General features: G+C 52.0%; 1 protein-coding gene and 1 non-coding gene across 3 annotated transcripts; both read left to right on the top strand.

Moving 5' to 3' along the window:
* Positions 1–3,749: 3,749 nt before the first annotated feature.
* Positions 3,750–97,712, top strand: ITGA8 (integrin subunit alpha 8). Of its 2 annotated transcripts, none has more exons than XM_029077802.2 (30): positions 3,750–3,940; positions 5,777–5,910; positions 10,224–10,324; positions 12,746–12,869; positions 13,325–13,386; positions 14,086–14,131; positions 17,122–17,247; positions 18,909–18,953; positions 22,291–22,334; positions 22,776–22,832; positions 23,213–23,265; positions 27,256–27,461; positions 28,410–28,601; positions 35,873–35,918; positions 37,576–37,683; positions 42,855–42,910; positions 43,305–43,462; positions 44,740–44,877; positions 45,352–45,419; positions 46,850–46,997; positions 51,749–51,841; positions 56,712–56,791; positions 63,448–63,528; positions 67,559–67,664; positions 69,141–69,197; positions 80,390–80,518; positions 83,821–83,934; positions 88,890–88,991; positions 93,091–93,213; positions 95,329–97,712. In XM_029077802.2, exons 1-30 carry the CDS (start codon positions 3,777–3,779, stop codon positions 95,413–95,415), a joined length of 3,048 nt encoding a protein of 1,015 aa, XP_028933635.1. In that variant the 5' UTR covers positions 3,750–3,776; the 3' UTR covers positions 95,416–97,712. The 2 variants fall into 2 exon arrangements, with proteins under 2 accessions (XP_028933635.1, XP_028933634.1); XM_029077801.2 differs by having other exon boundaries at positions 69,039–69,197.
* LOC114816344 lies at positions 57,523–57,660 on the top strand. Its single transcript, XR_003764108.1, has one exon. It is a non-coding gene; the product is annotated as a small nucleolar RNA SNORA7 (small nucleolar RNA).
* Positions 97,713–103,468: the final 5,756 nt, after the last annotated feature.

Below are 103,468 nucleotides of genomic sequence, written 5' to 3'. Positions count from 1 at the left end.
GGTAGGAGGGGCGAGCTGATCGAGCGCTCTGAAGCCGACGGTGAGGAGTTTCTGTCGGATGCGGAGGTGGATGGGCAACCACTGGGTCCATTTTTGAGGAGCGGGGTGACGCGTCCCGAACGTTTTTTGTAGAAAAATGATCCAGGCCAGCCCAGCCAAGTGTGGACCGGAGAGGGGAGGGAACAGGAGGCTGGGAAGGTCAGCAAGGGAGGCTGATGCGGCAATCCAGGCGGGAGAGGACGAGCCATTGGATTAACGTCGTAGCGGCCTGGACGGAGAGGATAGGGTGGATTTCCGCGATGTCGTGAAGGCGGGGACCGACGGGATTTAGTGATGGATTGAATCTGTGGGAATGAATGACAGAGAGGAGTCCAGGATAGCGCCAAGAACGCGGGGCTTGTGAGACGGGAAGGATGGCCGGTGCCGTTACGGTGATGGGAAAGTCGGGGGAGGACGGGGTTTGGGTGGGAGGATCGGGAGCTCCGTTTTGGACACGCGTTAAATTTGAGGCGATTGGGAGGACGTCCAAGTAGAGATGTCTCGGAGGCGGGAGGAGATGCGGGCTTGAGATGTCGATTTGGGCGTCATCCGCCTAGAGACTAGAAGGGGACCCAGAACTTGATCTCGAGGGACCGCCCCCCCCCCCCAGTCAGGGGGTGGGAGGCGAGAAGGAGTCCGCCGAGGAGACCGAGAATCGGCGGCCAGAGAGATGAGAGGAGAACCGGGAGAGGACAGGGTCAGTGAAGACAAGGTGGGATAACGTTTCCGGCAGAAGGGGTGGTCCACAGCGTCAAAGGCGCCGAGAGTAGAGGAGGATTAGGATGGAGTAGAGGCCGTTGGATTTGGCCGGGAGATCGAAAGCCCAACTGGAGGAGGGTCGAGGAGAGAAACGGAGGAGAGAAACAGCGATTTAGCTCAAGGAGTTTGGAGAGGAAAGGTAGGAGGGAGATGGGGCGGTACCTGGAGGGGGCCGTGGGGTCGAGGGAGGTCTGTCTCTCTTTAGGACAGGGGAGACGTAGACGTGTTTGAAAGCAGAGGGGACGAAGGCTTGGAAGCCACCTCGGGTGTCCTGAGACTGGGGTTCTGCAATCAATCAGACGGCCAGAGCCAAGTCAAGCAGAGCACCCAGTCAGCGGACGGACCTTTCCGCTCTTCAGCCCGGCGTGAATTGCGCTCCTTTTTAGAGCCATTTCTCTGAAGCTGAGGAGACTGGGGTCTCCGAACCCCCGGATGAGGTGAGCAGAGTCTGGCTGGGACGGGGGACCAGCTGCAGAGATGGGGGCAGGTCTCTGGGGGCTACGTCGGTGGGGAGACGAACGCACTCCCCCCCCTTGTCGTGTACATACATCACGCCGCCCCGGATAGTCACCCAGATACACAGTTTAAACAGGCTCGTTCCATTCGTTTATTCGGGCCGCGTCCATCGAGCGCTTTCCGTTCGCAAGCACCGTCCTCAGAGTCTGGGAGAGTGCAATGTAACAAGAAACGGATACATTCCCTGCCCGCTACGAGCTTACGCGCCACGGTCTCACAAGCGACACAATCAGGCACTCAGCCAATCGTATGCACCCGCACAAACGCCCCCTTCACACACACACACACCCGGGACACCGATGACGGAAACAACATCCCCCGGCCCATTTGAGTCCGGCTTTGAGGCGGATGCGTCGACGGTACGTAACGAGCGCTTCTCAGAGCACTGAACTGAGCGCTTGGGCGAGCACGGCACAGTGGAACCGGCAGACCAGATTCCCCGACCTCAAGGAGTCCGTAGCCTCAGGGCACAGGGCAGTGTCCCGAGTGGGAGGAGTGAAGAGAGGGGCCAGGGTCTGGAAACGAACTAACGTCGGCCGTATCCGCAGAACCCTTGAAAACGTCCCGGTGTCCGCCAATCCGGGGTGTCGGCACGCGGTCCGAATCGGCGCAGCCCGTGGATCCCCTCCACTGTCCAGTCCGCCCCCGCCTCTGCGCCCACGCTTTCTGGGCCTCGGTTTCCGCGGACATCCGATAACATAAACAATAATGACGACGATAGGATCCGTTCAGCGCTACATGTCCCGAGCCCCGGGGAACGTGTCTCCTATATCGCTGCACCGTACCAAATCAAGCCGAAGCGGTCTCGCGAGGCCAGACGACTCGACTCGGCACGTTCCGGACACCCCCTCGTCAGGACCGACTCCCCGGAGAAGCAGCCGACGCCCGGAAAAGTCCCGGGGAAAGGCGGAAGAGGGAGACCGGCAGCTTGACGGAGAGAGACCGTAGCAAGGGCGACGGAAGGACCGTCGGCGAGGCGCCGGATCTCGGCAGGAGACGGGACCTTCCGGGGAAAAAATATATCAGAGCCTGGGCTTTGGAGTCAGAGGCCGCGAGTTCAAATCCCAGCTCTGCCACTTGTCCGGCTGCGGGGACCACCGGGGGCGAGTCGCTTCGCTGCTCCAATGGGCCTCAGTCGCCTCATCTGTAAAATGGGGATGAAGACCGCGAGCCCCTCGTGGGACGACCCGATTCCCCCGCGTCCACCCCGGCGCTTGGCGCGGCGCCCGGCGCCTAGTAAGCGCCTGACAGCTACCGGCATCATCAGCCGCAGAGTCGCCGCCGCGAATCGGGAACTACCCGGCGATAACAGCAACGATATCGTCCCCGGCGCTTAGTACGGCTCTGCCCACAAGTAAGCACCGGGAAATGCGAGCGAGCGACCGGAGGCAGCGCCGGGGTAGATTCCAGGTGATCGGGTCCCACGGTGGGGTCCGCCAGCGTAATCAGAGCAGAGAGGATCCCCCCATCGCCGGGCCTCGCCTCCACCGCCTTCGCCCGGGACCCCGCCTCGCCGCGGCCCGGGCCCCTCGCCGTCCCCCGCTCGGAGCCGCTTCTGCCCGGGCGTCGGCTTCCAGTCGGGTCGGCGGGGCCTGGGGGACCACTCCTCGACCGCGGCCCCAAACGCCCCCTCGCCCCGCCGATCTCCCCCCAGCCGTTCCGCCGGCCCCCGGACCAAGCGCCGGGGTGGCCACGAGCGAATCGGGGTGGCCACGGTCCCTGCCCCACCCGGGGCTCGCGGTCTCGCTCCCCGTCGAGCGGATGAGGGAACCGAGGCCCGGCCAAGGGAAGTGACTCGACCGAGGTCACCCAGCGGACGAGTGGCGGAGCCGGGATCGGAAGCCGCTCGGCCACGCCGCCCCCCGACCCCGTGGGCCCCCACACCCCCCCGACCCCAGGTTCCCTCCACCCCGGACCCCGCGGGCCCCAGGCCTCGCGCCTCCTCAGCCCCCACGGCCCTCGCAGCCCCCGCACCCCACCTTCTCTCTGCAACCTCCGGACCCGGGAGACCGACCTCCGAGACCTCTCGGCTCCCAGACCCCGCACCTGTAGACCCCGAGTCGCCAGATCCGCCTCCCCCCCGGACCCCAGCTTCCCTCGCCCACCCCCCGAGACGGGGGAGGGGGTGGGGGGCGGGGAGGGGAAGGAGGGTCGGAAAGGCCGGGGGGGGTGGGAGAGATTCAGGCGAGGGAGGGGTGGGAGGGGTAGGAGGGGCGGGACGGATCGGGAGGGGGATAGGAGGGGCGGGAGGGATCGCGATGGGAGGGAGGCGGGGGGTGTCGGAGGGATCGGCCGTGCCGGGGGGTCGGGAGGGGGAGGCCGGGGGGTGGGAGAGGTCAGGGGGAGGGACGGGGAGGGCGGGAGGGAGGGAGGGGAAGGAGGGGAGGGCCCGGGGGCGGGGGGCGGGGTCCCGGGCCTCGGGCTCCCGTCCGTCCCGGCCGGCGCGGTCCGGCGGGCGAGCCATGGGGCCGGGGCGCCGGTGGGCGCTGGGCTGGGCGCTGGGGGGGCTGTGCCCGGCCCTGGCCGTGGCCTTCAACCTGGACGCGGCGCGGCCCACCCCCTACGCCGGCCCGCCGGGAAGCTACTTCGGCTTCGCCGTCGACTTCCACCGCCACCGCCCCGACGGGTGAGAGGGTCCCTTCGCCTCCCCGCCCCGTCCGTCCCCCGTCCCCTCCTCCCGCCCGGACGGCGCCGGCCACTGGCGCTCGTCCTTCGCCCGGCACGGGCTTCGCCTGCCGTGGGCCCTCCTGACCCTGAGCCCCGGCCCCGGCGTCCCTCTCCTTGTCCTCCCGGCCCCGGCCCCCGGGCCCTTTCCCCGTCGCTGCCCCCTCCGATCCCTGCCCCTGTCCCCCTGTCCCCCTGCCCCGGTCCCCGCGTCCTTCTGCCCCCGTCCCCGTCTCCCCGCCCCTGTCCTCCTGTCCCCCGGCTCCTTTCCCTGTCCTTGTCCCCTCCGATCCCTGCCCCGTCCCCGTCCCCCTGCCCCTCTCCTCGTCAGTTTGCCCCTGTCCCCGCCTCCTGCCCGCTCCCCGTCCCCGCTCCCTCCTGTCTCTCTCTCTCTCTCCTTTCCCGGCTCCCCCGGCTCCTTTCCCTGTTCTTGCCCCCCTCCGATCCCTGCCCCGTCCCTGTCTCCCTGCCCCTGGCCCCGTCATTCTGCCTCCGCCCCTGTTTCTGCTCCCTCCGATCCCTGCCCCTGCCCCCCCCCCCCCGGCCCCGTCTCTGTCCCCCTGCCCCTATCTCTACCCCCCTGCCCCTTGTCCCCGCCTCCTGCCTGGTCCCTGTCCCTGCTTCCTCCCGTCCCTGTCTCCCTGCCCCGGCCCCTGCATCCTTCTGTCCTCGTCCCCGTCTCCCTGTCCTCCTGGTCCCCCGGCTCCTTTCCCCGTTGTCGCCGCCTCCGATCCCTGCCCCGTCCCCGTCCCCCTGTGCCCTTGTTTCTGCTTCTCCGATCCCTGTCCCCGTCCTTCGGCCCCTGTCCCCGCCTCCTGCCCGATCCCCGTCCCCGCTCCCTCCTGTCTCTCTCTCCTTTCTCGGCTCCCCCGGTCCCTTTCCCCGTCCTTGCCTCCTCCGATCCCTGCCCCCCGTCCCTGGCCCCCTGCCCCCGGCCCCGTCAGCCTGTCCCTGCCGCCGTTTCGGCCTCCTCCGCTCCCTGCCCCAGTTCCTGTCCCCCTGTCCCGTCCCTGTCTCTGTCGCCCTGCCCCGTTCCTGCCTCCTCCAGAGCGTGTCCCCGTCCTCCGGCCCTTCTCCCCGTCCCGCCGTCCCGTCCCTGCCTCCTCCGATCCCCGTGTCCCTGTCCCTGTCCCCCTCCCCCCGTCCCTCTGATCCCGTCCCGGGTCCCCCCGGTCCCTGTCCCTGCTCCCCCTGCCCCTGCCCCTGTCTCCATCGCCCTGCCGCCGTCCCCGCCTCCTGCGATCGTCCCGGTCATCCTGGCCCTGTTCCTGGGCGCCCGCCCCCCGTCCCCCGTCCCTGCCTCCTCCGATGAGGAGTGACCCAGGTGGGGAAGATGGACCAGCTCCATCGGGTCCCGGCCGGGGCCTCCGCCCAGCCCCGGGGTGACCCGGGCGGAGGCCTGGCCGGGCGGCCTGGCCGGCCCCGGGAGCCTCGCCTCGCCTCGCCTCGCACCTTTCGTCCATTCAGTAGTATTTATCGAGCGCTGACCATGTGCGCAGCGCCGTACTAAGCGCTTAGGAACGAACGAGTCGGCGACGGGTAGAGACGGTCCCCGCCCTCCGACGGGCTCACGGTCTAATCGGGGGAGACGGACGGACGGGAGCGATGGCGACGAATAGAGTCGAGGGGAAGAGCGTCTCGTGAGAACGACGGCGGCTGAGTAGAATCGAGGCGATGTCCGTTCCGTTGACGGAATGAGTGGGGTGATGAAGATACGTACAGTTGGGCGGACGAGTACGGTGCTGAGGGGATGGGAAGGGACCACCTACCCTCTTCCCGCCCGCCCCTGCCCCCGCAGGGTGAGCGTGCTGGTCGGCGCCCCCAAGGCCAACACGTCGCAGCCGGACATCGTCCAGGGAGGAGCCGTGTACCTGTGTCCCTGGCCGGCCCGGGGGACCACCCCCTGCCACCAGGTCCCCTTCGACGGCACCAGTGAGTGGGGGAGTTGGAGGGGGGCGCGACCGCGGGAGGGGGCCCGGGACGCCGGTGGGGAGAAGGAGGTCAACGGAGCGCCGGCTTTGGGGCGGCGGGGAGGGGGAAGCAGCGTGGCCCGGTGGCTAGAGCCGGGCCGTGGAGTCAAGAGGACGTGGGGTCCGATCCCTGCGGTGCCACTTGCCTGCCGGGTGACCTTGAGCGGGTCGCTTCTCCTTTACCTCATCTGTCAAATGACAGATGAGCGGAGAAGCGGCCGTGGCTCAGTGGAAAGGGCCCCGGGCTTGGGCGTCGGAGGTCGTGGGTTCCTTGGGGCGAGTCACCTGCCTTCTCCGGGCCTCGGTCACCTCGTCTGTAAGACGGGAATGAAGACGGTGAGCCCCCCACGTGGGACGACCCCATCGCCTCGTATCTCCCCCGGCGCTCGGAACAGTGCTCCGCCCACTGTAAGCGCTGAACAAATGCCACTTAAAAAAAAAAAGAATGGGGATTAAGCCCGGGAGACCCGTGCGGGACACGGGCAGTGTCCAACGCGATTATCTACCCCGGCGCTTAGGCCTGGCACTTAGTAAGTGCTTATCAGATACCGTAAAAAGGGGAGAGGAGAGGGGTCCCCGGGAGCCGGAAGAAATCCGAGGCTCGAGGGGTGGGGGGGTCCCGTCCCCCGACCACCTGGGCCGAGCGAGACCTCGTCGGGAAGGGCGGTAGAGACCCCCCCCACCCCCCCCCCCGCTCACCGTCCCCGGCCTCTCCCCGTCCTGCCCTGGTCCCCGCTGCTTTCTCCCTTGTATCTCCGCCCCCTGCCACGTCCGGGACCGGATCCGGGGCCCCGCCGACCCGCCCGATGCCGGAGTTTCCTTCGGCAGCCACTTCTTCTCCGTCCCGGCTCTAGCCGGGCCTGGTGCCCAGGGCCCCCCGCGATGGCAGGCGCCGGGGGACCGGGGAGGAGATCGTCCCTCTCTGTTGCCGGCTGGTACTTTCCATGCGCTTGGCACAGTGCTCTGCACACGGTAAAGGCTCAGTAAATGCCATCGAATGGATGGATGAGCCGGAATCCCACCCGGGATCACTCTACCTCCGCCTCCCAGGCCGGCCGGGGAGCCCCGTCATCAGAGACCCCCCGTTTTACGGCTCCTCACTGGGAAAATCTGCCTTCGCTCCGACGGTGATGATATCGGCTCTTACGGTGTGCCGAGCATTAAGGTCGGCGGCAGATAATCCGGCTCAGGCGCATTTCCCTGTCCCAGATTGGGAGTCGGAGTAGAGGGGAGAATAAACAAGGAATAGATAAGGAAACTGAGGCGCAGAGGAGGAAAGAAGCGACACGGCCTAGTGGCCAGAGCACGGGCTTGGGAGTCCGAGGGTGTGGGTTCTAATCCCGGCTCCCCCACTTGTCTGCTGCGGTGCTTGGGCAGGTCACTTAACTTCTCTGGGCCTCGGTGACCTCGTCTGTCAAATGGAGACGGAGAGCGGGAGTCCCATGTGGGACAGGGACTATTTCAGCTGAGCTGGAGCCTTAAAAGTCGCGTCTGCTTTCCCCGTTTCAGCTCATCGGGCTTCCGCTCTAGTTCGTTCTCCTCCCACGCCTCACCCAGAGAAGCTGCGCGGAAGCGAGCGTTAGAGCCCGATTCGGCAGGGTAGATAGAGCTCGGGTCCGGGAGCGGGAAGGTCATGGGTTCCGATCCCGGCTCCGCCACTTCCCTGCTGTGTGACCTCGGTCAGGTCGCTTCTCCGCGCCTCGGTCGCCTCGTCCGTAGAATGGGGATTGACTTGGAGTCCCACGCGGGACATGGGCCGTGTCCAACCCGATTGCTACCTCGGCGCTTAGAACCGTGCTTGGCACACGGTAAGCGTTTAACAGATGCCATTCCGAACACCCGAAAAACGCTGGTTCAGACCCGATTCGAAACTACGTCACTGGCACCCAGCGCCGGGATTGGAGGGAAGCCAAGAGGGGCACCGCCCGAGAGGGCAAAGCGTAGTAGGGTAGAGGTGAATAGTAATTTGAAAGCACCCGGTCGTTCACCACCCGAGTGGGGTTCGCAAGGATCTGGGTGGGTGGAAGGAAGAGGATCGAGGGCCGGGAATCCCCATGACCCCCGTAGGTTGTGAGTTCGGGCTGACTCCGGCCGAACTCCCTACGATATTTATTGCATTACTGGGTAGAGCCTGGACCCTGAAGTCGGGAGGACCTGGGCTCTAATCCCAGCTCTGCTACTCCTCTGCTGCGTGACCTTGGGCAAGTCACTTAGCCTCTCTGCGTCTCTGTTACCTCACCTGAAAAGTGGGGATCACTAGCGTGAGCCCACGTGGGAGGGCGGTGGTGTTCGCCCCGACCGCCTCTGTCGGTTCCTTGCCGTGCGACCTCGGACGGGTCCCTTCACTTCTCTGTGCCTCCGTTTTCTCACCTGTAGAATGGGGATTCAATACCTGTTCTCCCCCCTACTTGGACCGGGAGCCCCGCGTGGGACGGGGACCGGGTCCCACCTCCTTTGATAATAATGATGTTGGTATCTGTTAAGAGCTTACTATGCGCCGAGCACCGTTCTAAGCGCTGGGGTAGACACGGGGGAATCAGGTCGTCCCACGTGGGGCTCACGGTCTTCATCCCCATTTTACAGATGAGGGAACTGAGGCACCGAGAAGTCAAGTGACTTGCCCGAAGTCACGCAGCTGACGAGCGGCCGAGCCGGGATTCGAACCCAGCTCTGCGCTCGGAACGGTGTTTGACACCTCCCAAGTGCATACTGAATGCAATAAAAATTCCGAGTGCCGTAAGCGTTAGAAGCGGCATGCCCGTCGATGGTAATTGTGGAATTTGTTAAGCGCTTGCTACCTGCTAAGTTTTGGCCAAGTGTTGGCCTGGAACGCGCTCCCTCCTGACCTCCGCCAAACTCATTCTCTTCCCCTCTTCGGAACCCTGCTTAAAGCTCACCTCCTCCAAGAGGCCTTCCCACACTGAGCTCCCCTTCTCCCTCTGCTCCCTCTACCCCCCCCCCCCGCCTTCACCTCTCCGCAGCTAAACCCTCTTTTCCCCCCGCCTCCCTCCGCTCCTCCCCCTCTCCCTTCCCCTCCCCTCAGCACCGTACTCGTCCGCTCAACTGTATATATTTCCGTTACCCTATTTATTTTGCTAATGAGATGTACATCGCCTCGATTCTATTTATCTGCTATTGTTTTAATGAGACGTTCATCCCCTCGATTCTATTTATCGCCGGCGTTCTCGTCCGTCCGTCTCCCCCGATTAGACCGTGAGCCCGTCGGAGGGCAGGGACCGTCTCTGTCCGCTACCGATTTGTCCATTCCAAGCGCTCAGTACAGTGCTCTGCACCTAGTAAGCGCTCGATAGATACTATTGAATGAATGAATGAAAGCCCTGCCGAGAGCTCACCTCCTCCAGGAGGCCTTCCCAGGCTGAGCCCCCCTTTTCCTCTGCTCCTCCTCCCCTCCTCATCGCCCCGACTCCCTCCCTCTGCTCTACCCCCCTCCCTGCCCCTCAGCACTTGCGTATCCATGCACACATTTATTATTCTATTGATTTCATCAACGGTGTGTCTGTATCTCTAATTCTATTTATTTCTAGTGACGCTATCGATGCCTCTTTGCTTGTTTTGCTGTCTGTCTTCTCCCTTCTAGACTGTGAGCCCGTTGTTGGGGAGGGATTGTCTCTATCTGTTGCCGAACTGTACATTATCAATAATAATGTTGGTATTTGTTAAGCGCTTACTACGTGCAGAGCACCGTTCTAAGCGCTGGGGGAGATACAGGGGAATGAGGTTGTCCCACGTGAGGCTCGCGGTCTTCACCCCCATTTTACAGAGGAGGGAACTGAGGCACAGAGAAGTGAAGTGACTTGCCCACAGTCACACAGCTGACAAGGGGCAGAGTAGAGCGCTCTACGCACCGTAAGCGCTCAGTAAATACGATTGATTGATCGATCGATTGAAGGCGCGTTCAGAGGGGACAGGGTCCCTGCCCCACATGAGGCTCAGAGTCCGAGTAGGAGGGAAAAGCAGGTATGGATTCCCCCTTTTACCGATGAGGGAACTGAGGCGCCGAGAAGTTAAATGACTTGTGCAAGGTCGCACGGCAGTCGAGTGGCACTTCCCGGATTTGAACCCAGGTCTTCTGGCTCCCGCGCCTGCGGTCTCCTCGCCGGCCCACGCGGCTTCTCTTCGGATCGTTGTGATTGCTGCGATCCCTTCGGCTGCCGTGATCTCTGCGGACGCTGAGCGTTGCGGGTTCTTGGAGTATTGTGAGCACTGGAAGAGCTGTGAGCATTATTAACTCCCCCCCCTCTCTCTCTCCACCAGATAACCGCAAGATTAAGGTTAACGGGAGCAAGGAGCCCATAGAGTTCAAATCCAATCAGTGGTTCGGGGCTACCGTGAAAGCTCACGAGGGAAAAGTGGTGGTGAGTACGGGCCGGGAGCCGGCGCGGTTGGGCGTACGCTCCCGCCGTCTGCCGTGCCGGTCGTTTCCGAGAGGCAGGACGTTCCAGAAGTCGCCATCGGACCGGCGTGGACCGGCTGCTCGGAGGAAATGCCTTAGGGGTGTTGGAATGAGATTGTCCTCTTCCGGCGGGCGGGGCCGGCCGGGTGGGTCGGGCGAGGTCGCCGGCGACGGACGGATTCCCTTTACGACAGAGGCCCCGGGTGCCGTGTGAGCCAGACACCCGTGACTCCACCGCAGAGAGGGTCTGGCCCCGGTTCTGAACGCCGAGCGGCCGGAGAGGCATCACGGGTCGCCGGTGCCAGCCTGTGGCGCCTACGGGGGTCGCGCCCTGGGGGGGTCTGGCTCATCCGAGGTCTCTGACGAGACCCCGGAGTTGCCAGACGGGCACGAGAAGACCCAGAACGGTGCCTGCCCGGCCCGGGGACGCTTGGAAACCAGTTCCCACTTTAAATTACCCCCCCGGCTAACCACCCTGCCCCACTTCTGAACCTCACACTTTCAAAGAGAAGCTGGCATCTTTGACTCAGTGGGCGTCCAAGGGCTGGCTCAAGGTTCCAGTGGCCATCCTTAGGCCAGAGAGTCCAAGGGCTCAGGGGGATTCCTAGGCCAGACCCCGGAGGCCCCTGTTCTATTTACATTTCACCCGAGTCTGGGGTTTGGAGCGGGGCCGTGACCTAGGGGGAGAATCTTTTGAAAACATTTCGGCTGCTGACGCTGCTTTTGATTCTGAATTCCACCCAACGATCCGTTTTTTTGGCTAGCGAGTGAGCTGGACAGAGCTGGACAGAGCTGGACTCCCCAGATTTCCAGTTGGGGTTTATCTTGATCTGATTTTCCTTAGCGAAATAAAGCCACGAGCGAGCTCCGGCGGCTCCTCCGAGGTTAGCCTTTCGACATAAAGCAGGGGGATCTAGAAACCGGCTTGACCCATTGCAGTTTCGTCGCCCCCCCCTTCCGCCCCAGCTAGTGTCGAGTCAGTACAAATCTCACCTCTCCGACCCAGGAGGGTTTGTCTTCCCTCCTCTGGGGCAGTGCCGTTCGGCCGATGGCTCCCGGAACGTTTCTTCAGATCCGAAAACTGCTAAAACCGTTTGAACCAGAGCCTTCCTTCCACCCTCCCACACCCAGGCTGGGCACCTGATTGGCCGGTGACGCTGACCCGCGGTGGGCTTCGAGTCACCGGACGCCCTGTCGGCTTTATTCGCTCTTTTCAGGCTGACCCCTCAACGAGGAAAGGGACGATCCAATCCCGCTCCGACCCGATCCCTGACATTTACCCAGAACCAGCTCTTCTCTTTCCTCTCCGCCAACCCCCCACCCCGGCCGCCCTGCTCTTGCTTGACTCCTTGCGTCCAGCTCTGCCCCAGATGGGCTGAAGCCGACCGGAGGCAGCAACTCCCCCAGCCACACGGCCAGTTGTAGCCACGCCGGACTGCCCGCGTGCATGTGGGCTTAGGGTCCCTGGCCAGAGCTTGCCCTTGCCCTGGGATCTGGCCCCGGAGTGGGTCAAAGAGTGGACGGCGCCTGGTCCGCTGTCTAAGCGGCACCTCTGGAAGGAGCCCTCTTGAAGCCAGCAATATTATAATCGGGGGAAGGGGGAGAAATGAGAAGGGCCGACACCCCCAGGCCGGTCCTTGTGTGGGGTAGAGGTAGGGGAGAGAGAGAGAGAGAGATACCCCAGAGAGAGAGCGACATTCCCCGCCATCTTGCTGGAGGCGAGGCGGGGAGAGGGTTGGTGGCGGGAAGGGAAACGGAATTCCTCTTTCTCCTTTCCCACCCCTCTTTCCGTCAGCAAAGACACTTTTTACCCTTCCGCTGAGCTAGGGAGCTGTCGGACCTCTCTTTTATTGTACTTAGCTCAGGATTCCGCCCACCGGTAAGCCTTCGGAAAATATAACTGATCGATTGACCTAAGGGGTGAAGGGATGGTTTGCAGACTGATAGTCTGCAAAGGCCTCTGCCAGGTCTGGGCTGCCCCGGTGGGGTGGGTGGACTAACAGGAGAGGGGGGCAGAACCTCCAAAAAACAAGGGAAAGTCCTGGCCTTGAGCGGAAGATGATCCAGAGATCGGAGCGGATCCAAGGCAATGGCCGGCCACCGAAGCAGAGCTGCGAGGAGCCCAAATCGAACTACAGGCAGGAAACTGGAGATCTGAACCCTCAGCTCGGGCAAACGGATTTCTCCCCAAGCCAAGGGAAAGCGGGAGCAATTTCCGCTCCATCCCAGTGGCGAGACGGGGAAGAAACCGGGACTGGGCGGGGTGGGGTGCTCGTTTACCTCTCCGGGGCCTGCGCAGAGTCGAATCTGTGGGGACTTACGGGATGCGGCCTCTCCCTCGAGCAAGGAGCCTAACGGCCGTTCACCTCTGCCCGCGTCCCAGGCCTGCGCCCCCCTGTACCATTGGCGGACGCTGAAAGCCACCAGTGAGAAGGACCCCGTGGGCACCTGCTACGTGGCGATCCAGAACTTCAGTACCTACGCCGAGTACTCCCCCTGCCGCAACAGTGAGTGGGTCCGACCCGGCCAACGGGGACAACCGGGCGGTGGTGGGAAGGGGGCGACGGCAGACCCGGAGCTTGTGGCCGAGCAAACAAGGCTGAAACAAGGGGAAACCGGAACTGGCCTCGGAGCCGCGGGACGAGTGGGATAACGGGGAAGCTGGGCCTCTAGAGCAGCTCTGCTCAGTCTGCCCGCCTCGGGGAAACGGGCCAAACCCCCCATGGCCCGGGACCAGGGCCTCTGAAGACGGCTGAGGGTGAACCTTGATTGCCCAGGGCCGGCCGGTTCAGGCAGGAGCCGGGGGGAGCTCGGGGGTTTCCGGGAACAGGAAAGGGTCGACTCCGCGGCTCGGAAGTCGTTACGGGAAACGGGGAGCCGGGGATGGAAGCAGAAGGAATGGGGCCGACCGATCGATCTGGGCGACACCTGCAGCGACCTGTCCTTGTCCTTGCTGTTGCAGGCAACCCCGATCCCGAAGGCCAAGGTTACTGCCAAGCCGGTTTCAGCGTGGATTTCTACAAGGTGAGGCTAGCCGAGGCCCAGGGGGCAGGCTCGAGGCCGTAAGACGCCACGGAGGTAGCCGGTCGGCACACGCCGGCCTCCTCCGGCCACGCGCCCACTCGGTCTCCGCTGGTGACCTCGCTCTTCTCCGGCCACACAAAATAGAGAGGCTTTAGCCTCTTGGGATTCCTATCGCCTATTACAAATCGACAAGAGCGTTCCCCTACCCCAAGATCCAGCAAGTGTCTATAACCTCGGGATTCCGAGCAGCCCAGTCATTAGAATGATAATACCTGTGGCGTTTGTTAAGCGCTTATTATGTACTAGTTACTGTACGAAGCCCTGGGGTGGATTCCGATATCTGAGCGGCAAACACCTCTGGAAGAAGCTAGGTGTTTGTCTGGTCCTGGGACCGGAGTTGGGGGCGGGCTGGGGGCCGCAAGGCAAGAGAGGCCAAACTAGGCAGGAGGGAAGGGGAGAGAGGGAGGGAAGATTGATACAGAATAGGTCTCCCCTGAGGTCATACAGGGACTCAAGGCGGTGGGAAGCGGGTAGGGTCAATATCAGCGATGGCCGGGATGGTCAGGGGCAGAATCGGGACCTGGAGATTTCAGCGTTTGACCCGCACAGATGTCCGGAGGGGTGAAGGGCGGGCGTGAGGGCAAGCCAACGCTAGGCCGGCTGCGCTCTTCACTGTTCCTCTTTGTTCCCGTTTGCCAGAATGGAGATCTGATTCTCGGCGGCCCGGGAAGTTTTTACTGGCAAGGTACGTTCTTCCCCGCCGGCCGAGGGGCGCTCAGCAGAGGGTGATGGGGTGCAAAGTCGGAAACCGAGAGGCCCGGCGACTAACTCCGCCAGGGACCTCGGGGGGCTGCTAACTTGGCTCCACGGGGCCTGGCCAGAAGCCAGGCAGGGAGGAACGTTACAGGGCTCCTCTAGGGCAGTCTGTCCTCCCGGAGTGTATTCGGTGGTTTCTCGAGGGTTGTCTCTGCCCACCCGGCTTGGTTACCGGCTGGAATCTTCAGTCCGCAGCAGTTGCCGGAGAGAAGTTACGGACACTGACCCCCTCACCCTGCCCCGCTCAGTCCATGAGGAACGACGCGGCCCGGTGGAGGGAGCCCCGGCCTGGGGGTCGGAAGGACCTGGGTTCTGGTCTCGGCTGCGCTACTCCTCTGCTGGGTGACCTTAAGCCAGTCGCTTCACTTCCCTGTGCCTCAGTGACCTCATCTGTACAGTGGGTATGGGACAGGCACCGACTCCAACTCGATCCTTCCCCGGGGCTCAGTCGAGTGCCCGACCTGTAGGAAGCACCTAAATACCACAGTTATCCTTATTCCCCCCCATTCTCTCTGCCCTAAGGCCAAGGTGTTCAGTCAGCCCTTGGCCAGTGAGCCCTTGGACAGCCCGAGAAGCACCCCTTGGCTGGACATTCGGGGCAGAGGTCTTCAGACGCCCCATTTGGGGAGCTCCCCGGGTAGGGCCCTACTCTTTTCGGCTCGTCCGAGAGCCCCCTGTGAGGCGGTGGGGGTGGGGGGCATCCCTTCATCAGTCCAACCTACAGGACACTGGTGTTTTCTGACAGAGGCGAGGCTACGCGCCAGCCCCTTACCCTTTTCCCGGCACAACCCTCCAGTTACCAGCTGCTTAAACTGCTGCCGCCCAACTGTGCGTTCCAAAATCTCCCTCTCCAGCCCTGGCCCTTCTCCTTCTCTGCAATCTCTCATTTCTCCCTGTGTTAAGGACATCTCTACCCGGGTGTCCCACGGACACCTCAAGCCTAACTTGCCCAAAACACCTCCTCATCCTACCGCTCCAGTTCCGCCCTCCCCCTGACTTTTCCATCCCTGTAGACAACACCGGTATTCTCCCTATCTCCCAAGTCCGTGAACTCGGCGTTATCCCGGATTCGTCTCTCTCGTGAAACCCACATAGTCTGTCACCAGATCCTCTGATTCTTCCTTTACGACACTGCGGACATCCACCCTTTCCTCTCCCTCCGAACGGCCGCGACGCTGAACCGAGCACTTGACGTATCCCCACTCGACTATATCCCCACTCGACTACGGGATCCGCCTCCTCACTGACCTCCCCACTCTAGTCCCTACTTCGCTCCGCTTCCTGGATCGTTTCATTCATTCGGTAGTATTTCTGGAGCGCTTACTATGTGCAGAGCACCGTACTAAGCGCTTGGAATGTACAAATCGGTAACAGATAGAGACGGTCCCTGCCCTTTGACGGGCTTACGGTCTAATCGGGGGAGACGGACAGGCGAAAACAGTAGCGGTAAATAGAATCGGGCTTTACGGCCATTCAGGTCGCTTGTTCCCACTGCTCGGAACCCTCCGGTGGTTACCCGTCCTCCTCTGAATTAAAGAGAAACTCGTTATCGTTGGCTATAAAGGTCCCCATCCTGTCTTACCTCACCGATATCTTACTACAACCCGGTTTGCTCACTTCCCTCCCGTCACACCAACCTACTCACTCTTTCTCCATCTCGTCCAGCTCACCACCATCCCCTTGCCCGTGGCCTGCCTCCGCCTTAAAACTCCCTCCCGCTTCGTATCTGACAGACCACCATTCTTCTCACCTTCAGCGCCTGATTAAAATCACATCTCCTCCAAGAGGCCTTCCTTGTCAGCCCCAATTCGCTCCACTCCCTCCTCTTTCCGCGTCACCCAAGCAGCCGGACCTGCACTTGATATCCACCGCGCACTCAGCCCCGCAGCACTTACGTATATATCCAAAATTTATTGGAACGCCTGTCTCGCCTTCCAGAGTGTAAGCAGGTGGGGCAGGGGAAACTTGTCTACCAAATCTGTTGTGTTAGTACAGCTCTCTGCACACAGTAAGTACTCAATAAATACAAGGGATTGATTGATTACTGGGCCATATTCCAAGAGGATTTTTACCACTCTCATTCTAAGGAAGTTGTTACCCATTCCTGCCGGATCGGGACGCCGGGGGAGGGTGGAAGGGCCAGCGCTCCTGCCTGGTTCAGAGTCCCTACACTGGGCATTTAGACTTTATCTGCTGTTTCCGTTCAAACAGACAGATCCAGCGGGCTGGGGAGAGATCTAGATTCGGGGGATCTTAATTACTAAGCGCTCGCTGTGGGCAGAGCGTTATACGAAGCTGTTCTTGTGGATCTTTGGACGGAGCGGAATGAAAATCAAAAATAATAATAATAGCAATACTAATGGTATCTGTTGAGCTCCTACTAGATGTCAAGCGCTGTATTAAACGACGAGGTAGATACCGTTCAATCAGATCAGACCCATTCCCTGTTCCTCATGGGATTCAGAGTCTATGGTGTAGAGAGGAGAGAGAGTTCATTCCCATTTTACCTCTGAGGAAACTGAAACACAGAGGAGATAACGATTTGCTCCCAGGTCACACAGCAGGTAAGTGGTGGAGCAGAGATTCGAACCCAGGTCCCCTGACTCCCAGCCCTGTGCTCTTTCCACTAGGTTATATGGGGCTTTTTCATGCCGGGGATGGACGGGGAGTATGGCCGAGAAGAAATATCCCGCGGGAACTTTCCCGGGCTGCTGGTCTACCCAACCCTCCTCTAGGGGAGGAATAATAATAATAATGATAACGATGGGATTTGCTAAGGGTTCACCATGTGGCCAACACTGTTCTAAGCGCCGATACGGGGAGGGGGCCAGACGGGCTCTCTCTCGGGGGAGTGGGTGGAAGGGAGGAGATGCGGGGGAGAACCGCCAGCCTCGGTGTAACGAGCTGGTCCTGCCCCAGGTCAGGTGATCACCACCAGCGTTGCTGACATCGTCGCGGGTTACTCCTTCAAGAACATCCTCCGGAAACTGAGCGGAGAAAAGCAAACCGACGTGGCGCCCGCATCCTATGACGACAGCTACCTGGGTAAGGGGCCGCTGGGGCCGTCAGAGGGTCGGGGGTCGCCCCGTCCAAAGCCGCCCCCCGGGTCTCCCCGGCACTGAGTTGGGGGTTCCGAGCAGCTGGCTCATTTCCCTTTCTCCTTACATCGGGTTGGTGTCGTTTTCGGGCCTTTAAGGGGTTCGGAGTCCTCGGTGGGGACTAAGCCCTTTGACGAACGTTTTTATCACAAGCAATTGAACCGTTACAAGCAAATTCAGGCTGTGAGCTTTCCCTTTCCCACATCTGTTGGACACCGTGCCCTCTAATGCAGGAGCATGGTCGGGGGGGGGGGGGGCAGGATCAGGGGCTGGGGAAGGAACGGGGACAGGATGAGGTCTGTCAGCCGGCCCCCGGGCCGGGCGGAACCTTAGCACATAGTAGGTGCACCTTAAATACCATCCGTGATGATGATAATGATGCCTTTGCCTCCCATTACGGGGGATGAGTGGGAGGGAGATCAGAATGCTCCCAACAGTCAGACGTAGGGCTCAGGCCAGTCCAGGGGACCCCTCCAATGTGGACAGTGCTCAATCTCGAAGTCCCAGAACGCCCTCGAACCTCAGGCCAAAGTGCGTAAAGCCAGCTTGGGTCATAGGTGCCCCCTCCCCATTTCAGCGTTCCCTGCCCCGGGGGGACCGGAGCCCCCATCTGGTCTGGCGACCGACATCCCGGCCCAGCCGCGGATGGGTGGATGGGTGGGTGGATGGAGCTGGTACGTGTGGCCCTGTCCAGCGACGTTGGCATTTGCGAAAGTGAAATGAGGAGAGAAGGGAAGGTGTCCATAGGAAGGCTTCCACCCCGAGTCTCTGAACGGCACTTCTGGGACTTGGAATCCCAGCAGCCCGCAGTGGCTAAAGTACCGGCATCCCCCGTTATCCAGAATCCCCTCCTATCTGCCTCTGGCCCAGGCTCCCCCCGACCTCCCCCCCTCAACTCCGTCATCGGTCCAGAGCGGACTCTTGGCCCCAGCTCCGCGGGGGAGGAGGAAGGGTGGCCGGGGCCCAGGCTACACTTCCCGGGATGCGGGATGGGCTTGTGCAGCTTCCAAGGAATGTGGAAACCCTTTAAACCAGAACCTAACTGGGCTCCTGGCTCCTCCCGGCCCCGCTGAGCGTCTCCCGGGCAGCCTCGGGGAGCGGCAACCCGCCGGGAATGACGGCCCTCGCTCAGCCGGGAAAGTCAACCCGAGGACGGTCGGTTGTGGCTTTTCCAGGAGGCCGGTCGGCCCCGTGGCTACAGACGGGTGGGGGAAGGGGCATCCTCCTCGGTCCGGGAATCATTCTGTCCTGATCTTCCTGGGGCCATCGCTCCCAAGAGCCAGCGGAGCTAGGCTTGGACATCAAATCCACAGCAGAACTCTCAAGTGCCTCGGCTGACGGTCAGTACAGACGGTCAGTTACGAAGCTTCATTTGCCCACAGTAGGATCGGCAGGGAAGCTGTGTTTGGGTCCGGATCATCAGAGGGAGATTTAGTGCCCTTCAGACACACAAGATGAAGGATTCCTACTCGCTCGGCTAGCGGCCCCCTCCCTCCCCGGCCTCATTTCGGTTTTGTCAATTCCGAGGTCACCGGCCGGAAGCACGGTGGCTTGTTCCCGAGCTCCCGCCTCTAACCGACTGGTGTTTGAACTGGATGTTTTAAACAGGTTACTCGGTCGCTGCAGGAGAATTTACTGGAGATTCAGACCAAGGTAGGAAGCTCTTCTGAATCCAGAAAAAAAAGTCGGCGCTGCCTCACCTCTGCTTGTTCCCAACAAAGAGAGATGCTTTCTGTTGCGGGAGAGAGCGTTTCGCCATCGGAGCTGCAGGTTCTCCTTGGCGAAGAGAAATCCCGGGGTGGCCCCGCTCCGGGCTGACTGCCTTTTCCAAATTCATTCAGTCGGTCGTCTTTATTGAGCACTTCCTCTATGCGGAGCACTGCACTAAGCGCTTGGGAGAGTACTGTGCTCTCTTCGAGAGGTCGAGAAGCGAAGGACTTGGCCTTGGTGGAAAGAGTTCAGTCCTGGGAAGCGGAGAGCCTGGGCTCTACCACTTCCCCGCTGTGTGACCTTGGGCAAGTCACGTAACTCTGGGTGCCTCAGTTTCCTTCTCTGTAAAATGGGAATTCAGTCCGCCGCTTATCTGCTGTGGGACTTTTTGGGCAAGTCACTTCACTTCTCTGTGCTTCAGTTACCTCAGGTGTAATATGGGCATTAAGACCGTGAACGCTAAGTGTGACAGGGACTGTGTCCAACTTGATGATTTCGTATCTACTTCGGTGCTTAGTAAAGTGCCTGGCACAAAAATAAGCTCTTAATAAATACCTTTTAAAAATACCAGTTCTCCCTCTCTCTTAGACTGTGGCCCCATAGGGATTGTTTTGGAACAGATTCTCTTCCATCTACCTTGGTGCTTAGTATGTAATATATACTTTTAACAGACCCCCTTATTATTATTTTACTATTATTATCACTTCTGCCTGCCCCATCTCTCCAGGGGCAACTGGGAAGAGCTTTTCTGCTTTTCAGGTGGAGCAGGGAGGCCTAGTGGATAGAGCACGGGCCTGGGAGTCAGAAGGATCTGGGTTCTAATCCCAGCTCCTCCACTTGCCAGCTGTGTGACTTTGGACAAGTCACTTCACTTCTCTGTGCCTCTGTTACCTCATCTGTAAAATGGGGATGAAGACTGTGAGCTCCATGTGGGACAGGGACTGTGTCCAACCTGATTACCTCGTATCTACCCCAGGGCTTAGGACAGTGCTTGGCACGTAGTAAGCGCCTAACAAATACTATTATTATTGTACCTGTGATATTTGCTAAACACTTGTTATCGCAGTCATCATCCTTATCATCAGTGGTATTTCCTGGACGCTTACTGTGTGCGGGACACTGAATTAAGCACCTGGGAGAGTACAGCAGAGTTAGTAGGGTCGTTCCCTGCCCACACTGAAGTTGCCAAGCACTCTGCCAAACACTGGGGTTAACACTACGCTAAAACTGAAATCTCTCCGCCGCGTGGCCTCACCCGGCACGAACCATCAACCGTCGGCCAGGACGGAGACCTTTCGGAGGACACTGAGACCTCTCCGCCCAGCGGCGGCAGACCGGTGCGGGCCGTCGACCATCGCCCAGTTCAGAGATCCCCCCCCGGAAGACACCGAGATCTCTCCGCTGGACGGCCTCATCCAGACCAGCTCATTGGCCGTTGGAATCGCTCCCCGCCGTTCACCCTCCGGGCCTCTGGCATTTCGTTCCCTATCTGCTGTGGCCGAGAAGTGGCCATTTCTTCGTCTTCCCCCTCTCCCTGCAGCCCGGCCTGAATCCACGGTGGAGAAAACAGACAAGATGTCACTGTCTGATACCCTGGTTCCAACACCCGGATTTGTATCAAGAGCTGCCTACCTTCCCATCAACCCAGCCCCCCGGTTTCCTTCCGAGCTCTCACCTCTTCACTATTAAGGACCCAAGGGCCAGAATGCAGTTGAGCAATTTACTCAGGAAACCACCGGATTAGGCGGTTATTGCCATCCATTTCCTCACCTACGACTCTTAAACGTTCACCGTGAGCCCTCAATCCTCGCCCTCCAGTCAGTCCATCTCTTTCCCCCCCGCTCTAAACACACCCCTTCCCCCTCCCCATCCATCCAACCCCTACCCACCCCTTGAGCCACCCCAACCCCATCCCCGTCCCAGTGCCGTCCCTCATCCCCCTCCTCCCGCACCAGCCATCACCTACTCGCTCCCAACCAGCCCCTTCCCACAGCCTCAGGGACTTGCGGCATCTGGAACTCCCGCTCCGTCCCTGGAAAGCTTCCCTTCATTCTTGACCTATTTCTGACCAGTCACTACTCCTCACCGTCACCGAAACCTGGTTTTCCCCAGATGACATGGTCTCCCCCGCTGCTCTCTCCAGAGGGGGCTTCGTTTTCACTCCCTCCCCAAGTCTCACTGGGAAAGGAGGAGGACTTGGATTCCTTCTTGCTCCTCAGTGCCACTTTCACGTCATTCCACCTCCCTCCCACATCCCTCTCGTTCCCTTCCTTGGAGGCCCATGTCACCTGTCTCTACCACCCACTCCAGAGTCTAGTCACTGTCATCTTCCACCTCCCCGGGCCCCACCTCCACCTTTTTGAACCGTTTTGACCCCTTTCTCACATTCCTTCTCTCATTCCCCATCCCTGCATTGATCCTTGGGAACTTCAGTATCCGCATAGACGCTCCCAGTGATCCTTTCGCTGACCGACGTCTATCGCTCCTCGACTCCACCGACCTCCTGCTCCGCCCCGGCTCTCCCACTCACCAACTTGGACACACATTCGTTCCCATCATCTCTAGTCACTGTTCAAGCTGTACCCTCACCAATTCTGAAATCCTCCTCTCTGATGGCAACCGCCTCACCTGCTTTCTCGCCCAAAGTCCTCCTCACTGCAAATCTGTGCTGTTTCCCCACAGAGACCTCCGACCTTTTGACCCCATCCAATTTTCTCAAAGTCATTAGGCTCCATTTATCCTCTATAACCAAACTACCTTCCCTTAATAAAGGTGTTACCATTTTTACCAATGAGGAATTGAGGCACGGAGAAGTTGCGACTTGCCCGAGGCTCCGTAGCGGGCGAGGTGCAGAGCCAAGATTAGAACCCGGGTCCCTTGACTCGCAGACCTGTGCCCTTTCTACTAAGCCAAGCTACTTCTCAATCTCCATTTCTCCAATCGCCGATGCTGAGGTCACTCTCATCAGTGTTCTCTGGGCAGCAGAATGCTAAAGGATTGCAGAGTCCCCCCTACTTCTGTACATATCTGTGATTTATTTATTTATTTATATTAACGTCTGTCTCCTCCTCTAGACTGTAAGCTCGTTGTGGGCAGAGATTGTGTCTGTTATGAGGGTATACTGCACTCTCCCAAGCGCCCGGTACAATTCTCTGCACACGGTAAGCGCTCGATAAATGTGATCTGACTGACTGACGGCCCAAGAGACCTGCCAACCCTAAACCACCTTCTCTGAGAAACCCCTCGGCCCGTCTCTGTAACCCTGTGTTTTTCTCCGCAGAACTGGTCGCTGGCATACCACGAGGAGCTCAGAACTTCGGTTCGGTGAGTCCCCGTCTAGCAGAACAACTTAAATCAAGGCCAGCGGTGGGGAACGTCGGGGACGTTTAGCGAGTGGGTTGTATCTAACGACCCGGAGAGAAACAAAGCGGGCTGATGAGACGGGATGAAGTCTATATTTCGACAGCCGCTCGGGCTGCCTCTTTCCCTCGGAATCTGCGATGCGGCGTTCGCACCGGCAAGTCCCTTTCCCACAGGCTCTAAGAGGCCGATGCTGCGTTGGATATCCTTCTGGGAAAATAGCCCAGGGAAAATAGTCAGTCCTGGAAATTGTCCTCTGCAGGCTGACTCGCTGCATTCTGTTATAGTGGCAGAGAGGTCTTAGAAGAACATGGAAAGAGAGAGAAAGAGAAGAAGGGGGGGGGGGGGGAGAGAGAGAGAGAGAGAAAGCTGTCACCATTTGAACTGCGTTTTTTCTGATTTTAGGTTTCGATTATTAATTCTACAGACTTGACCTTCATTCAGAACTTTACCGGTGAACAGGTAAATTGAAAACACCCTAAGATCAAAATCCTTCCGCTCACTGTGGGCAGGGAACGTTTCCGCTAATTCTGATGTGTCGTACTCTCCCACGCTCTTAGAGCAGTGCTCCGCGTGGAGTAAGAGCTCAGTAAATACCACCGATTAATTGATCGATCCTTACGCTGCCGGGCAGTAACACCCCTCCATTCTGGATGTTCAGTTTGAAAGAGGGTAACAGTTTCATTGTCAGTGCCAGAAGTCTAGTGTATCAAAGCTCTGTCTTCACTGGAATTTTAAAGCTTTTGACTGATTGGTAGGCATTTTACCAGGGGAGATAGGAGATGATAAGAAAATCTTCATATTGATCAAAATAGTGAACATCTTCCCATTTTCCTTGGCAGATGGCATCTTATTTTGGGTACACGGTTGCAGTGTCTGACGTCAACAGTGATGGGTGAGCTGTTAAAGGACTTTTTATTTTACTTTGGAGACTTTCCTTAGTCATCTTCTCCCATAAGTAAGAGAAGCATCTTGCCTTGGGAAAGAAGGTCCGGCCCAGCTCTTAGAACGGTGCTTGGCACGTAGTAAGTGCTTAACAAGAACCGTAATAATAATTATTATTGTTTAGTACGGTGTGCTGCACAGAATAAGCACTCAATACTATTGATTGGTTGAATGCTTGGATGGATGGTGAGCTGTCGAAATCTCCTTCCCGTTTCCCTCAGGCACCTGTGTTCATCAACACCGCGGGCCCGTTAGCCCAAGGAATGGTGTACCCAGTTGACTGAACGTAATATGGCTTTCTCCCTGAAGAACCTTTCTCCCAGTCTCTAAGACACTGAGATTCATCGAGCCTGCTAAGCGGCTCCTCCGAGCCCCTCAGACCCGTTACTTCATTGCTTAGGTTTCAGTACGAGCTCCCGTAAGGACTGTGGGCCTTGACAGCCGAGGCCTGGCCTTCCTTTCCTGATCCTTGGGGGTTCTTTGCGAACTGTTTGGGAAGCAGCGTGTCCTGATGGTAAAGAACACGGGTCTGGGAGGCAGAGGAATCGACCTAAGGACTAAATGTGTGATTGCATAGAGTCTTCAAGTGTACCGCGGTGGGGGGGTTTCAAAGGAAAGAAGGGAAACTGGTGGATCGCGGGAATAATAACAATAATAGTGATGATGATAATGTTATTTATTGAGTCCTTACCATGGGCCGAGTGCAAGCGTATTACGTACTGGGGCAGATACAAGATAATCAGGTCTGTCACAGTCCCTTCCCCATAGAGGGCTCACAGTAGGAGGAAGAACAGACATCGTATCCCCATTTTGCAGGTGAGGAAACGGAGGCTCCGAGAAGCTAAGGGACTTGCCCAAAGTCACGCAGATGGCAAGCGGAAGAGCCGGAACGAGAACCCAGGTCCTCTGACTTCCAGTTCCGGGCTCTTTTCGCTGGGCCACGTTCATTCAATCCTACAGTCATATCTATTGAGCGCTTACTGTGTGCAGAGCACTGTACTAAGCCACTGGAGAGTACAATCAACAGACACGTTCCCTGCCCACCAGAGAGGACCGGGGAGGCCGAGACTAAGGGTGGTGTGGGGGAAAGGTCGGTTTTCAATTCTGACTACCGGACAGGCGACCGTCTTTCTTCCCATATCCCCCTTCCCAACGTTCGGTGCCTTCCAGAGTTCCCTCAGAAATGAGACAGAGCAACTTTCTCCCCGCCCGGCCCCAGGCCGGGCCCGTATTCAGCTCTAAAAGTCTCAAACTGCACGGCGCGGTGCTTGTTGATGCTTTCGAAGGTTGTTTTGGAAGCAAGGACAGTCCCCTGAGAGGCCGGTTCTTATTCCCGGCCGGCTGTGCGGAGGAGGCCAGCAGGGAACCGAAGTAAACCGTTGGACTTTTTAACCACAGAGTGGAAGGAATTTCTCCTCCTGAGCCCAAAACAAGCAGATCCTGTTTCAAAAGAGAGAAATGCGAGTCCGTCATTGGCCCGGTGAATCTGTGCTCCGGCAACACCTCACCGTCTCTAGACACATCCAAAAGGCCGGCCGTTTCCCGCTTCACTGGTCCTCCCGGAGGGGTCAGGAATTCCAGCAGTGCTTCGCGGGGGCCTTTGGAGGCCGCTGCATGGGAAAGAGAACGCGCCGGACCCCTGCGTTTATGGTCTCGCGTCCACGGGCATAATGAGTTCAGCCTCGTGGGGCAGGCGGGAAGTACAGTCCGTGCTGGGATGGAAATGAAACGAGAGGCCCCGGGAATGGGTTGAGGGGCAGGGTTACCTGATGGAGTTCTGCTTGTCCTTGTCTTTATACTGACCATTCGAAGGCTGGACTAGACCTGACTGCCTGCATCCGGGCGGAGCTGATCTAGAACAATCTTACTTCTTTTATTTTTCACCTTCTGTTTCTTCTCGTTTTCCAGTGGTATTTATTAAGCGCTTACCATGCGCCAGGCACTGTACTGCGCGCATGGCGGAAACAAAGTTCTGAGATTAGGCCCCAGTCTTAATCCCCATTTTCCAGATGAGGTGACCGAGGCGCAGGGAAGTGAAGTGTCTGGCCCAAGGTCACACAGCAGACAAGTGGTGGAGCAGGGATTAGAACCCTGATCCTCTTCAGTTTCTGACTCCTATTTACAGCTGGAGCCCAGTGGGAACATTAAAGGCGGTTCATCTCCTGGCCGCGAACAAACCGGGGGCCCTGAACACTGCTTGCAGCTAAATAGATGGGGCGGGTCCTGTAGCCTCCCCATCTGAGCTGGGGGAAGTTGGCAGGGCGCTCTGAATTATCCGGCCAGCTACAGCGCTCTGCACACAGACGGCTCGACAGCAGAAGACACAAGCAGGGTTCACACCTTTTCCGGACTCTGCGCACGTGGGCATCCGGTATATTTATTTTCCTTCCCCAGCACGGGGCGGCCGCTGGAACGATGCTGAAAAGCACCAACTGCTCAGCTGCCCCAACTATGGACAGATCGATCAATCGGGCACATATATCGAGCACGTACTATGTGCAGAGCGGTGTACTAGGTGCTTGAGAGATATTAAAGAGTTCAAAAGAGTTGGCAGATGCGTTCCTCGCCCACAGTGAGCTGACCAGAAAAAAAAAGAGTCAAGCGTGAATCCTGTTTTTGAAACAGTACGGTTGTGCATGGCTGTGTATCTGTGCGCGTGAGTATGTGTTTACTGAGACGTTTCGGTGTGCGGAGCACTTTATTGAGTGCCTAATTGTGCGTCGAGCACCGTAGTAGTTTCCTGCTGGCTACAGAGCACTGGACCGGACTCCTGCTGGGAGTTGAGCTCTGGCCTACGGGACCCGGGCCAGAAAGAAAGAGAAGTAAGAGACGGGGGAGCTGGCGGTCAAATGGGGCTCACTTGGGAGCGAGTGCTAATCTCCCGGGATGAACCAAAGCCTGGAAGAGAGACCTGAAGCCTCCTAACTTCCCTGGGCCTCATTTCCCTATTGGTGGCTCTCTCTCCCTTGAAGGGGCAGAGAGGAAAGGCAGAGCCCAATCTAATCGCCCCCCCCCCCCTTCAGCAATCCCCTCTGGAGGCAAGTGGTTTTAAGCTATTTTAGCGGCATTCAGAAAGGTTGCCCTTAAGTCCAGCGGAATTTCCACCCGAGCACCTCAGGCGCCTCTCCTTTCACTTCAGAAAATGTCATTTCGGATTTTTCCCTTGGAAGTCATTTCTACTACTAACGATAATAATATTAATAATTACGGTACTTGTTTAGCACTTTCTTGGTACCAGGTACTGTACTAACCCCTGGGTGGATACAAGCAGATTGGTTTGGACACAGTCCCTGTCCCGCAAAGGGCTCACAGCCTTAATTCCCGTTTTCCAGATGAGGTAACTGAGGTACAGAGAAGTGAAGTGACTTGCCCAAAGCCACGCAGCAGACAGGTGGTGGAGGCAGGATTAGAAACCACGACCTTCTGACTCCCAGGCCCCTGCTCTAGCCGTTATAATAATAATGTTGGTATTTGTTAAGCGCTTACTGTGTGCAGAGCACTGTTCTAAGCGCTGGGGGAGATACAGGGTCATCAGGGTGTCCCACGTGAGGCTCACGGTTAATCCCCATTTTACAGATGAGGTCACTGAGGCACAGAGAAGTGAAGTGACTCGCCCACAGTCACACAGCTGACATGGGGCAGAGCCAGGATTCGAATTCATGACCTCTGACTCCCGAGCCCAGGCTCTTTCCACGTTATGCCATGCTGCTTCCCAAGCAAGTAAGCAATGTTTCCCGTTGGAGTCACTTTAAGGAACAGGAAAGCTCTATCGTGGTTTCATAGTTTTCCGGGGCAGAAATTCATGACGGAGCCCCAGAAAATCCCTGCAAAACGTGATTAGGACAAATAGTTCCTGGCAAGATTCGCTAACCTGCCCCTCGGACTCGGCTTAGCCTCCACGGGGTGATTTTTCCTCCTGACGCTGTCTGGTTTCTTGCAGTTTGGATGACGTCCTGGTGGGAGCCCCCCTCTTTATGGAGCGAGAGATGGAGAGCGACCCCAGAGAGGTGGGACGAGTGTATCTCTTCTTGCAGGAGGGCGTGCTCGCCTTTAGAGACGCCCAAGTGCTCACTGGCACGGAGCCGTTTGGACGATTCGGTAGCGCCATCAGCCACTTGGGAGACCTGGATCAGGATGGATACAATGGTAACCGACCCGCCCTCGAAACTGTCCTCTTTCAGATGTACCGCAGAGGGTAGAAGGGATCCCTTCTGCATCCTTCCTGGGGGACGGCGGGGGGATCTATCTGGTTTTGTTTTCCCCACGAGACCTTCCCTGACAAAGCCCTCGTTTCCTCTTTTCCCACTCCCTTCCGCATCACTCTGATTTGCTCCCTTTATTCACCCCTCTCTCAGCCCCACAGCACTTGGGCACCTATCCGTAATCTATTTATTCATTCGTTTATTTATTTATATTAAGGTATGTCGCCTCCTCTAGACTGCGAGCTTGCTGTGGGCAGGGAATGTGTCTACCAGCTCTTATACTCTGCTCTCCCAAGTGCTTAGTACAGTGGTCTGCAATCAATCAATGGTATTTATTGAGCGCACACTGGATGCAGAGCACTGTACTGACCGTTTGGGAGAATACACTGTGGCAGAACTGATAGTCCTGAATTGGTCTTAGTTGTCCACCTGCGGAGAACAGCAAATACAATCAAATCAAGCAAGCAAGCAAGCAATGGTATTTACAGAGTGCTTACAGTATGCAGAGCACTGGGGAGAGTACAATACAAAAAGAATTAGCAGACATGTTCCCTGCCCATAATGAGCTTACAGACCAGATGGGAACAAACATTAATATGAATAGTGATATCTGGCAGCGTCCCTGCTGTCTCTCCCCGCCCTCTCGGAGCCCCGCTGCCGTTCCCCGCATCTTAGGCCGGTTAAGGGATTTGCACCTAAGTAGGGCAGAGGTGAGAGAAGCTATTTGGGATCTGCCAGAGAGCTCAGTGGAGAGCGTCCCCCACCCCAACCCCGTCTCTCCACCGTCTCACCGCCGCAACATTCCCCCGCCCTCCAGACCCAGCCACCCCGCGGGGGCTCGGCGGTCCCCCGTGGCGACCCGCTCCCTGATGGCGGCTTTCTTCTCCGGCAGATATTGCCGTCGGCGCCCCCTTTGCCGGGGAGGGCGGACGGGGCCGCGTGTTCATCTACAACGGGCACCGGGACGGGGTCAGCGTCCGTCCGTCCCAGATTCTGGAGGGAGCGTGGACCTCAGAGACCACCCCCTCGGGCTTCGGCTTCACCTTGAGAGGAGGTTCGGACATAGACCACAACCGGTACCCAGGTGAGTCTGCCCTCTGACCTCATCTCCTCTTCCCTGCGCGGAGAAAGTCTTCAGGTCCAAGTGAGGAAGTCGGGGTCAAGGCCAGATTCACAGAACTCATAGATGCTTGGCCAATCAGTCAGTCAGTGCTATTTATTGAGCACTTACTGTGTGCAGAACACTGTACTAAGCATTTGGGAGAGTACACTACACGGATACATTCCCTACTCAGAATGAGCTTCCAGTCTAGAGGGAATAAAAATAATGGTAATATTGTTAAGCGCTTCCTATGTGCCAGGCACTGGACTAAGCGTTGGGGTAGATATAATCCCCGTCCCACATTGGGCTAGCAGTCTCAATCCCCACTTTGCAGATGGGGTCACTAAGACACAGAGAAGTAAAGCGACAAGCCCGAGGTCACACAGCAGACAAGTGGCGGAGCCGGGAATAGAACCCAGGTTCTCCTGACTTCATCCACTAGGCTCCATCCACTAGGCGACACTTCCCGGTGGAATGTTCGGTGGCCAAACCACCTGCCCGTTTCCCAGTGCTCGCCCCGGGCTCGTGCCGGGTCTAACCCTGGCCCTCTCGGCCCGGACCCCACCACCTGCTCCGCAGAGTTCTCGCCGGGCTCTCCACTTGACCAGCAGTGTGATGCCTCAGAGCCACTCCTGATCCCCCCGACCCTGGGACAACCAACCCCCGGCTCTCAAAGCCGGTGGCCAGCAGCCGAGGACTTTCTGCGCTGAGGCTGAGCTTGCCTTTCCGAAAAGCCTGCTGGATAAGTGGCTTAAAAACCCTCAGAGAAAGGTCAGTTCTGACTATGCATTCTCTCGCGGAGCCATTCTCCAAAAACAGGCCAGGCCTCGCCTCGTCTGGGAGGAGGATGCTTCCTTCTGCAAGGCAGCTGGCACTTTGCACACAGTAAGCACTCGATAAATGGGATTGAATGAATGCCCCTGTGCTTAGAAAAGTGCCCGGCACGGGGTAAGCCCGTAAGAAATACCACAAACAACACTACTAGAGGACTTGAAACTTGAAGGTTTGTCTTCCAGCCAAAGCCCAGGAATTCTCCGTTCGTGGGGAACCGAGGAGAAATCCTCCCTGGATCTGAGGTGAAGATTCAGAGAAACCAGCCTTTAAGCCCAACCAGAATTCCCACCCTCTTGTGGGTGGCCAGGATTCCCACCCTCCTGGGGCTGAATCGGGGCCAAAGTCTGGAAATGGAAGCGTGTTGTCTCCACGCGGTCTCGTGGAGCCTCCGTTGTGCCTCCCGTCCCCCTCCCCTGCCACCCTCCTCGGCCCATCCCCTTTCGAAGCCATTGTCTGTGGTACGGGAAAATAGATTCCAGCAGGACTCCCAGCTAATTACACCCAGGAATTCACACCCAGACCTGACGGTGTCGGGTGGGTTACAGACCCCGGGTGGAGGCGGCCCCTCGGAGCCTCTTCCGGAGGCAGCTTGTGGCCACCGGCGTGGGGTGGGCCGGCCCTGGACTGTCAGGACCCAACTTGCCAAAGCCGCACTGCTCCAGCAGGGAGAGGGAGACTCGCTCCCATCCTCCGGCATCTATTTTCCCCAGGTTTGCTCCTAACCCAGTCGATCAATCGATCAATCAGATGTCATCTCCATCTCTATCTAAGCTGAGCCTCGTGAGTGGCAGAGGACGGAGAGGCGGAGGTCTGTCCCGGGGAGCGGGCGGACGGGGAAATCCCAGACCAGGCCACCTCTCTCTCCTCCCCAAGCCAGATCCTGGGCTGACTCTGGCCACTGTGAGCAGCTCTGGCCCTGGTCCAGCCCCGGTGGGAGAATAACAGTAATAATAATTATTATGGTACTTATTAAGCGCTTACTATGTGCCAAGCACTGTTTTAAGCACCGGAGTAGATTCAAGTCAATCAGGTTGGTCACAGTCCCTGTCCCACATGGGGCTCACACTCTTAATCCCCATTTTTATAGATGAGGTAACTGAGGCCCAGAGAAGGTAAGTGACTCGCCCAAAATCGCACAGCAGACCCGTGGTGGAGCCGGGATTAGAACCCAGGTCCAGGATAACTGAGGAGAGCCAGAGGGGCTGGGTCGAGTGGCCCTCGCGCCGGGCTGAGGAAAGGTGTCAAAATGCTAGCCTGGCTTTGCGCCTGAAGACTTTCGACCTCCTTATGTGGGCTTTGGGCTCTGATCCAGCTAACTCCGGCACAGAATTAGGCTCCTAGGGGTTTCGATTTTCAGCGGTACATTTATGGGGCGAGAAAATGCCACCCCGGGGCTTCAGAGAAGATGCCAATGAGGGTGAGTGTTTAACGGTGGGTCCGTGACCGTTGAATCAACCAATCAGTGGGATTTATCGAGTGCTTAGTCTGTGCATAGCTCTGTACTAAGTGCTTGGGGGAGTACGGTGAAGTTAGTAAACACCGTCCCTCCCCTCGAGAAGCTCACCACCTTGCTGGTCCGACTAGAAATATGCCATGCGTAGATATCTTTCATATCTGAAGAAGTCACCGCAGACGATGAAGTACGCCTATGCGTGAGTGTTTGACTGAAAAGGTAATTGTGGAGTCCACAGACCGGGCCTCATTAGGAACACAAAACGGTCATCCCGTGTTGTGTGGTTGTGTTTTCTCTTTGGCATCCTTGTCTCACCAGATGAAGCTTTGGCTCCCAGAGAGCCGTTCCCAGACTAATCAGCAGACGAATGCATGACTATCGATTAAGGGTATCTATCAAGCACTTCTCTGTGCGGAGTCCTGTACTAAGGGCTTGGGAGAGGACGATATAACAATATATCCGGCACATTTCCTGCCCGCAACGAGCTTACGGTCTAACCCTGTGTCCACCTGAGGGCCCCAGACCCCAGGCCGTTAAACGGCTAGTCCACCCTGCCTCCCTCACGTCATCGTTCAGGACTCTTTCTGCCCCTGGGGGGGTGGGTGGCAGAAAGCCCACATGACTCAAGCGTGACTAACCCATAATGGACTCCCAATTCATCAGTTCCAAAGTTCGTCCCTACCCTTTTTTTGCCCGAGAGCTTGGCACTCTTTCTTTCCCACCTCTTCCTCTTCTCCCAAATTCTGCAATAATAATAGTATTTGTTAAGCGCTATGTTTCAAAAACTGTCCTAAGCACCGAGGTAGATAAAAGAGCATCAGTTTGCACACAGTAACCGTGACACATGGGGCTCACAGTCTAAATTGGAGGGAGAACAGGAATTGAATCCCCAGTCGGAGGAAACTGAGGCACAGAGAAGTTAAGTGCCTTGCCCAAGGATGCGCAGCAGACCAGGGGCAGAGTCGGGAATAGAACCCACGTCCTCTGAATCCCAGGCCCATTCTCTTGCCCCTAGGCCATCTGTAATTGATTTATTTTTAAATCGACTTATTCGTTTATATTAATGTCAGTCTCCCCCTCTAGACTGTGAGTTCACTGTGGGCAGGAATGTGTCGGTAGTTATACCGTACTCTCCCACGTGCTTAGTACAGTGCTTTGCACAGAGTTAGCGTTCAGTAAATGCCACGAATGATGAATGAATGACCTAGTGGAAGAAGCAAATCTAACAGTTCTCCCATTTCTGGTCGCTGTGCACCAGGCTTTTCTGTCTCTGCTTTTGTCTTCCAGTTATCTGTGCCTCATTACTTGAGAGTTTTGCTTCGGTGTTTGATAAAGCGTATATTCTGCCCTTCCTCTTTGCACTTTCCCCATTTTAGCTCATCATCTTTGATGCTGGCAGTCCGATCACGTTCCAGGGTCAATCTGTCAATCGCTCATACTTATTGTGCGTTTACCACGTGCAGAGCATCCTACTAAGCGCTCGGGAGAGCGCGATACGACAGAATTGGCCGACGAGTGACCTGCCCACAGTGAGTTTACAGTCTAGACGGGGAGACTGGATTTCACTGATGTGATTCTGTGTGAGTGTACAAAGCTGGTGATGTGGGGTCTAGAAGCCTCAGCCCAACTCTAGTATTTATTGAGCATCTACGGAGTGAAAAGCACTGATTAAGCGTGAGGGAGAATTAATAGACCTATGACATACATTGTCTACTCAAAGTTACTAATCTCAAAGTCAAATTTCAAATTAATTTCAAAGTAGACTGGACACAAAATTGCTTGGGATACGTTTCTCTTTGTTCTGAATTCTGATGTCATTTTAATGCAGTACTCTGTCAGTCTCTCCCAGAAGACATCCTTGCCCTCTCAATTTGATTCTAGCGCTTAGCACATAGTAAGCACTTAACAAATGCCATCATCGTTATTATTATTATTATTTTCTATCTCTCTGCTTCAGTGGTAGCATGCTGCCTAGGTAGGAGAATTCTTTGGTTTTTAAACTTGTCAGCCAGTTCTAAACAGTGGGTGCATAGTCATCAGGTCATATAAATTCCTCTATGAACGATTCCAAGATTTTGGTTGGTACTCTTAGCCTGGGTTGAGTTGAAAGAGTTTCCAGAAGATCAGAATCCTGTTCTGACTCCAGCTTCCAGTATGTGAACGCCTAGAATAGGTAGAAGAAGGCCGACCCTGATACCTGGCCCTGTTGGTTTGCTTTCTTTTTTTAATGGTATTTGTTAAGCGCTACGGGCCAGGCACCGGACATAAGCGCTGGAGTAGATTCACGATAACCCGGCTGGGCACGGTTCGAGTTCCCCGTGGGGCTCACGATCTGAATCCCCATATTACAGATGAGCAGACTGAGGCACAGAGTAGTGAAGCGACTTGCCCGAGGTCCCACAGCAGACATGGGGCAGAGCCAGGACTAGAACCCAGGTCCTTCCGCCTCCCAGACCCTCCCTTAGGCCACGCCGATTGCTTCGCTCCACTGGCGATCTGAAGAGGTGCCTCTGATCACGCAGCAGCCGGCCGTAGCTTTGTGAACTAACCTCCTAGGATCTTTAGAGGGCAGGAAACGGAGGAAATGGGCGGTGCCTCCAGATTCGTGTTGATTGATTCTCTTTGTGGCCTTAGTGTTTGATGGGTATCCTCCAGGAGGTATCGAGAGGAGGGAAGTGAAATTCCCCTCCATAATTAATGTGAAATCAGATTAAGTCTTTGGAGGGTAGGAATGGAGGCTTGAGGCCCTCCAGACAAGAAAGAAAAACAATCTGGCGTGTTTGCGGAAAAATGCATTTATTTGTCTTTCGCTCCTGGAGCGGATGGTCACAGTGAGACTCCAGAGCTTGGGGCCACGTTTGTGAATTTCTTGGAAGTGATTTGGGGGAAATATCCAGTGTATTCTCAGGTTCCAGGGTCACGTCTATCTTAGAAAAAAGGCAAAATCCTGGGCATCTTCTGTCCTTTTCGTCCCCCTTCACCTCACCAGAACACTAAGGAAGGTCCCAGCACTTTGAGTCAGCCTGTTCTACCTCCCCCTCGGCGCCTCCCGCCTAATAAGACCCTCTGCAGGCCTAGAACACCGTGGCCCGGTGGAAAGAGCACAGGCCTTTGACTCAGAGGACCCACACCGTCACCTGTCCGCTGTGTGACCTTGGGCAGATCACTTAACCCCTCTGCGCCTCAGTTTCCTCCACATAACATGGGGATTCAATATCTTGTATCCCTGCAAGCTCCTTGTGGAAAAGAGACTGCGTCTGACCCGATCATCTCGAATCTTAGCGCAGTGCTTGGCATTTAGTGACCTCTTAATGAGTGGTACAGTTCCTGGGGCACTGACAGGGTCCTCGACGAGCCCGGGCATCGGTCTGGCTTTGGCAGTGAGGTTGCCAGTGCTCCGGGCATTCTCTCGTCAGGACAAGGAGAAACCATGTGGGGAGGGGCAGAGGTGCCACCCTTGGGTGCCACACGAATTTCCCCCCAAATGGCCTGGGATTTCTTGCCCAGGCCTGCCTGGAAACTGAGCTTTCCCATCTGGTTGAGAGGGGTGTTTCTTTGCCGTGGTGTTGGAAATTAAAAGGAGGTCTCCTGCTCCAGACATCGCTCGAGTTGCCCGTTTCAGTGGATACGGACTAGTAGAAAAGCTACATGACCTAGTGGAAAAAGCACTAGCCTGGGAGTTGGAGGACCTGGGTTCTAATCCTGCCTCCCCCACTCTTCCGCTGTGAGACCTTGGACATGTCACTTAGCATCTCTGTGGCTCAGTTTCTTCATCTATAAAATGATGATTCATTACCTCTTCTCCCTCCTACTTAGCCTTTAAGTCCCACGTGGACGGGAGGATTGTGTTTTCTCTGATCATATGAATCTTTTCCAGCGCTTAATACAATACTAGGCCCAAAGTGAGACCCTAACACACCACAGTTCTTGTTATTAAAGGTTTGGACACCGCGGGCATTCGATAAATACCGCTTTTAGATGAAAGGGTGGATCGGATCCCTGAACGAGTGAGACTGCTAGCGTCTCCTCTGCTATTCTACTTTCATCATCCTCCTTGGCTCCCTACGAACCTCCCGATTCTCCCCCATCTCCCACAGCTGAGCGGAGGGTGCGGGGCTGAAGGGAGAATCTGCTCTTGGGTTTCTCCAGGAACTGTGCTGTTTTCCAGTCGGACCTCTGTGCCGACACTATAAATACCTTGGGGCGGTCAAGCTGCCAACTATTTTTTTCTTTGACACGACAAGGTTCGTAGCGGACGTTCAACACCGAATCAGTGTTGGGAGAAGTGGGGTTAAGAGCACGGCCTGGGAGTCAGAGGACCTGGGTTCTAATCCTGGCTCTGCCACTTGTCTGCTGTGGGACCTCGGGCAAGCCACTTCACTCCTCTATGCCTCAGTTTCCTCATCGGTAAAATGGGGATTGAGACTGCGAGCCCCATGTTGGACAGGGAATGTGTCCAACCTGATTATCTTGTATCCATGTCAGAGCTTAATAAAGTACCTGGTACATAGTTATCACTTAACAAGTACTGTTAGCATTATTATCACTATTATTATTATTGAGCAGCCAGCTAGCATGGAGTAAGGCACCCAGAACTCCAGCATGAATAAGCTATATCCTTGTTTCGTAGCTCAGAGATACAGGCCATCGTTCCACACGGGCTCACTGTTATGTTGGGTTGGGTTTATCCCAATTTATCCCCAAAGTCTTAGTCCCTGAGTCTCTGTAGTGTCTCTTTTCCGGTTCCCTCTGTAATAGTGATAGTGTTTATTAAACGCTTACTGTGTGCAGGACCCTTTGCCAAATGCTGGGAAAGATTCCCCCGGGTGGGAATTAGACACAGACCCTGTCCTTCGAGGGGTTCATCTAGAGTCAAAATTTTAGAGAACCGTTGGAACGGGGTGAGAGGAGGAATGTGTGTGGGCTTGGTACTTAGCAGAATGATGTGGTGGCTTTTTTTTTCCAGATCTAATCGTGGGAGCGTTTGGGGCTGGAAAAGTGGTGGTTTACAGGTACGTGACCGGCGATGTGTGCATTTCGGCAGGCTGCGCCCCGTTGGGCTAGATTAGCATTCCCGGGGTCATGTTCTCCCAGTTTCATTCGGCTCCCTCACTCTCATTTGGAAACTTAGTCTTTAATGAAAAAGCGGTTTTCCGTGCCCTCCTTTTGCTATCTGTGCCTCGCCCTCCCCTCCCGCTCTCTCCCGCTTTCTCCCATCAAGAGGCTAACCAAGGGCCCGGAGACAGCACTTAGTAATGATAAAATGGGGATTAAGACTGTGACTCTCACACGGGACAACCTGATTACCTTGCATCTACCCCAGCACTTAGAACAGTGCTTGGTACGTAGCAAAAGCTTAACAAGTACCATAATTATTATAGTAATCGTGGTATTTGTTAAACGCTTACTGTGTTCCAGGCACTGTACTAAGCACTGGGGTGGAGACGAGATAATCAGGTTGGAAACCGCCCCTGACCTACATAGGGTTCCCAGTCTTAACAGATGAGGAAAGCGAGGCACAGAAAAGCCCGAAGTCACACAGCAGACAAGTGGCAGAGCCAGGATTGGAACCCGTGTCCTGTGACTCCCATGCTCTATCCACGAGGAGCCAGGGCTCCAAGCAAAAACCTGCTCTGGAACCTGCTTCCCAGAGGTCACTTTCCAGAGGAGCGGGACCAAGTGGGAGTCAACACCCGCAGCCTCTCTCGTCCCTGAGAGCGGCGGTGACACATCTGATGGTGGGAGAGAGGAAACAGCGGGAGAGTCATAATAATAATAATAATTAACTGCGTTATTTATTAAGTGCTTTCTTTGTGCCAGCCACTGTACTAAGCACTGGGGTGTAGTCTTGGCCCTTGAGACCAATACCTGAAGAAGAGGCTGGTCCCTCCAGCAGAGCCCACCGTCTGGGCTCAGTTCTAGATAGGTTGGCCACCAGTGGCCCTTGAAAACATCCGACCTTGAAAACCCAGAAGCAGCGTGGCTCAGTGGAAGGAGCCCGGGCTTGGGAGTCAGAGGTCGTGGGTTCTAATCCCGACTCCGCTACTTGTCAGCTGGGTGACTCTGGGCAAGTCACTTAACCTCTCTGTGCCTCAGTTACCTCATCTGTAAAAGTGGGGACTAAGACTCTGAGCCCCCCACGGGACAACCTGATTACTTTGTATCTACCCCAGTGCTTAGAACAGTGCTTGGCACATAGTAAGCGCTTAACAAATACCATCATTATTATTATTATTATTAGACACCGAGATGGGGAAGAAATCACCTATGCCGGGCTGGGATAGCAGTGAACGTGAGGAGGATGTTGCGGAAGATTTGGAGAAATACCTGGAGTCAGTCAGACCCTAGAGCATTTCTCCGTGAGGAATTCCCAACCCCTTTCCTCGCTCCGGAGTCATTCTGTCATCCCCCCCCCCGGTCTGTGCTAACATGGCCATCGCTTTTGAACCCTAAAACTCAGTAGCAGGAGCTGAGGCAGAGGGAGACTGGTCACTGAAAATACAAAGGCTAATGCTGCCATATACGTACTCGATAGAGGGCAGACCAGCTGACGACCAGACTTCCCAGTATAGAACTGGAAAATAGCCCCCCCCCCCCCCCACCCCGTTCTAGATTTGTAGCTTGGTACGTTTCGCCGGGAACTGAAACTGGACTCCTTTTCTTGCCCAGAGCCAGGCCTGTGGTGACGGTGAGTGCCCAGCTCCTGCTTCAGCCAAGAATCATTAACCCCGAAAACCAGAGCTGCCAGCTCCCGGGCTCGGGGACCCCCGTGGCTTGGTAAGTTACTGCTTCAATCCTTTATTTCCCAATGCCGGAGGGGCACTGACTCCCTCAGAGCCTCGCCGGGCAAGGTCGGGCACTGCCAACCCCTCCGGTTGTCCGACTAAAGCTCGAAGTCCAACTATTTCGCACCCACTGAAGCCCACTGGTGATCGGAAAGCGGAGCCATTCTGCATTGGCATTTTGGTGCCGTCCCATCAGTCCATCCTGGGGGACTTCCACTGCCCTCTAGACTGTAGGATCGTTGTGAGCAGGGAATGTGTCCGTTTATTGTTAGACTGTACTCTCCCAAGTGCTTAGTAAGTGCTCTGCACACGCTAAGTGCTCAATAAATGCAATTGATTGCTCCTGGGGCCTCCTCAGAGAGCTGACTTTCAGCTGCTCTGAGTTGAAATGAGAAATGCTTTGCTCACTGCTGAGCTATGTTGTGCTGGTCTCACTGGGGCTGTCGGGGGGGAAGCTTGGACGGGGAAAGGCAGAGTGATAAAATGGCTTACAACCGTCTCTCCCGGAGAAGCCCTACCCCTTGGGTCGTTGTGGGCCCCTCTCCTCCCACTCTGCCCCACTGGACCTGCCCTACCAGTCCGGGTGTGTGTTTGTGTTAAAGCCCTCAATCACCTCGACCCCCTCCCACCTCACCTCGCTACTCCCCTACTCCAACCCAGCCCGCCCACCTCACTCCTCTGTGGCCAACCTTTTCCCTGAGCCTCCGTCTCGTCTATCTCACGCCGACCTCTCAGCCACGTCTTACCTCTAGCCTGGAATGCCCTCCTTCCTTAGATCTGACAATTATTACCCTCCCCTTCCAAGCCAGATTGAAGGCACACCTTCTCTAAAAGGCCTTCCCTGACTAAGCCCTCCTTTCCTCTTCTCCCATTCCCTTCTGCATCACCCTAACTTGCTCCCTTTAATCACCACCCCCGTCCCCCAGCCCCACGGCACTCTGTTCATATCTGTAATTTATTTTTTATTCATATTAACATCTACCGCCCCCTCTAGACTGTGAGCTTGTTGTGGGCAGGGAATACGTCTGGCTATCGTATTGTACTCTCCCGACTAGTACAGTGCATTCCACACAAATAAATACGATTGACTCACTGGCTGACTGATTTAGAAACCCTTCCCGCTCCTCCATCCTGGCACCCAGCCAAGTCTTGGGCCTCCGGCTTCCAGTGGACTAGTTAGGCAGGGCCAAGGACCCAGGTCTTGGGTGACGGGATCCCCTTTCTCTTCCGGGGAGGCCGGGAAGGGAGGCCCAGAGTGGACGTTCTCAATGACCGTCGCTCCCGATTTCTGGGAGAAGCCTGGGGGATCCCCGACCTATTCATTTGGTTCAACCTAAAACATCTCTCCTCGGGGATTTTGTCCAGGTTCTAGATAGACGGCTCAATCTGCCAAAGTGGTTGAAGTGCAGCTGCTGATTCTCTTTGCTGTAATTTTTCTCCGGAGTTGATATAACCTTGTATCTTCCATCTGAAAACAATTAGGAAAATTGATAGAGGCACATAATCCTCAGTCCCGTGGTATGAGGCTCTGAATCTTCTAGCCAGCTGTGCAGCTTGGAGAACGTGTCTCCGACTGCCATTTTTTTGACGTGAGTGCAATAAAAAGAACCACTTTGAATCCAAAAAGTTGAAGAACTCTGCCAAACTGGATTAGCAATCCAATATCGAAATGAATTGTTCTTCTCGATCAGTGAACTAAAACACGGAGGAGGCAGGATGGTAACTGTTTGCCAGGAATTTAATCGAATCCTGGCTGCTGTGTGACCTTGGGTGAGTCACTTAATTCCTCTAGGCCTCAGTTTCCTCTTCTGTAAAATGGGGATTCGCTACCTGTTTTCTCTCCTGCTTAGACTGTGAGCCCCAGGGCCTATGTATGACCTGATTATCTTGTATCTACCCCGGGGCTTGGAACAGTGTTTGATACCTAGTGAGTGCTTAACAAATATCATTATTATTATTATTTTTAGCATCATTATTATTATATGGGCAACAGATGTGAAACGTCTCAGTGTTCAGCATTCTGTTCCAGGTCTCAGTGGCCTGGGTTCTTTTTGAAGGTTTTAACCAATTAATAATTAATAATCTTAACAGTAACTGTGATATTTGATAAGTACCTTCTATGTGTGAAATATTATATGAAGCGCTGTAGTAAATACTGTGCCCTTTCCCCTTTCAAACTCTGCTCTCCTCCCTTCCAACCCCGCAGCACTTATAAACATGCCTGTAATTCATTTATATTAACGTCTGTCTCCCGCTTCAGATTGTAATTTGGGTGTTAGCAGGGAATGTGTCTGCTTATTAGTATATTGTCGTCTCCCAAGCGCTCAGTACAGTGACCTGCCCACGGTAAGCACTCATTAAATACGATCGAATGAATGAAATGAACGAATTAATGTTTCCACCCTCTTTCGTATGCGGGTTTTCCCAGCAAGTCCAATTTAGTGAGTGGTTAGGGATAGAAAATGGGAGGGGTGTTGGAAAGGGGGAAAGATAGAAAAGGAAACTGGGAATAAGAGAGGGAGGAAAGAAATAAAACAATAAAGGAGAGGGAAAAGAGTTCAATAAGTCCCACTGATTGATTGATTGGTTGGTTGAAAAGGTATATGAAGAAAGAAAAGAGGAGGAGGAGGAGGAGGAGGAGGGAATAAGTGGATAAGGAGCCTCCATATCCTAGACAGAAGCAGCAGAGGATATGACCTTTCCCACACCTCATAACTAATTGGCCCATCTTCAACTGTGCATGAAAGTTTCTGGATTGTACCCTCCCAAGCGCTTAGTACAGTGCTCTTCACATAGTAAGTGCTCAGTAAATACAATTGACTGATTGGTTGATTGGCAGGAAACACGATGCCGGAAATTCCCCTGCTTAGTGCCAGGATGGCCGGGTTCAGCTATGGGGGCACTGACAGGAGGTCTGTTTATTGCTGTATTGTACTCTCCCAACGCTTAGTACAGTGCTCTGCACACAGTAAGCGCTCGATAAATACGATCGAATGAATGAATACCCCAGGCAGCCGAGGAGAACGGGGGGGTGCAGATTGGAGTGGGGAGGGGGAGCGGCCGAGGCACCCTGGCCAGCGGGGAAATGAAATGAAAAATTCGCTTTTCCCGGAGTGTTAGCAGCGGCCCCGCTAGGAAGAAGCTCCCAGTTTTAAACTGGAGAGCAATAAAGTGAGTGAAACAAAATGGCCATACCCTTGGGGGAGAGAGATTTTCTGCCCTGAACTGCTCCCTGGTCCTGCAGACCCCAACCCCCAGATCCCTCCACCCTGGAGATCCCGGGCAAAGCCGGAAGGGGATCCGAATGGGTGAAATGTTTGGGGAATTGGAAGAAACGCATATAATTGTATTAAGGCTGGGAAAGAACTCACCCTGCCCAAGACACAGATTGGGGTCCTGGGAATCTCATGAATCCCACAAGTGGTGTATTTTCATGCTGTGTGTCACCGGATGCTGATACACAATCAGGATGTAATGAAGACTTAGAGGTGATTTACTGATTTTGAATAGTCTGAGCACAGATTTTTTTCTTCCCGAAAAGCCGCGACCTGGTGAGAAAGTGGACAGACGTACGTCTCCCCACTCCTCTAAACCCTCCTGTGATTGCCCGTCCACTAAAGGGTCAGGGAGAGATTCCTCATCATCAGATTTAAGACCCTCATTCAGCTCTCTCCCCCTACTTATCCTCACTCCTCCCCTACTACAACCCGGCCCACCCGCTCTCTTCCTCTCAAACTAACCTTCTCCCTAAGCCTAATTTTCTTAATTCTCTCTTATAGTCGACCCCTTCGCTCCCGCCTTCCTTCCTAGCTGATTTTCTCCGGCTTCTCATCTGTCAGATCACTACCCTCCTTATTTACTGAGCGCTTACTGTGTGCTGAGCATCATGCTAAGAACTTGGGAGAGTTCAATACAAGAGAGTTGATGAACACGTTCCCTGCCCACAGTGAGCTTACGGTCCAGAGAGGGAGACCCACATTAATGTAAATAAAGAATTTATAATGCATGAAAGCTTATCAGAAAAGGTCTGTTGGAAGAGCTGCATTTTAGTAGGGCTCCTGGAAGCTCCTGGACGAATAATTATTTGCTTAACAAATATTATTTGTGAAGTGTTCCTGGAATCTTCTGGAAGATCCACTCACTCGTTTGTGCTTTTCCAACGACTTGGTACAGTGCTCTGTACTCGGTACGGTTTTTTGGTTGACTGATCGATTGAGTTTGTTGTAATGGATCAACGAATGATATTTATTGAGCGCTTACTGTGGGCAGAGAGCTGAACTACGGGCTGGGAAAAGTATAGTATGATCCCTGCCCGTGAGGAGTTTACCATTATACCGGAATCCGTAACTCCCAGATCTCCAGGAAGTAGCTAATTAATCGGTTTCCTTTAAAATCTAATGGGTGGCCACCGCCTCTGCTCTGAACCTGCGCAGCTGCGGGACTGTGAACACTTTCCTGGATTTTTCTCCGAAGGAGAGAGAAAGGGGGAAGGGGAAAGAGAGGGGAAAGACGTGGAGAAGCAGTGCGGCCTCATGGAAAGAACACGGGCCCGGGAGTCAAAGGACCTGGGTTCTAATGCTGATTCCTCCACTTCCCTTTAGATTGTAAGCTCACTGTGGGCAGACAATCAGTTGGTCATTCGTATTTATTGAGCGCTACTCTGTGCAGAACACTGTACTAAGCACTTGGGAGAGTAAATTATAACAATATAACAGACACCCCCGCCCATATTGAGCTTACAATCTAGAGGACAGCGAATGTGTCTTCCAGTTCTTTTATTACACTCTCCCAAGCTCTCAGTACAGTGTTCTGCACACAGGAAGCGTTCCATAAGTATGACTGATAGATTGTCTGCTGTGGGACCTTGGGAAAGTCACTTAACTTCTCTGTGCCTATAAGGTGTATTTAATCTTCTTCCTTCCTATTTAGACTGTGAGCCTCTTTTGGGACCTGAACTGTGTCCAGCCTGATTAGCTAATATCGACCCCAGGTGCTCAGTACAGTGCCTGGCACATAGTAAGTGCTGAACAAATGCCATTAAATAAAAAAGAAAAAAAGAATAAGGAGAGAAAAGGACAAGAGAGAGAAGGGGCATCGCAAAGGGTTGCAATTTATTTCCATGTTCAATCTCTAAATAATAGGCTGTTGTGTTTTTTTCAATAGCCTGACTGTAAAAGTCTGTGGGTCCGTAGCAGGCCGAAGTCTTCCAGATTTTGTCGGTAAGCCTCCTTTCATCCGTACATTTCTACAAGTCATTTATTTAAATAGGGATTTATTTAGAGAAAAACTATTTCCTGAAGGAATTCTGGAGTTAAATTTTGTGTATTGAGTTGAGCTTTAAAATTGGCTCAGAACACTGTTTGATGAGATCAGACCGAATTATGGCAGGTGGGATTATGTTCCCCAGTTTTTGTGAAAAATTGTCATTTTGAAGTAGGGTTCGCCCAGGGAAACTATGAATTGGACCATCTCCTGGGTGACTGTTTTGATTGGGCCCGTGAGAAAGGATTTGGGAGAAAGCAACTGAATACCATTTAGTGATGACTTTTCTGTGGGTGCCTTGTTGATGGAATTTCTTCTCCCGAAAAGCATTTAATCGGCTTTTCCCCGCAGCTCTGCGGGCTGAAGTCCAGCTAGACGCCTTGAAGCTGCAAGGAGCTGTGAGAAGAATCCTCTTCCTTGAATCCCATCAATCTCAGCTTATCTTCTCTCTGATGGTCCCCAGTGGACAGAAATCCCCCCGGTGTCAGGACTTCACTGTTTACCTAAGGGTAAGTCCTCCAAATGCTTTTCTGCTCTCTGGGGGTCAGGAGCCACACAGGACACACGGCTGGGAATTCCAGCTGCAATTCCCTGCCTCGCTGCTCGGCTGGCGGAGTTCCTGGAAATGTTTCCACACTGGCCGGGTGCTCAGATTCCCCGAGACTCCCTCGCCCAGAGACTTCCCTCCCGGTTAATTTCCCTCCAAATTACCCTGTAGGTTTGAAAGTCTTTTTTCAATGGTACTTGTTTTATGGTACCATGTTCATTCATTCATTCAATTGTATTTATTGAGCACTTACAGTGTTCAGAGCACTGCACTAAACGCTCGGGAGAGTACGATACGACAATAAACCGTTACATTCCCTGCCTGCAACGAGTTCACGGCCTAGAGGGAGAGACAGGCACCAATATGAATAAATTACAGATACGTACGTGAGCGCTGCGGGGCTGGGACGGGGGATGAATAAAGGGAGCAAGTCAGGGGGACGCAGAAGGGAGTGGGAGAGGGGGAAAGGAGAGGCTTAATCAGGGAAGGCCTTCAATAAGGTTTCGACGAGGGGGAGAGTAATTGTCAGATTTGAAGAGGGAGGGCGTTCCAGTCACCGTGCTAGGCTCTGGGGTAGTTAGAAGCTAACCAGGTTGGACACAGTCCATGTCCCAAATGGGGCTCGCCGTCTTAATCCCCATTTCACAGATGAACTAACTGAGGCACAGGAAAGTTAAGTGACTTGCCAAAGGTCACCCAGCAGACAAGCGGCAGAGCCGGGATTAGAAAACAGTAACGGCATATTGGCCTGCCCTTCAGGAATCGATCCGGTGGTATTTATCGAACACTTACCGTGTGCAGAGCACTGTACTAGGTGCTTGGAAGAGTACAGTAGAACCGAGTCGCTAGGCGTGTTCCCTGACCACGAGGAGCTTACGGTCGAGAGGCAGGTCCACATGCCCGCAAATACAGGCAGGCCGCTCTCCAAAAGGCACCGCAACCCGGTGTCGTGGCAGAGATAGAGGAGGTTCTGGGACAGGAGGGTCAGGGTGTGCACAAGTAACCCTCCAGGATTTATTTATCGAGTGCTTACTATGTGCAAAGCACTGTACGAAGCACTCGGGAGCGTAGGGGTCAACAGTGGGTAGACACGTTCCCGGTCCGCGGCGAGTCACCCGCCATCCGAATCCTCCAATTTCCATCCGCTCGTCACGGGGTCGATTCCCCCGTTCGGCTTCCTTTTCAATTAATGCCTCGCAACCGCCTGGAGACACCGTCTGGGGGAATTCTCTTCCACAGGATGAAACGGAGTTCCGAGATAAATTGTCTCCGATCCACATCAGCCTCAACTACAGTTTGGACGAGTCCTCGCCCGCGGAAGGCCTCGCGGTGAAACCGATTCTGAACTACTACCGGCCGACGGTGGTGAAGGAACAGGTCGGTCCTCGATCCCGGGACCCAGCCGATAACCTCAGCTTCCCCGAGCATCTGAAGCTGCTCTCCTGTGACTTTGAGGCCGAAAGCAACCCTTCGTATTTTAGTTCCCGCGTGCGAACGCGGAAACAGTTTGAAACTTCTTCTGACGTGTTTCTTGGAACGCTGCGCGGTCCCGCTTTCAGAAGCAGGCCCTTCCCTTTGTGCGACCGACATTTAATTCGTTCAAAATGCGGTCGGGCAGACGCAATCCCCACTGAGATCCCTCGTGCCCCGTCAAGACCTCGGCAGTTAAGAGTGACTTCGGATCGGATTGGAAAGGGTGGCCGAGGACCTGCGTCGGTCCATTCCTGGAAGCTTAGGGGAGGGAATGGGGGAAGGGGGAGCCGAGAGGTGAGACACACCATCCTTTAATTTGAGGCATGGCTAGGTGGGATTCGGGTTTCCCCACCCTGACGCTTGTTTCGAACAATACAGGCTCACATCCTGGTGGAGTGTGGAGAGGACAACGTGTGCATTCCTGATTTGAAACTTTCGGCCCGACCGTAAGTTAAAATAAACTCTTCCACGATACCTGATAGAACACGGGCGTTCGCTCACGACGTCTCCGAAGATGGCAACCGCTTACAAATATCCTGCCTGGAACGTTTCGGGGTCGGGTCAGCTTTAAGCTGGAACAGTGTCGGTGTCGAATGTCATCCTCCTCCTCGGTTTTTCTCATGGTATCTGACCTGGCCAAGAACGAGACGATAACCCCTTTTCGGGCTGCAGTCTCTGGAGGGAAGGCTGTCGCTCAGGGATTGGGTGACAAAAGGAGACCAAAAGGGCTCCGATCTCAGTGCTCTCTCCGGGACTAGTAAAGGATAAAGATGTCTTTTCCGGTTGGATTGGAAGAATAATGCAGAAAGGTAGTTTGTGTCTGGTTTTCACTGGAAGCAGCGTGGCTCAGTGGAAAGAGCACGGGCTTTGGAGTCAGGGCTCATGAGTTCGAATCCCAGCTCTTCCACTTGTCGGCTGTGTGACTGTGGGCAAGTCACTTAACTTCTCTGTGCCTCAGTTCCCTCATCTGTAAAATGGGGATTAAGACTGTGAGCCCCACGTGGGACAACCCGATTCCCCTGTGTCTACCCCAGCGCTTAGAACAGTGCTCGGCACATAGTAAGCGCTTAATAAATACCAACATTATTATTATTATTAGAAGGTGGTGGAGTGATGTGCGTTCGATCAGCATGGACGTAGGACTCAGAAGACTGTCTCCACCACTCACCTGCCGTGTGAACTTGGACAAGTCACCTGACCGCCCTATGCCTCAGTTTCCTCAACTGTAAAATGGGGATTCAATACCTGGCCTCCCTCCTCCTTAGACTGTGAGTCCCATGTAGGACAGGGACTGTTGAACAGATATGAGCCCCAGAGTTTGGAACAGAGCTAAACACATACTATGCATTTAACGAACACCAGATTGCTATTAATGATGATAATATTAATCATCATTACTAATAATACTAATTATTATTATTGGAGAAAGGAGGAAGCAGGGGGTTTATCCACACTTGAATCAGATGCACTAAAAGGGAGTGGAAGCTTTTAGACCCGATGACGACAGCGGTGGTATTTATTAAGCACTTACAATGCACCAGGCGCTGTACTAAGCGTTGGGGTGGATACGAGCAAATCGGGGAGGACACGTTCCCTGTCCCACGTGGGGCTCACAATCGTAATCCTCATTTTTCAGATGAGACAACTGAGGCACAGAGAAGTTAAGCGACTTGCCCAAGATCACACAGCAGACAGGGGCTGGAGGCTGGAATTAGAACCCTGGTCCTCCGACGCCCAGGCCCAGGCTCTAATCACTAGGCCATGCTCCGGCACTGACCCTCAACCCCGTCTCTCCCCAGACCACCCTCCCTGCTCCTCGCCGTCCGGTCAGTCCGTTGGCTTGGTCTCACCCCGTCCCCTCGCCCCTGTGTTGCAGGGACAGGTCCCAGTTGGTCATCGGAGACGAAAACCACCTGACGCTCATCATCAACCCAAGGAACCGGGGGGAAGGGGCTTACGAGGCTGAGCTCCACGTGCTGATCCCTGAGGAGGCGGATTATATTGGAATTGAGCGGAACAACAAGGTAATTTCGTCGAGGCCTCCGTGACGCCCAAGTCCTCAGTCGTACCTGCCGGGACGATCCGCTGTGGCCCCTAGATCTTGGAGCGATAGTTACGTGGATGGGGGTGACTGAAATCAGCACAGACCGAGAAAACACCTCCAGGAGGAGCAATGGAATCGAGGCCGCTCGGCGACCCACGCCGGGTTGAATAGCCTAGAGCTGAAGGCCCTGCCTTACGGACAGGAAGTGGGTCTCGTGCTCGGGAAAGAGCGGGTTGTGGAGGCCCATCGTACCCTCGGTGGGGCTTGGGACCACCGAAGGCCACAGTCTGGGTATCGCTGCTTTCTCTCTCACTTCACGAGTCACGTGCGTTCAGCTAGGAAGTGGGTCTCCGAATGACCAGTGGGTCAAGGAGCATCCCCCTGGCCAAGACCAGTCCCTGAACCCACCGATCAGAGGTCCCCTCCTGGGGCGGCGGGGAGGGGAGCCAGGCAAGATGGGAGAGACGGAATCGTGGCCCGTGGATGCGGAATCCCTGGCCAAGGAGTTCCTTGGAGATTCCGATGGGTGGTGGACACGGTCTCCTCGTGGTGTTCTGAGGGGACTCAGCACCCAGTTGGGAGAAAGCCCGGGAGTTCATGTTTTTTTTCCCACCTGGAGCCAGCCTGCTTGGTGTCCGTGCCCAGCCCGGGGAGCTGGAGGACCCCCGTTCCAGGCCCGGGGAGGTCCTGGGAGATCAGCCGAGGATATTTGCCTTTTAAGAGGGAACGGCTCTTCCCTTATCCCCGGGCCCAAGCTTGGCACTGGAAGACCCAGAAGGACGGATAGAGGGATCGTCACGGGCTTAACGGGAAAGCAAGAATCCCCGAGAGGACACTGGGAAAATTGAAATGGTCTCAACCGTTTTTGGGGAAACGAAGATATATGTCAGGCTGTAAGCTCATTACAGGCAGGGAGCAAGTCTACCCTGCACAGAGTAAGGTAAACGTTCAATAAATACTATTGAATGATGTTAGCTCCTCCACTTGACTGCAAGCTTCTTGCGGGCGGGGAACTCTTTTGTACAGAACTCTCCCAAGAGCTGAGCACAGTGCTTTGCACACAGTAAGCTCTCACTTGATTCATTGACCGACATAGAGTTAGAAAAAAGCTATTTTCCACTCTGGCTCTAATCTCTCTCTCTGACTTCCTCTCTTTTTTGTGCTAGCCCTCTCTGCTGACAAACACCACAAACGCACACTCACTCGCACACAAGCTTGCCCGGTGGGATTGTAGCCCAGTGGCTACTTCATCCAAGATGTAAGCAGCCATAGCTGAAGGAAGGCTCACCCTGGTCTGTGCACGCGTTTTAAAGCCGTCTTGTTCTGGACGTCCACTCAGTCATATCTACTCCATAAGGATGGACTTAGTACTTCTGTTGGCCGAGGAAAAAAACACAGCGGGTTCGATTCTAGCCTAAATGTGCAGTTCAGACAGCATTTAACCTCGTACCTATCCTAGTGCTTGGAACAGTGCTTGGCACATAGCGCTTAACAGATACCATCATCATTATTATTATTATTCTGTGGGGGTCCCTCTACTCCTAATTTAGTGTCCGTCTTCCCCTTGGGAGCAGGGATGACACTCTCCACTTAGTACGGTGTTCTGCACTATCAATTTGATGTTGCCTTTGGAAGCTCGTTGCCGGCAGGGAATGCGTCTATTTATTATTCCATTGCACTCTCCCAAGCGCTTAGTAGAGTGCTTTGCACACAGTCAGCACTGGCTAAATGCGACTGAATGAATAAACGCTCTCTGAAAAGTGGTCCTCGGGAACACCGGTCCAGCGGATGCTTATCGTATTCTCAACCATTCACGGATCTTCGGCTGGACTTCATAGTAAGCGCTTAACAAATACCAACTTCGTCTCACTCCATAGGTTGATTTGCGTATGGCAGATTTCTCTGCTTATTAGGGGGGCACCTGGTGGGTTTTGGAAGCGTACCAGGACGTGCCTTTTCTGCCCCACTCCACAAGGACGTCCAGTAGCTCTGACTGAGGGATGCCGATTCCCAAGTCTCCACCGCGGCTTCGAGCACGCTGTCTAGGAAACCGGAAGACGGTTCTGCTATCCAAGCACCGTGTCCTCCCCCCATCCGGGCTAGTCTAACCCAGCGTACCAGAGTTTGAAGTTACTGTGAGCTGGCACAATATAACACATTGAATAAGGAAGAAAGTTCATTTTAGCCAGTAAGATGACCAAAGGAATTCCAGAAAATCCATCCGATCCCGTTCTGTGAGGCTGAGAACAGCTGAACACGGGGGAAAATGCCCCAGCTAGGAATTCACTGGAATCGAGACTGAATTTTAAAGCCAAAAGTGCCAGGGAAACAGAAATCTGGAGGTTGGAGAACCTGATAATAATAATAATAATGGCATTTGTTAGTCACTAACTATGTGGCAAGCACCGTTCTAAGCGCTGGGGGTGGGATTCAAGGTAATCAGGTCTTCCCCCATGGGGCTCACATGAGGGAACTGAGGCACAGAGAAGTTAAGCGACTTGCCCAAAGTCACACAGCTGACGAGTGGCGGAGTTGGGATCAGAACCCACGATCCGACTCCCAAGCCCGGACTCTTTCCACTGAGCCGCTGATCTGTCCGAGCCATTGCTGAATCCAGGGCCTCACTCAGGGGGCAGGAGAGAAGCCTCACCAGTTATCTCTAAGAGCAATCGGTTGCTCTTCCCAGACCCCAACCACAGCGGGGAGATCAATGAAAAGCAAGAAGGAAAACAACATTTGATTGATGTAGATGCCAGAAGAGTCAAATTGCTATTTCTAGCCCAACGTAAAGGGTGAGCTGTCATTTTTCTCCCCGGGCAGCAGGAAGACGTTTAGTCAAGAAGATAAGATGTGGGGGAGCCTGGGAGCGATTCCGGGACAGGGCTGGCTGCCTCGGCCCTTCGTCCCCCGAGTCGCCTTTACCCGTGGAAGAGATTTCCTGTTTCCCGCTATTCAGTGCTTCCCTTGGGTTACGGCCCGTTCTCTCCGGGGAAGATGCCGCGGGGGTGAGCGAACTGGAAACGAGCCACCCGAGGAGAGGGGGCCTACCATCCTCTCGCCCACTGGCCGAAGAGACGTCGTTCCTTCAGGTTTACAGCATCTCCTACACCCTAGGGTGAGAGGCCTTGAGGATGGAAGGGACGGGATGTCTTTTTTTACGGTATTTGTACTTCCTTTTGCCTCAGTTTCCTCAGTGGTAAAATGGGGATTCGATGCCTGGTCTCCCTCCTACTTAGACCGTGAGTCCAATGTGGGACTGGGCCCGTGCCCGGCCCGTTTAACTCGTACCTGCCCCAGAATTCAGAACGGTGCTTTACCCACAGTAAGCGCTTAACGGACACCGGAATTATTAATTGTTAGTATCGGAGAAAGGAGATAGCAGGGAACTTCTCCGCACTTGAATCAAATGCACTAAAAGGGAACGGAAGATTTTAGACCTGCTGATGATGAATTACTATGTGCTGTGTGCCAGGCACTGTACTAAATGCTGGGATAGGTCCAAGTTAATCAGCTTCAATCATTCAATCGTATTTATTGAGCGCTTACTTTGTGCAGAGCACTGTACTGAGCGGTTGGAAAATGCAATCTGACAACGGATGGAGACGATCCCTACCCGACAACGGGCTCACAGTCTAGAAGGTTGGCAACGGTCTGTATCCCACATGGGGCTCTCTGACTTAATCCCCGTTTTACAGATGAGGTAGCTGAAGAACAGAGAGGTTAACTGTCTTATCCAAGGTCACACGGCAGATAAGTGGCGGAGACGAGGATCTCTCGTGGCTCCCGAGGCGAAAGGAAGAAACCCAGGAGGGCGTTCCATGACGTTTCTGTGGTCAAAGATTTGGTTGCTGGGCGGATCAAGATTCCCCACTGTAGTGGTTGTCTGTCCTCCTGTACAGATCCAACAATTCTCTCTAGACTGTAAGCTCGTGGTGGGCAGAGATTGTCCGTTTATTGTTCTACTATCCTCTCCTAAGCGTTTAATACGGAGCTCCGGTTGGGTGAGAGCTCGGCACATTATTCTTCCGACAATGAAGCCTCACTGAGCCAAGCATCGGCACAGAGGCGCTGCCATTCTTTTTCCTGGAGAGTGCTTTTCCAAAATCCCTGCAATGCGGATTGGGCTTTTGCTCTAAAAAAGGCAAAAAAGAATAGAAATGACGGCGTTTATGCGCTTACTTCACACCCAGGCCTGCGGTAGATGCAGGATAATCAGATCAGACAGAGTCCTCCGCCCCACCCAGGGCTCGCCCTCTAAGAGGGAGGGAGAAGAGGTGTTTAATCTGTTTTTTTTAGCAGAAGAAGACACCGAGGACCCGATTAAAGTCATTCATCCGAGGCAGCCCGGCAGGCATGGGTCGGAGCTGGGAATGGAACCCAGGTCCTCTGGCTCCCAGTATCGTGCTCTGACCTCTAGGCCACACTGCTTCTCTTCTCGCATGCATCTCCCTCTCCGCACTGACCGTCCCAGTAATGGGCGTCCCGAGGACCCTCTTCTGGGTGGACCATCCCAAGCAGCTCTGTCTCCAAGCCACCTGAAGGAGTCTTTCCCTACCCGAAGCACGGTGTTTCTCTCTGAGCTCCCTCTAGACCGTAAGCTCCTTGTGGGCAGGGGATGTGTCCGCTTATTATTCTATCGTACCCTTCCCATGGACCCGGTAAGCGCTCGACAAATACGATTGAATAACCGAAAGAACCAACGCCTCTAAGTGGCTGTCCTCTCCGCTTCAGGCCCTGCACATCCTCAGCTGCGAATACAAGATGGAAAACGAATCAAGAATGGTGGCGTGCGACCTCGGGAACCCCATGGCGGCCGGAACCAACGTAAGAGAGAAGCGGGTGGAGCCGCCGATTTTATTTCCATGGGTTTTAGGGGAGGGCAAACGGGAAGCGGTTCTATTTGCGCTCGGCGTCTTCGCAAGCTCCAGCAGGAGCAAATGCCTCGTTTAGGCGGGAAACGTTTGGAGGGACGAGAGCGGTAGGGGTTCAGCAAGTAGGGATCCTGTCTTCCTCCTCTAGCGCGCTCTCAGTCGATCGATCAGTTCATCACTGGTACTTATTGAGTGCTTACTGTGTGTAGAGCGCTGTACTAACCGCTTCCGAGAGTACGGTAGAGTAGGTAGATATGCGGGAGAGAGACATTAATGTAAATAAATTGCGGATGCGTACAGAAGCGCTGCGGGGCTGAGGGAGGTGTGGCTGGCGAGTGCTTAAAGGGAACTGATCCGAGGGCATAGGCCACGCAGAAGGGAGAGGACATCGGAGAGAAGAGGGCTAACTCCAGGAAGGCCCCTCCCCAGCCTTTAGCACAGGGTTCCGTGCGCAGTAAACATCCAACGGATACCATCGTTTGATCGGGGCTGATTCCCCGAGGGGGAATCGTCGGCATCTGAACCCAGGCCTCCCGGACTCCCTCCTCTAGAGTGTGAACTCCTCCTGGGTAAGGAGAAGCTGTGTGGCGTAGTGAGCAACAACTTGGTGTAGTGACTACCCGACGGGCCCGGTAGCCTGAAAGACCTGGGTTCTAATCCCGGCTCTGCCATTTGTCTGCTGTGTGACCTTGGGCAATCACTTCCCTTCCCTGGACCTCGGTTACCTCGTCTGTAGAGTGGGGATTAGGACTGTGAGCCCCACATGGGGCAACTTGATTACCTTTTGATAATAATAATAAGAATGATGGCGTTTGTTAAGCAATTACTATGTGCCAAGCACTGCTCGAAGCGCTGGGGTAGATACAAGCTTATCAGGTTGTCCCAGGTGGGGCTCACAGTCTTAATCCTCATTTTACAGTTGAGGTAACTGAGGCACAGAGGAGTTAAGTGACTTGCCCACAGTCACGCAGCTGACAGGTGGCAGAGCGGGCATTCGAACCCACGACCTCTGACTCCCAAGCCTGTGCTCTTTCCACTGAGACGCACTGTTTTATCTACCCCAGTGCTTAGAAGAGTGCTTGGCACATAGTAAGCGCTTAACAAATACCCTTTATCATTATTATTATTATTATTATTATTATTATTATTATTATTATCATGGAACCTATCCGCCCACTCTGTTGAATCGTACTCTCCCAAGCGCTCAGAACAGTGCTCTGCACATAGTAAGCACTAAATAAATACCACTGGCCTCTGGCCTGGACGTTCCCAGTGGTGGGGTACGACAAAGAGAAGCAGAGTGGCTCAGGGAAGCAGCGTGGCTCGGTGGAAAGAGCCCGGGCTTGGGAGTCAGAGGTCATGGGTTCGAATTCCGGCTCTGCCGCTTGTCAGCTGTGTGACTGTGGGCAAGTCGCTTAACTTCTCTGTGCCTCAGTTCCCTCATCTGTAAAATGGAGATTAAGACCGTGAGCCTCACGAGGGACAACCTGATGACCCTGTCTCTCCCCCGGCGCTTAGAACGGCGCTCTGCACAGAGTAAGCGCTTAACGAATACCAGCATTATTAAAGCCCATTCTGACTCCAGACTGTCCTCCTCTTAAACTCATTTTGTGTCAGGAAGATCATTTTCCAAAAGCCACATGCTGTTTTGCATTTATGAGGGAGAGGAAGTCAAGGAAGGAACCAGGATGGCAGGGGGGGAGGAAGGAGTCACTTGGGTTGGGGTTCAGACCCAAGACCCTCCCAAGCGCTCTCAGAAAATTCAGTTCAAGCTCTTTGCCCGGCCTTGACCTGGCAGTCGTAGTTCAAACCTGGCACTTCCTGGCAGCCTCCAGCGTGGTTGTCCTGATTGCATTGTTTCTTTTCCCTCCCCGGGAAAATTTGGATTTCGGGGCTGGGAACTTTCCACTCAGAACGCTGGGAAGAAAATAACATTCATTTCCTATCTCTCCAGATCTGAATCTCTAAACATGCACTTTTTACAGTTATTATCTCAGTAGAAATAACAACTCGGAAAGTCGTAAATCTGAGGAGAAATTCTGCTTCTTTGTTAAAATGGCAAACATTCTGAAATCTGCAATCTTACGTAAATGATGCCTAAAATTCTCTGGCGCGCTCTTCGAGATTGAGGTTTGCAAGCCGTCTCTCGTGGGCCTTGGCTAAGAGTTACAGTACTGTGGAGTTTTGCTAAGACGCAATTTGGATTTTCTCATTTGAAACTTTGGGTGTGATGACAGTCGAGGAACTTTAATGCTCCTGGGCACTATAATATGCAATTTAATGAAGTTGCTTTTACATATAGATTTCTATTTCCTAAATGATGACAATCGCAGTATTTTTGCCAAGTGCTTACTATATGCCAAGCACTGTAATAATGATAATAATAATGATGGTATCTGTTAAGCGCTTACTATGTGCCAAGCCCCGTCCTAAGCGCTGGGGTAGATACAGGGTATTCAGGTTGTCCCATGTGGGGCTCACAGTCTTAATCCCCATTTTCCAGATGAGGTCACTGAGGCACAGAGAAGTGAAGTGACTTGCCCAAGGTCACACAGCAGACAAGTGGCAGAGCCTGGATTAGATCCGAGATAAGCGGGTCCCACGTGAGGCTCGCGGTCCAAGTAGGAGGGAGAACGAGTATTGAATCCCCATTTTGCAGACAAAGGAACTGAGGCACAGAAATGTTAAGTGACAGCCATTATGTATATATGGTCATATCTGTAATTTGCACATATCTGTAAAGGTTTTTACATATCTGTAATTTATTTATATTAATCCTTGTCTCCCCCTCCAGACTAAAGGCTTGTTGTGGGCAGGGAATGTATCGACCAACTCTGTTATTCTGTACTCTCCACGGAGTAGTCGCTCGAAATATATGATCGATTGATGACGGAACCAGGATTAGAACCCAGGCCCTCCGGCTCCCAGGCCTGTGCTCTTTCCACTAGGTCCTGTTGCTTCTCTAAGATAATTCTGTAGTTCTTTAAAATCCTTAACTGGACTAAAAGTTGGTAGTTGGTTGTCTAGTGGTTAGCACAGCCACCTTCCAAAGCAGTTGACCCGGGTTCGATTCTCAGCCAATGCGGGTGAAACTCCCCCCTTTAGATTGTAAGCTCGCCGTGAGCAGGGAATGTGTCCGTTTATTGTTATATCATACTCTCCCAAGTGCTTAGTACAGTGCTCGGCACCTAGTAAGTGTTCAGTAAATACGATGGAATGAATGAATAAAACGGTCGATTGACAAAGTGTGTGTCTGTGGGGCAAACTAGGCCCCTAATAATAATTGCGGTATTTTGAAAGCGTTTAGCGCTGTATCAAGTGCTGAGGTAGATACAAGGTCATCGTGTCCCACATGGGGATCGCAGTCTAAGTAAGAGGGAGAAAAGATATTAATCCCCATTTTGCAGATGAGGAAAATGAAGTGAAGTGACTGGCCCAAGGTCACGCAGCAGACAGGTGGTGGAGCCGGGACTAGAATCCGGGTCCTCTGACGTCCGGGCCCGGACCAATTTCATTAGGTCAGGATGTTTAAGGGGCCGCGATGAGCAGGGCTACTCAGTCATTCAGGTCCAGCATTCCTTCCGCCATCTGCAAGAGATCAGTCTGTTCACAACTGATTCCGGAGCTAAGAAGGAATTAAAGAAGACTGCAAACGATGCCAGAGCCCTTGACTCTCTTGCTGGATGGGGCAAACTCGGAACCCAAATTGACATGGAAAGGTCGCTCCCAGGGCACGGCAGAGCAAGACAGAATTTCTTCTTCCACTGAAAGCCTACTCCTCTGAGTATCGGGGTAAAATGAAAGAAAGATGTCGACCCCGTGAACGTAAGAGTAATCACTGGAAGCCCGAGTTGGAATTTTTTTGTTTTAGTTTATCTCCGAGGATTGCTGTTTCCTTTGGAAAATTGTTTTCTTATCTCACACTTATCTCAAGTTCCAGGCCAAATCGTGTAGCAGTCTGGACCAGGATTTCTCGGCCTGTTTAACATTTTTTCTGGGCTGAAAACCTGCCACCTCACAGATGATTTGGCTCTGACATAAGCTAGTATTTTTACTTGAGCTTCGAAACATCTGTAATGCGGTACAAAGATGATCGTTCAAATGTTTCTGAGAGTAAACATTTCGGATATCGCGAAATCGCGAATAGCCAGTCCAGTCCTGAGCGTTTATATCAATCAGAGATAACTTACTGTATTCAGAGCGCTGTACTAAACGTTTGGCATGTAACGATACTGATATGTTAGACGTGATCCCTGCCCACAAAGAGCTTTACTATCTAGTGGGGAGCTTTCGATCTACCTTAAATCTTTCAGGGACCGGAGTAGCCCCCAAAGCCCCAGGACCACGCCAGAGAAGTGACATCTTCATTCATTCATTCAGTTGTATTTATCGAGCACTTACTGTGTGCAGAGCACTGTTCTAAGCGACCGTAAGCAACAATAAACAGACACATTTCCTGCCCGTAAGAGCTGGTCAGCGATCTGAGAGGAAGGAGGTCACTCCGCACCGACCCCTGCGCAGGCCTGGCTTCACAGTTCAAAGTCCGGTAGCGCAGCGGATAGAATATGGGCCTAGGAGTAGGAAGGTCATGGGTTCTAATCCTGGCTCTGCCCCTCGTGTGCCTTGTAACCTCGGGCGATTCACTTCACTTCTCAGTGCCTCAGTTCCCTCATCTGTCAAATTGGGATTGAGACTGAGCCAAATGTGGGACAGGGATTGTGTCCAACCTGATAAACACGTATCTACCCCGTGCTTAATACAGTGCGCGCTTAACAAATACCATAACTGTTATTATAACTGTGTCTCCTCTTCTTTCCTCTTAGATCTCCCTGGGTCTCCGATTTGCTGTCCAGCGACTGGAAAATGCAAATTTCAGCATCAACTTTGACTTACACATCAGAAGGTTAGCCTTTCCCTGTGAAACCCTAGCCTGCCTCCCCTTCCTCACTCCACTTCACCAGTAGAAGAAGGCGTCCACCTTTCTTGCGTGTTTTTTTTTCTTTCCAACCCCACAGCCTCTCAAGCCACTTTCTCTTTTTTCCCTTCCATCGTTCTGAGAAATGCATTTGCCAGGTTTCCCAGTTTGGCATGTAGTTTGCCCCCTACCATAATGAAATAAAAGCCGGGGGGCATCCCTAGGGCGTAGTCACTCTGAACGGGATGCAGAGACATGGAGAGGGGGAGAGAAGAGGGACAAACATGAGCCTTGGGAAGAGAAGCCGTTCTGAATTGGATCCCCCTTAGAGAGTCGTTCGCTCATTCAAATCGTATTTATTGAGCGCTTCCCGTGATGGTTCGTCTAAAGAGCATCTGGAGAAGAGGAGGCTGAGGGGAGGTTCAGAAACCTTCTCAGGGTCTGAGAATCAGTGAGAGCAGCAAAACCTTCCTAAGCACAGCTATTCCAAGAGGCCTTCCCTGACTAAGCCCTCTTTTCTTTTCCTTCAACTCCCTTCTGAGCCGCCCTGACTTGCTCCACTTATTAATCGTCCCTCCCCACGCCCCAACCCCAGCCTCGCAACACTTATGTCCATATCTGCAATTTATTTATATTAATGTCCGTCTCCCCCTCTAGACTGTCAGCTTGTTGAGGGAAGGGAAAGTATCTGTTATACTGTTACACTGTACACAGTAATCCACCTCTCAGGGTCGCACCTGGAGAGTCTCCAGTCCTCTACCGGTCTCGGCTACGGGAGGGAGAGTCAAGCAGAGGTCTACCCGTTCCATTCCTAGCTTAGGCGGTGGCTAGCGAGTGGCGGGCCATCTGCTACAAGTCAAAACTCCCCCGTGCTGGGCAGCAGCGGCACGGGAGAGAGTCGAGGGCGGAGACTCAAATTTACCGCGCGGAAGCGCGGATTTTTACCAAGAAAACTCTACCGGAACGATTGCAGGTGGAGAGCAGGGTGTCCTGGGAGATGCGTGTCCGTGGGGTCGCTGTGGGTCGGAAACGACTCGACGGCGTAAGACAAGACGCAGTGAGCCCTCAATAAATACAGTTGACTGACTGACCGAAGAAGAACATTCTAGAAGAGGCCGTCTGTGAAGGACGAGTTAGGCCGCGAGGGCTTGAGGTTCAGTGGGTTCCAGAGCTGGTCCGCGCTTGGGCGTCCCACTCTGCAGAGCCGACCCGGACCACCCTGAGAGGATATTTCCTTCCCGTGGTGAGGCAGAAGATAACGGGGTCCCGGTGTGCTTGCTTCTGCATGATGCTGATTGATCCTGGGCTCGGCAAGACAGCTCAGATCTTGTTGGCGGGGCCGGGGCGGTGGACAGGGAGTCAGTGCTGCCCCTCTCCATCTGCCCCGGCTTCAGCAGGGGGTTGAGTGGGACGGGACAGGGGAGGGAAAAGCCTAAAGTGGCCAGTGGTGGTGAGCGGGGCCCTCAGATTTCCTGTTATATGGGGTCTCTGTTAGAAATCATAATTTTAAAAAATTGTGATATTAGTTAAGACCTTACTGTAAGCCATCTGGGGTAGATGCAAGATAGTGAGGGGCTCCTTGGGGCTCACGGTCTAAGTAGGAGGGAGAACGGGTGTTGAATCTCCATTTTGCAGATGAGGGAAGTGAGGCACAGAGAAGTTAGGTGACTTGCCCGAGGTCACATCACCGACAAGTGGCAGAGCCCAAATTAGAATGCAGGTCCTCTCATCCTGAAGCCCTTGCTCTTTCCACTAGGCCACACTGCTTTTCTAGTGGAGAATGGTGTCTGCACAGCTCAAGCGGAGCGCTCTTGGCAAACGACATCTATGCAGCTCCCCCAGTCCCCATCCCCAAAGAGAGCCAAGATGAAGCAAAAGTTTCCAATGAAAAGCATACATCCCGGCGTTGGTCCGAAACAGCAGAATGGAGGATTATTTGTTTTTTGGTTTTTGCTTTATAATATAATGTGTCAAGCACTGTTCTAAGCTTTGGGGTAGATACAAGTTTATGAGGTTGGACACAGTCCCTCATGGGGCTCACAGTCGAAGAAAGAGGGAGGAGGTTTGACTCCTCATTTTGCAGTTGAAACTGAGGCACAGAGGAGTTCAGTGACTTGTCCAAGGTTGCACAGCAAGCAGTTGGCAGAGCCGGGATTAGCCAGGCCCGTGCTCTATCCAATAGGCCACGTTGTTTCTCCATGACCTTCAGCCACAGAGGGGGGAAAGACCCCCTCCCCCCCCCCCATTCCCTGTGGCCTTTGTAGAAGCCACGTCAACCCGGAGAGACGGTCAGACCGGAGTCACGAGTCAACAGGATCTGAGGGAAGGTTAAATTTCCATTCTGGGGCCCAAGCCAAGCGAGATGAAATTCTGTAACCCAAACTCCGCTCTTAGGGCATGCTTCCACGGATTACCATATGGACTTCCATTCTGCAGCACTCTGATGGGGTGGCTCTGGAAACAACAGACTTGGAATTCTTCTCTTCCCAAATGGCCAAGCCGAGAGTCTCCTTCCCTGGCTGAAATCATTTTCCTCCATTCGGCGCGGACCCTTTCCAGGTGGCTTCCAGTCGACCTCCTGAGACTCTCCTACTGAGCTGGAGGGACGGGATCATCTTTCCAGGAAAGAGGCTGTGGGCGGGCGGGGTTAAAGAGATCAAGCGATTCAGAAAGCTCAAAGAAACTGGGAAGAAAAGAGGAAATGGGAGCTAGGGAAGAAAAGGAAGCCCACTAGTAATAGAAGATGACTGATGCATAAATAGGTTAGACTTCAGTGTATGTCCCAGAACCTCTATAGAGAGAACATCATCGGTTCACTCAGAAATAGGAACGTAGTGTGGCCTAGTGGATAGAGCACAAGCCTGGGAGTCAGAAGGACCTGGGTTCTAATCCCTGCTCTGCCCCTTGTCTGCTGTGTGACCTTGGGCAAGTCACCTAACGTCTCTGTGTCCAACCTGACTACTTCGTAATTAGATCTTAGAACAGGACATGGCACATAATAAGTGCTAAACAAATACTATAAATATCTATATCTATCTGTAGCTCTCTCTCTATATATATAATATATGTAGATATTATATTATATAATGTATTATATATTCTATAGAGAGAAAGATAATGGTATTTGTCAAGTATTCACTGTGAGAAGCAGTGTGGCTTAGTGGAAAGAGCCCAGGCTTGGGAGTCAGAGGCTGTGGGTTCCAATCCCGGCTCCGCCACTTATCAGCCGTGTGACTTTGGGCAAGTCACTTCACTTCTCTGGGCCTCAGTTACCTCATCTGTCCAATGGGGATGAAGACTGTGAGCCCCATGTGGAACAACCTATCATTCATTCATTCAATCATATTTATTGAGCGCTTACTGTGTGCAGAGCACTGTACTTAGCACTTGGAAAGTATAATTCAACAATAAAGAGAGACAATCCCTGCCCACACCGGGTTTACAGTCTAAAGGGAGGAAACAGACTTCAAACAAGTAAACCGGCATTCATATAAATAAATAGAATTATAGATATGAACATATATGCACAAGCGCTGTGGGGTGGGGACGGGGCCAAAGCTAAGGGGGCGAGTCGGGGCGACGGGGAGGGGGAACTGAGGAAAAGGGGAGCTTAGTCTGGGAAGGGCATTTGGAGGAAGTGAGCCTTCAGTAGGGCTCTGAAGTAGGGAAGTGTGATGGGCGGATTTGAGGAGGGACTGTGTTCCAGGCCAGAGGTAGGACGTGGGTGAGAAGTCAGTGGTTATGAACATATCTGTAATGTATTTATTCGTATTGATTTCTGTCTCCCCCCACCCCCAAGACCGTAAGCTCGTTGTTGGCAGGGAATGTGCCCGTTTATTTTTGTACTGTACTCTCCCAACCACTTAGTACAGTGCTCTGCACACAGTAAGTGCTCGATAAATATGATTGAATGAGATAGATGAGATCAAGATTCAGTGAGGGGAGCCATTGGTGTGAGAGGAGCCAAGTGTGCAGGCTGGGTTGTAGTAGGAGATAAGGGGAAGAGGGACCCAGCTGACTGAGTGCTTTAAAGCCTGTGGTAAGGAGTTTCTGTTGGATGCAGAGGAGGAAGGGCAACCACTGGAAGTTCTTGAGGAGTAGGGAAACATGGACTGACCTTTTTTTTAGAAAAATGATCCAGTAAACAGAGCGAAGGGAGTCAGGGAGCTTAATGAACATTGATTAAAGCGAGTACAAGAGTGGAGCTGGGAGAGGGAAGAGAAAGGGACAGATCTGGGAAACATCACGGAATCCAACTGCTAGGACTTCAGAACAGATCAGATGTGGCAAGAGTGTTGAAGAGAGCGGGAGTCGAAGGTGACACGAAGGTCGTGAGTAAGGGACAGGGAGGATGGCGGCGACTGGACGGTGAGAAAGAGAGGGAGTTTGGGAGAGAAAAGAACTCACGTTGACGCAGTAGGAGACATGGCATTTGAGAGGAAGTGGCCGGTTGGGGCTGGAGGTGGAGCTTTGGGAGTCTCCTGTATAGAAGTGGAGCTTGGAAGACCTGCGAGAGGATGAGTTTGCCAAAGAGAATGATTCTAAAAAACTCAGACCAGAGCCTTGCGGAACACTCACAGCTAATGGGGGAGAGGAGGAAGAAGAGTGAGATAAGGAGACTGAGCGGAAGTTGTCAGAGGGGCGGGAAGAGAAGTAGGAGTGTACCGTAGTGGTGAATCCCAACCGGGAGAACATTTTTAGAAGGCGACGGTACGAAGGCTTCAGAGAGCCTAAAATGGATTAGAAAGTCGATGTGGCCTCTGGATTTGATGTTGATGAGGAGGAGATGGATGAAGACCTCAGTGAGAGCAAAATCCAAATTGTGAAGGTCAAGAAGAGAGTCAGCCGAGAGGAAACGGATCCAGGATCAGATGTCCCTCGGGGTTCGGGGAGGGGAGGGTGACCAAGAAAGAAGAAGGACGGTAGAAAGGATTAGGTTTGGCTGCCCTTTTGCACTGGAGCAAAGCAATGTCAGTGGACGGCTAAATCACCGTTCCCTTCTGGGGGAATTACAGACTAATCCCCAAAGTTAAAAGTCGTCTATTCGCTGCCAGCTTAGATCCAGCAAGTCTCCTTCAAAGCAGAACTCCTTACTTCTCAGTGGCTAGTCCCGGTCTTTGAAAAATCCTTCTGTTTCGCTGATGTTCCCCAGATGGAACGGCAATAAAGCAGTTCGACACTGGGGACTCAGCATGGGGAATGAGCCCTGGGCTCGTTCACAGACGTCCCGTCCCTACAGGCCGGGGAAGAAAAGGGGTCACGTGTTTGTTCCCCCTGAACTTTATGGGTATTTCCAGTGTGGGCGATCAACCAGGGCTTTAAAAAGGAACAGGAGAGCTCCCCAAAGCCCTTTCTGGTAATTGTTTTCTTCCTCCTCGGAGATCTTTCCACTGGGTTTTATTAGATTTTCCTCTGCAACCAATTGGGAGAACTTCGGAAACAACCTGTTTACTATGAGCCCAGACCTGTTTGTTACGGGCCCTGAGCCAGTGCTCTTCAGGCAGAATCAGAATGAGGCCTCGGACAGATGTTCAGACTCCATGAGGGGAGAAGAAGGTCCCTGACGTGGCTGCTGGGTGCCGGAAGCAGACCGGACAATTGCAGTGTCAGAATGGCGTGTTGGTTCTTAACATAATAATAATAATCGCGTTATTTGTTAAGTGCTTACTGTGTGCCAGGCACTTACTAACCGCTGGGGTGGAAACAAGAAAATCGGGTTGGACACCGTCCCTGTCCCGTGTGGGGCTCACAGTCTCAATCCCCATTTTACGGATGAGGTATCGGAGGCCCAGAGAAGTGAGGTGACTTGCCTAAGGTCACCCTGCAGACAAGTGGTGGAGCTGGAATTAGAACCCATGACCTTCTGATTCCCAGGCCCCGGTTCTATCCGCTAAGCCATACTGCTTCTCAGTGCTCCCTGGGACCACCCGGGTAGATTGGGCAGCAGATATGGTTCGACCAGTGCTTCATTCATTCATTCATTCAGTCGTATTTATTGAGCGCTTACTATGTGCAGAGCACTGTACTAGGCGCTTGGAAAGTACAATTCGGCAACAGATAGAGACAATCCGTACCCAACAATGGCCCCACAGTCTAGAAGGGGGAGACAGGTAACAAAACAAAACAGGTAGACAGGCAGCAATACCATCAAAATAGAATCAAAGATATGTATATAAATCATTAATATAATAAAATAAATCCACACTGCATTTCCTCTCATTCTTCCATTCCTTTCATTTCTTCGTCCACCCTCTTTGTGTTACACCAGGGCCATTTTTTTGTTCTAAATTATTTTTCAGTTGAGAAAATACCGACCAATTTAAGAGCGGTCTCGCCATTGTTAAAAATATTCCTAAATTTTTGTTCCGACCTTCTGGCCGACTGCACAGATTTCTCCTGGGTTTTCTGCTCTGAGAAAAGGTCCAGAGTCCGGCAATTTCAGGAACCTTCGCAATTCAGTTTGCCTGTGTTAGAGGGTGGTCCCTGTTATTTTAAATTCAAGACGGGGGTATTCTCCAGTGTGCCTTTGCCGGATGCTAATGGCGAGAACGTCTGAAGCTTTTTTAAAAGCCAAAAGCCTGATGTACCAATCGTTCAGGTGCACCATGTACTCCTTAAATAACCTGGTTGTCCTTGTATTTCAGCTCCAACCAAGATCACCCACAGAGCAATTTCGTGAGTCTGCAAATCAACATCAGTGCAGCTGCCGAAGTGGAGCTAAGAGGGTAAGTCTCGATTTAACTATTGGACATTTGCATTTCCTAGTGGGGAAATTCCTACCCATCGTATTTTGGCCTGAATTTAGCAATCCCGTACTGACCATCAGGGTTTCGTGCACAGTAAGTGCTCGGTAACTACGACTGAACGAATGAGGAAATTAAGGCAAAGGGAAGTTAAGTGACATGTCCAAGGTCATAGAACAGACACGTGTTCTCCCTCCTGTTTAGACAGTGAGCCCCACGTGGCACCTGATTAACTTGTACTTAATAATAATAATGTTGGTATTTGTTAAGCGCTTACTATGTGCAGAGCACTGTTCTAAGCCCTGGGGTAGATATAGGGGGATCAGGTCGTCCCACTTGAGGCTCACAGTGAATCCCCATTTTACAGAAGAGGGAACTGAGGCACAGAGAAGTAAAGTGACTTGCCCACAGTCACACAGCTGACAAGTGGCAGAGCCGGGAGTCGAACTCATGACCTCGTTCCCCTGTATTTCCCCCAGCGCTTAGAACAGTGCTCGGCACATAGTAAGCGCTTAACAAATACCAACATTATTATTATTAAAAGATCTCCCCCGGCTTTCCAAATCTACGTCCTTCAAAGGTGTCCACGAATCCAGCCTTTCTCCTCTTCTTAAAAATAATGATGGTATTTGTTAAGCGCTTACTCTGTGCCCAGCACTGTGAACACTAGTATCTACTCTTCATTCATTCATTCATTCATTCAGTTGTATTGCCCGAGCGCTTACCGTGTGCAGAACACTGTACTAAGCTCTTGGGAAAGGGCAGTACAACAATAAACAGTGACATTCCCTGCCCACAACGAGCTTACAGTTCTTCTCATAGCCGGGAGAAGCAGTGTGGCCTAGTGGAACGAACACAAGCTTGGAGATCAGAGGACCTGGGATCTAATCCTGGCTCCGCCACTGGTCTGCTGTGTGACCTTGGGCAGGTCACTTAACTTCTCTGTGCCTCAGTTTCCTCATCTGTAAAATGGGGCTTAAATCCTACTCCCGCTAATTTAGACTGCGAGTCGCATGTGGGACGGGGACTGTGTCCAACCTGATTATCCTGTATTCATTCACTCATTCATTCAATAGTATTTATTGAGCGCTTACTATGTGCAGAGCACTGTACTAAGCGCTTGGAATGGACAAATCGGCAACAGATAGAGACGGTCCCTGCCCACTGACGGGCTTACGGTCTAATCGGGGGAGACGGACAGACAAAAACGGTAGCAATAAATAGAATCAAGGGGATGTACATCTCATTAACAAAATAAATAGGGTAATAAAAATATACACAAATGAGCGGACGAGCACAGTGCCGAGGGGAGGGGAAGGGAGAGGAGCAGAGGGAAATGGGGGGAGTTTATCTGCCCCAGTGCTTAGGAAGGCAGTTTGACACATAGTAAGCACTTAACAAATATCATAATCATTCATGTCTGTCTCCCCCCTAAACTGTAAACTCCTTTACGACAAGAAACACGTCTACCAACTCTGTTATACTGAACCCTCCCAAACAAAAACTCAATCATATTTAAGCATGAATTGAAGTTCTCTCCCAAGTGCTGAGTACAGTGCTCTGCACACATTAAGCCCTCAGTAAATACGATCGATCGACTTCCCGTGTCCCGGGACAGGATACCAGACACCTCCCACTTTCGGGGGTTCTATCCTGCCACCCAAAAGACCCAGGCAAATCAAGATCTTGCTTTCATTCAGCTTGGTGGGGTAGGGGGATCCTGACAGCTGTGATGGTTCTGGCGAGGCAGCAGGGAGGAGGAGGAGGAGGAGGAGGAAGTGTGGAGGTTGGCTGCCAGAGCTTCCTCCTCTGACCTTTCCCGCTTCTCTTCCTCTTCGTTTGCCACGCGGCTGAATGGGGTCTTCCTTGTTTGGTCCTGGGCCAGACCAATTTGGGGGCAGATATCCGGCGGTGCCGGTTAGCAAACGGCTGAATGCCCCAAACGTTTCACGCTCTCCTCGCTTCCTCCGTGTCTTCTCCCCTCCCCTGGACTCTCCCTGTCTCTCTTTTCTGTCCCTGTTACCATCTCTGCCACCCCTCTTGGAGGCTTTGGGCTCCAGGGCATCTGGTTACTTTAACCCAAGCCTCTTGATGCCCATTCAACAAGCTTAAAAACCCTCCGCCCGCTTCTATTATGGTGCTTCTTGCCGGCCTAGCTTTGTGATCCCGCGGGGAGGGACCCCATCTGCTCTATTTCCAAGACCTTTCACACTCCTACGTGCTCTCCCTCTGGAGGGGGGTGGGCTTTAGGAAACAATAGCTGGGGCCGAAATTTCAGTAACACGTTCTTGCTGGGTTGGGTATGTTCTGCCAGAGCTCGCTGTGGGATTGTGTCTGTTAAACTGGTATGTTGCACTCTCCCAAGCACTTAGTACAGTGCTCCGCACACAGTAAGCACTCAATCAATTGACTGACCCCACTCAGGGCGATTAGTTTTCATTCAGCCGTTTCCAGGAAAGGAATCCGAGGCTCACCGGAATCAATTGATCAGTCATTCGATCAGCGGTATTTATTAAGCACTTACTGTGTGCAGAGCCTCCACTAGATGATGGGCCTGGGAGTCAGAGGGTCACGGGTTCTAATCCTTTCTCCCCCATTTGTCGGCTGTGTGACCTTGGGCAAGTCACTTCACTTCTCTGTTCCTCAGAAATGGAGTTTGAGATTGGGAGCCCCATGTGAGACAGGGACTGTGTCCAACCCGATTTGTTTCTATTCCCCCGGTGCTTAGAACAGTGCCTGGCTCAAAGTAGGCGCTTAGCAAACGCTATTATCATCATTATTATTATTATTACTAAGGGTTTGGGAGAGCACAATAGAGTGGGTGGACTGATCCCTGCCCACAAGGAGGTTACGTTCTAGAAGGGGAAACAGAAAGGGAGAAATAGCAGGGATAAGGATATTTGCGTAAAGGCCGCGAGGCTGGGGTAAATATCGGGTGCTCAAACAATACAGTTCCCTGTGCAGAGGGGCGGCAGGTAGGGGAAAGGAAGGATTAATCAGGGAAGGCACCTTGGAGGAGACGTGATTTTTAGGATGACTTTGAAGTCAGTCGGTCAGTTAGGCGGTGGTATCGGGCGTATTGTCCGTCGGATAGGAGGAGGGAGGGTGTTCCAGCCTGACAGAGAGGCTGAGGCTTGGGGCACAAAAAGACTACATTTGGGTAGCCCTCACACATCTGATCTTGACCGACTTCAGTCTCCACGACAGCGCAAGCCCCTGGAGGCCAGATAACCTTTCTCCCCGGTCCGCTGAGCATCCAGACAGTCGATCAATCCCGCTTAGCACTGACTGTAGGCTTTCAGGAAGGTCATTTCACTAGCTCGATCGCCAACCTGCCCCGCAGGCCCTGACTGTGGAGGGGACCGCATCGAGGAGGCTAATTTGGGGAGTCCTCTCCATTTGTCTCACTGAATCTACAGTAACAATAATAATAACGTGGCATCCGTTAAGCGCTTACGAGGTGCCAGGCACTGTAATAAAAGCGGGGGGTAGATACAAGGTAATCGGGTTGGAAACGGACCCTGTCCCACAGTGGGCTCACAGTCTTACTCCCCATTTTCCAGATGAGGTAACTGAGGCCCAGAGAAGCGAAGTGACTTGCCCAAGGTCACCCAGCAGGCAGGTGGCGGAGCCGGGATCGGAACCCATGACTTTCTGACTCCCAGGCTATGCTGTAGCCACTCAGTTCACACATTAACCTTGATCTGCCATCTCAGGGACCACTGGGGTGTGAGCCCCGTGTGGGACGGGAACTGTCGTCCGACCCGATCGATATCTGTCTACCCCAGCACTTAGTATAGTGTTTGACATATAGCAATCCCTTAATTAATATCGTCGTCATCATTAGCCACCCTTTTGAAGAATGGGGAGGGGGTCAAGGAGATTTCTCTGGCACCTGAGAAGGTGGGCGTAACTGTCCCTCCTCGATCCGTTTTGAGACTTCTACAGCCAGAGTTAAGGATCCATCCGATTTCATTTCTTCACCCCTGACACGGAATCCTTCCTGTTCCAGTGTGTCCCACCCACCCCAAGTTGTTCTTCCTGTTCCGGAATGGGAGCCCGTAGAGGATCCCCAGGAGGAAGAGGACGTCGGTCCACTGGTTGAGCACGTATATGAGGTAACTGTTCTGTTTCGAAGGTGGCCTCCCTCCAGGCCCCAGTGAGCCACCGGCTTCCCCGAAGCCCCCGTGGTTCGATCGTTATCGGCCCTCGAGACGTGCTCGTGGACCTTGGGAGTGAGAATGCTCGAATGGGTGGGAAAAAGAAGCCGGTCGGGAGAAATGGGAATCTCATTTTTCTAAAAATCACCTCCAGGATGGCGATTCCACGGTCTTCTGCTGGGGGAAATTCCCAGTTTTGGTGAAGTCGCTGAAACGCGGCCGTTAATTCTGTCGTATCACACTCTCCCGAGTTCTTAATACAGCGCTCTGCACTTAGTAAGCGCTCAGTAAATACCGTTGACTGAGTGAAATGGAAAGTTAAAGGGGGAGAAATTCGAGATGAGGCTCAAACTCAGGCTTCTTACATCAACATTACACCTCACGAAACACCCCGTAGGTCGAAGCAGCACTGTATTTTCTGTCAACCGCTGGGTAGGCTTTTAGGAAAGAAAGCCTACGAAACCGAGTTCAGTGTCGTTACCGAGTCAGCCTCGTATACCCACCCAGCCCAGGACCCCCGTCTCCGACACGGACATCACAGTTCTCGGAGCAGCTGTGCTCTGGGTTGCCCTTCTGGTCAACCGTCCTCGCGCATAAGCGAATCATTTAACATCTCTAATTTTCCCCTCTCGGAAGAAGGATGAAAGATTTCTTTTCCCTCAGAAGACCCCAGCCGATTGAATGCAGCATGTGTTTCTCGTAAGCCTCTGGGGGCAAGATCTGTGTCGAAAGTATCTGTCTCCGTGGGGGCGGGGGAGACGGCCCCTTGGACTCAGCTTGGCCTTGCCCAACGAGCCCGGGGAAGGAAGCGAACGGAACTGGGGCTGCCTGAGGGAATAAGTCCCTTCCTGCAGGCGTGGGAGAGAGAGAAAAAGAGAGAGAGAGAGGGCCACACACATACACATGGAAGCAATTGTCAAGTCGGTAGTCAAGAAAGCACAGGCCGCATGAACCAGGGAAAGGAAGCCTGCTTTTGGAAAGGAGCCAGGGAAGATTCCCCCGCCTGAACGCTCAAAATGAAAGCCCGAAATATCCCGCTGACCCTGGGATTTCAGGATATTATCGAGGCGGCGAGTTGGGGAAGGGCAGGTCGGGGAGGTCACAGGTCTACCAGAACCTTCCCCTTCCCGTGCTGAAAGCCGCTCCGGCCTTCCGCGTGGTTCATTCGGATTCTTTCCCTATTCGTATTCCAGCTGACTGAATCCGGTGGACTCCGGCCATGGGTTTCTTTGGACATTTAAAAAGTAGACTGGCCCCCTGCACCCTGTTTTAAACGTCTTTCCCTCGGTCGGCCGGGCGGCTCCACTCGAGGACTCCTTCTTTGTCTTGCAGCTGTACAACGTCGGTCCAAGTGCCGTGAGCAGTACCGTCCTGGAGGTGGGCTGGCCGATCTCTAACCGAGACGAGTTTCTCCTCTACGTTTTCTCTCTCCAGACCCTCGGCCCTGTGCAGTGCCAAGCAAACCCCGCAATCAACTCGAAGCAGATAAAGGTAGGAAAGGGCTTCTGTGGTAACTGGTAGCTCTTCGAAGACAAAGGCCGGCAAATCCAGGAGCCCGGGGCTCACTCCCCGAGATCTGGCCCTGGAACGCACAGAGATCAGTTCTCCTTGACTGGGGTGATAATGATGATGATCGTCGTCTCTGTAGAACGCTTACTATGTGGCAGGCACCGTACCGAGCGCTGGGGTGGATATGAGCAGATCGGGTAGGACGCAGTAACGGAGCCCCAGAGAAGTGAAGTGGCTTGTCCAAGTTCACACAGCAGACAAGGGGCAGAGGTGGGATCGTTACCCAACACTGACCATTCCTCCAGCTCATTGAGAAAACTACCCCATGCTCGACCAGTGTCTCTGGCTAGATAATTTTAGCTTCTTGGTATCAACGGGCTTTGGAGTCAGAGGTCATGGGTTCGAGGCCCGGCTCTGCCACTTGTCAGCTGTGTGACTGTGGGCAAGTCACTTCACCTCTCTGTGCCTCAGTGACCACATCTGTAAAATGGGGATTAAGACTGTGAGCCCCACGTGGGACAACCTGTTTCCCCTGTGTCTACCTCAGCGCTTAGAACAGTGCTCTGCACATAGTAAGCGCTTAACAAATACTAACATTATTATAGCTCGATCCTATCTTAAGGTCCTGATTGGTTTTAGAAGCCCCACGCGATGAATGTTCCAAAACTACAATTAACTAGTATGACCTAGTGGAAAAAACATCGGCCTAAGAGTCAGAGGACCTGGGTTCTAATTCTGGTTCTGCCCCTTGCCTCATGAATGACCTTGGGCAAGTCCTTTAACTTCTCAGAGCTTCAGTTTCCTCATCTTTTAAGTGGGAATTCAACGCCCGTCCTCCCTGTTCCATCGGCTGTGAGCCCCATCCGGGACAGGAACGTGGCTCAGCGGAAAGAGCCCGGGGTTGGGAGTCAGAGGTCATGGGTTCTAATCCCGACTCCGCCGCCTGTCAGCTGTGGGACCTTGGGCAAGTCACTTAACTTCTCTGTGCCTCAGTTGCCTCATCTGTAAAATGGGGATGAGGACCGTGAGCCTCACGTGGGACAACCTGATTACCTTGTATCTACCCCAGTGCTTAGAACAGTGCTTGGCATATAGTAAGTGCTTAACAAATACCAACATTATTATTATTTTCCTACCTGATTATCTTGTATCTACTCCAGTGCTTACTTAATACAGTACTTGGCTCATAACAAGTGCTTAACAATTACCAGAACTATTACTTTTGGTGAATTCATTAACCACTAGTCATGTGTCTCCTTTCAGATTGAGTTTAGAGCAGGAGGGTGGAAGACGGTGAGCACAGATCATGCCAACCCACTCTGTTTTATTGCCCTCTCCCAAGTGCTTAGCACAGTGCTCTTGTCCATAGAAAGTGCTCTATAAATATCATTGATTGATTGATTGATTCAGGGTGTTCAGCCACCTTCCTGTTTCTCCATCCGGTGTCCTGACCGGACAGGTCTCCCCCCCTCACACGTCCGACGAGTCGAAAAGCCTAAACTGGGGCTCCCCGGCAGCTCGGGGCGAGGGATTCAGTCAGTGAGTCAGTCAATCTTATTTATTTATGAGCGCTTACTACGTGCAGAGCACTGTACTAAGCACTTGGAAGGGTATCTGTGGCATTTAACTGCGGCATCTGTTAAGCACTTACTATGTGCTTAACTTACTATGTGCTTACACTGTGGCACTGGGGTGGATGCAAGCAAATCGGATAGGACACGGTCCCTGTCCCATGTGGGGCTCCCAGTCTCAATCCCCTTTTTCCAGATGAGGTAAATGAGGCACGGAGAAGTGAAGTGACTGGCCCAAGGTCACACAGCAGACAAGCGGCGGAGCCGGGATGAGAACCTGTGACCCTCTGGCTCCCAGGCAAATGCTCTATCCAATGGGCCGTGCTGCTTCTCGATGCACTATAGCAATAAACAATGCAGTACAGTATAAACAATAAACAGACACATTCCCCGTCCACAGTGAGCTTACAGTCTAGCATAGGGCAGCTGCCAGCCAGCCCCGGGGGACTGGGGCAGAAGGGAAAGGGGTGATTTTTCCGGCTGAGAGGGAAAGGGAAGGAGGTCAGAGGAGACAGAGGTGAAGGGGACGGATTCTGTCCCTTCTGACCCACTTCCTCCTTCCCTTCCTCTCCCAGCCAGAAAAATCACCGCTTTCCCTTCCGCCCCAGTCCCCCGCCCGCCTCAAGAATCCACAGTTAGGAAACCAGATGTTGGCCACGGACTCTTTTCCTGTATCGGCCGAATGGCCAAACGACTATCCCATCTCAGTCCCTCACTCCTTGGAGAAGACTGCTTGTCTTCCAGATCCTCTGATGCATCCATTAACACTTGACTCCTGGCCTTAGGCCCCGTCCAGCCCTTACGCAATAAGCACGTTATTTCCCCGGGGAAACATGAACACGGAAAGCAGATTTTGCCTCTTTTGGACCCGTTCCTCCCAGAGGGTATCAAGGGGAAAGGTAGGATGGATGGGAAGCAGGGGCCCGTGAGGTCGGCAAGGTCCAGACAGCTACGGTGGTTTGAAGCACCTTGGGGTGCCCCAAACCCCAGACCCGTCCGTGAGCTGAGTTTTGCACATGGGCGAGTCACCGGCCTTTCTGTGATGTCTGGAGGAAACATTCAGCTCTGTCACATCAAACAGCCCTGCTAAATCACTAGCAGGCACTGGCATGTAGTCTTCAGTGATTTAATTGTGTTTGTATTTAATTGTGTTGGAAAACATGGCGGGGCTCCAAAGTGCCGGGCTGCAATGCTATTGTAGTTCAAAAAAGAGACAGAGGGCTGGAAGAAATAACAGCACAAAAGGAGAGAGGAAATTCTCCCTCCCCTGTCGTCCTTCCTTCAACAGACACACAAACACACATACACAGAGTCTCCATGGCCACCTGAGAGGAAAAGCCTCACCACAGCCTCTTGCAGAGTTTAAGCATGGCATTTTTGAATAAAAACCACGCAGCCATCATAGAAATTTGGGGAAAAGAGTGTCATGAAAGAAAAGGAAATTGTCTGAGTAGTCCCGGGAACTAACCTCAGAAGAAGCTCTAGCAAATGTCCAGCTGTTCTGGGTTCCATCATTCATTTATTCAATCATATTTATTGAGCGCTTACTGTGTGCAAAGCACTGTACTGATAGCATCGTGCATCCTCGGCTTCTGCTCTGGGCTTTTCCTCCCCCGGGCAGGGATCATGTTCTCACCACTGAACCATCGCACTGGCTCGGTTGAAGTACAGCAAACCGAGTTTTAGGGACACAAGGGATGTATGTGCTGCAAAACCGATTCCTTTTGAGGAAGTGACAGGGCATTTGTGTTACCCCAGATAAGTGGAAAAATGACTTCTCTAAAAATGAAAATCCTCCATTTCCTTTCCCTTTGCCCTTCTTTGAAACAATTCGGCCTTTTACAGGACAAAGACGCAGTGTAAAGGACCAGATCTTCAAATGTTAAATGTGGAGCACTGAAGAAAGGAAGTGATATCTTGCATATATTTTCCAGGGTGAATTCGTATCTATTTCAGTTAGAGATTGCCGGAGGTTTTGCCTGTGCAGAGAAAAACCTTTAATTTCAAAATCTTCGTTTTAACGTTCCCTCCCATACGTTTTCTCGTGTAGTTCAGGCCGTGGACTCCATGTTGGTGCTGGATTTTCTCAATTTTACAATTTTTCGCAATTATCTATCAGTAAGGGATATATTTTGAGTGTTTACTAAGTGCAGAGCACCGGACTAAGCATATGGGAGGCTCTGATACAACTGAGATGGTAAACATGATCTCTGCTCTCGAGGAGCTTAGAGTTCTTATTTGCTCGTGGTGGTAATTGACCAGATATTCCTCACTGCCCAGATTCGCCTCACAGTAGGCAGTAATAGAGGAACCCACTCAGCAACAGCCCAAAAAAAAGACTGGACGTAAGAACTGTTTAGATAAGAACTGAGAGTTGGTGTCCGTTCACTTAACTGGAGTGGGCTCTACAAACCAGGCCATTTGAAAACTAAACTTTGAATTAATAATAATAACGAAAATACTCGAGTTGGACACAGCCCCCGTCCCACGTGGGGCTCACGGCCTCAAACCCCATTCTGTAGATGAGATAAATGAGGTACAGCGAAGTGAAGTGCCTTGGCCAGGGTCACACAGCAGACACGTGGCAGAGCCGGGATTAGAACCCAGGTCCTTCTGCCTCCCAGGCCCGTGCGCTATCCATTAGGCCGTGCCGCTCCGCAAGATCAATCAGTCAATCAATCACGGTTCTTCTTCAGTGCTTACAGTGTTCAGATCACTGTACTAAGCACTTAGGAGAGGGCAGTATAGGAGTTGGTCAACAGGGCTCCTGCCCATGACGAGTTTACAATAGGGAATCCTGTTTCTTACAGCACTGACTGGGGCTCAATAAGTAGTCATTAAAGGGGCTTGGGAATTAGAATCCAGCGCTTAGTACAGTGCCTGGCACATAGTAAACACTTAATAAATATCATAATTATTACGACGATCATTCAGCTGAGTAGGACTGGAACACGTTAGGTTTGGCTCGAGAGGGTAAAACTGGACTGACATGGGATGACTTGCTTGGGAATGGTTGGAAGTTGCTCCCGCGTGACTGTCATAGAGACCGAGGAAGAGCGAGAGAGATGGAGACAAAGAGAGTTCTTCATCTGGGTTCATCTGCGTCGAATCAGTCTTGATGACTTCTCTTGGCCATCTGCAGTGTCTTGATGGTTGCCTGCTAATCGATATCATGTCGTCTCTACTGGGGATTGGGGTTTGATTTTCGTATTTCAACAGGGCATTTGGTATATTACTGCAGAGGTCTTTTTGGATATCTTCATCCTCCGGGAGCTTAAAGTTTAGGTGTCTCTGTTGGTTTGGAAGCCACTTTTTTTATAGTATTTGTTAAGCGTTTACTACGTGCCAGGCATTCTTCTAAGCTCTGGGGTAGATACAAGCTGGCCTCGTTGGACACGGTCCCTGTCCCACATGAGGCTCACAGTCTTAATCCCTATTTTACAGATGAAGGAACTGAGGCATAGAGGAAGGGAAGTGACTTGCCCAAGGTCACGCAGCAAACAGGTGGCAGAGGCGGGATGAGGATCCAGGTCCTTCTGACCCCCAGGCCCGTGTTCTAGCCGCTAGATTCTAGACCGTAAGCTCACTGCGGACAGGGAACGTGTCTACCAATTCTGTTATATCACACTCTCCCAAATGCTTCAAGCAGTGCTCTGCACACAGTGAGCACTCGATAAACGATTGAGAGTAACGGTTTAACAAAAAAACATGTCGTGAACCCAGAAAGATGGTCCCATGCTGGAGAAAGGATGAAAGGCAGCAGCTCTGTCTGTCAGACAGGCTTAATGTGGTGAGATCAGGGTCCCCGAGGCTTCGTTAAATTCCGCTAATCTTGGAGCCTTGGACGAAGACCTCCGGTAAGCCCCCGGTTCCTCCTTCTAGGAAATGTTCCTCCCCCCCAAAACCTAGATTTTCCCCACGCAGACAACCGAAGCCAGCCCGACACAGCCATCGGGCCTCCCAAATCGTGTGGCCTCAATTATCCGGAGGATAAAGGTTTTGGGAAGTGAAGAGGAGATCAGAGAAGGAAACTTGTGCGAAACAGCTGGATCACGGAGATCAAAGTATACTTTCAGCCCGAATTATCCAGATCATCCGTGTGGGTAGCTCCGGCGGCTTCTCAATGGCTTTAGCTTCTGTTTCCACCTGGTCCCTGGGCTGGGGAGAGCTAAAGAGCTCCTGTCTCACTCCCAGCCTCCAGGGAAACCTCCCTGCCCCCCACCCAAAGAGCCGTCAGGCTTATTTATAATGAGACCGTTGTTGGGTGAAAAAACACCGCTTCCTTTAAAAGCCAACTATCCCAAGGGGTTTATCCCAGGGCTCAGATCGTTCCACTATCCAGCCGTCCTCGGACGGTTTTGAAGCTAACCTTTGGAAGTACAGCTGCTGAGCAAACTCCAGGACGGCAGTTCCGTAGGGAGGTGTCTCGCCTGATCCATATCGTTATCCTAAAGCCTCCCGGCTGTCGGACGTGGAAGGTTTTCCCCCGCCCGGGTGTGTAAGAGAATCACACGGGCAACCCCGATTTGGAATCCTAGTTGTGATTTTTCTTTTCAGTCCGCCCCGTTTGCAATCAAATAAAGCTAGAGAATCTTGTTCAGGGCTCCGCACGAGGCAGGTGCCCAGAAAAGACTGATGCGCGGGTAATCGATCGATAGTGTTTACTGTGTGCAGAGCACGGTACAAAGTCCTTGGGAGAGTACGATACGACGGACTTGGTAAATACACGGAGAGGAATGCCAATCTTCTAGCCGAGCCTGAGGCAGAGTTTTACATCCACGAGTGTAGAAGTTGTACTTTCAAGCTGGATCTCCCTTAACCACTCATTTTCAAGTTTGTCTCCAACACAACATTTTGTCTGTTGTGTGGCTCCCGGTTTTCCCTTCTATCCTTTAGAGGCTTCTGATCATCTCAGCGGGTTTCTTGCCCCGCTTCTCGTAAAGCTGGAGGTCTGGGATAGGGTGGGATAATGGGGTTCTGCGGTAGCGTATTTTCACTCGGCAGAGGGTGACCAGAAACCAGAGACAAGTTCTTCACACACTGTCTGAGCCTTTCTGAAATGTTCTTCCATCTGCAACGTGCAGACCGGTTTATTAGGTCTGATCTGTTCCAGATCGGTTGGGAAATAAAACTCTAGAGCTGAACGAACTATTTCTCAGGCTAATAGCAGGGAAAAGACAAAAATGAAAAGACCCTTTTTCCCAACTGGAGAGGAATCAGCAAAGAAGGGCACCGGAAAGCACCCCGAGTTCAACAGGAAAAATGATCGTGTGAGGAACAGGAGCAGAAGCAAGAGAGGCAGCATGGCCTAGTGGATAGAGCACGGGCCTGGGAGTCGGAGGATCTGGGTTCTAATCCCGGCTCCTCCACTTGTCGTCTGTGTGACCTTGGGCCAGCCCCTTAATATCTCAGTTACCTCATCTGTAAAATGCGGATTGAGACTGCGAGCCCCATCCGGGACAGGGACTGGGTTTGACCTGATGAGCTTATATCTACCCAGTGCTTAGTACCAGTGCGAGGCGCAAGGTAAGTGCTTAAGAAATACCTTTTTTAAAAAAAAAAAAAAAAGCAAGAGGAAGACAAGTTTCTAAGGCAGAGGGCATTAGAGCCTAAAACTTGAAATTAGAGGAGACTAAAGGGAGGAATCTAAGAGCTCACAGGCAGGAGAAGGAGAGCAGCAAAGCAAAACAGAGTTTCAACTTGGCCTTTATCAAGGTCACTTCCTAGGTCGCTGCTCGACAAAGAGGCGCCTCAAGCAGGGGTTTTCGGCAAGAGGCCTCAGGAAGGATGAGGTGTCAGGATGGTGGTCTCTGCCGGAGCAGCGGAAGAGAAGAGATCCGTCCCTGGGCGGGGGGGAGGGAGGGAGGCTGGCCAGGGGTCACTGGGGAGCCAAGATCTGGAATGGAAAAACCCGGCTAGGGAAATCTTGGGAAATGGACTGCAGGGAGGGAAGGCAACAGGATCCCCTGCAAGGTTTCCCGTAAATAATAATAATAATTTAGGTATTTGTTAAGTGCTCACTATGTACCATGCTCTGTACTGGGCACTGGGGTAGACACAAGCAAATTGGACATAGTCCCTGACCCACACGGGGCTCTCAATCTTAATCTCCATTTTAAAGATGAGGGAACTGAGACACAGAGAAGTGAGGTGACTTTCCCAAGGACACACAGCAGATGAGTGGCAGAGCGGGGATTAGAACCCAGGCCTTTCTGACTCCCAGGCCTGTGCTTTTCCTACTAGGCCACGCTGTGTCCTCTGACACCCTGCTTTCCCGCAGCACCCTCCCAGCTTCTCTCCCTCTTCCCCAGATTATAAACTCCTTCTGGACTTTAATGATGATGATGATGGCTTTTGTTAAGCGCTTACTATGTGCCAAGCACTGTTCTAAGCGCTGCGGTAGATACAAGGTAATCAGGGTGTCCCACGTGGGGCTCACGGTCATAATCCCCGTTTTACACATGAGGTGACTGAGGCCCACAGAAGTTAAGTGACTTGCCCAAAGTCACAGAGCTGATAAGTGACAGGGCCGGGATTAGAACCCACGACCTCTGACTCCCAAGCCTAGGCTCTTTCCACTAAGCCCCACTGCTTCTCTAGCTCCTTTAAACTCCTTGAGGTCAGGGATGATGCCTGCCAACACACCCTGCCTGATTCTTTTTGAATTGCTCTTCTGTCTGCAATGTGCAGACCAATTTATTAGGTCTAATTTGTTCCAGATCCTTTGGGAAATAGAACTATAGTATACGTATATATAGAATATATATTATACTCTCACAAGCGCTTAGTACAGTTCTCTGCCCACAGTGAGTGCTCAGAGAATACCACCGACCGAGATTTGTTAGTTGATTCCTGGCGTGAGTCACCAAGATAATCGCTTCCTATGACAGGAAACTGTGCCCCATGCACGGATTCGCAAACTGAAAAAGAAGAGAAGGGAGGAAGAGAGGCTGATATAGCCACTGATGCCTCCGTTTCCCCACCTTCCTCCCCCACCACGGCTCTTCAGCTCGGAGAGCTTGTACGGCATCTTCGGGGTCTCACTAAACCTTTAATCCGTAAACCTTTAGTCGGGGCGTGCAGACCACACCCCGCCCCCCTCTTTCGGGATCCTCTGGGTAGAGAGAGCTCTCCGCGCATGCAACCGGATTCCCGTTCCCTCTCTTTGCCCTTCTCCCATCGGTCCTGGTTTTGATCATCTATGAAGCTCGAGACCCTCACTCCTTCTCATCCCCCCTGCACCATGACTCTCAACCCATTCCCTTTCGGCGATGGGCCTTGACTCGATTCTCAGGAGACGCACTGGGTGACCGTAGTGGTAATAATGACTGTGGCATTTATTAAGCACCTACCTTGTGCCAGGCACTGTTCTAAGCGCTGAGGTAAATACAAGATAATCGTGTTGGACACAGTCCCTGTCCCACACAGGGCTCCCAATCTCAATCCCCATTTTACAGATGAGGGAACTGAGGCCCAGAGGAAGTGAAGTGACTTGCCCAAGGTCACCCAGAAGACAGCTGGCGGAGCTGGGATTAGAACCGAGCTCCTGATTCCGAGGCCCTTCTCTATCCACTAGGCCTTGCTGCTCCTCTAGAGTGTTTTATCCCTTCATCTTCACAGAAATGCCTCTCTAGCACACACTGACCAGTGAGCGCTTTACGAAGGGCTCGGGAGAGTACAATATAACAATCACCAGACGTATTCCCTGCCTAAAACGAGCTTACGGTCCAGAGACGAGCTTACATCTGTCCCCCCTCGTTCCTCTCTTTTGCCCCAGCCCCGGAAGCTCCATCCTTTCCTATCTAGGGCCAAAGGAAGTCTGGTTACCTTCCCCCTGCTCACGCGTCTATAAACGTTTCTACGCTAAGTCCAAAAATATTGGCAGGGACCAAAGGGGTCATGATAGATCTAGTCAGCCAGGCAGTCAGTTGTATTTATTGAATACTTACTTTGTGCAGAGCGCCGTACTAAGCGCTTGGGAGAGTACTACAGAACAGTATAACAGACCCGTTCCCTGCCCGCAACGAGATAACAGTCTAGCGGACTTAGAGATGCGGGGATGAGCAGTCCATAAATGGGTCAGTTGGACGGGAGGTTAGAGATAGAGAGGGGAAGGGCAAAGGTGGTCCATCCCGAATCGCGAGGGTCGGTGTCCAAAAGGGGAACGATCACACACGGCTCCTGCAGACATCCCAGAGACCCCCTCAGAGATGGAGCCTTGGGCCCGATGGGGTGCGCGGACCGAGCCGGGATCGCTTTGCGGAGCGTCTTATATCCGGGAAAACCCAGTTGTCCTGAAAGAGAAGTTCTGAAGAAACCTTTCGCTTTCCTGTTCCGACTAGACAGTTCTTTCTTGAAATGATGGCTAGACCTTTCTGCACGTTGTCTTAATTACCCAGGCGGTCGCCACTGCTGTAACCGGTGTTGTCTTGTGTGCGCTAGACATACCTGAAAACCCAAGGCAGAGTCCAGTCACAGAAAGGAGAATGTGCTTCGCTTGCCTTATGTGTTTATAGTGTCCTTGATCGTATTTCACGTCGCCTAGTAAAGCTTTCTTCAAAAGCAGTTTTCAACTGCACCGCACATTTCTAGGACACAGTATTCCTTTTAATTTATCATCTTGAATTTACACCAGAACGTATTGATGAAGAATCGTGAGAGGAGAAAACTCCTGTTTGTGATCAAGTTCTGTAGCCCAGATGGGGAAAGAAGTGGATTTTACTGACTACTAATTACTTCCTTACCGTGGAGGAAAGCCTCCAGTCTGAGGACGATGCTTGGGTCGCTGATGAACGGTTCCTCTCGGGGTTCGTAAATTACCCTCTGTGCCGGCCGATCCGAGGTGATTCAAGAGTCAGTGCCCCCCGTTTACCGATTCATCGGAGAAAGCTCAGAAATGTAGCTCCCTCGAGGGCACCGTCAAACCTCACGAGCCCTGGATGGTGATCCCGACGGGGAAAAATGGTTCCTGATGGTCTAGTTTCCTTTTACACATTCTTTCGCTCGGAATGATTTAACTTGGAAGTCCAGGCAGAATCCCGTGACGGGGGACTCTCATTCATTCATTCATTCTTGGTTTCAGTTCGGTCTCGGAGCCACTGGAAAGTTCTTCATAAAGAGGGTTCTGCAACTTCATCGTGAGGACGAGGCTTAAGATGTGATTTTGGCCATCCCTAAGAGAGGAAGGCTCCTCTGGGCCCCTGGTTCTTAAGGCCAAACCCGCTGTGAAGCAGGAAACTCACCCTGAGCTGCTAGATTTCAGTCACCGAACGATTTATCGCCACAGTCAGTAAAAATGGCTGGTGTTAATAGGTTGTTGTGAATAACTCCCCGGAAATGTTTCCGACAGGAGGAACAGGAATGACCCCTGCGCTTAAACCAGATAGTTCCAGCCACGGGGAATCAGCAGAATGTGTCTGTTACATTGTTGTATCGTACTCTCCCAAGCGTTTAGTACTGCAAGCATTCGATAAATTTGATTGCCTGACCGAGCGACCCTCCACTAAAACCAGATAGCTCCGGCCACAGGGAAACAACCGAGGTAGAGAGAATGCCACTTTACGGTGTGGTGGCTCCTCGCTGATTTCCTTCTGTCTTTGGCAGCCTGCATTCCCCCGGGCGGACACCCCCGAGCTCAGTGCCTTTCTGCGGAACTCCACTATCCCTCACCACGTCAGCAGGAGGGACACGGAGGGACCCCCGCTTCACCGGCAAACCCCGGCAAGAATACTGGTGAGTTTGCTGACCGTTTCTAAATCCCCAAGGACTCAGTTTGGTACACTTCTTCCCCATTCCTACTCTCCTCCTGTGTCCAAATGTGCTTTCTCTCTCCCTTGGAATTTTCTCCTCTAAGAAAGGTGTTTTTTTTTTAGTGGTATCTGTTAAGCGCTTACCGTTTCAAGCACTGTTCTCCCCCCCGGGGTAGATACAAGTTAATCAGGTCAAACACAGGCCCCGTCCCACATGGGGCTCACAGTCGGGAGAACAAGTATTGAACCCTCATTTTACAGTTGAGGAAACTGAGGTACGGAGAGGTTAAGTGACTTGCCCAAGGTCGCACAGCAGGGAAGCGGAAGAGCTGGGATTAGAACCCAGGTCCTCTGGCTCCCGTGCTTTATCCACTTGGCCACGCCGCTTCCCTGTCAAGTAAAGGTCGAATGGTGAATGAAGACACTTGATGCAATCAATCGATCAAGTAACTGTATTTATTGAGCACTTACTACGTGCAGGGCACTGTACTGAGTGCTTGGGAGAGTACAACACAACAATAGAACAGAAACATTCCCTGCGCACAGCGAGCTTAAAGTCTAGAGGGCTGAAAACTATTCTTTCCTAAAGGCCAGAACTTCAAGAGAAGCAGTGCGGCCTAGTGGATTGACCCCGTGTCTGGGTGTCGGAATGACCTGGATTCTAATCGTGGCTCCGCCACTTGTCTACTGTGTGACCTTGGGCAAGTCGCTTAGCCTCTCTGTGCCTCATTTACCTTATCTGTAAAATAAGGATAAGACTTGTGAACCCCGTATGGGACATGGACTGTTTCCAACCTGATTCGCTTGTATCTACCCCAGCGGTTTGTATTACGTCCAGCGGAGAGGAAGCGCTAAACAAGTATCATGGGAAAAAAAAATCGGCAAAATACGGTGCTGCCCTTGGAAGGGGTGAATATAATTATTCCAAGCACTAATTCATTCTTCCATCTGTTTCAGGCCCAAGGAGTGGGGTGTGAAGCCAAAGAGTTTCAGTGTCAGAAACTACCATGTTGTAAAACCGTGTAAGGAAGATAAAATGCAGCTGAGCTCCTCAGGTCTCCCTATTTACTGGGGTGTTCTAAAGAGAAAGTTGGGATGTTATGAGTTGATTGGGGTTTTCAGCTCCTTCAATTAGCCAGAGCCCTCTGAGCTACCCTAGAAACATCTGCAGTGACTTAAATTCCATTTCGGAAAAGTGAAATGACATATTTCACTCTGTTTTTCAAGTGTCAAAACGCAAGGGCAGAGTGGGTGGTACCAATGGAAGGTAATTTCCCCCCTTTCCCTCTGCTTCTCCCCCTCTCCCTTCCCCTCCCCTCAGCACTGCGCTCGTTCGCTCAATTGTATATATTTTCATTACCCTATTTATTTTGTTAATGAGATGTACATCACCTTGATTCTATTTGTTGCTATTGTTTTAATGAAATGTTCATCCCCTTGATTCTATTTATTGCTATTTTTTTGTCTATATCTGTCTCCCCCTTTTAGACTGTGAGCCTGTCGTTGGGCAGGGACTGTCTATCTGTTGCCGATTTGTACATTCCAAGCGCTTAGTACAGTGCTCTGCACATGGTAAGCGCTCAATAAATACTATTGAATGAATGAATGCTCATCACCGGTAATTAAGGTATTTATTAAGCGCTTACTACGTATCAAGCACTGGGGTAGATTCAAGTCAATCAGGTTAAACATAGTCCCTGTCCCACAAGGGGCTCAAGGTCTAAGTTGGAAGGAGGATTTAATCCCCATTTTACAGATGAGGTAACTGAGGTGCAGAGAAGTTAAGTGACTGGCCTAAGGTCACACAGCAGTAGGAACTGCACTCCTGCCGTGAGCAGAGCATTCTGCAAAGGGCGGGGTCTCTGCCCTCAGGGAGCTGGAGGTTGAATAGGGAAAGTGAGTAGACTTAAATCGGGAAAGGATGTGAGCCAGGCTTAGTGGATAGAGCACAGGTTTAGGAGTCAGAGGTCATGGGTTCTAATCCTGACTCCGCCAACTGTCAGCTGTGTGAGGGTGGGCGTCACTTAACTTCTCTGTGCCTCAGTTACCTCATCTCTAATACAGATATTAAGACTGTAAGCCCCATGTGGGACAACCTGATTACTTTGTATCTACCCCAGCGCTTGGAACAGTGCTTGGCACATAGTAAGCGCTTAACAAATACCATCATCATCATTATCTAAATAATATATCCAAAGGGAAAAACTGATCATTATAAAGAAATAAAAAGATATGTTGGATGACGGATGTCGCGATGGATGATGGGATGATATTCCTGGAAAAGTAGGGATAAATCAGGGAAGGCCTCCTAGAAGAGGTAATTATCTAGGAGGGCTTTGAAGGAGGGGGTTCAACTGGTTTGGTGAATATAAGTGAGTTAGATCGTTACTCTGTACTCTCCCAACTGCTTAGTGCAGTGCTCTGCACAGAGTAAGTGCTCAATAGATAAGATGGACTGACTGCTCTGGGGGTAGGCATTTGGTGGCTATCAAAGCGCTTGGGGGTATGAATGAAGTTCAGGATCCATCTAACAGTTGTATCTGAGCGCTTACTGTGTGCAGAGCACTGTACTAAGCGCTTGGGAGAGTACAGCGGAGTACAGAATCAAAGGACACTTTCCTTACCCACAGCGAGCTTAAGGTCTAGAGGGAGAGACGTACATTAATATAAATAAATAAAATATGGTCATGTGCTTTAAGTGCTGTGGGGAAGTTCATGGGTAAATACGTTCTTAAAAATGTATCAATTTCCAGGTGTCCGACTGCTTCCTCTACAAGTCGTGATTTTTTTTCTCTAGACCATGAGCTCCTTGTGGGCAGGAAACGTGTCTACCAACTCCGTTATACAGTTCTCTCCTAAGCGCTCGGTACAGTGCTCTGCACACAGTAAACACTCAATAAATACGACTGATTGATTTTTTTTAATGGCATCTGTTAAGCATTTACTGTGTTCCAGGCACCATATTAATAAGCACTGGGGGGGCGGGGGGGGATACAAACAAAGCGGGTTGGACTCGGTCCCTGTCCCACGAGAGGCTCACAGTCTTTATCCATTTTACAGATGAGATAACCGAGCCATAGGGAAGCCAAGTGACTTGCCCAAGGTCACACAGCAAAGTGGCGGAGCCAGGAGTAGAATCCTTCTGACTCCCAGGCCCAAGCCCTATCCACTGGGGCAACACTGCCCGTCCGTTGATCGATCGATCGATTGCTTCGGAGGAGATATAACGAATGAGAGCCCTTCCCACTCGGCTTCGCCACCCGCTCATCCGCTTTTCTTTCCCAGAACTGCACAAACGTTGGGTGCTTGTACATCTCCTGTACGATCGGACGTCTGGAAGGCGGAGAAAGCGCGGTCCTGAAAGTCAGATCAAGACTCTGGGCGGAAACGTTCCTCCAGGTAATTAAAATGCCCGTCTCCCTCCCAGAACGCAAAGCAAAGCACAGAAGGGGAAACTGCTCTCTGAGGTAATGACCGCTTTTATCCCTATTCTTTTCTCCCAGGCACTTTATAGGTGCGTAATACACGCAGGACTCAGTAGAATCCTGCACACAAGAGTCACTCAGCAAATACTGGCAATGGATTCATTTCCCCATGTAGGACAGGGACTATACGTCCCAACTGATTAAGCTGTGTCCCATTTGATTAACTCCTTCCCCTTAGAACAATGCTTGACGCGTTGTGATCACTTCAGTATAAAAATAACAATAGTGAAAATAATAATAATATCCATGATATAGGTGCTTAATACACACAGTACTCAGTAGAAACAGCGTGGCTCAGTGAAAAGCTTTGGAGCCCTGGGAGTCGGGAGATCTGTGTTCTAATCTAATCTGCCACTCGCCTGCTGCGTGCCCTCGGACGAGTCACTTAACGTCTCTGTGCCTCAGTCTCCTCATCTAAAAAATGGAATTATTCATTCCTGTTCTCCCTCTCCCTTAGAGTGTGAACCCTATGTCGGACAGGGACCGGGTCCAATCTACCTATATTTGTCTACCTCAGCATTTAGTACAGTGTTTGGCACATAGTAAGCGCTTAATACATACCACAATTACCATCGCTATTATTCAGCTCCGTTCGGCAGGTGCTCAGTATAGGTGGTGAGGGTCGCGGGAGTGGGGGGAAGGAGGAAAGGAGAGAGAGGCTCCTTCATCAGGAATGTTTCATGTTTTATCTAAACCATTACTTTGATGCTGACTGTTTAACCAGTTCCATGAAAAATAGAAAATACCTTCCCTCTCCTCTCCTTTCTAGAGCCAGGTTGGATATTAGCTGTATGGTGGATCATAATCAACGTAGCTGGCACTGTGGCTCTTGGCTTGCTTTTGGCTGTGTTTCTGTACTTTAATGATGTGATTGCTTAAACTCTGGATGGAGCCATCCAGAAAGGTCCATAACACGTCCTGTCGGTGTTCTTAAAGACATCTCAAAATCTCATAAGACTCCAACTTTGACCTCCTGGACCGCACTTCCCTTTAAAAGGGAAAGATTGTTTCCCCCTTTTCTGTCAAATCCCACGGTCGCACTGATGGACCTGGCCAGGACTTTGGACCAGGAGAAGGCAGCTCGACTGAGCGGGATAAATTCATTTTGGCCCAAGTTTGACCCCTGTGGTTTTGCCGGTGGGATCGTGCCGTTAAAGTACCACGCATGATTTCTCCAGGATCCCGTGGCTCTGTTGGGAAATGCCACGGTAACGCAAACTCCGGTGAAGAAAATCGCTTGAGCCAATGCTAGAACTTTAAGAAAGCGTAATCTTTTCAAAACCACCAGAGGAGCGAGGAGTTGGTCGTGAAACGCCTTGGCCCCGTTTCAGCTCCTATTTTTGCCTTTTGTTATTTCTCCTTTTTCATTCAGCCAGATGAGAGCTTCTGCCCCCCTGGCAATTTTCACCGTCACCTCAAGGAGGGAGACCCTTATCGGGGCTGTCGGCTATATAAATGAAGCGATTAGACCAGATTGTGTAAACAGACCCGTACCTCTGTCTCCCACTAGCCAAGAAAGGCTGGGAAACAGCCCAGCTTCCTTGGCTTGCCTGCTAAGCTCAGATGAACCACAAAAGCTAACTTTAGGATTCGGTCTTCCGGAGCCAGCGGCTCTCCGAGTCTGATGTCTACCAAGAGAAAACTGCACATGGTAGCTTTGCTGTATTGTTTTCATTAGGGCTCCGTTCAGCCCGTAGAATTTAATTGTCTCTTACAGCAGAAACACACAAAAGTCCTCACACGCATATGCAGGCACAAAAGAGTACACACGCAAATACCCACGACGGGAACACGCACCGGTCTGGTCAGAAGCCACGTGGTCTAGTGGATAGAACCCGGGTCTGGGAGCCAGAAGGTCCTGGGTTCTAATCCTGGCTCCGCCACGTGTCTACTGTATGACCTTGGGTAAGTCACTTCAGTTCTCTGTGCCTCAGTTCTCCCGTTTGCCCTCCTATTCAGACTGTTAGCCCCATGCAGGGCAGGGACCGTGTCCAACCTGGTTATTTGGTATCTACCCCAGCACTTAGAGCAGTGCCTGGCACCTAGTGGGCTCTTAACAAACACCACAATTATTATTGTTATTAGGAGCCACTGGATGTCTTGAAGAAGGATTCAGATATCCTCCATTTACATCACTTCTCTCTCTTCTGAAGGCTCGGATACAGGCCTTCCACCTGCGTAGCTTTCTCCCGAAGGATTTCAACTTCAATCCTTCTTGTTTTGGAGACTCTTTCCCTGCAGATTTTGAATCCATTAATCTAGCAACTAGTAATATTTATTGAGCGCTTTCAGGGTGCAAAGCCCTGTACTAAGAGCTTGGGAGTCGGTCGTATTTACTGAGCACTTACTCTGTGTAGAGCGTTGTGCTAAGCACTTGGGAGAGTACAATATAGCAATATAACAGACCCATTCCCTGCCCACAATGAGCTTACAGTTTAGAATTAGTAGATGGAATTCCTGCCTTCGAGGAACTTACTCTGTAACAGGAAAGACAGATGGATACGAGGGAGTAGGAAATGGTCGGGTGTATTTGAGTTATTGTTTAACTAGCAGGGTATATACGACGTGGGAATGGACAAGTAGGAGCAAGAAAGCTCCTGGAGGGACTTAGAGCTCATGGTGACAAGTTTCCGCCTGATGTACAGAGGAATGGGTGAAATGTGGGAAATCTGTGCAGAAGGATGGCTTAGAAAAGTGATCCGGGCAACCAAATGAAGCGTGGATTGGAGAGGGGAGAGCCGGGAGGCAGAGAGACTAGTGAGGAGACTGATGTAGTGACATTCCAACTGCCCGCCCCACTGTCGTCCGGTCAGAGATGAAGAAGAGGATCCCGGAAATGCTGTTTTGGGAAGAAACGACAGGATTTGGCGACAGGCTAGACGAGAAGTGGTGGTGGTGAAGGAGAGGATCCGGGGAGGGAAAATGAGGAGTTCGGTCTGGGACGTACTGAGCTTAAGGTGCTAATGGGACACCCCCGTAGAGATCTGTTGGAGATGGCAGGAAACGCAAGATTGTAGAGGAAGTGTGACGTCAGGTTGAGTGAAGTGGATTTGGGAGTCATCGGCCGGAGTCCTTTCCGATTAATCTCTAATCTCCCGGGTGGAAGCCATGGAGCGGATGAGCTCCTTAAGGGTCTGAGCGGGAGAAGAGAAGGGGACCGAAGACAGAGCCTTGATCTTGAGAGACAAGGCGGAGGAAGAGCCAGCCAAGCGGGCTGAGAAGGACACAAAAGCGGATTCCAGCAGCCCTGGTTGAGAATTCCTTTCTTTGAAGGGAAGAGGCTGGACCGCGTGACCCGTTGAGGGATTCTACAGTCCTAATTGTGATATCTGTTTAGCACTTACTATGTGCCAGGCACTGTACTAAGCGCTGGGCTGGATGAAAGAAATTAGGTTGGCCACAGCCCCTGTTGCGCACGGGGCTCACGGTCTTAATCCCCATTTTACAGATGAGGTAACTGAGGCACAGAGAAGTTAAGTGATTTGCCCCAGGCCACCCCGTAGACAAGTGACAGCGCCGGGATCAGAACCCAGGTCCTTGTGTCTCCAGGCCTGTACTCTACCCACTAGGCCGTGCTGCTGCTTCCATGCCATTTGCTTCCTTAGCCCCAAGGGTTATTGGTACATAGGTCCTGCCCTTTTCAGGAACTCCTCCAAGTCCGCGAGACTCTGACTTTCTCCAGCTCCGTCCCCAAGAGATTTGTTGGTGTGAAGCCGACTAGGACCCCTCTGACGGGAACTATACCCACGGGATATTGGAAAAGGGGATCGAAATGGGATCATTCGCGGAACGTGTCAGGCTGGGCAGGGAATTGTGTCTTCAAAGCATCCCTCCCTCGCTGAGATTCAGCGGGCTGGAAGAGAGACGAAACACTCATTACCGAGCTGATGTTCTCCCAGAGCGGAGAGCCAGGCCCACACAAAGCACATCCGATCACCTTGCGTTTACCTGATCCCGGTCCCACTGATCCACATCCCTGCCGGCTTGTCAGCTTCCCCTACGACTCCCTCTTCCAGGGATGGGCAGCCGGGCACACCTTCGGGGAGAATTACAGTGCTCCTGAGCATCTTTTGCCCCTCTTCCCTCCCCAGTGATCCAACAGAGAGTAGGCACCCTCCCCCAGATCCTTCCCACGGCACCAGTGAGCGAGGTCCTGCCTGGGCCTGGAACCCTATTCAGATGGCAGTGGATGAAGATCGATTCCAATCGATCAGCGGTATTTATTGGCTGCTTCCTTCGTGGAGAGCCTGGATTAAACACTTGGGAAAGTCTCCACCCTGTGGCAGCTACCTGAAACATAAAATCTACATTACAGCTCTAGGTTTTAACACAATCCTCTAGTTTTTGCTGGAGACCGCAAGCTTCTGTTTCCGGTAAGCGATGAATATTTGAACAAGGGATGCATTAAGGGGCCGAGAGAGAGGGTCAGATGTTTCTGAGGAGCCTGACAGGACAGAGGAAAGCCCGCAGTCCTGCCATCTACGCCGGGTATCTGGACCACCAGACCCTCGGTCTCCCCCGCCCTCTCCGTAGCCTCTCCCTGTGGTTGACACGGCAGAGAACGTTGGCGTCATGTCATAGCTGCAAACTGCTGGACAAATCCACGGTCTTGCCAGCCTGCTTAGACTCGATTGCCCCTCTGGGTTTTGGCCCCATGGATTGCTGTTTTGCCTAAGAATAATAATTGCATGTGTTAAGCGCTTACTGCGTAGTAAGCGCTGGGCTGGATACAAGCAAATCAGGTAGGACGCAGCCCCTGTCCCAACGTGGGGCTCACAGTCTCGATCCCCAAAAACCTCCAAATAAAAACTAAATAGTTGGAAGGAGTAGCCAGTTTGATGTTGTAATCGAAGCCTCTTGGGTTTTCAGAGAAAAAACGATCCCTACTCCCTTATGGCCATGGTATCCTTCGGAGTGAAGAAGATGCCCTACAAGGTCCGGCCGGCAGAACTCGCCAAGGGGAGAATTTCGGTAAGTGTGCCACCAGCGAGGCCCGACTCCAGTGAAATAGCTCATCGATCAGTCGATCGGTGGTATGGATTGAGCGCTTCCGGTGTGCAGGGCACTGTCCTAAGCACTTGGGAGAGTACAGTACAACAATAAGCAGACATTCCCTGTCCACAATGAGCTTACAGTCTAGACTCTGCCACAGACTTGACCTGACCCAGCCACTGACCCTCCTTGTACCCATTGGACTCCCTGAAGAATGGACCAGTGTCCCCACTCTAGCGGTAATAAAGGAATACATGAGATTTTATTGGGCCAGCATCCAAATCAATCAATCGTATTTATTGAGCACATGTGCAGAGCACTGTTCAAAGCACTATTATTATTAGCGGGTGCAGAAGGTAAGACAAGACTAGGGAACATTCAGCCCGAAAGACTCCCTTTCTAACCCACTGGGCCATGCTCTCCACCCCGAGAAACCAGAAGCCCACCCGGGCACTTAGGTGTGAAAGCCAACTCCCTGCACCTCTTCTTCAGAAGGGGTACACTCTACATCTAGTCCAGGCCCCACCCAGGCTGTAAATCAGTCAATCAATAGTATTTATCGCACCTACTGTGGGCAGAACACTGTGCTCGGCGCTTAAATCCAAATTACGTTCAAGGAGACAAGTACACCTCGAAGTTTTTCCATCTAGGTCATCCCCCGTTTCTCCCAAATACCTAACACATTTCTGATTTATGATCACGCTGGAAAACACGGGCTCTTTTAATCCTTAATATATAGTGTTCACCCAGAGAGGTTCAAAGCCTCCGAGCTTGGATATAAATTCATGCTCTTTCAATTTCTATCTGCCTGGTTCCCAAACAGAAACACATGTTGTCTGGTCCTGCTTTTGCCTGTGTCCCAGGTGATTGCCTGTTGAACTCAACAACTCTCAGATGACCCCCAAAATGATTAGATAAGCATTTTCTTCTGTCTCCCCCCCCCCCAGACCCCTTAGGGCAGTAAAATGCTTGTTATCTGGGGCCGTTGATTTATGACGTAGTTTCTGGAAAGGGAGACGTAAAATCTGGAGAAGAGTCTGCTTTCGGACTCCCCGGTATCTGGCTGTCAGAGAAGTATTTATTTCCCTTGCATGAGTGAGTATACGCGAGGCCGTAGAGACTGACGCTCGTCTGATATTCCCTCCAGCGTCATTTGAACATTAGGATCGGTCCTTGCCGTTGGAATGGTTCTGTCCCATTCAGGACCTGTCTCTGATTTAGAGATGGCCTATCGTTTCCCAATCTTCATGAAGCCTTAGCTGGAGTGGAGCGACCCCGTTCCTAAAAGCCCGACTGGTATTTCTTACGCACTACTCTCCCACCAGGCTACTGCATTATTGCGTTGTTTAAGACTAGTGGTTGAAACCATCTAGTCTGCCTTATGGACTTGGCGTCAGCTCACCGGAAAGCGGTTGCTCCGCTATCCTGTTGTCATTTATTTTCATCAGAGTCCAGCTGGAAACAGTTGCCAAAGTAGTGGTGAGCAGACTGGTTTCCCACTGCTTTGCTGGAGCTCCTGTCCTGTCGCTTGATGTGCATTCGATCGTACTGAGCGCTTACTATGCGCAGAACACTGTACTAAGAGCTTGGGAAGTACAATTCGGCAACAGATAGAGTCACTCCCCGCCCACAACGGGCTCACGTCGTTCATAGCTGAAGCTGGTGCAGAGGGTCCCGAAGCTGAACGTGTCTTCCTTCGTAGATTCGGCGCTCACAACTATTTCAAATTAGTTCCTTATTTATAGTGGGACTGAGCTGTACCTTTATTCCTCTGCGAATACTTTTCTGCTACCTTGTTCGAGGGGCCCTGAGAATTGTATGCAAGACTTCGCCGTTCCCCAAACCTCCAAAGTTTTTTGTTTTGGTTTGTTGTTGTTTTTTTAAGAAGGCCGGGGGCGGTTGTAATTGTGGTTCCTCCATTCTGCTTTGGGAACGACCGATGATACAGTCAGCGGAGATGCGTTAAAGTCTCATTTAAGATCGTTCGACCTCCTACCGCTCTTAGAAAAAAACAAAAATTAATGCTGGAAGATTAAATGCACAGATGCAGTAGCACTCCTAGAAAATGGAATAGCTCACACTTTTTTAGTCGTATGTAAATTTGGCAAGCAAGTGGCTACATTTATTTAATAAAGAATAAATAAATAATGGAGCTGGCCCCGGGGCTGGTATATATTCTCCCTTGAATTTTAAGCACTTCCCTTCTCCTAGTTTGAGATTTTCTTCCCAGGGCAGCTGCAGCCATTAATCATAGTAACTCCAAGAGAGATACACCTCTATTAAGCCTGGAGCTTAGTAGAGATGATAAATGAATTAGAGTGCTTAAGAAATGGAGGAGGAAATTGAGAGAGGGAAACAAAGGAAGTGGAGGAGGAGCTGAATCCTGGGAAATGTAGTTAGGAATGAAATTCTTCTAGGAGATTTGTCTCAACATTATCCGTTAACAGTTGACTTTGTCATTAATATTCGTGAATGGGACCAGGCCCCTGGGATCACTGGATTTTTCCAAGCAGTAATGGCAGAGTGATGGAACACGGACCTGGGAGTCAGAAGGCGGTGGGTTCTAATCCCGGCTCTGGCACTCGTCCGCTGCGTGACCTCGGGCAAGACACTTCACTTCTCCGTGCCTCAGTTACCTCATCTGAAAATGGAGGAATAAGACCGTGAGCCCCGTGTGAGATATGGACTGTGACCAATCTGATTAGCTTGTATCTACCCCAGAGTTTAGTACGGGACGTGGTACATAGAAAGTGCTTAACAAATACCTTTTAAAAAAACCTGTGTAGTAGCTTGTTGCCGTTTGTATTAGAAAATGATGCTGCTGCTGGTGAGATTTCATCTGTGGGTGGGACTGAAAGCAATGTTCCAGCTCTTCCGCATTTTATACACCCAGAAGCAGCCTGGCTTAGTGGAAAGAGCATGGGCTTTGGAGTCAGAGCTCTTGGGTTCTAATCCCAGCTCTGCCACTCGTCTGCTGTGTGACCTTGGGCAAGCCGCTTGACATCTCCCTGCTTCAGTTACCTCATCTGTAAAATGGGGATTAATACCGTGAGCTCCACGTGGGACAACCTGATTACCGTGCATCTACCCCAGCACTTAGCACATAGTAAGAGTTTAACCAGTACCGTAATTATTATATACATACATACTCACATGCACCAGGACTTATTTTCTAGCTCCTGTCCAATATGCCTGCGTTGTACAACCTTCCTTAGGATAGGAACAGACCATCCAATATCCTTAACTCTCTCTTCTCCAGCTCTAACTTGCCACTCAATGATCCAGCTTGGTCCGCTTGACCACAGAGCGCTCCATACTCCTCTAGAAGCTGTTAGAGGGGATTGGAAGACCCTGTGAAGTTATTGGGAGTCCAAGAAGCTCTTGCCTCAGGGAGAATGGTTATTACGGCCTCGGTTCACCCCATATTCACACGACAAACAGCTGGAAGAGTTTAACGGTAGCGCAAATCCCTTACCCCTTCACCCAACGCTATGACAGTTTCCATGACTGTGCCGGCTGGGTGATCAATCCATCGTCAATCAATCGTATTCATTGAGCACTTAATGTATCCAGAGAACTGTACTAGGTGCTTGGGAGAGTACGAAATAACAGTCACATTCCCCTCCCACAAGGAGCTTACAGTCTAGTGAGGTGATGTGAGGGTGATGTGCTCTGCACATAGTAGGCGCTCAATAAATACTACTGAATGAACGAATGAATGGTCTTGGGGGACAGAATTCCAGAGCCAGCCCTCCCCGTGCAAGATCTCCCGAACGGCCAGTAATTCATTCAGTTAGTCGTATTTATTGAGTGCTTACTGTGTGCACTGTATTAAGCGCTTGGGACTGACCTGGGAGATGGTGCCATGCCAAAAGATCAGCCGGCGTCAGCCCATCGAACCCACGCAGTTAAGTCCTCCCCCACTCAGCCGTGTCTTCAGACGGTCGACTGTTCAAATTCCACATACCCGCAGAGAAGTGTGGAATTAACAATGGGCTCCAAGTCTGATCCTCCGTCATTTCTCTTGGTCGACTTCCTAACTCTCCCCTTCCGTCATTCTCCTCCTTTTTCTCCACAGGTGCGAACGACGGTCGTCTGGGCCACACCAAACGTCTCCTTTGCAATCCCACTGTGGGTTATAATATTGGCCATCCTCTTAGGGCTGCTCGTTCTGGCCTTGTTGACCGTAGCACTGTGGAAGGTGAGTGATTCTTCTTCCCTGATTCCACAAAGCAGGAATGGTGAAAAGGTTCAGACACTGCGAGAGACTGGGCGTCCCAGAATTCAGGACCCTTGGGCAAGTGACTCATGGAGTTGATGTTTAAGAACTCTGCTTGCACTTTAATTGGAGTCTGTGCTTTTATTTTAAAGTTGTCATAAATAAATACACAGTTTGGCTTCAGTTATCAGGCTGCCTAGATTGGCCTGAGTTGGGGCAGTTAATCCCAGCTCCACCACTGTCTTCTGTGAGACCTTAGACAAGTCACTTCACTATTCAGTGCCTCCGTTATCTCGTCGGTAAAATGGGGATTAAGACTGTGAGCCCCATGTGGGATAGGGAGTATGTCCGATATGATTACCTTGTACCTAGTCCGCACTTAGTACAGTTGCCCGGCACATAGTAAGCGCTTAACAAATGCCATAAAAGTGTATACCTTGAGCTGCTATTGCAACTTTTTATTAGCATAAAATACTAAAATGGCCCTAATATTTTCAGAACGTTCTTTAAAATGATGACAGAGTTGCCGGTTCTAAAGGCAACTCTAGATTTTGACTTTGAGAACCAACTAGACCATCCCGTTAGGTACTGTTGAAGGATGTGATACCTTAGTGTTGGTTTCACATGAGAAGTCTAAATTTCCTCTCCGTCCATCCTATTTTAATATGACTAAAATTTTAGCATCTACAGTGTGGAAATCCATTTTCTGTCCGACTGTCTATCCCTGCATCGTTTGCCTTGTTTGACTTCCAAAGATAGAAACCCTGGGGAAAACTCCATGCAACTGAAAATATTTAGCCCAAATCTCCTGGGAGAGAGGGACTTGTTTCCTCCACGGGCCAGGGTCTGAGAACTACTTTCCCCAAACGGAGATCCTGTTTGTTTCCGCCTTCGCCATCTCCCGCCCCATTTTACCCCTTCAACTTCCCGTTGGAGCTGGAAGTTGGGAGCAGGGTTCCTCACCCTCGGCTGTCCTGTCAGTCAGTAGGACAGAGAACCTTGGCAATGACTTAGAATGACCTTTCTCAGCTCTAACTGGGAGCTTGTGCTGGGCAACTTCCTACTTTTACCAATAGCAACAAGTTGGCTCACGCTATTTATTTGTAGTCATGTCTGTCTTCCCCTTCTAGACTTTAAGCTCACTGTGGACAGGGAATGTGTCTGTTGCTGTATTGTGCTCTCCCAAACGCTTAGCACAGTGCTCTCTGCACATAGTAAGCGCTCAATAAATATGAGTGAATGAATGAAAGAATGGGGAAGTGGGTGAGTCGTAGATCAGTCAAAGCAGTAATGTGCCTCTGGCTCACTGAGGGAGGCATCATCATTATCAGTCATCGTCAGTGGTATTTAATGAGTGCTTACTGTGCGCAGAACACTGTACTAAGCACTTGGGAGAGTACACTGCAACAGAATTGGTAGATATGATCCCTGCCCACCGTATGCTTACAGTCCAGGGAGGACTAGAGGTACTGTTTAATCCATTGACAAAATAATTTGCCCCGCCCCCAACCCCCAAGCAGAAAAGCACCCACATCTTAAACATTCCTTCCTCCCTTTCTTCTCCCTTAATCACGGCCGAGTGGGAAGAGCGCAGGCCTGGGAGTCAGAAGGTCTGGGTTTGAATCCCAGCTCTGCCAGTTGCCGGCTGCGTGACCTTGGGAAAGTCACTTAATTCTTCTAGTCCTCGGTTTCCTCATCTGCAAATTGAGGATTCAATACCTGCCTTCCTCCTATTTAGATTGTGAGTCCCGTCATCATCATCAGAGGTATTTATTGAGCACTTACTGTGAACAAGGCTCTGTATTAGGTGCTTGGGAGAGTACGATAGAGCAGAATAGGTAGACACATTCCCCTGCCCACAGTGAACCATCAGCCTTAGGACTGCGTCTGATCGGATTATCTTAGTCGAGTGCTTAGAACGCAGTGAGCGCTTGGCAAAAATCAGTTATTCTTCTCCTTCCTGCTGACTGGGGCCGATACGGGGATTCCGTGCCCCAGCAGCGCCTTCCCAAGGGCATAGCAAACGGTGTACAAAGTGAGACTTCCTTCGCATTCGCCTTCCCCTCGCTAAGTCTTTCTTCCTTTTGTTCCCGGCAGTGCGGCTTCTTCGACAGGGCCAGGCCCCCTCAGGACGATATGGCGGACAGAGAGCAGCTGACACACAACAAGACTACTGATGCGTGAGAACAGCCCAGAGTCACCCCGGTCTGGTCCAAGGGCAAGACTGTCCCGAAGGCGAAGGCTGAAACAGGTTTCTTCCAACCGGCTGGCTGGGAGGACGGGGTCCCGGTGACGCCAAGGGGCTCTGAACTATTGGGAGAAGTCTCCCCGAGGCCCAGTCTGACAGACACACCAAGGTGGGAAGAGTTTTCCGCTGGAGGAAATTTGGACACTTTCCAGCTAGTCAGAACCTTGCGAAGTGGGCATCACTAGAAGGTAGAACAGGATGAAACTTTCAACCACTACTGTATCCCAGAATAATCCCTACCCGCAAGGGACAGGAGCATCCTGATGCAGCTGAGGCTGAGAGGGGCTGGCACTTGGGAGTGGATTCTGTGAGCGGAGGGCGCTATTTTATCTTTCCACCCTGGGAAAATCAGGATTCCCGACCACTCATGGGTTTGGACATTTGGATCTGGTCTTCCGCTTTTAGGGAATCACGGTTCCTACACACCACTTGGGCTGAAGATCTTCCTATTTTCCACGGATTGCTTTGGGGAAAGGCAATATCTGAGAACAGGGTAAAGGTCCCGGGGTTTCGGTACTGTCTCTTCTCGTTGGCCGATGACTCGAGTAATAAATGGTATCTATTGAGCGCTTACTGTGTGCAGAGCACTGTATTAAGCGCTTGGGAGAGTACACTGCAACATAGTTGGTAGACACGTTCCCTGTCCGCAAGGAGCTTACCGTCTAGAGATTCAGACTGGCAGCTAAAACAGTGTTCCCCTTTCTTACCCGCTTACCTCCCTCCTGACATTTCTTGCTTCTTTTCCAGGCTCCTTTCAAACCACACTCACCTCCCTCCCCGCTTCCTACCTTTTCCTTTCTGGAATATCAGTTAAGAGCACTCCACTGATTTAAAGAAACCCTTCTACTTCAATCAGTGGTATTTATTGAGTGTTTACCGTGTACAGAGTACAATACAGCAGAGTTGGTGGACACATTCCCTGCTTCTACTTGTCCTCTTGGGTTTGTTCTATTAATTTTTTTCATCCCAAAAAACATCACAGAGAAAGATTCTGTCATACGCTTTGGGAAAATAGTACCGTTTTCAATAGCTTTAGGGTGAGAAAGGCAGAGCAATGATATTTAGCTTTTCGGTTAAATAGTCCTTCCCTCCCCCACGAAGACCACTTATTTCCTGACAAGAAACATGTAGAGGGAGGGCAAACCAAAGAGGTATCAATTATGGTGATGAGGATGATGAGGATAATGATTTCCAGGCCTGGGAAGAGCACAGAGGAAAAAGCATTTCTTGAACATGATGGCATTGTCTGACTCAGGCTCACAATACCTACTTACGTACCTTCTTACAGCCACTATAAATCGAATTTAAGATGGTTTCTTCATTTATTCAGTAGTATTTGTTTCTTCCCAACAAAAAAAGACAGTTCTCCTAGAAGAAATGCTTTCACTGTAGATTTTAGATAGAACAAAATGACATAATTCAGGAGCATTCTGAATCTGGCGACAGGGCAAGGCAGTTTTGGAAGAAATGGTGGTGGACATTTGAGTGGTGTCAGATACACGGTGCGTCACCTCACGAGATAGGGCAGGGAGTTCACCTCACGATCTCTAGGAAAACCGATGGATTTTTAAACGTTTGTAAATACCTTGTCACGTTGAGTACTGCCATTGACGAACCAGAACCGACCGTCCCCAACAACTTACATCGGCACGGATTTGCATTCTCTTTTGTTATACGGAAAAGCTAGCGAAGCAAATGAGTTTCTAGGTGCAAAACTGCCTCCACGTGAATCTGAAGCATGTTTTCACCGCCTTGAGATGTTTAAAGAACTATTCCATCTTTGGAATGAGCGAGCACGATTGGCCGGGCCGGGAGAGCGCTCTGGGGTGCGCTGGGGGAGGATGGGGTGGGGGTGGGGGCACTTGTCAGGAAGGTCGGGGTTTGAGGGGCGAGTAGAGTCTCACTCTACTGAACGGACTGGGGGCTGGGCTGACCGGCTACTCTTACTTCATAGGACAGCAGCTGTCAGGAATCACCGAAAAGGGAGCCGGCAGCTGCTAGTCGTTACTCCCAGCAGAAGGTTTGCTTTAAACAGATCCTACCACCCCAGCTCAACACTATCTTCTTCTTGGAAGTGTCTGGCGCCCAAGAGCTCCCCTTCCCCTCTTAGTCTGGGGGGCTTCTGGAAGGGGGGGGACAGTTGTGAGGGCTTGAACACGCCCGGGAGTTCATTTGCAGCACATGAGGCGGGAACTTCAGCTGTACCCAGTCAATTACATTTATGGAGCGCTTACTGGGTGTAGTAAGTGTGTTCTACTTACATTTATGGAGCGCTTACTGGGTGTAGAGCGCTGAACTAAACACTTGGGAGAGTGCGACAGAACAATAAAATGACACACTCCCTGCCCGGGACCAGCTTACAGTCTAGAGGGGGAACATACATTAATAGAAATAAATAAATTACATATATGGACAAGTGTTGTGGGGCCGGGAGAGGGGGATGAATAAGGGAGCAAGTCAGGGCCATGCAGAAGGGAGTGGGAGAAGAGGAAAGGAGGGCACTAGACTGAAGGCCGGAGAGTGGCCAGAACAGAGGAGCGGAAGGAGAAGCCGCGTGGCCTACTGGAAAGAACACGGGCCTGGGAGTCAGCTTCTAATTCCGGCTCTGCCTCTTGTCTGCCGTGTGACCTTGGACAAGTCACTTCACTGCTCCGTACCTCAGTTACCTCATCTGTAAAATGGGGATTAAGATGGGATCCCCTTGTGGGACATCGACTAATTAAGCTGTAGCTACCCCAGTACTTGACACAGTGCCTGGCACAGAGTAATGCTTAACAAATACCATGAAGAAAGAGGAACCCGAAGGTGAAATCAGTTGGACAGTAATCTCAACCAGATCCACAGTGGGAAACGTGTACTGGACACTGAGGGTAGTGTATTCATCTGAAGACATAATCACTATAACCGGCATCTTCATTTGGTTCCTACTATGGGCCAAGCACCATGTTAAGCACTAGAGTAGATTCACGATAAAGTCGAGATAGATCAGACACAATCTCTATCCCACACGAGGTTCTCAATCAGAGAGAGAGGGTGTCAGAGAGTCCCATTTTACAGATGAGGAAACTGCAGTTAAGTGACTTGCCCGATGTCACACACAAGGCAAGGAGTGCAGCCGGGAATTAGAAGTCATGTTTCCTACCTCCCAGATCCAACCTTCTTCTACTAGGCCACGCTCGATTCTAGAATCCAAGGGATTTTGGGAAATGGTTTTTATATAACTCATTTTAAAGATAATTTACCACAGTAGGACAGCATAGATGATGAGTGGCTACTTAAACTCTCCTTCTGACCGATCGTATCGCTGCCCGTCGGGAGTAGGCGGCTCTCACCGGATGCTTCCAACCTCTTCCTCCGACCCTCCTTGACACCAACCACCTGGCCTGCTGCCCTCCCCCTCCACCCCCATCCTCTGTGGCTCTCCAAACCCCAAACACCTGTGATGGCTATTGGTTGCGTTCGGCAGCCAAGTCTCCAAGGGAAGAGTAACTCCGGTTCCCAGAAATCCCAATCCCTGCCAATAGCTCCAGACTCATTTCCAGCCGAGGGAAGGGGATTTTCAGCTGACTCAACACGACATTATCTGGGGGTGGAATCTGTTTCTTTGAGAACTATAATAATAATGATGGCATTTATTAAGCACTTACCATGTGCCCAAGAAATACAAGATGATGCCATCAGAGACAGCATCTGTCCCACATGGTCTTACAGTCTAACCCCATTTTGCAGATTAAGAAAATGAGGCACAGAGGAATTAAGTGTCCTGCCCTGGGTCACACAACAGGCAAGTAGCGAGCAGAGAAAGTCATCAAACACGGAACCACTCCCCAACAGCCCCCCCCAAGCTGGGGCTCTCGACGGGTTGACCGTCGTCTGACTGCCACGTCGAATCTGGCTTTTCCCGCCTCCCCGACCAGCAGTAGAAAGAGAAATCAATGCTGTGAAACTGAATCAAGTTTGCTTAGTTCTGAGGGTGGGGTGATTATCAAGTGTTTAAAGGGTACAGCTCATAGTGCAATAATACTTATTGCGTGCCTATTTTGTACTGAATCCTATGTAAAGACCTGGGGAAAGCCCTGTGGGGTTAGTACAGCGTGTACTAACCCTGTCCTGCAGCAGCTTACGGTCTAGCCGGGGAGACAGATCCAGAAATAATTAACTGATAAAAGGAGAGAAAGGAAATACCTATATGGCGAAGAGCGAGTGTTAAAATAATAGAATATACGAGTCAATATGTACAGGAGCCCTATGGGTGTTTAAGTGTGGTCCCACACCATGGAAGAAGGTGAAAGATAAGACTTTGAAAATTAAGTATTTACACGTGTCCAACAAAACCAGCTAAATCCAAATCTTTCACTGTTGCATATTTGCATCGCAGTTTGTACATGTAACTACTGTATATTTATTGTTTTTTTCACTGCTTTGTTTGTATTGTTTCAGGAGTCACATTTATGTACTTTATATTATTTCCTAGGGAAACTAGACTTTGATTAGCACTCTTATGTAATTCTTTCTTTCCACGGAACCGATTAAGAATATTAACTGAGCAGTAATATAATACCTTGAATTAGTATTTTTCTTTTTTCCCCAATTGCTGTCACAATATTCAACTGTTTGTCCTTACAACATCCTTGTACTGTAATGAGAGGGTGGTATTATTATTATTCTTATCATTAAGCATTGGTGTTTGTTAAGCATTTACTATGTATCAAGCACTATTCTAAGTACAGGGGTAGATATAAGAAAACCAACTTGGACATAGTCCCTGTTCCAAGAGAGAACTCACAGTCTAAGCAGGAGGGAGAACAAGTATTTAATTCCTATTTTATCAATGAGGAAATTGAGGCACAGAAAAGTTTAGTGACTTGCCCAAAATGACACAGCAAGCAAGTGGCAGAGTTGAAATTAGAAACTGGGTCCTCTAACACCCAGGCCCGTGCTCTTTCTCCTAAGCACTGCTTCTCTATTATCCCCATTTCACAGATGAGGAAACTGAGCCTCAGAGAGGTTAAGTGACTTGTCCAAGGTCATATAGTAGGCTGGGAACAGAGCTAGGATTAAGACCTGGGCTTCTTTCTCCCAGGTTTCTCTGCCTTCCCCTTTCTCTCTTTGGGTATTTGGATTTTTCAAAAGACCTTTGATAGTGTTCCACCCCAATGGTGTTTAATTAATAATAATAGAGTAACAATTGAATTGAAAAGCAAATTTAATTATGGAGAGAAAATGCTGCAAGATAGGATGCAAAGGGCAGGGGTAACAAGTCACCTTTCAGATTGGAGAAGTGGAAATATGAATTGAACTCATCTTCCCTCCCAAATCTCTCTCCCACCTAACTTTTCCATTATGTACCTTCTTCTCTTCCTTTCCTCCTCCTCCTCTTTCTCCTCCTCCTTCTCCTTCTTCTTCTCTTCTTCCTCCTCCTGTTCTTCCTCCTCTTCCTCCTCCTCCTCTTCCTCCTCCTCCTTCTTCTTCTTCTCCTTCTCTTTCTTCTATCTGTTAAATGCTTACTACGTGTCAAGGCCTGCTCTAAGCACTGAGATTAAAATAAATTAATCAGGTTGGACACAGTCCCCGTCCCACATGGGGTTCACACTCTAAATATGAGGGAGAAGGATTTAATCCCCATTTTACAGTGGAGCGGTTTTGCACAGAGAAGTTGTGACTTATCCAAGGTCACACAGCAAGCAGTTGGCAGAACCAGGATTAGAAGCCAGGTCCCCTGACTCCCAGGCCCATGCTGCCATGCTGCTTCTCCCAATTTCTCCCACTGCATCCTGGTTTCCAAAGTTCATTCCTCTCAAGCCAACCGACTCAGCGACCCTCATTTTCATCTCTCCCACCACCGACCTCTTACTCACACCGGCCCTTCACATCTGGCAGGCCACTGCTCTCCTCCTCTTCAGAGCCCTTCTGAAGGCCCATCTCCTCCGGGAGGCCTTCCCTGATTAACCTCTCATCCTCCCCCCCCAAAGAAATGCCCCTTCAGCACTTCACAAACACATCACAAACACAAAAGGAACTCCCATCCCCGACAGCTGCTGCAGTTACAGACATATAATCTGACGCTTCCTCCATCCCGCAGTGTTCATTTATTGAATCGTATTTACTGAGTGCTTACTGTGTGCAGACCACTGTAGTAAGCATTTAGCGCCGGCTTATCTATTAGATTGTAAACACCCGAGGGCAGGGATCATGTCTATTGACTCTATGGTACCCTCCCAAGTGCTTAGTTTGGTGCGGTGCACCCAGAAGGCGCTCAATGAGTACAACCGACGGATTGAATTGAGGCTCTCCATTCCCTGCACCGTTCTGAGTCGGTGTTGATGAGCCTGCCTCTCCCACCAGCTCTTCCTCCCCAGGCACAGGCCTGGTTGGTCATCCTGAAACCCCTGCAGAAACCACGGGCCGGTCAAGGGCCGTCAGGGGCCCTGGGTGGGGCTGAGCGCCATAAGCTGGACCCTTGACCTATTCCGGACCACTGGGATCCAATCAAAGCCACCCGCCTGAAGAATCGCGAGAACTACAGCGTTCACGAGTGCTGGAGCACAGGATTTAACTCTCCTTAGCACTGGTAACTTTTCTGAAATACCATCTGCCTGACACACTGCCTTTTGGAATTGTTTATGAGGATGTTCTTGGTTATTTATGATAGTTGGCACCGATCCATGGGGAAATGTAGCCTTCTGCTGCTGCCTCTTGACAATAAAAAGGCTCGAATTTAGCTTATGTCGGCGCCATGATGTGACACCGGTGGAATGTTCCTATTATCTCCTCCGCTGGGGCTGGCTGTGGGTTGGGGCTGCAGGGCCTGTCTACGGGCCCCTGCCCTCCTGCTGGGAATGCTCAGCCTCTGACTTTTCCCCAAAACGATAATGTTTCACTCCTCAGTTCTCCGTTTTCCTGCTCTGCCTTAATTTCTTGTCCAGGACGTCTACGTGTAGAGGCTGTTGTTTTTTGCCAGAAACAGCTTCGGTGTTTATAATCTCCAAAAACGCTGTTCCTTCCATGCTACTTCCCCAGGAGGAGGCTGGAGATCTGTTGGATAATAATAATAACAAACTGTGGTATTGGGAGAAGCAGCGTGGCTCAGTGGAAAGACCCCGGGCTTGGGAGTCAGAGATCGTGGGTTCGAATCCCGGCTCTGCCACTTGTCAGCTGTGTGACTGTGGGCAAGTCACCTAACTTCTCTGTGCCTCGGTGACCTGGTCTGGAAAATGGGGATTAAGACTGTGAGCCTCACGTGGGACAACCTGATTACCCTGTATCTACCCCAGCGCTTAGAACAGTGATCTGCACATAGTAAGCGCTTAACAAATTCCAACATTATTATTAAGTCCTTACTGTGTGCCAGGCACCGTAGTGAGCGCCGGATACAAGCAAATCGGATTGGAAGTAGTCCCTGTCCCTCATGGGCCTCAGAGTCTTCCAGATGAGGCAACTGAGGCTCAGAGAAGTCAAGCGACTTGCCCAAGGCCACGCGGCAGATGAGTGGGAGAGGCCGGACTAAAATCCAGGTTCTTCTGAGGCCCAAGTCAGTGCTCTGTCCACTAACCACGCTGCTTCTCTTCGGCAGTGTGATTAGGTGGGTGGGTGGGTGTGGAGGGGGAAGCTCTCTGCAGGCTTAAGCCCTGCCCCTAACCCTCAGCCCATCACTTCCAACTTTCCCCGCTCCATCCAGAAAACGTTCATTAGCCTTTCCCTGGCTTCCTTGTGCTTGTGGAGCACCCCAGCTTCCCCTAACCAACACCAGGAGTCTAGCGTTCAGACTTTTGGGGGGCCTGCGGTAAGCCACTCCGGGGAGATGTGACGTAGTCAAATCCTTCTCTAAAAGTCTGAGTGCCTCAGTGAATCAATGGGCGTTAGAAGGACCTGGGTTCTAATTCCACCCCGCCACTTGTCGGCTATGTGACCTTGGGTAAGTCACTTCACTTCCCTGGGTCTCAGTGCTCTCATCTGTAAAAAATGGGGATTAAGACTGTGAGCCCCATG

Source organism: Ornithorhynchus anatinus, chromosome 13, assembly GCF_004115215.2.
Source record: "Ornithorhynchus anatinus isolate Pmale09 chromosome 13, mOrnAna1.pri.v4, whole genome shotgun sequence".
Taxonomy (NCBI): domain Eukaryota; kingdom Metazoa; phylum Chordata; class Mammalia; order Monotremata; family Ornithorhynchidae; genus Ornithorhynchus; species Ornithorhynchus anatinus.
The sequence above is the reverse complement of the archived record's forward strand: the minus strand, read 5'-3'. Positions and strand labels throughout refer to the sequence as shown.

Excerpts from the sequence above, each read along its gene's own strand:
- ITGA8 (XM_029077801.2), top strand. The coding sequence starts at position 3,777 with ATGGGGCCGGGGCGCCGGTGGGCGCTGGGCTGGGCGCTGGGGGGGCTG. Across the intron at positions 22,335-22,775 it reads GAGCTCAGAACTTCGGTTCG|GTTTCGATTATTAATTCTAC; the intron begins GTGAGTCCCCGT and ends TTCTGATTTTAG. Across the intron at positions 88,992-93,090 it reads TCGCCAAGGGGAGAATTTCG|GTGCGAACGACGGTCGTCTG; the intron begins GTAAGTGTGCCA and ends TTTTCTCCACAG.